This window comes from Pinus tabuliformis, chromosome 7 (genome assembly GCF_031772625.1).
Source record: "Pinus tabuliformis cultivar Carrire ecotype Pingquan chromosome 7, CPIR1, whole genome shotgun sequence".
Taxonomy (NCBI): domain Eukaryota; kingdom Viridiplantae; phylum Streptophyta; class Pinopsida; order Pinales; family Pinaceae; genus Pinus; species Pinus tabuliformis.
In genome coordinates this window covers 890548765-890692943 of record NC_142293.1, presented here as the reverse complement: position 1 = coordinate 890692943, position 144179 = coordinate 890548765, and positions in this window count along the sequence as shown.

The following is a 144179-nucleotide window of genomic DNA, read 5'->3' as shown; positions in this document are numbered from 1 at the left end:
AAAATTTTATACAGAAGCATCCATAACTACTCAAGTGTTGAGGACAACAATCTTTTGAAGGAGAGGGGCATGTTAGGTCCCTATAATACTAGTGTAACCACCTTATTTTAATTGTTAGTGTAGCCCCCTTATTGTTAATTTTTTGCCCATGTAGCCCCCATATTTTGATTGTTGTGCCCCATAGAAGCCCAGCATTTATATTGTTGTGCCCTTACATTATTATTTTTATGTAGGCTCTGATTATATTGTGACCCCTTAGACTCCTATATATACAAAGGAGGTATTTTAATTTGTATCATCCAAGTATTGTTCATTTATGTAATGTAAAGGAGGTTTGCCCCTCGAAGAGGATACTTTTTAAGTCGTTGATCTATCAATTTGTGAGATGGTTACATAAGAACATGAGATCCCTTTCCCTAAGCATTATATTCCTTGTGTTTATGGTAATCTTAATTTTTTGACCCCCTTTTAGCACCTTCAAAAATATTTATGAGATATTATTTCTCAAGGATCGTGATTATTTCTTGAAGGTTGTCTTCATAGATTTGAGATCTTGATCCCCAAATATTGAGAAAAAATTCAATAAATCTCTTTACAGAATATAGCATTTTCCAATTGCAAAAAATATTTAAGCCATTCTCTTTGAATTTTTCAAAAGATTCCACATACAGTGTTACCAATGCATCTTAATAAGAACATTATTTTCTACCACATATTTCATGACGTTGATCATGTGATTGATATATGAACATGAATTTCCATTCAATTTGGGATAATTTTCATAACAATCTGGGTAGAGGTGCTTTGGATATCCTAGGACATCCTAAATATCTAGGAACCAATACTTATTATGCAACTCCTAGTGAGCCATTTCTTGTCACAAACAAATTTCATAATACTCAAATATGGAGACATCGGAGTGCATTCAAAATGCCTTGAAATATGCTTTCTTCACCCTACAAGCATGGAAACATTTAAATCTCAATGAAGAACTAGGCCTTTGTTATTCCAATAGAGTCACTGGATGAGTAGAATTATATTTTTAAATGGGATCTCAATCCAATAAATGAATCTAAGACTTCAAATTACAAGGAGGTTGACTCAACTCCTCCCGACAGCGACACCGGAAATGTTGCCTCAAAATCTAGTAGGTCTTTTGATAGGCCTTACAAGGCAAAAGTCAGACTAGGACATAAAAATGAGGTGGATGTCATTTTAACCTTAACATTCCACCACCTACTCTCTATTATAATTTCCACCACACAGGAGGCTTCCCAATATAGGTCACCTAAAGGTATTATAGGTTATTAGGATCAAGGTGACATATTGATAGGATTAGTCAAGGTACTTCAAACTAGGAACAAGGCTCAATTCTTTATGATAAGGAGTAGTGTACTATGAAGAGGCCTATGAGGCAAAGGTTGTAGCCTAGGGTTTTCAATATGTGGCTCAATAATGGCACATCTAGGCATATAAGTGAAAGGGAAAATGTTTGTTTACAATATATGATCAAAAAATAAAATAACAAACCTTCTAAAGACCCTAAGTTGAAGCTTGAATGTAGATTTAGGGTTATAGAAGCCCTATAATTGCGTAGGATTGATGACACCAACCATAGGGAAGCAATTTAAACCATGAAAATTGCTATATTTTGATTTTTTAAGGATCAAGAAGGTGAAACGACCTCAAATCAACTTAATGTCCAAGCCATAGTTGAATTATACCTAGAGGTCCAAGTGTTCCATCAAGGCAAAGTCAAGGATGAAAATGTCCCAAATCATCATGATCATCCTCCACTTGAGGAAAATCCTAAAATCATCCATCAAAGTATCTCCAAGGGTCCAAAATTAAGTTGTGTGTACCACACATCATCTCCATGGGTTCCATGTGAGAAATGTGGTGCCTCCTCTCCCCATTATTAGGGCTCCATCAAGTCTGGCAAGCCCTCCTCAATCGCACTGAGGATGACCATCCTCATCTAGAACCTAGATCATGGCATATCCATCAAGTAGTGTCAAGGTTGTATTATGGAAATTTTGGGTCCACTCGTACATCATCAATAATCCTCCATGCTAAGCAAGAGAATCCCAACAGTTTGGCTCCTAGGGTGCTCTAGGATGTATATCGACTTCTCAAGTCATCAAAAGGTGCAATGTTCTACCAAAAGTGGAAAATGTTGCATCTGTTTATTCATCATGCTCTCTAGAATGGAGTATATGGCCTAGGCATCATGTGGAGTTGGGTTCCATCAAGGTCTTTGTTTCTTTGAAATGCTTGGAAAAACCAACTCAAATAAAAGTGAAAGCAACCATTCATTAGAGATTAAAATCATAAAGGCATCTAAGTGGTCCATACTTTAGTGTTAAGGGAATATTAATACTTCAAACTAGGATCACCTTCAAATATCTAACTAAAAAAAGTATTGAATGGTGTTCCCTATCTTTATAGGGGTGGCTAAGTAGTCAACCCTACTAGGTAATTCTAGCCCCCAAGTGGAGGTGGCATTTCGAAAGTGAACCCTTCAATCAATAGGTGTTGGTGTAATTAAGTGAATGGAGTGGAATACTTCATAGAAAAGTGACATGGCCAGGGGACCAGCTAATGGTAGTCCACGTCCTAAGTATCCAGATGTAATGGAAGGATAAATCATAGATACATGATTTACCTGCCTTGACCTGCTTTTTCCACCCCTCTAGTACACATTTTACTTTTTTTCTATAATACTTTGTATTTTGGTGGATAGCTCAAGGATAAAAGCTTTCTTTTTATGATATAGCATTTAATTTTCCTTTTAAGATGAGGCAATTTATCACTCATCATAGTTGGGGCATGCAAGGATTCCTTTTTATGAGATGGATCATCAAGTGCTCAGGAACCGGGTGATGGCTAATGAGGAGGGTTGATCTCATGTTAGGATTTTTCCCATGCGCTACCTTATGTCTTGGCCATATTTTAAATTTAATATATATATATATATATATATATATATATATATATATATATATATATATATATATATATATATATATATATATATATATATATTATTTTATTTTATTTTTGGCCATACTATGTTTTTCCATTCTTTTAGCTGCAACAACCTCTAGGGAAATGTTTTACATCCCTACTCAAAGATGTGAATAGGAGAGTGAAATTTTCCAATGAACCAATGACAATTAACCCTGAAGAATGGAGATGGTATAAAGGGATAATAAAATATCATATGGAAAATTTCAAGTATGGTAAAGTGAGAATGAAAATGCTATCTCAATCTAGGTCTTCCAAGTAGTACCCATCCTATAACCCTAAGGCCTTAGGGCAGGTCCCACTAGACTCAGGATAAATATTAACCTCCCTAGTATGGTGAGAGATTAATTTTACAATCAAGATCAGTCAATCATCCAGATCACCCCTTTATCTATACTAAATTCCCAAAACATTAAGTAAAAGCACCCAATTGTAAAATGACCAAGTACCTATTGTGTAGTAACCAACCTTAATCAAAGAATATGTTCAATGGTGAGATGTGTAATGATTGGTGAAGATGATGGAGTTGTTCGCATATCATCATAATCAAGCAAATGCGTAGGGTTTCTAGGTAGATGGTTGTCCAAAATAGGAGAATTTTTTTTCTCCTAGGGGGTTACCCATTTTCATGGGTAATAAGACCTAGCTTCTATATGAAACAAACTTTATGATTAATCTCATAGGAACTGTATGCAACCAATCCAAGTTAGATGATATGTCTCCAAGGAGGATATATGACAGTTGCAAAGTTGAATGTCTAGGAACAAGGTAACCATTGTGACATCGGACCCTATGGAATGTCTTAGTCATTGTGAGTAATGACATGTGATTTTTTTGTGCTATGATAGAGAATGTAAGAGTGACACCTTGGCTATAAGATTATTTAAGTCCCTTTAGTATTCCTATGCAATAAATCCTTGCCAAGGTCGATTGCATGAGGGGCTATATAGCATAGTAGGGGATTACCTAAGCTTGGATGGGTGAGTGACCACAAGGAAGAGGAGACTTGAATGAATTAAAAAAAAAAATTATGTCACATGCTAATTGGGACCTGTTGTGGCAAGCAACAACCCCCCTCCTTATTTTAGTTTTATTACCAATACTAAATAAGTGGGGAACCTTCATCTAAAAAGTAAAATAAATTATAACTTGTATTCCCTTTTTGAATAAATCTTACTATCATAAACTTAGGAAAATCCCCGCAAAAATTCAAAAGGACTTAAGTTTTATGATAAGTTCAAACAAAATATTTCTCTCAAAAATCATCGCATCGCATCGCAAAAAGGTAATGGATGACACCATATAAGCAAACTCCTAAGATTGAGAAATCACGATGCGAGATCGCACACCGAAGAAGCACATCGTGTGTTGCAGTTTTCATATGCCTCAAGTATCACTTAATGTGAAATACCTCAAACTGGCGATATGCGATAACACGTCTCGCAAATCACATTTCACAAAAACACATGGTAATGAATGATTGTCAAACACAATGGATTAGCGATATTGCAATCTGCGATATTGCGAAGCAAATCGCAAAATCGCTTTATCGCAGATCTGCAGGGCGCATCGTTCCAAATTTTTTTTTCGTAATCTGATGTCAAGTTATGCGCATTAATGTTAATTTAATAAGTTAGTTGATGATCATTAATGAGATAAGGTTTCGATCTGATCGAAAGGTCATTTCATGTAAGGTAGTATATTTTATATGATTTCGGCATTTAAAGCTTTCCCGTCACCTTATTCTTATCATTACTCTTTCCTTTATTTGTAAATTCCAAGAGCAGAAAGCATGAAGGTATATGTAGCAGTGTTATGGGGAAGAAGGAAAAAGCTCTGATTTCTGAAGTCATCTAACAAGAACGTGTAAGAGGCGAAAACTGGCACCAGGGAAGCCCAGATCGAGAAACGGAGGCAGTTTCCGATGTGTGATTAGCGCTAATCGCGCATCGCGGAGAAAAACCCCTTGAGAAGGAAAGCCTATGAGCATTCAGTCACCTGAGAGCCCGGAAAATTGTAAGAAAAAAGTGCTAAAAGCTAAAAGGGCAAAACCTAAGCTCTGAAAACAAGTGGTATTTATCAGAGATTCTTGCTGGCAATACTTGGTTAAACCAGACAGTCAATGCATGACTCTCAAATTCCTCACTAACTCTGTCGAGAAGATAGCGCCAACACTTGGCAATTCTGTTTTTGTAGGGCAACTAAAGTTGGAGGTCGGCTAACCAACTCTCCTCAAGGCAATGTTGAATGCTTGTGACCGCAGAGAACAGATACATAGATAGTAATTTCCAGATTCAGTTTTAGTTTTAGTTTTAGTTCTATTTTGCCTTAGATGAGGATGGTCATTTAAACCTCTTCCTATATTTTTGTAATAGACTATTTTTAGAATTTAGCTAGTAGTATTTCAACCCTTCTCATGCATTTAGAGAAGGGTCCTAAAATTTGTCAAAAACGTTTCCTCAGAACATGCACTTTTGCACCCTCGGAGGAGGTTTTGATGAATGAATGGAACAAGATTTATTGTTATTTGTGTTTAATATCTGCTACTGAAATGCACTTTTTAACTCTTAGTAGATGTTGAATTAAGAAGAGATAAATCATTATTTTTGAAGCTCATGAGTAGAACTTGTTATCAATGGTACTTTTATCTCTTAACGATTTCTGCTTATGTGTTTAAGTGATATTTATGTTCAGTTATTTATATATGAATGCTTGAATGTTTGAGTTATCATTTGGCACTTTTTTACAGCGATGGCTATTCTATTTATGTTTAATATATGAATGACTTATTATGCGATATGCTTTTCACAATTGTTTCGGCTAACTTTTTATACGAAACGGTTCATCTTTATTGAATTCTTTTCTCATAGCGATTGAATGATCTTTCTTACCAATCGTTGTTAGAAATTATTTTAGATCGCATAATTGAAATATTAAATCCCGGGTTAGTTTTAAAATTAGATATTTCTATTCATTAGAAGACAATTTCATGTTGTTAAATTAGATTTAGAATAAAAGCATTTTACTTAGGAACTATTAGAAAGGAAATATCAATTCTCAACACACACACACACACAAATTGGGAAACTGGTCCCATTATCCCCAGTCGGATCCACCATCCCAAACAGAAAAGGAGCTGCTAACCAAGGTTCGGACTGGGTGGGTATCCCCCTTGTTGTAGACCCGATTTTCGGGGCTTCAACATATTTGCGTCTAGAAGGAGGGTCCGAACTATGAATGGCTAGTAAATCTAAATCTAAATACCATTCTGAGAGTAAATCTCCCTCAACATCTCCCTCGACTTCTCCATCGCTCTTAGAAGCTTTAAATCTTGAGCGAGAAGTCGCTAAAACAACAACCACTGCCACAAACCTGAACATTTCAGAGAAATCGACTATTGAACCTCCTGAAGTTGAATCTTTGATCCATAAGCTTCAAGGATTTTTTATATCACCCCAGAAATCTGAAATATCTCAAGGTAGTGTGACTTCACAATATAACCCTTCTCATCCTCTTACCAGATTGCAGAGTGAAAAGTTTGGTATCGAACCAATTGAATTACCTCTACCTAAAAGGAAAAGAGCAAGGAAATCACCTGAAGGGTCTGATAGCGAGACTCTTTCATCATCGCCATCCATCTCGATCTCTCGACTGCGAAGTCAGCCATCCACTCCTCCACTTCAAATTATTGTCCAACAGAGCATTGGAACTTCAACATATGCTTCACAATCATCTGGAACTGTAATATCCTCATCTTTCCAACTGCAAGGAACATCTTCTGCGCTTTCTTCTGTTAGTAGTTCAACGATGGCCCAAAACCCATGGAATAACCCAGGGGTAGTCTTAATGCCTGCGCCCTTGAGTCAATTATCGGCCCATCCTGAAAAATGGTTGCCTAAGTTTAATCCTGAAGCAGGCATGCTAGCAGAAGAACACATCAACAACTTTATGTTATCTATAAATCTCAATGGAGTTACTAATGAAGATGTTGTTGTCCAGCTCTTCCCTTACACTTTGCAAGGAGCAGCTGGATCCTGGTATTTTTCATTACCATCTGGATCTATCACTAGTTGGGATATTTTCCAAGAGCAATTCTTGACTAAGTTCAGTGATGATAGGTCTACTGCGACATTGATCAATGACATGTCAAATCTTAAGACTGAAACAAGAGAACCTATCAAAGATTTTAACTCGCGTTTCAATAAACTTTTGAATAAAATTCCTGCCACTTCCAAGCCTAGAGAAGAAGTTCGAAAAGAATGGTACATATCTGCTCTACCATCAAACATAGCGATCTTTGTCGACAGGTCTGCCAAAACAACTTTGGCTGATAATATGAAAGAAGGAATAGCGGCAAAAAAAACGTATCATAGCCTTAGAGAAGAAAAACGTTGTTGATGAACAAAAATCTAAGAAGGTCACTTTTAAAGAAGATCCCAAGAAAAAACAACCAAAAGACCCATTTGATTTAGAATGATTGCAGAAAGTTTTCAAAACCATGTCTAATGAGATGGTTGATATTAAGAAACAAGTAGCAGAGATTTCTTCCAAAAAGCCTTACAGGCCTTATAGAAGAAATCCTTCAACTGATTCAAAGCCTCCCAATGCTATTACAAATGCAGAATCAGAAGAAGAAGAAGAGGAAGTTTCTAATGAAGAGCCCACTAATGAAGAAGAAGTTGTAGAAGTGCAAGGAATGTGGGACTTCATTCTCCCTGACGAAGAGGATCAAGAGGCATCACCAGTCAGTACCAGAATTAGAAATCAAGTTGATCCTCCACAAACAAATCCTAAACATAAGAGCGCAATCTCGATGTCTAAAGACAAAGTTGCAGTAAGAAAACGTCACAGAAAGCGACTCAAACAAGCCCAGTCCAATCTGATTCGCCAACTCCATCCAAAACATTGATTGTTTCTGATGAGATGGAGTATAATATCGTAGAAGACATGAAGAAGACTAGGGCTAACATAACCTTTCATGAATTGAGCAAATTAAAACATCAACAAAATCTCCTTTTGAAAGAGTTACACGTGAAACTGATTGCACCTCTGCCCACCGTTGTAATCTCACAAGCTTCTCATGAGATGGGAAGACCTCCAATTAATGTGATTAATAAAGTTGATCCAAATGATATCACTTTAATTGGAGGAAGGTCAAGATCTCATACTCCCCAATTTCTTCTTACTTACGAAGTTTTCAACAAAAATTTGCATAATTGTTTAGTAGATTCAGGAGCTTCATCTAATATCCTACCTAAATCAATATGTGCAAAGTTGAACGTTCAACCTCAAAAATCTGCAGTACGCATAGTTCAGCTGGACCGGTCACAGGTTGAAGTGATCGGTGAACTAAATCAAGTTACCATAAGGCTGTCATCGAATCCAAAGGTATGTCAAGTTATTGATATTCTAGTTACAGACATTCCAGAATTTTATGGCTTAATTCTTAGTAGGGATTGGTTTGAAAAGCTTCATGGATACTTTGCTACTGATTGGTCACACATGTGGCTCCCTTACAATGGTAAATTGAATTAGATAAAAGTTGAGAGAGAAAGACATCAAAAATACATAGTAACGGAATTGGAGGAGAAAATGAACCTATAACATACAACAACAATATAATTGGCAACTATTATGTTTATTCTTTCTTACGAAATTTTAATGCTCATACTTTGCCTTACTTAGAACATTATGTTTTGTCTCAAGTAGAAAATTTTTCCCAAACAAATAGTTCTAAATGTGTTAATTTTATAGATAGTCCTATAAATAAATCTTTATTTTGGAAGTTATTTTTTGACGGTTCTAAGTCTAACGATGGAGCAGGAGCAGGATGTGTATTAGTTAGTCCAGAGGGAAACAAAACTATGCTAACTTGTAGACTCGAGTTCAATTGCACCAATAACACTGCAGAATACGAGGCTTTAGTCCAAGGATTATACAAGGCAATCGGATTAGATATCAAGTATCTACAAGTCTTCGGAGATTCTGAAATTGTTATTAGACAGGTACGAAATACTATACATTTCCTATCAGGTCATTTAAAGCATTATCAATCTTTAGTGCAAGATCTGACTGAACATTTTATAGCATTTAATATTTCACCAATTCCCAGACTCCAAAATGCTAGTGCTGACCTCTTGGAAAACGTAGCTTCCAAGCTCATTCCCTTAGAAGACTATAGCCCAGACAGATTCTCAATCGAATTAATCTTTAGACCCTCAATTCCTGATAATGTTACAAACTGGAGAATTTTCAACGACGATCCTGATATTGTAAGCTTCCTCACATAAGAGGGATCTTACACTAATCAGATAATTGGCAAGGACCAACATGACAAACAGTTTCAACAAGAAAGCACTAATAATGTTATGCCAAAATCAGTAGTCAAGTTGGAAGACCTATATGATTTGAAAGATCGATTCAAGAGATCTACCAATTCAAAACTTCAGAGCTCAACCCTGAACTATGAATTAGTAAATCTAGGAACTGATACCAAGCCGTAGAATATCGACCTAGGTCTTGGCCTAACCAAAGAAGAAAGATTAGCTTATGTTCATCTCCTGAAACAATACAAAAGTGTCTTTTCCTAGAACTACGATGATCTAAAGACTTACGACACTTCTATCATTCAGCATACTATCCTAATGATAACCGATGAAAAAACTGTCTATCAAAAGCTAAGGAAGATCCATCCTAATCTGGAAAACCAGATTAAGTCTGAGCTCAACAAGTTATTGAAAGCCAAAATTATTTTTCCTGTTCGACATTCTAGATGGGTTTCCAACTTAGTTCCCATCAGAAAGAAAAACGGAGACATTAGAATTCGAAGCCTGAACAAAGCCTGCCAAAAGGATAATTTTCCCTTGCCTCCCATGGAGCAAATATTGCAAGAAATTACAGGATCAGAATTAATGTCCTTTTTGGATGGTTTCTCCAGCTACAACCAAGTTTTGGTCCATCCTGATGATCAACTAAAAACTACGTTCAGAACCAAATGGGGTACTTACGCATATCAAAAGATGCCTTTTGGTCTGATCAACATTGGTGCCACATTTCAAAGGGCCATGGACATCGTATTTAAGGGATTAGTAAACAAATCAGTAGTAATCTACTTGGATGATATAACTGTATACTCTAAGAAACGTGGTAATAATCTCAGAGACTTAAAGTAGATCTTCTAACGTTGCCAAAGGTATGGGATTTCACTTAATCCAAAAAAGTCCTTTTTTGCATTAAGTGAAGGAAAACTTCTTGGATTTATAGTGTCAAAATTTGGAATCCATATTGATCTCGATAGAATTAAGGAGTTTTCTGAAATACCTTTTCCTCACAACAAGAAAGCCATGAATCCTTCCTTGGCCAAATTAGCTTTGTTAAGGGATTTGTTCCAGACTTCTCAAGGATTGTATCTCCCTTACAAGCAATGATTAAAAAGAATTAAATATTCAAATGGGGCCAAGAGGAATATGAAGCATTCAATCTGATTAAGCAAGCGATTGTAAACGCCCCATCCTTAGCGACTCCAAATTTTTCCGATCCTTTCATTTTATATACATTTGCATCTGATAGATCATATGATGCGATACTCACTCAAGAAAATTAAGATAAGGCGGAAGCCCCAATTTCCTTTTTCAGTTCAAATCTACAAGAAGCTGAATTAAATTATTATGACGTCGAGAAACAAGCTTATGTTGTTTTCAAAGCGATCAAGCACTTCAGACCCTTCCTGCTTAAAACCCATACAAAGATCTTAGTACCGTTTCCAGCGGTAAGAAATCTCTTAGTACAGAAAGACGTGGGTGAGAAAAGAGCAAATTGGATTACGGCCTTACAAGAATATGACGCTGAAATTAAACCAACAAATATTGTAAAAGGTCAAGGATTTTGCAAAATGCTGGCTGGAGCATTGCTTATTTCTGAAATACCATCTTCAAAAGTACAAATGTATGAGGTAAACCTAAACGATACTGAATCATTATATGTTGATATCATATTTTATCTAAAGAACGGATATGCTCCTTCAAACCTGGATTATACAAAGAAAAGATCCTTAACATTGAAGGCTAAGAAATATCAACTCGTAAAAGATGTACTATTTAGGATGAATTATGATTATGTTCTCCTTCGATGTCTTGAGAAATCTGAAACTGAAAAAGTGTTGCAAGAACTCCATGATGGACCGACAGGTGGACATTACACTGGAGATGCTACAACACATAATATCTTGTGCGCAGGGTACTATTGGCCTACACTATTCAAAGATGCGCATAGCTATGTAAGGAAATGTCAAGTTTTTCAAACTGCTGCTGGAAGACAAAAGAAACCATCATTGCCTTTGCAACCAGTCAATATTGATCAACCCTTCGATCAATGGGGATTGGATATAATAAGTGATATCGTTCCTCACTCTTCTAAAAAGCATAGGTATATCCTTACATCTATAGATTATTTTACTAAATGGGTAGAAGTCGTTCCTCTCAAGACAGCTAATACTGAACACATCATCGATTTCATAGATCAGTTCATAATCACCAAGTTTGGTTTACCCTCTTCTTTAATGTTTGATAACGCATCGTATTTTGCTGGAAATACTATGACCGAATTTGCGCTCAAAAGAGGTTTTAAACTTAAATACTCTGCCAATTATTACCCACAGGGGAACGGTTTAATTGAATCAACAAATAAAAACTTAATCAGAATCATTAAGTGAACCATCAATCAAAACCATAAGAATTGGCACAAATCTTTGATGTATGCTCTATGGGCAGACCGAATAACACAGAAAGCCTCCATTGGCACTTCTCCATTTAATTTAGTTTATGGGAAAGAAGTGGTTCTCCCAACTCATCTAGCAATTCCCTCTTTGGCCTTAGTTCAATTTATTGACGAAACACCAAATTCATCCTTACAGCTAAGACAACTGCAAATTCTTAAGCTAGAAGAACAACGAGAACAGGCTAAAAGAACTCATGCTAATCATCAAGCATTAGTAAAAGCTTATTTTGATTCAAACATGGTATCCAGAAAGGACTTTCAAATTGGAGATTTAGTTTTAAAATGGGATAAGGCTCACGAAGAAAAAAGCAAACATACGAAATTCCAACGAATGTGGCTTGGCCCATTCCAAATTACGGAAATCATTGGTCCATCCACTTTTATGTTGCAGAATTTAGCAAGGAAAAGAGAATCTTTACCTGTTAATGGGCAGATCCTTAAAAAATAATTTCCATAGAAGATCATTTTTCTATTTTTGTAAATTAGTTTTTCCTTTTATTTTGATAATGAAACCAATTGTAAATAGTTATGTTTGGAATTCACGAAAAAGACTAGTATTTCTTTTAGATTTTGTTTTTTCGCTTGTATAAATGGAACTGATTTGGAAAATTGGTCATTATTATTGAAAGCTATAGTCAAAGGCTATAAGCTTGGAAATGATACTAGTTTCAACCTTGTGAATTTTGATAAAAAGCAACCTTTAGTGAGAATTTGTTTTATATAAGTCAATGAAAAACATCAATAAAAAAAACAAAGACTCTTTGCAGAAAAGCTCTTTCCAAAAACTCTACTATTGTCGTCCAGAGCTATTCTTAAGGAACCAATGACTTCCTCCCCACCTAGAGAATTACGAGCTTCAAGGAATAATCTAGTGATACACTTTAAACTTAAAGAATAAGAGGTCTCATCACGAGCTGACTTATCATGATCATCGATATTATAGCTTGCTGACTTTGCCAAAACTGCATACCACAACAAGGCAATGATTCAAGATTGTTCCAATCAAAAGACAAGGGGTCTCATCACGAGCCAGCTTGTTCAGCAAAATTATAAATCAAGTGAGTGGCACTGTCATAATTTGGCTACCAAACCAAGGAATTGTTCTTTAAGGATTAAAAGAAAATAAAAGCGATAAGTGTGGATATGGATTTCCCTTTGAAAATCATATATTTCTCCAAGTAGGATACAAGATCATTGCTGGGTAACAGGTAACCCTGTCGAGGCTATAAACGCCTGCTGGCAGCAGAGGCTCTACCTACGACAAATGAGCATATTTAAAATTGATTTACAGAGGAGACTTTGTTTTTATCTTTATAAACCAAGTAGTGGTTGATGTAAATACGATGACTATATTTAGGAAGTAAATAATCAAAGTTAACATAAAAGAAACAAACCAGCATTAACAGCTGAAAGCATGATATAGTTTATCTTTCTATAATAAATTTTGATTTTCCAAAAACCCCTCTGTTTTGGAAGTTTATAAAATTCAAAAGAAAATCAAAGATAACTGTTTCTGTAGAAATTTTGAATAATAAACACATATTCAACAGAGATTATCCTGATTATACACTATTGTGGAATACATGCACGATACATAAGCTCCTCTACATTGATCAACAATTTAGCAGCATCAAAAACAATGAAACATCAATCACATTCACACATTAACACAGTATGTAACCCGGGGAAAGCTTACAGCTGAAAACCCCACACTATTTTTATATTAATGATTGAGAACATGTAACATTACATAGTACAATACTCCTCTCAAGTATCCAACACTATCTCCACCTGTTACACACAAAACTAGCTCAGATCTGAACAAGTCACAGGTTCAAATCTCCTCCGTTGCTTTGGCGCCTGACCCTATTGCACACAATACCTTGTGAAAATCACTCACACTGGAAATCACGTGAGCATAGGCTATTTCACTGGGCATATACTGGGCAATACTCATTGGCATACTCAATACATTCTTTTGCAAGACCTCATGCACAACTATAGTCACAACTGATAGCAATCTCAACCTCTAACACCTGTCTCCACTAAACTGTACATGCACTGAGTTAACTGATGTATTCTTCAGTTGCATTATGAGTTAATAATTAGTGAATTAATTAAATCAATTAATTCACATCACTCATCACTAGTCTATTTGCAGTTAGACTAATTACAACTAGTTTAACCAAGTCAAACTGAACACAACTCCATCAACTCCACATCCAACTCCACAGAACACACATGCATGAGTTCTAACTGATGTCCTGCATGCAATAGCTCAACTGACTCATAAGAAAAGTGTATTTCCTTCTGATAGCTGCATGTGCCACATCTGTAGCTCAAACTGAAGTGCTCCAAGAGGATAAGATAAAGTTTATAGTCTAAATATTATTATGAGACAATAATATTTGAATTTTTTATTTTTAACCCGGCAGTCTAAAAATAGACTTTGATCACTCCTGCTGTGAACCAGAAATAGAAGTCCATCTATTTTTTCCCAACATGACCAATCATCCATAAACAACATCCTGCAACTCATAGACATGATCCATATGTCTAAAAATAGACATAGTCTAAAAATAGAGTTTGCGCCATAATTTGCCTGCGGGCTCACTTAGTGAAGGCGACTCCTTTCCACTAAGCTCAATCATCTTGTTTCATTCTCAACACTCCCTCTCAACAAGATATGGATTATAAACAACCCCTATCCTGCCTTGGTGGTATTCGAATTTGCTCCTAGTGAGCGCCTTCATCAAGATATCAGCATCCTGATCCTCCGTTGGAATGTATGAAAGTAACATGATTCTCCGTTGCACACAATCTCTGATATGATGGTACCTAATGTCAATGTGCTTAGATCTATCATGAAATACAGGATTAGCTGAGAGTTTAATGCAACTCTGGTTATCACAGTAAATCACAGTAGGATCCAAGTGAGAACCGAACAAACCGACTAGAATCTTCCTCATACATATAGCCTCGTATGCAGCCAAACTTGCTGCCATATACTCGGCCTCTGCTGAACTGAGTGCCACGGATCTCTGCTTCCTGTTGTACCAAGAAAATGATGTCGACCTGATACTAAAGACCCCTCCTGATGTGCTCTTTTTGTCTGTTGGGCTCCCTGCCCAATCTGCATCCGTGAAGCCACATAGCTTCACCTCATCCTCCTGTCTGTACCACAAACCATATCCCAATGTGCCTCTCAAATAACGCAATACATGCTTGCCCGCCTTCCAGAAGAGCTTGGTAGGCTTAACCATATCTTGTGAAAGCTAGTTAACAGCATAGCATATATCGGGTCGTGTATTAACCAGATACATAAGCGACCCCACCAACGGTCGATAAACAGTGGCATCCACTTCTTCTGCCGAAGTGGCATCCTCCTTCCTCCAACCTTCAGGAAGAGGAGTATCAACAGGCTTGCAGCCATGCATGTTGAACTTCTCCAGTATCTCCTAAGCATACTTACCCTGAGAAACAAATAGTCCATCACTGCGCTGCCAGATTTCCAATCCCAGGAAATAATGAAGGAGGGCCAAGTCCTTCATCTCAAACTCTTTAGCAAGATCATCCTTGCATGAAAGTATCAACAACTCATCACCCATTAGAATCAAATCATCTACATAAAGTACAATGATAAGCAACTTACCCTCCACCACAATCTGGTATAGGTTAGGATCCGCCTCACTCTTGGAGAATCCAAGTCCGGTGAAATAACTGTCTATCCGTGTGTACCAAGCACGTGGTGCTTGTTTTAACCCATACAGCGCTCTCTTGAGCGTGCACACATGCGACTTGCTGCTGAAGACCTCGAAACCTTCGGGTTGTTCAATGTACACCTCCTCCTCAATGACTCCGTTGAGGAACGCAGTATTCACATCCATCTGATGAATGTGCCACCCCATCTGCACTGAGAGAGAAAGAATCGTCCATATGGAAGAATACCTTGCGACAGGTGCAAAGGTCTCCTCATAATCGATCCCCTCTATCTGTGAAAAGCCTTGGGCAACAAATCTTGCCTTGTACTTCTCCACACTCCCGTCAACTGCCTGCTTAACTTTGTAGATCCATCTTGAACCCACCACTGATTTCCCTTCCAGTCTAGGAACAATCTCCCATGCACTGTTTCTAACAATAGAATCATACTCTTCCACCATGGCGTCTACCCATGCGGGATCCTCCACAGCTTCCTCGAAAGAGGATGGCTCAGTCACAACACATTTTCTCATAAGAGCCATGTATCCAGTGTACCGATCAGGTGACTGTCTCTGCCTACGTTGGGCTGTAGGTGGTCCTACAACTTTCTCTGCATCTTGAGCCAGTCGCTCAGCTTCTGTCAAGCGCTTTCACCCTCTGATGGTTGGCGCTGCATGAGTGGTCTCTGCCACTCCATGAACCTCATCCTGTGGTTGATCCACGTCCTGAAGCTCATCTTTAGGAACTAATAGCTCCTCATCTGCATGCAAGTGTAGCTCCCTCTCAAGCGAACACTTCATGGTTTTATCCTCCTAAAATTTTATATCTTGTCACACAACAGTCTTACCACTGTCTGGCAAATACACACGATAGTTGTGGGGCGTATCAGTGTACCCCAAAAATATCCCAACCTCTACAGTCAGCTCCAACTTCTTCCTGGCATCCTTCGTCACATGCATGTAAACGTTAGTACCAAAAATCCTCAAATGAGAAAGATCAGGCTTCTTACTAGAATAAAGCCTCCTCGGGTGTACTCATGCCAAGTATCCTGTGAGGACAACGGTTCTGCACATAAACTGTTGTATTGAATGCTTCCGCCCACAAGTGAAGGGGTAGGCCCTGATCATGAAACATTGCCCGTGTAGCACCCACGATCATTCTGTTCTTCCGCTCAGCAACCCCATTCTGCTGTGGGTTATGGGGAGCTATGAGCTCTCTTCGAATCCCTTCTACACTGCAGAAATCCTTGAACTCACCAAAGATGTATTCACCACCATTATCGCTTCTAAGAGCCTTCACCTTCTTCCCTGACCCCTTCTCGACCAATGCTTTGAATTCACAAAACTTTGAATATGTCTCGTTCTTCTTTTGCATGAAGAAGATCCAGCACTTACGAGAGAAATCATCAACAAAAATCACATAATACCTGTGTTTTGCTGTCAAAGCTACTGAGAAAGGTCCACACACGTCTGTGTGAATTCTCTCAAGGATCGTCGTGGCGCGACTATCCTTCTCGTGAAAGGTGGCTTTCATAAACTTTCCCAAAGTACACCCCTTGCACTAATCTGACTGCGCAAGAGTGCCTTTAGGAAGCCCTGTAGTGATCTGGTGCAGTATCTTCAAGGCTCCATGGTGAAGGTGACCCAATCTCCTGTGCCACAACTCGCCATCATCCCAGCTCACCAATCCTTCTGCCTTGCATGCCATTGCTGCGCATCCATCTACATGCAACTGATAAAGGTTCCTCACTCGAACCCCTATCTTCTGGGTTTCTCCAGTTGTCTTGCTGCACAGGAAATCCTTTCCCTCGCTGAAAACAACATCATATCCCTTGTCTTCTAACATCGCCATAGAGATAAGATTCTTCTTCAATCCTGGAACATGCATCACTTCCTTCAATACGAAGGGTTTACCAGACTCCCTCTTAAAGGAAATGGTACTGATACCAGTCGCACTGTATCTACCATCATCGCCCATCTCAATGTGCACTCCAAGATCTTTGTCCTCCAGATTAGAAAACAAATCTCGATCTCCTGTCATGTGAAAAGACGCACCACTGTCCAAGAACCACACCAATCCCATCACACTTGAAACCAAGCATGCAATCAATGAAAAATCAAGCTTAAAATGCGAGGCTAGAGCCTCTCCTGCTGTAGATCCAGCAGCTTGCTTGTTCTTCTTCTTCTGCGGACAATTAGTGGCATAGTGTCCGTGCTGGTGACAGTGAAAACACTTCACCTTGGACATGTCCTGCTTCTTGCCTTTCGCACCAGACTGAGAAGCTTTCTTTCTCTTCCCCTTCTTTGCTTTGGCAGCCAAAGCGTAATTTTCTTCATTAGGTCCCTTTGATGAAGATTTGTCCCTGGTATTCCACCTGATCTCCTCCTGCACAAGATCTGACCAAAGTCCCTCCCATCCTGGCAATTTCCCGACCATTGACAGAGTCTTGATAGGAATGCCAACTCTTCGGAAGACCAAGGAGAGCCAAGCTCACCAAGTCCTCATCATCGACAGTCACCCCCACACTTCCCAACTCATCTCTGCACTGAGTGAACTTCGTGAGATACTTGGGCATACTGTCTCCCTTCTCACATTTGATGTTTCTGAGTTTATCCTTGAGCGCCAGCTTCCTCTGATCGCTCTTGCTTTGGATTATATCTGTCAACGCTTTCCACATAAAGTATGGAGAAGCCTTTCCATGCAGGCTGGACACAATGTGATCCTTCACGCCCTCCAACAGAATCCTTCGACAGTTTGATGTCTTCTTTTGCCAAGCATCAACCTGCGTAGCATCAGTAGGCTTTGGGACATCAGCCTCTATGAAATCCTTTAGCCCATTATCATCCAACACTGCCTCCATCCTGTCCTTCCATGCAATATAGTTCGAGCTTCCCTCAAGAGCATACTCCAATCGCAATCCGTTGAAAGACATTGCCACGTTGATACCAAGAAAACACTGTTGCAAATTCGAATTCCACCAGCTCCAAACTCAACCGTCTCCGATCTAGAATTCATGAGAACAAAGTATTTCTCATACAGAGATTGACTGTATGGGCTTTTACTGAATATCTCACCTTCCAAAGGAAGGATGAATCCAGAGGCTACCTGGCCCGATTACAGACTTTTCCTGAAGAAATAAAATGTAAACACTTTCTGAATAGTAGATCTGATGATCAACAGCTCTGATACCATGTAAAAATTTTGAATATAAACACATATTCAATAGATATTATCCCGATTATACACTACTGCAGAATACATGCACAATACATAAGCTCCTCTACATTGATCAACAATTTAGCAACATCAAAAACAATGAAACATCAATCGCATGCCCACATTAACACAGTATGTAACCCGGGGAAAGCTTACAGCTGAAAACCCCACACTATTTGTATATTAATGATTGAGAACATGTAACATTACATAATACAATACTCCTCTCAAGTATCCAGCACTATCTCCACCTGTTACACACAAAACTAGCTCAGATCCGAACAAGTCACAAGTTCAAATCTCCTCCGCTGCTTTGCCTGCCTCTATTACACACAATACCTTGTGAAAATCACTCACACTAGAAATCACGTGAGCACAGGCTATTTCACTGGGCATATACTAGGCAATACTCATTGGCATACTCAATACATGCTTATGCAAGACCTCATGCACAACTATAGCCACAACTGATAGCAATCTCAACCTCTAACACCTGTCTCCACTGAACTGTACATGCACTGAGTTAACTGATGTATTCTTCAGTTTCATTATGAGTTAATAATTAGTGAATTAATTAAATCAATTAATTCACATCACTCATCACTAGTCTATTTGCAGTTAGAATAATTACAACTAGTTTAACCAAGTCAAACTGAACACAACTCCATCAACTCCACATCCAACTCCACAGAACTCACATGCATGAGTTCTAACTGATGTCATGCATGCAATAGCTCAACTGACTCATAAGAAAAGCATATTTCCTTCTGACAGCTGCATGTGCCACATCTGTAGCTCAAATTGAAGTGCTCCAAGAGGATAAGATAAAGTTTATAGTCTAAATATTATTATGAGACAATAATATTTGACTTTTCTATTTTTAACCCGGTAGTCTAAAAATAGACTTTGATCACTCCTGCTGTGAACCAGAAATAGAAGTCCATCTATTTTTTCCCAACATGACCAATCATCCATAAACAACATCCTGCAACTCATAGACATGATCCATATGTCTAAAAATAGACATAGTCTAAAAATAGAGTTTGCGCCATAATTTGCCTGCGGGCCCACTTAGTGAAGGCGACTCCTTTCCACTAAGCTCCATCATCTTGTTGCATTCTCAACAGGTTCTTCCAAGTGAATCACCAATTGTTGTGGCCAGCAACAACCCCCCTTCTTATTTTAGTTTTATTACCAATACTAAATAAGTGGGGACCCTTCATCTAAAAAATAAAATAAATTAGAACTTGTATTCCCTTTTTGAATAAATATTACTATCATAAACTTAGGAAAATCCCCACAAAATCCAAAAGGACTTAAGTTTTATGATAAGTTCGAACAAAATCTTTCTCTCAAAAAGCATCGCATCACATCGCAAAAAGGTAATGGATGGCACCATATAAGCAAACTCCTAAGATTGCAAAATCACGATGTGAGATTGCACACCGAAGAAGCTCATCGCACGTTGCAATTTTCATATGCCTCAAGTATCACTTAATGTGAAATACCTCAAACCAGTGATATGCGATAATGCGTCTCGCAAATCGCATTTTGCAGAAACACATGGTAATGAATGATTGTCAAACACAACGGATTAGCGATATTTCGATCTGCGATATTACGAAGTAAATCGCAAAATCGCTTTATCACAGATCTGCAGGGCACATCGTTCCAAAAAGTTTTTCGTAATCCGATGTCAAGTTATGTGCATTAATGTTAATTTAATAAGTTAGTTGATGATCATTAATGAGATAAGGTTTCGATCTGATCGAAAGGTCATTTCACGCAAGGTGGTATATTTTATATGATTTCAGCATTTAAAGCTTTCATGTCACCTTATTCTTATCATTACTCTTTCCTTTATTTGTAAATTGCAGGAGCGGAAAGCGGGAAGGTATACGTAGCAGTGTTATGGGGAAGAAGGGAAAAGCTCTGATTTCTGAAGTCATCTAACAAGAACGCGCAAGAGGCGAAAACTGGCACTAGGGAAGCCCGGATCGAGAAACGGAGGCAGTTTCCTATGCGCAATTAGCACACTAAGCGCTAATCGCTGGGTAAAACCCCTTGAGAAGGAAAGCCTCTGAGCATTCAGTCGCCTGAAAGCCCAGAAAATTGTAAGAAAAAATGCTAAAAGCTAAAAGGGAAAAACCCAAGATCTAAAAACTAGTGGTATTTATTAGAGGTTCTTACTCGCAGTACTTGGTTAAACCATACAGTCAATGCATGACTCTCAAATGCCTCACTAACTCTACCGAGAAGATAGTGCCAGCACTTGCCGATTCTATTTTTGCAGGGCAACTAAAGTCCGAGGTCGGATAACCAACTCTCCTCAAGCCGATGCTTAATGCTTGCAACCACAGAGGACAGATACATAGATAGTAATTTCCAGATTCAGTTTTAGTTTTAGTTTTAGTTTTAGTTTTTCCTTCAACAAGCAATAGCATAACCTGCCAACTGAGATAAAGCCTCCTCCATCTGCTACCCATGTAGCCTTTTTGGGAGAATTTGAGTTTGAGTTTGGCTTTACTCTGAGGGAAATGAAGTCTCTCACTCTAGATCAACTCCAAATCGATGCACTTGAGGTGGAGGAAAATTTCGCCTCAGCAGGAAAGTCAAGAGGAAAGCAAGAACCTACTAAGAACAAAAGAGGGAAAGAAGAGGCATCTTCCTCTGGTCGAGATAGAGAATCACCAGACCTGAAGATGGATGAACTAGAAAAACTCATCAGGATTTTATCACAGAAGGTTGGAAAGCTTGAGATTGAGAACAAGAGCCTCTCCAAACAGAATGCTCAAGTCAACAACCGGGGTTACAACTCGCAGTATAGAAGACCTCCATTGCAAATACTTCCAAGGGAGAGAAAGGAGTAGCTCGACCAGATCCCTCATCCTTTATACTTAGAAGATGGTCCCAATGAGAAATTTTCGAATACACAAGAGATGCAGGGAAACTTATATTATGATTTCCTTGAAGAAGAACATGAGAATATGGCTCACCAAGAGGTCAATCATGATGGAGAAGTGGTAGATGAGGAAGATATAGATTATTATTGGAAACAGTTTGCAGATTTCATGCAAGCACAACCACAATGTAAATATAATCTAAGATCTTCAAATAAATGGTCAAGAGAACCAAAGCAACAGGAGGAAATTGCTCCCCGAGTTATTCCTCTAGTACCAGACAAAGGGAAAGGAAAGCTAAATCCTGACCCTTCCAAGATGAAAGTCTCTGCAAATAAGGAAAGAAATAGTGCATAGGGACACATTGAAAAGGAGGCACCTGCTCCGCTGAAACCTGCCAGTGGCAATGAAAAAGGAACATAGCCCGGAGGTATAGAACCCAACCTACATTCAATCTCTAGAAGGAGCTTGAAAAGGTAAATATTTTTGTCCCTCTGATCGAGCTTCTAAAGTAGCATACTTATAAAGCTAAAGTCTCTCAATTCATGTATCCCTCTATCTCAGCACCAACCCATTATAGTTTAAATCTCCAAGAGGAGATGCCAATGGTTGTTTTTGGGCTGCATGTAGAAGAACCCGATCCTTCTACCGCACCTTTCCATGTGACTTTGGTGATCCATGATATTTTATTACACAACTGTACGTTGGACTCTGGAGTCTTACACAACGTCATGCCACTAGTGGTAATGAAACATTTGGTCTTGGAGATCACTAGATCATACAAGGACCTGTACTCCTTCGACTCCAAGAGAGTCAAGTGCTTAGGGATGATAAAGGACCTGATCATGAACATAGCTCAGATCTCGACGAAGAGTGTGGTGATGTACATAGTGGTGGAAGATATTCTTCCTCATTTCGGAATGCTCTTATCTAGATCTTGGGGTTCCAAGGTGGGGGGATCTATCAAGCTCTATCTAACTTATGCCACAATTCCCACATTTGGAGGCAAGAAAAGAGGTTGTACAGAGAATATAGGTTTATAAAGACTGTGACCCAGGCTCAGAAAATTCCCCATTGCATGGGAAAGAAAGTGACCTCTCCTGCCTATTCTTAGAAGAAGATGGGAACATCTTAGGAGAAGCATCAGTACACTTGACAAGGCAGTTGAAATACTAGCACTTGAATGAAAACGAAGTATGGAAATTGTACTTCGACGGAGCAACTCAAAAGAGGGAAATGGAGTTGGAATATTGTTGGTATCTTCGGAAGGCAACATGATACCCCTCCCATTCAAGCTCGAATTTGAGGCTACCAACAATGTGGCGAAGTATGAAGCATTTCTCCTTGGGTTGTAAACTGTAAGAAATATGAATATTGAATGCCTGTCAGTCTATGGATACTTTGAGCTAGTCGTAAGGCAGATCCGAGACCAATGCCAAGCCAAACACCCCAATCTGAAGACATAGCGAAATAAAGTATGGGACCTAATTGATCATTTCTAACTGACTTTCAATATCCAATTTTTTCCCAGGGAAGGAAACAGAATGGCAGACTCCCTTGTTTTAGCTGCAAGCACTTTTAGGCCCCCGCAAAATCCTCTCATCATATATGAGGTAGAAATCAGGTACAGACCTTCAATACCCGATAATGTCAAGAACTGGCAGGTATTCGAGGATGACGAGCAGATAAAAAGATTCATAGAAGTTGTTGGGGATTTTTCCCACTCCACCATCGATCAAGAAGAAGAAGAAGAAGATCAAGAATCCACTTCGTGGAGAGACACAGTGGTTGGGTGCAAAATTTTGCAATTGAAAGGGAATACCGTCCCTCATGGACTGGTCCCACTGGATAATGGGAAAAATTCGTGGTGGTCTACCTGGACGACATCACAATCTTTTCTAAGACTGATGAAGAGCACATCCGCCATTTAAAACTCACTTTTGAAAAAAGCAGGAGGTATGGTCTCTCTCTGAATCCTAAGAAATCCCAGTTCACCCTAAGTGAGGGGAAGCTACTTGGACACATAGTAGCACATGAAGGAGTAAAGATTGATCTTGAACGAGTCAAAGCCATCAGCCTTATTCCCCTGCCCAGAAACAAGAAAGAAGTTCAAGCCTTTCTGGGGAGAATAAATTTCTTGAGGAGGTTCATTCTCAATTACGCAGAAATTGTCAAGGGTATTACAGACATGCTCAAAAAAGAAAATTAAGTTAGGTGGATAGCTAAAATACAAGAATATGAGCTAGAAATAAATCCTACCAAGCTCATCAAAGGCCAGGGGTTGGCCAAGATTTTATCTAAATCCAACTCCCAAGCTCTTGGGATAAAATTAATCACAAAGGAGGGCATACCCGAGGATCATCAGAGAGGGAAAATCAGAAAATCTATGCCAAATATGAGGGATCCCCATGGTATAAGAACATTGTTCATTATCTCTTATTCCTGAGGTGCCTGTTGGGGGTAGATAAATCCAAATACCAAGCCCTGAGGCTGCAAGCGCAAAAATATATCATATCCAATGGTCTGATCTACTGGAAGGACCTGACAGGGGTATTGCTATTTTGTATGGTGGAGGGCGAAACCCATAAGGTGGTAGAATATTTTCATGGAGGAGTCTATGGAGGACACTTCAAGTGGAATACCATGGCACATAAAATTCTTAAGGAAGGATTCTATTGGCCTTCACTATTTGGGAATGTTCATTCCTAGGTCACGTCATGCCAGAAGTGCCAAGTATTTGTTGAGAGGAAAAAGTTTTCTCCCCTCCCCCTGATCCAAGTACATGTGGAGGAACCTTTTAGATAGTGGGGACTAGACCTCATTGGAGAAATAAAACCACCATCCAGTGGCCAACACAAGTGGATATTGACGGCCACTGAATATTTCACCAAGTGTGTAGAGGCCATCCCAGCCAGAAATTCTACAGTTGCAATGGTAATCAAATTCATGGAGGAGAACATATTGTATCGTTTTGGGTGTCCCTCCAAAATCATCACTCATAATTCCTAGGTCTTGAAATATGCCAAGTTCACCAGCTTCTACCATAAGTTCAATATCATCATTGGGCACTCTACTACCTATTATACTCAAGATAATGGCTTGGTTGAGTCCTCCAACAAAACTGTCAAAAGGGTGCTAAAAAGATCATTGTTGAAAATCAGTGAAACTGGGACTCCCAACTAAACGATCCACGAGGAAATCACCTTTTGAGCTAATATACGGTAAGATTGCAGTCTTTCCAATCCAATTAGCAATGTTGGTGGTGATATTACTACAAGAAGTAGAGGAAGAGCCAAATGCCTTGAATAGAAGGATAAATCAGCTGGTTGAGCTTCACGAAAACAGAGAATAGATTGGGACCAAGTTGTCCAATTATCAATAGCAAATGAAATCTTTGTTTGACAAGAGGGGAAAGGAACAACCTCTTCATCCAGGAGAATTAGTTCTCAGGTGGGATGTCCGACAGGAATACAAAGGCAAACATGGGAAATTTTATCTGCTATGGTTCAACCCCTTAAAGATTGCAGAAGATAGGGAAAAGAACACTTACCTGCTTGAAAACCTGGATGATGAATTACTGGAACTTCCAGTAAATGGTCAGTTCCTCAAATTTATTTTCAAAATTAGAGGTATATGTTTTACACTAAATACTGGTGTGCATGTATTTTAATTGTTATTTGAATTTTTTAGTTTATGATGGAAAAATTCCATTTTCATAGACTTATATTTTGTTTAAGAATGACTCCATGCCTGATGGAAGGAAAGCTACTGGTCTACAGGTTCTTAGCACCTTGCCAGCAAGGCACTATCCCTAGTTGAAGCCAATGTTTTCACTCACTAATTTGTGGGTTTCAATTGGTCAAGGTTGCCCAAGAGTAGTGAAATTTGAAGTCACCTTCCCAGGCCATAGAAGATCTCAGAGCTAAATCAGACCCTCCCCATTACATAGTGCTCGGAAATAGATTTCCAACAGTATATGGAAGTCCAAGAATGGACTTCTAGATCAAGAGATAGAGAAATTTTAAATTGCCCCTTAAGAAGCTAGAAAACAAAGAGAAAAGCCCAAAGGACAAAGGCAGATCGCAAATCAGGCTCGGGCACAGTAAATCCCGCACTACCGGTCATCAGCAAATCGGCGAAGCAAAGGGGCTGCCACTCAAGAAAACCTACGAGGTTGTGATTCACCAATATAATGTAAAGTTGTCGAGAAAGGCCGATTTTATTTAACAAAGGGATTCCATGAAAACCAAAATCTGGGTTTCCCCCTTCTCTCTCCTCCACGTGGCAGAATACGGTAAATATTGTACTCTCGCATATCAGGCATCCCATATCCTGCATATTGGCTATCATCGAGGACCTGGGGCACAAACTTAAGGTTATCGATGGTTCACAGTGTCGAACGATGATATTGCAGTCCCACAATATTGACGATTGGCGAATTGGTGGGATTCTAAACTTAAAAGACTAGTGAACCGCCAATTTTTCGATACATTGTTACATCGTCAGGGGAGGCCGAGAATCGTTAACGAAGGAATTCCATGAAAAAACCAAGGCCTAGTGACCTCCTTCTCTCTCCTCCATGTGGCATTATAGCATATCGACGTTGGGCAATCCCACAATCCCGCATCCTGCAATCCCACATTATTGGAAACCTACGGAACAGAGGGGCTACCACTCCAAAACCTTCCGAGGTGTGATTCTGCGATATTGTGTAAAATTGTCGGGGAAGGCTGACATCATTTACAAAGGAAACCCATGCAAAAATAGAGCTGGGGGGGCCATTTTCTCTCTCTTCCTGGGGGCCACGTGGCATAATGTGATTTCTCTTGATGGCTAACATGGCAGCTAATGTCATCAATGACATGGTAGTATGTAGGACACGTGGCACTCAATTTCGGTGTTTTCAGGGGTTCTATGGGGTTGTTTCCGGGTCACACGTGTCACCACTCACAGGGTGACATGTGGCAATGATGAAGTCACCCCTAGATCAACGATCCCACAAAGTGAAACTTCATTCTCGACCGATATCCCTCCCATCCTGCGATTGCGATTGCGATAAGGAAAAAGGCCCTGGGATGCGACAATTTATTATGGCATGGTCTATAAACATTTTGCTTATGGGATATTGATCGATGTGATATAAAGAGTTACCAAAGGCATTTTTGGTATTATAAAGGAAAAGGCCCCCTGTACAATAGTGGAAAGATTTAGCGCCCGAAGGGATAAGCCCCTGGTTCGAGCCCCCAATCATATGGATAAAGTTACAAATGGGGAGCTAAAGTGAAAAGGGCTAAGGGAGGTTAGGTTTCATCTGTTTCACAACATTTTGTATAGCCAAAGGCCAGAATGAGAAAGTGCCCCCATATTTCCATCAAGAGAGAATCACCTAGTACATTAAGGCACTAATAGTGCAGGACAGGGATTTAAGGGCGTGATGGGTCGACAGTTGTGGTTTTAAAAAAAAAATGGTGCATTTAAAGCAGAGGATGGGATGATCCAGAAGAAGCCTACTGTGACACGGATCCAAAAGTTGGTTCTAAGTGAAATAAAGGAAGAGGTTGGCGCAGTAGTGCAGGAAGCCATACCACAAGAAGAACAACCCCTGAAGTGGAGATGATCACAAGATGGGTAAGGAGAGTTTTTTTGTGTATTTTTATTTTGAGTATTTCTTATTTACTATACTGTAACATGCCTCCTTTCGTGAGGCATTTAATTATGTAATATTTTTGGGCCACAGAGCCATTTATGACTGAGACAGCTAGTCAACCCAATAGTTGAGTCTAGACTAGAGATATTTTGTTGTAATGAATGTTGTTGCTCCCCTCTCCAGATAAATAGGGGAAAGCAAGAATTAACAAAGGTTAAAAAATTCTAAAGAAAACTCTATATGTTATTTTCATTATGTATGGCTTTACAATACAGATTTTCTAGAATATGAAAAGAAATGGTGGTGATTCCCCCTCCAAGTATTACAGTATGGTCTCCCTCTGTTAAAACCCAATTTGTTCATGTTTCTTCTTTGAATTCATGTAATTACTGTTGTTAGAAATATTTCAATACTTCCTCACAGATTCGCTGGTATCAATATGTTATGCATGTGCCTGTAAGTTCCTCATAGATTCATTTGTATCAATATTTTTAATGCTAGTTCCAGCATGGATTCGTCATGAATTATAGCACACAGCCTCTCTTATTCCCATTATACCTACTTATGACTCAAATAAGTATATGAATTCTTAAAGCTGCAAGCTCTATGTGTTATGCATAGAATTCTTGATGTTGCAAGCTCCATATGATGAGTTACTCCTCCTCCTCGGCCCCTATCATTGCTATACAAAAGTCTATTAAACTGTAAGTCCTTGGACTACTTGGCCTCCACTGTTTCATACATATTTCTGAGATTTGCATATGGGAAGAAGTACCAATAAATTCATGTCTTACTCATTTAGGTGAATGAACAAAACCATTATATATAAATATAGAATATAAGTGAGGTCTCCCTTTATTGTGAATCATTTGAGACATTCCAAATTTAGATGTTCCCAAGCACTAGTCTTGTAAGCAATCCGAGGTTGTCTCTAGGAGCGACAAGATTACCCACCAAAATGGGTAACCCTATAGGAGAAAAATTTCTACTCTTCTTCTCTGGGATCTCCTTTACTGGCCATTAAGTTTAGGGTCGGCACTACATGGGAAACCCAAATTTTGGTTGTGTGTTCCTGCTTCTCAAAAACATATACATCACTCCCTTCCATTCATTTTAGCCCTATTCATCTCTTTTCCCATCCAAGTCCACATCAGGTTAGTCTCCCCCTCCCCTTGTCCACACCTTGGGTCGAGCTTGGAATGATGCCTAGAGGTTGATGCAGCCAAAAGAAAAAAAAAAGCATAATTTGGCCACTCTCAACCAAAAATGTACCACAAAATGAAAAATATGGTCGGGACATATAAATTTAGCATGGGGAAATCCGCACATGATATCTACCCCTTATCCATGGCTATCGCCCTGGTTCCTATGGGTCTTATGGGCCCTCGATGAGCTCCCTTCGTCATTAAGCAACCCATGATTGTCCCAACCCCTAGTGGGAAATGAACCGCCCCACCTTAAAGGGGGTATCCACTACTATATAATACATAACATGCTTTCACTCCCTAGATCCTCGAGCAATTATGAAGAAAAATAATTCAAAGGAAAAAAGCATATGAAGAAGGGTCGAAAAAAAGGTCAAGGAAACTCATGTACCATGATTTTCTCCCTCCTACACTCATATACCCAGGTGTGAGCTTCCCTTATTATAGCTACCCTTGTACCATAACATGTGGTCTCAATGATTCCCCTGATCCCCACTCTGTTCCATTACTTTATCATTTTCCGCCCACCATTTGAGGGATGTACCATGGACATGTCACCCCTTTAAAGGATGAAACCACCTAATAGGGTCCTTGGTTAACCACCTTATTCACCTTGGAGACACTTGTACATGCCAAATTCCGCTATGGAAGGGCATGCCACCATGAAGAGCCCCATTGACTCCATGACTTGTAATCTCTTTTACTTTATTATTCTAATGATTTTTTGCATTGGAGGGCAAGGGGACACATTGGATCTTATGCAGGATTGCAGGTGGGTCTCCATTTGCGGCTTGGTCTCCTTATACGGGGTTCTATCCCTCCAAAGGGCCACATTGGTACTTGTAGGGTGAGTGTTGAGAGCCATGGGCCTCCACCATAGTAGAGAGTATGTCATGGATCCCCAATACCACTCATTGATTTCTTGTGCTCCACCTTTTGGATGAGGATGATGCACTTGGTTCACCATGCCTAGCTAGCTCCACACTTGCACCATACACTTGGTAGATATTCTAGGATCTATAGGATGTCTCCCACTGTAGAGGGAGGGTTTACATCACCATACTAACCCTTACATATGGTCTACATAAATTTTTAATCCACTTGGAGACACATGAGGATTTCCATGTGCCCACACACCCACTTGAGAGCACCACAGGTTCTTGCTTGGAAAATGATCCAAAATGGATCTTGGATAGACTTCTCAGTCTAAGGTGTCCCTCACAGAGGAAAATGGAAGTCCAAGGATGCTCTTGGAAATAGTCACATTGCATATATGTTTTCACTCTGAATCTGATGCAATTTGAATGTGCTAAAATGGACTTCAGATGAAGAAGTTATCGCAGAAAGAAGATTGCCTTTGTCCTCTGACAAAGGATGCATTTCTTATAAAAATGGTATAAAAGGCTCCTTAAGGAAATTGCATCGCAAATGTGCAAAGGGGTGGACTTCAGGCAAAGGCAGAAGGACTCCCCCGACTGCGACCTCCGACTTATCGCATCAGAGATAGGCCCGCATGCGATATTGGGACCCCAGGCACTGCGATATGCTGCTTGCGATTTGCGATTGGAGCCGATAGCGATGATCAGATATATCAGCGATCGGCGGATCGACGTCGGCATGGTCCATGGCATATGGAAAGACCCCCGGGGCCGTTGCAATAGTGACATGCGATGTGTGATGCCGACTGTCGGATCGAGGAGCGGGATTAACGGTCTAGATTTAATCAATGATCGAGAGATATGTGATCCCTGATACAAAGGGTTGTTGACACAGCGCCATTGTGATTAGAGATTAGGGCACGAACCCGATAGGTTTTATAGACCCGATTTCATAGAATTTGAAATTTCAGAATTTCAGAATTTCAATGTATTCCCGTGTATTTGGGTTTTGGCCATGCCACGATGCGATAGCGATATTGCGATCGAAGGTGGACCTGATGGGATTATGGATGTGATTCTATAAATTTTGAGTTCTGATATAACAAAAAAAAAAAAAATCAGGCTTTTTCTGTGTATTAGCGCATTTCTGTTATAAAATAGAAATACAAAGGAAATGACCCGAAACGATAAAGTCAGACCCGAGGTTTATAGATGCAGCTTCATGTTATTTGAGTTTCCTGGTAAGCGAGATTTCGGGTGGGCCTCAGGCAGTAAGTGGTATTGGACGGGCTTTGCCCAACCCCATGCACTAGCCGACACGTGGCATGGCACAGGAGAGAGAAAACCGCCTTTTCGAGCGGGTAATCTCTGTGCACATAAACCACCCGAAATGGTTGTCAGTCATTGGATCGAAGATCATGTAGATCAATGGTGGGCTTGCAACAACCATAAAAGGGTGGACCCAATAGGGATTATGAGTGCAATTTTATAGAATTTGAAGTTCGAGATTTTGCGCCCGATAGTGTATTTACGATAAATCTCTATGTATTTCTTTTGTAACTGTCCCATTCTCCTTGCCACGCTGTAAGCGGGCATTTGAAACAATGATGCGTTACATGTAGAGAGCTATAGAGCCATAGAGCCAAATGGCCAGACGCAAAGCCACAGAGCCAGAGCGCTAAAGGGCTAGACGCAAAGCCATAGAGCCAGTGAGCCAAAGGGCCAGTCGAAGGGCTGAAGAGCTGCAAGGGAATGATTCCTCATGATGAGAGACAAAGGAATGGATGGGGGATCCATAGAGTCTAAGAATGCCTCACAAAAGCCAGAGAGTGTGCTTGACAGCAGCGGAAGATATGCACGCAGAGGCTGAGAGAGCACAAGAGTTTTGGAGTCACTTGGAGGTCGAGTGAACAACAGTGGAAAGTTGCTAAAGGTCGCTAGAAGGTTGCTAAGAGTCGCTTGGAGGTCAAGCTAACTACAGAGGCACGCAGAGGCCGATAGACTCTCATAGTCGAAGAGCCAGAGCCAGAGCTGAAGAGCCAGAGCCAGAGCTAAGAGCCAGAGACAGAAAACCTGAGAGCTTCAAAGCCAGGGATAAGATGGTGTTCTAAGCCCATTGTTTCTATGTAATCTAATGGAGTTGAGAATGGAGCTTTTAAAAGAACTTATGCCATAACCCTAGAGAGCCTAGTTGAGTTGACTAGAGCTCAAGGAGACGTAGCCCAAGAGTTTTGGGTGAACTCCATATTAATATTGTTGTTATGTGTTTGCTTATTTGTTGCATTGCATTTACTGTTGTGTGTATTTAAATATCAGCAAAGCAAACAGAACTTAAAGAACTTAAGCAGTTAAAAAAAAAACAAACACAAGCATGCACCTATTTACAAGCACTTTTTAATTCCGCAATTGGTTAATCATAAGGTCTAGGAACATATATATAAGCTTTGGAGGTGGGAGAGGTTCTTGTAGGTTAGAAAAGAAGCCTTTAACACCCCATTTTCAGATCAGAAAACAAAGGGTCAACCCTTTGTCTACTATGTTGGGAGTCCATTTTCACATCATGGCACCCCTTAGACTTCATTAGGCCTCTTAAAAGGCCCAACTACTCATTATGTTGATCCATTTTCCCTCTTGAGAAGCTTATCTTTATGTTATTGATCTATTTGGTGGGATTGTCACCAAAAGTATTGTTTTTATGCACATTATTTTATTTTAGGGGAATTATTAATCCAAATTAGGCCATTCAAATGTTAGGATATTCCAACACATAGGAAATAGTTAAGTTCAACTTGGTCTAGTATAGAGTTAGGTATAGAGTTAGGTAAAGTGTGTTTCTTTACCGTTGTACATTTTGTAACTTACAATCCGACGGTCACGATATGTAGTGATCCGACGGTTCACTCTCTCCTCGGTATTACCAACACTTGATCCGTGGCTTGACACCCGATTGGTCCATGAGTTCTATTTAAAGCACATGGAGGGTCATTGTTCGGGTAATCCGTCTATGAGAGAAAGCTTATGTAAATTTTCATTCCTTGATTAATAAATTGCCTGAAGTGGCCACGTTGGCTCAGGCCGTGCACTGTTTCCCTCTTTGAGGGTTTTAACCACGTCAAAATACTGGTGTATTGATTTGAGATCTAGTTGTGAGCGGTGTCCTTTTGGTGTTCTTTCTGAGGAACTTACCCTGTAAATTCCTCCATGGTATCAGAGCTATTTGAGGGCCGCGTCCGTTGGTGATCCAAATCTGAAGCCGGTAGAACTGCATGCGGCTGTCGTTTCCTAGATCTATTGTTTCTGACTGCTTTTGGGCCGAGAGGACTGCTCTGTTGTGTTCGGAGCATCTGTTCCATTGAGGAACCCCTTTCGTTTCACGCGAAAAGGTTTCCGGTAGCCCTATCTACGTCATTTTTAAGATCTGGAGGTATACAGTGTTTATCTGCAGTTTACTGTTATTTTCTCTCTGGTTATTTCGGTTTCTGTTTATTTAGCCTTTTTTATTACCGGATCTATACCTTTCATTTCTGCGTATGCTCTTTGCCCTGCGACTCTGTGCGATCTGGGCAAATCAGAAACAGAAAGGAAGTTTTTTTTCTCATGCGTATGCTCTTTTCCCTGCACCTGAGTGTGATCTTGGAAAATTAGAAACATTGAGAAAAATATTTAGTTCTGGCTAAAGATAACTTTGAGCCGTAAGGTTCATTTTTCTTTGCATATTCGTGTTGGGTTTTGTGTTTTTGTTTTGTAGGAAAAAGGAGCTTTCTCAAGGCAAGCACGCAACCCAAGGCCCCCCCCCTCTCTCTCTCTCTCTCTCTCTCCCTCCCTCTCTCTCTCTCTCTCAAATTTTTTGTATAGCTCAATTGGTTCAAAGCTATTTTAAGAGAGTAGAGGTCTTGGGTTCAAATCTCCATTTTGTGGGGGCATTTTTTTTCATTCCCGCACATTCGCGCCTTTGCCGGCAACTTCAACAAATTTGTTTTCAAAAAGCCATAACTTCTTCATCCGGAAGCCTTTTTCAGAGCCGTTTTTTTTAAAACAGCCTAATTTTTCGAGATCTATCCATTGGAACACTTACTTTCAGCATCTTCAGCTTCAGTTTTTTTTAAAATGGAAAGTCCATGCCAAGTCATTCTTGACAGCACTAACTACTTTCAATGGATATCCTACATGGAAGATTTACTTAGAAGTAAAGGTCTCTACAGAATAGCCACAGGCCAAGAGAAGAAACCAAAAGATGAAGACAAGGCTGCAAAATGGGAAAATAGACAAGATCAAGCACGTGGTTTGATAGGGATGTCTATTTCTCCTGATCTTAGATTCCATATTGCAGAACTTGATACTCCTCATGAAGCATTGGAACAAATCACTAAAGTTTTTGGGATTAAAAATGAAATTAGAGCCCATCAACTTGAAAATGAGTTGCTTACATTGGATCCTAATAATTTTTCTTGCATTGAAGATTTCTTGTCCAAATTCAAGACCCTTAGATATCTCTTGGAAGGTGTTAAGGTTAAGAAAGAAGATAGTAACCTTATTTATTCCATCCTTACTAAGTTGGGACCAGCCTACTTTGTATTTGTTTCCACCTTCCATTCTACAAGGGAAGCTTTCATTTGTCAAGGAAAAGACTACAAGGCCCCTTCCTTTGACTCTTTTTGTGATTCTTTAATAAGAGAACAAGAAAAACTCTTACACCTTGGTCTTCTTAATCTTGGAAACTCTTCCAAGAAAGCGTTAGCCGCCCAGCAGCAACCAAATTCAAAGAATCCTAAGAAGTCATATCCTAAAAAGAATGGTCCTAAACCAAACAAGGGTCCTAAGCAAACTCAGCCTCAAAATGAAAGATCATTTCAACAAAATGATAAGACCAATAAAAACAAATGGAAGAAGACTGATAGACATTGTAACTTTTGTAATCGAGATGGCCACTTAGAATCTAAATGGTTTAAGAAGATGGAAGCCTTGGAAGCCGCAATGAAGAAACATAACATCCATGTGGAGCATTCTTCAACTTCAACTTCAACTTCATCTTCAGGAATGGCACTTTCTGCATGTCGTTGTCAATCATCTCAGTCTGGTTATGCATTAAATGTATTTTCTTCTTCTCATTCTCATGAGTGGCTCATTGATTCTGGAGCGTCTTATCACATGGCCAAAAACAAATCCATGTTTTTTTCTTTAAATGATTGTAACACCAAAAATATATATGTTGGTGATGATAGATCTCTTAATGTTGTAGGGACTGGAACTGTTCATCTAGACAATGGTCAGTTTAATGATGTATTATGTGTTCCAACCTTATCCTGCAACCTTCTATCTATATATCAGATAACTCATTCAGGTGAAGGTAAAATTGTTGAATTTTCACCTCATGATGTTGTAATCAAGGATCTAAGAGATCCTAAACAGATTCTAGCTACTGGTATTGCTGATGATTCCACAAGGTTGTATAAGTTTCACAACTTTGGGTCATCAAATCTTCCCTCAGTATTTGTTGCTCATAATGATGAAGTGAGCAAACTTTGGCATGAGCGATTTGGTCACTTAAACTATCGCTCCCTTCAGCATCTATGTAAAGAAAATATGGTGACAGGTCTTCCTATGGTATCTTGCAGAGGTGGTGTTTGTTCCGGATGTGTACTCGGAAAACATCATCGGGACAGTTTTGAAAAACGTTTCTCTTGGCACGCCTCGGCCCCTTTACAACTTGTGCACAGTGATTTATGTGGTCCACTTCCTGTTGCTTCATTCTCTAGCTGCAAGTATTTCTTAACTTTCATTGATGATTTCTCCAGACGCACTTGGGTATACTTCTTAAAACTCAAGAGCGAAGTATTTAACACATTTTTGGCCTTCAAAGCCTTTGTTGAAAAACAATCTAGACATCAAATTCTTAAGCTAAGAACTGATAATGGTGGAGAATATGTTAAAAACACATTCATCAACTTTTGCACCGAAAATGGAATTCAAATGCAACATATTGTTCCATACACTCCACAACAAAATGGTGTAGTTGAAAGGAAAAATCGCACCTTAAAGGAAATGGCTAATTGTATGCTGCAATCTAAAGGACTCAGTCTTAGTTTTTGGGCCGAAGCAATTAATTGTGCAAATTATATAATCAATCGCACTCCTACTAAGGTTCTAAAGAATATCACTCCAGAAGAAGCTTGGAGTTCCATTAAACCAGATGTAAGTCACTTTCGTGTTTTTGGAAGTGAAGCATGGGCCCATATTCCAGATGAAAAGCATAAAGCTTTAGAACCTAAGAGTGAGAAATGTACTTTTGTTGGATATTCTGAAGATGTAAAAGGTTATAGACTTATTCCATTTAAGTCCAAAAATGTTATCATTAGAAGAGATGTAAAATTTGATGAAAATAAATCGGCCTGCGAGCCTAGTCCGGCGGATGTGCCACCTCTTCCTATCTCTTCTACTTTTGAAAACATTTCTTCTTCAGATGATGAAAGTGAGGATGACAATCCTCCCCCACCTTCTCAGGATCCTCAACTTTCAAGATGGGTCCGTGCTACTCGGGATGCAGCAGGTGATCTTGCCGGTGATCCTACAGATCAGCAACGTACACATTCTCAGTTTGAAAGAGCCTCTTCTTTACTGGCTCAAGCTCCAGTAAATCATGATCCTGACACTTTTGCAGAAGCTTCAGGCCATCCACATTGGGAAGTAGCTATGAATGAAGAATATCATTCATTGTTGGCAAATGATACATGGGATCTTGTTCCTCTACCAAAGGGACGCAAACTTGTTAGATGTAAATGGGTTTACAGAACCAAGTATGGACCAGATGGGAAAGTTGATAAACATAAAGCTCGTCTTGTTGCTAAGGGCTTTTCACAGGTTGAAGGCATTGACTACACTGAAACCTTCTCCCCTGTTGCCAAAATGATCTCTATCCGCCTTGTTCTTTCCCTTGCTGCCTCTTTAAAATGGGAAGTCCATCAGATGGATGTTAAATCTGCCTTCTTGCATGGGGACTTGCATGAAGAAATCTATATGGAACAACCCATTGGCTTCATCCAAATAGACTCCAGCCTTGTATGTCGACTTAAGAAATCTCTTTATGGTCTCAAGCAAGCTCCTCGGGCTTGGTATGCCAAAATGGATAGCTTTCTTTTAGAATCTGGCTTTTCTAGGTGTTATTCTGACAATACTGTCTACACCAAGAAAGTGGGCAACTCTCTTATCATCCTTGTTCTTTATGTTGATGATCTTATTCTTACTGGTAGTGATCCCAACCTTATAAACCATGTGAAGTCCAGCCTTAAAAAGAAATTTGAAATGACAGACTTAGGACACTTACACTATTTTCTCGGTCTTCAAGTCTTGCAATCCAAGGAGGGTATTTCCCTTTCCCAGTCCAAGTATGCTTGTGATATTCTTCGTCATTTTCACATGGAAGACTGTAAGCCAGCCCCTTCTCCCTTTCAGTCTGGAGTCAAACTTTCAGTCTCTTGTACTTCTCCTGAAGTTGATGCTACCTTATACCGTCAACTTGTAGGAAAACTCTTGTATTTAACCCATACTCGTCCTGACCTTTCCTTTGTTGTTGGCCTTGTTGCTCGTTTTATGCAAAACCCCCGTGAAAGTCATTGGAAAGCAGCTAAAAGAATACTTCGTTACGTTCGAGGTACAGTACAGTTTGGGATTCATTACAGTGCCAAAGCAGCTCCTCTATTAGTTGGTTTCACTGATTCTGATTGGGCTGGTGACCCTGATGATCGGAAGTCTACTACCGGTTATGTCTTCACTCTTGGTTCAGGACCTATTACATGGGCTTGTAAGAAACAGGCTGCCATTTCTCTTTCGTCAGCAGAAGCAGAGTATCGTGGTGTCGTGGAAGCTAGTAAGGAAGCCTTGTGGCTTCGGCAGATCCTATCAGAGTTTGGCTTTGAGCAGCAGCATCCAACCACACTTTGGTGTGATAATCAAAGTGCCATTCAGCTATGCAAAGATCCAGTCCAGCATCAGCGCAGCAAACACATTGAACTACACATGCACTTCATCAGAAAGCTCATTCATGACCATGTTCTTGAAGTGCAATATTGTTCAACAGATGATCAAGTTGCAGACATCTTCACAAAGGCTCTCACAGAGGCGAAGTTCACTAAACTTCGATATATGCTTGGAGTTCAGGAAGTTGTCACTAAGGGGGGATAGGCTCTAGTGCCTCCTTCCTTCTCCTATTGTGTCATATTTGTAAATCCTTCAATCCTATCCCAAGTTGTTCTTAAGGGGGGATGTTAGGATATTCCAACACATAGGAAATAGTTAAGTTCAACTTGGTCTAGTATAGAGTTAGGTATAGAGTTAGGTAAAGTGTGTTTCTTTACCGTTGTACATTTTGTAACTTACAATCTGACGGTCACGATATGTAGTGATCCGACGGTTCACTCTCTCCTCAGTATTACCGACACTTGATCCGTGGCTTGACACCCGATTGGTCCATGAGTTCTATTTAAAGCGCATGGAGGGTCATTGTTTGGGTAATCCGTCTATGAGAGAAAGCTTATGTAAATTTTCATTCTTTGATTAATAAATTGCCTGAAGTGGCCACGTTGGCTCAGGCCGTGGACTGTTTCCCTCTTTGAGGGTTTTAACCACGTCAAAATACTGGTGTATTGATTTGAGATCTGGTTGTGAGCGGTGTCCTTTTGGTGTTCTTTCTGAGGAACTTACCCTGTAAATTCCTACATCAAAATCATTAGATATTATATAAATACAATTGAGGTGATTCGTTTTCATCATCATCACTTAGATTGGATTTACACACTTTTTGTTGGGTAAACTTTTAGGAGTTTTCTTGATGCATTATTGATGGGCCTCTAAATTAGACATAAATTAAGGCTCATGCCTCTAATTTAAAACATAAATTAAGGCCTATGAACATCCTTCAGCACATTAAAACCTCTCTTTTTGCATTAGATAATTTATTTTTAACTTTAATATATTCATTAGGAAGGTTTATGAATAATTGAATATTTGTGCCTAATATTATTTATTTTTTGTGGAATATTATGAGAATATTGGATAGATTATGAAGAGTTGGAGGAGGAGATAATTTAGGGACTTGTTCCCTACTACTGGAGGATAAATTATAAATAAATAATTCAACAAGATATTATGTAATTATAGCACAAATTGTGGAACTCCAATTATTGAGAAAATCTAGGAATGTGTTCCCTCTCATTTAATGCAAATTCCTAGTATTGGGGACTAGATCCACTAATGAAGGGATTTTGGTGGGGAAGCTTCTTCCATTCATGGGGAATGATTCCTAATAATTTTTTATAATTACCAAGTCGAATTTTCCTCTAGGGAGAGATTTTCATTAGTTTTATTGTGGAGAGAGCTTGTATTTTTGCAGCTCCATTGTATTTTCTTGCAGGGATGTAATTCTATTGATGAAAATAATGAAGATTGGTGTCATTTTTAGCTTCTAAATCTTGTTCTCCTCCATAGGTCTCTGAGTTTCCTTGGGCTTGGCCATCCTAGAAACCTCAGAACCCTTTTGTATCATTTTCTTTCCTTCTTTTCATTGCTTATTCACATGCATCTCTAGTTTTTATTTCTTTCTATTTTTTCATTTAGTATTAATGATTTCTTGTTGTAGGATTGAGTTAAATGGTTGACGTAAGTTCTTTCGCAAGATCAAAAGAATTATTTCATCCTTGGAAAAGCTTTGGAAGTTCATAATAATCATTGCGTTTCTTGGATTAGTCTTCTTATTCCCAAATCTAGATTGGTGGACCTCCTTTTTAGCAAAGAACAGTACATTTCTGCTATTTTTTAGAGCATGCTAACGAGCTTCAATTGAATTGATTCCATTTGCATTAAAAAAAAAAACAAAAAAACAAACAAACAAACAAAAAACAAACAAAAAAAAAAAACAAAAACAAAAAAACGAAAAAAAAACTAAACTCTATTTCATAACAAAAATTACCCCACTGCATTTGCACTTGATTAGATTAGGCATTTTTTAGATTTACTAGCTCACTAGTTCTCGAATTTCTTGATTTTCAACTAGTAATGTTTTTATATTTTTTTGCATGGGTTAACATAGGTATTTTTGAGTGATTCCACTTGGAACGGGGACCTAATACATCCTAGTTAATACCAAATTTGTCCCATCCAATTTGGATTTGATTTTCTTGGTCATTAAACCATCACCAATTTCATCATTTCACAAGGAAACTTCTCCAAGCTTTTTGAGAAAATCCATCCATCTCCCAACTTTGGTTTTGAGTTTTGAGTGATCCTAAGCATTTTCTCACTCCATTTCACCCATATACCACCTTCCCTAAGCATTCCATCACCTCCAACACCTCACATTTTTCTCTCGATTGTATCCTGTAGGTTCACTGTAATTCCTATAAGATCATCTTGTAGGTTTCTAATACATCTTGTAGGTTTTCTTGAAATGGCATGTTTTGAGGCCGAATTGATGGAAAACCTATAGGAAGTCACCAAAATCCTCCCAAGGGTCTCCCACACCATCCAACCATCTCCTAACCCTTCCATCCAACCTCCAATATCCTTAATTCACCTGCCACATCAACAAAAGAAATTAGTTTGCATACTTGATTTTGTATGAAAAGGCAAAAAGACAAAAATAGATTTATTTCAGTCCCTTTACTTTCACATTGGTGATGTTTGATGCTTCTTACTTCCATGCTTATATAGTAGCATTTGGTTCATGGTAATTTAGCATTATTGCAAAGCATAGTTTCTTGGCAGTTAATTAGGAAATGGTGTGATTTAGCATTGAATTTTCGTCTCTTTCCTTGTACTTTCTTTCTTACAATAGGTTAAGGTTCCATTTCGAACATTTCATTTTCTGAAATTAGTTTAGGATTTGACTTTAGTAAATGCACTCCATTACATCATGACAGCAAAGTAAGGACACATTGTATGCCACACATAGAGTGCTGACACCTCTTAAGTTTGTACGAACCCCAGGTTGATAATTAAAGTCGGTAGGCTTGGGAGTTCAACATTCTTATTGCAATATCGAGGCTCATGAACTATGATGTTTAGATTTTCTCTATTGTCTTTGGAGCTTATTTGTAATGCAAATTTAACGAATGGATATATACTCTCTCTCTCTCTCTCTCTCTCTCTCTCTCTCTCATGTAAGTCAAATTTTGATGTTAATCTTGTTATTTTACTGGTTTACTGCATGTTATGGTTATCATTATTCTTGTATGGGTTAAAGTAAATATGAAATTCTTCTGGGAACCTTGAATAAGTGATGTAATGCATGTTTTGTACTTGAATAGAGTGGGTTAATGTTCCTAGAGGCACCTAATAGGTTTTAAGCCTTGAAACTTCATCTCTTTGGAAAATTTGAAGTATAAATCGCTATTGACCTAGTTGTTTCCCTTAGAGAGGCTAACAAAGATCAATTAGGACTCCTTATCTCATGAAAATTCTTGATCCATGTGTGTCTTGATGTCATTAAGCCCAAGCAATAAGGCAATGGCCCTTGTATCCCTTTGGTGGTCAAATTTACCCCTCTTTTCTTCACTTTTCCAAATTCTAGGCCTAATCCTAAAGGGTCACCTAGGGCATCCCACGAATTTCTTTATAGACATCCAAACACCTTGAATTTTGGTCCACTACTGCATTTGGGTTTTCTCAAGAGGTCCCCCAAATTTGAGGCAAATTCGACATTGCAATATCGAGATATAGCAAGCCCTAGTAGCAAGACCATTTCTTCCCCTAGGCTAATTTTGGGTTATTTTCCTCACTTGGGTCATTGCATTTTCACTTCAAATAAAATTAGTCCTTTGATCATATTCTCCTCCCTAGTCAGGTCAAGCTCCTCAATTTGTGATCAAATCCACACCCTTGACCTTTCTTTGGTCCACTTGGGTTTTGTGTGGTCCTGCAACTTTACAACTCAAATTTCACAAGGCTTCTTAGGTCTTAGAAAAATTATTATCAGGAGATATCCTCCAAACCTAGGCTTACGTGTCCTCCTATCCCTTCCTCGAGATCCCATCACCTTGCTTCTTAAGCAAGTAAGCCATTTATTTGAGGCTCTCTTGTGAATACTCTTTAGGAATCACTCCTTATCCAATCATTAATCTATTCATCATTGTGATTCCTTTTTTGTTGGGTCTCCTCCTGTTGGAAATAATACTGAGAGGAGGGGTGAATCAGTATTATCTAATTCTTTTAATAAATCTTCTTTATTTGTTCTTTGAATTATTTTTGCATGTCAGTACCATAAAATAATGAGCATGAACAAAAGAAAACAGATAGTCACACCAAAGAACACAAGATGTAAGGTGGAAACCCAATGTGGGTGAAAACCACCTGCTGCAATATGTCTCTATCTTCTTTCAAATTAGAAACTCCTTTTACAATGGTTTTGTACTGGTGCAGTCCTTTACCAGTACGCAGGCTGCAACCTGCAGAGAGCTACAACTCTCTCTCTCTCGTTTTCCAGTCTCTCCTGGAAGGGAGCTACAACCCCCTACTTCTTTTCTTACAAGGACCACTTTTCATAAATTTTCAAACTGGATCCATAAGCATCAAATGATCATCAAGTATAAGAGAATCACCCAGTCAACTGTAGTAACCAGATCAACAATAATAGGACCAAACCCAGAACACAACAGCGATAAACAAAGATTTTAAGAGAAGTAAGCACCCTGCTCAACTGCTCGCCTGCTTACGTAAGCACCCTGCTCAACTGCTAGCCTACTTACAGTACTCACCCTACTCAACTGCTTGCCTCCTCACAGTACACACCCTGCTCAACTGCTCGCCTGCTTACGTACGCACCCTGCTCAACTGCTAGCCTGCGTACCTCGCTCTGAGTCCGTTGAACTGCCTGCGGACCTCCGCACCTGCAACCCTTCTGTGCCTGCGTACCGGCGCACCTGAAACCCTTCTGTGCCTGCATACCGGTGCACCTGAAACCCTTCTGTGCCTGCGTACCGACGCACTTGAAACCCTTCTGTGCCTGCGTACCGGCGCACCTGAAACCCTTCTGTGCCTGCGTACCAGCGCACCTGAAACGCTTTGTTCCTGCGTACCTTCGGGCATAGATGATTTCAAGACTTTAGAAATAACCCAGACAGTCAGATCTACAGATCTGAACATGCGCCGAAGAGATCTCGGTCCATCAGTAGATTCGCCTTATTTTGATCTAGACCAGATCTAGCCCTCATAAGATATTCAACCAAAACCATGCTCAAGCCAAATGATCTCCTTTGCTTTATATAGGAAAGCTCTTCCTTAAATCATGGATCAATACCACGAGCCGACATCATAATAACACAATACCGTCGGCTAAATACCAAGAGTAAAACATAAGAAAACCCCACATGTGAATTTCTTTGCCTTGAAATGTGTGCACTGGGGGTACACACCTCCTGAACGGGATAACTGCGGGTATGTACGCACTTTATGTAACACTGACCTGCGTGTACGTACCTTATGTAAAGTGTACCTGCGTACCCCTTATTTTCTTCAATATTTGATAGCTGATCATCAATCTCTGCTGCTGACTTGAAGTACTGTGATCTATCACTTGAATGGGTTGCCATCAAGGACAACACTTTAGCCATAATGCCAACACCTCCCATCTGTGAAATTCTATAAAGAGAAAGGAGCCTTAGTTTAGGTGACAGTGGGATATCACTCCATCATTTCTCCTTGACCTAGTAGTTGCTTTATAGGATCCCCTCCTAGGACCCCTACTAGTTTCAGTGGTAACATTTTGGCGCCGATGCCGAGGACATGTGATGTGTGTTTTGTTTCCTGTACGACATATTGATATATCATTATTGGTGATTCCATTGGAGGAAAGAAGCCCTAGTTCCTCATTTAACTTAAAATCTGATGCTTGTAGGGTGAAGCAAGCATTTGTAAATGCAATTTTAATCACCCTGGAAACTCCACATATGATCTCCATAGAATATTCAACACCATGTGGGATTGAATAGAAAAGCACCTAGTATTGGATATTAAATGGGTTCTGGGATACCCAAATGCCATTAATTGTGATAATGGGGAACCCTTGCCTAGATTTGATGATGACCCATCTTCAGTAGTTGACCATGTGGCTAATTTCAAGGCATATATCTCGAAGGCCAACATTGTTCATGAAAATGTTCAAATTTATAAGTTCCTCATCTCTATTGGGACCAAATCTGGGGGTTGGCTTGAAAAATCATGCAAGCCTAAAAGTATCCCTTCTTTATCCACTTTAGTTGACCGCTTCCTGGCATATGAGAAGATCAAACTAAAATTGGTTGAAGATGTCGTTCAACACCTAAATTCATTTAAATCACTAAACTTAAGAGCCTCTCACGTTTCTCTGCACCTGATTATTGCTAAGCATTATGAGTGCTTTCCCAAGTTTTGTGGAGATAATGTCGAAGCTAATAAATATATGGTCAAGTTTATATGGGAATGTACCTTAAGGATTCCTAATGAGGATAATGATGATATCTTCATGATGCTCTTTGCATTGTCACTTGAGGGTGAGGCTAGGGACTAGTTTTCCAACCTCCCTCGAAGAAGTATTGAAGATTTTTACCAATTCGAGGATGTCTTCATGAAGAAATGGACCCATCAAAGTAATCTTAGCAATAATAAAGAGATTAAAGAGAGTAACACTCATTTGAACCTTGAGAAGCCCATGGATAAGGTAAACAAATAAGAAGAGAGTCAAGAAGCCCCCTTTCTAGATGAGTCCTTGTTGGGTCCACATGATGAAAAGGATGATTTTGAGAACATATGTTCTAGGAAGGATGAGTCTATGGAAAGTGAAGTTGAGACTAACCTTACCTATCTCAAGGATATTACTCTTGATGAATCTCCTTTTTAAAACCTTAAGGAAGGTGATCCCATTAGCCCCTTAGAAGATGGCATTGGAAATTAGTTCCACATTGAAGAGGAGAAATGGGAAGTTGTTGTTCATGAATTTTATTGTGATCCCATTCATGATACTGACAAGGAGGATGAGGTTGAGATTGACCTTCCATTTCTCTCAGGCATTATTTATGATGACATATCCATCAATACCCTTGGGAAGGAGAATTATTATTTATTTGGAAGTAATTGATTCTCCTTTTTGGGAAGACCCTATCTTTTATACTAATGATGAGGGAATTGATAGGGCCCTTTCTCTTACATGCCTTCCTTGTGATTCTTGGAGTATACCCAAATAACTTGAGCTTTAGAATATGATTTTAGGAAAAGAGACCCATTGAAAATAATACCTCACCTTCCCCATTGCCTTTCTTTCTTATTCATCATTTTGAGTCATCCATAAGCGATTCCCTCACCCCTTTTCATATGATCTCAAGTAACCATGAGCCCTATCCCTCTTCTGAGAATAGTGTCAAGGAAGAGCCCTCATTGAATATACTTTATCCCCTTAGACACACCCTCGGGATATGATCACTCCATGACCTCCCATCACTAATGTGATATCACCTTGAGAAACCTATTTTTGTCCCTCTTTCCTCCCCTCACCCTCTGTTCTCCTCCCATCATGACCTTGTGGCATCCACAAAGTATAATATTATGAGCAATGATTTCAATAGGCATTTCTTGAGAATGATCATTCATACCACCTTTTTGTACTTAAAGGGAAAACCCCACACTTCTATATTAACTTATTTTCCTAGGGCTTCCTATTACCTCGAACGAAGATCATATTTTCCCACCTCCCACCTGCTTTATCCCCTCTATGATTGTGTCAACATTTGCTTTGGGATTTTATATATGATTTATTACATTGACACGAATATGTATATTAATACGATGTTATGTTGGTTGCACTAGACTTATGATTTAATTTAGTATTAACATTGTACTAAGTGCATGTTAGGGTAGGATGCATGACATGCTCAATTCTCATTAAAACTAACATCATATGATATTTTCATGATAGATTAGTTGCATTTAGATTAAATTTTCCATTTTTTATGTTCTTGTTGATTTTTTATGGCCTAATACTAAGCATGGGTGATCACAAGACACCACAAAAACATGTTACCTCATGTGCTTGGTCTTTCATATGTGCAGGTAACAGGTATGCGGTACCAAGAGATTGATAGTATTTGCATGACCTCTCATTCAAGTAGCTTCACGCACCTCCCCAAGAGCTCACATTCTAGTTGGAGCGAGATGTTACCCACCACCTATGGGTAGTGTCTATACGAGTAAATTTTTCTCTTAGATGGTCCTCAATCGGCAACCAACAGCCCCTTGCAACCACAAGATAGCTTGATGTGTCATTATCTCTGCCACCTGAGCCAGCCATGTGGTCCCTCGCTCACTTGTTATGATTTTTTGTTTGAAGGTGGGCCTCCTGACCCTAAAGGTATGACTTTTCATTGGTATGGTTGATTATTTTTGCTTACTTTTCATGGGCATTTTTTGGCATGGATTGGTGGGGGGATTCGGTGGAAAGAGTGGGTTAGGTTTGTACTCTTGTCTCCACTACCTGATATGGTGGTCAGCCTTGTATCCTAGCCCCGCGGGATCTCCTTTAGTAGCCATTAGCTTTAGGATTGTCACTAAATGGGAAACCCCAATTTTTGTTGCATAGTCCCGCTTTCCTAAACCATATACATCACTCCCTTCTGCTCATTTTAGCCCCATTAATCTCTTTTCCCATCTAGGTCCACATGTGTCCACTAGGTCCACAGAGGGTTAGCCTCCCCCTCCCCTTATCCACACCTTGGGTCAGGCCTGGAATGATGCTCGTAGTTTGATGCAGCTAAAAAGAAAAAAAAAACATAGTTTGGCCACTCTCAATAGAAAATCTACCAAAAAATGAAAAATATGGTTGGGACATACAAATTTTGCACGTGGGAAAAGGCCACACATGAGCTCTATCCTATATGAAGGAAAAACAATCAAAGAAAAAAGGAATATGAAGAAGGGTGGAAAAAAAAACGTCGGTTCAACTCACGTACCATGATTATCTCCCTCCTAAAATCATATATGCAGGTGTGAGCTTCCCTTATTATACCTACCCTTGTACCATAACATGTGCCCTGGATGATTTCCCTTATCTCCACTTTGTTCCATTGCTTTATCATTTTCCACCCACCATTTGAGGGATGTACCATGGAAATGTCACCCCCTTTAGAGGATTAAACCACCTAATAGGATCCTTGGTTAACCACCTTATTGAGCTTGGAGACACTTGTACATGCCAAATCCCATTATGGAAGGGCATGACACCATGAAGTGCCCCATTGATTCCATGACTTGCAGGCTCTTTCACTTGATTATTCTAATATTTGGTTGTATTGGAGAATAAGGGGACACATTGGATCGTATGAAATATTGCAAGTGGGTCTACATTTGGGGCTTGGTCTCCCCAAATGTGAAATTATTCTCGTAACCTTGAATAAGTGATTTAATGCATGTGTTGTACTTGAAGAGAGTGGATGAATGTTCCTAGAGGCACCTAATAGGTTTTAAGCCTCTAAAATTCATCTCTTTGGAAAATTTGAAGTATAAATCCCTATTGACCTAGTTGTTTCCCTTGGAGAGGCTATCAAAGATCAATTTGGGCTCCTTATCTGGCTAAAATTATTTATTTGTGTGTATCTTGACTCCATTAAGCCCAAGCAATAAGGCAGTGGTCCTCCTATCCCTTTGGTGGTCAAATTTACCCCTATTTTCTTCATTTTTTTTCCAAATTCTAGGCCTAATCCTAAAGGGTCACCTAGGGCATCATACTAATTATTTTATAGCCATCTAAACACCTTGAATTTTGGTCCACTATTGCTTTGGGGTTTTCTCAAGAGGTCCTCCAAATTTGAGGAAAATCTGACGGTGGTGTTTGGTCAATTTAGAGTGTCCTAAATTGCTATATTAATTGTCAATCCAGGAGTCGTAAACTGTTGAAGTGTGGCGCACTATATGTGCAAGATAACCTATTTTTTACTTTTTTTCGTTTTTGATTTTTTATTTTGTTTTGGGGGTTTTTATCTTCGTTTATCTCCTAATGTGAAATGGAAATTCTAAAAGACAAGTATGGATATAAATTTTCAAGGCAATTATGTCCTTTATAATGATTTCCAAAACTTCAAACTTTAGAGGGTCTTAGAACATACTAATGATGAAATAAATTCTTAAAAGAAAATGAAAACGTGCCACTATTCTAATCAAACAAACAGTGAACTATTGATCATGAAACCATTATCCCTGCTGTTGTCTAAATACAAAAGAAATGAATTAAGCTATTGTACTCAAAGAAATCCAAAAAATTGCAAGTAAAGTAAAGCTAAAATCAAATTACATCAATTCATATTCTGACCCCTCGCCAGTTAGTCTCGCTATGGCTTTCGGAGGTAATCATCAACAACTTGAGCAATCTGATATCTAATTGTAGAAAAGTAAACTTAAAATCAAATCACATTAATTCATAGTCTGACCCCTCGCCAGTTAGTCTCGCTATGGCTTTCGGAGGTAATCATCAACAACTTGAGAAATCTGACATCTAATTGCGGAAAAGTAAACTTAAAATCAAATCACATCAATTCATAGTCTAACCCCTCGCTAGTTAGTCTTGCTATGGCTTTCAGAGGTAATCATCAACAACTTAAGCAATCTGATATCTAATTGTAGAAAAGTAAACTTAAAATAAAATCACATCAATTCATAGTCTGACCCCTCGCCAGTTAGTCTCGCTATGGCTTTCGGAGGTAATCATCAACAACTTGAACAATCTAACATCTAATTGCAAAAAAGTAAACTTAAAATCAAATCACATCAATTCATAGTCTGACCCCTCACTAGTTAGTCTCGTTATGGCTTTCGAAGGTAATCATCAACAACTTGAGAAATTTAATATCTAAGCTAACTAATAAAGCCAATGAACAAAACTGAAATAAACAAAACAGAACTGGAATTAAAAGCTAAGAAAAGTAAGTCAGCAGAAAGACTGATTCCATGTCATTAGTCATTGTGAAAATTATATGCAAATGCCCGAGCTGCCAACTGTAATTTGGAACATACACACTGATCAACGTTAACAGCAATGTAAAGCATGTAAAATCATGAACAAGAATGAAACGTTAGTACCATAGTAAATGAAATATAAATAAGTGAATAACAATGCATAATAAACATAAAGAAACACAGCATGAAACTGTACAGCAATAAGAAACAAAACCTCGGCGTGTGCAGGGGCCCTCTGCACAACCTCGGGAAACAACTATCAATCAAGAATTATGCTCAAAAACAGAGTCTTCTCATATATTTCAGAATGCAGTCACAATAACGAAACTAGTGTCACGGCACAGTGGGCTTTTTAACAGCAAAATTATATTCAAAAGACTAACTACTATGCGTATAGAAACGCATTATTTATAACAAAATATTACATAACTGTTTTCCTATAAACTGCGCTGACAGAGGACACGTAAACGACAGCGTCCATGGATTTAGCGTCATGCTACCTAGATTATGCAATCTATTGAAAACAGCTTGTTGGATTCACATCGTGGGCAGCCTACAAGTGTCAGCATGCCTCCAAAAATCTAGAAACGGCCACGAAAATATTTCACGTGCTTGGAAATGGAGTCCTGTTGCCGTAGGACTCTTCTGTTTGACCACCACATGACCACCGTTGACCACGGCCTCCTCTGATGAATCCGACTGAGCCAATAGGACTCAGTCCATGTCCAAGTCATTTCCAACTTGGCCATGTGGCTCGATTTGCCTAATGACTCCTGCAATGTAGACTTTAACAAAAACAGCCTCGGAAAGTTGAAGCAGCTGCGGAAAGTGACAAGATTCCGCAACTCAATGAGAAAAAATCTAATTCAAATAGCAGACACAAAACATAGTTAAAAACCACTTTAAGTGCTCTTTTATTATTAATATGCAATGATGTTGATAGCTTAGGAGGTCCAAGTGAATGGAAAAAGTCTAGGAAGGTGTATAGGAAAGATGCAAGTTCAGGGCTCAACATACCCCCACTACGAAGGTGTTGCATGTCCCCATGCAACCAAAATTTTGACCATCCTCTCTTCAATCCATATGCTCTGACACCTCCGCCAGCACATCCAGCCCTCTTCTCCTCTTCCTTGGTACTGCTAACATTCTAGGCTTCCTCATCAAGCATCTGAATTTGAGGTTGATAAGTGCTTTACTCAACCTCTTGCATTTCTTCTTCAATTTCCTGTTCTTTTTCTGCCACAGCCCTAGATGTAACATTGTGTTGTCATGAATGATCTTGTCCAATCTTCTTTGTTCCTTTAATGCTTCATTTTTAGTTTTAATATGTCTATTTAAGACCTCCAATTCAAAAATTTCTTGTTTCAACGATTGGACTAGAGCTTCTTGTGTTGTGTGAGGCTGAGTGGATGAAGTGCTTGGACCTGTGCTGTGTGAGGCTGAGTGGATGAAGTGCTTGGACCTGTGGCTGTCTTTTCCAAGGATTCTATATAATCATACATCTCTTGCTAGTTCAGGTCTATTTCAAGTGTAGTTTTCTTTGGACTGACCCCAAAATCCTGTTGAGAAGGACTGATTTCCAAATCCGGCCGAGAAGGACTCATGTCAAAATCTAACTATGAAATGGAAGTATGGTGTGGGCTACGGTCAGGAGAGATTGCTAGAGGCTGCTCCGGTGTTTCCCCTTCCAAGTCAATAAAGTGGGGTCCTTTGGTTTGCGTTGTCCTTAATTTCCCTTTTAGCCTGGAGCTTCTTCTTACATGTTGTAGACTAGTGTCTTTTTCCTCCCTACTCTGTTTTTATTTTCCTTTCTTCTTGGCTACAACTGACTATTCCTGAAGGTGAACTAGTCTTTTAAACAATACTTGATGGTCTTCTTCTGAGGAAGGTTCTGGGGTTTGATGCACAGCCTCAATACTTCTTTTCTCTTTTGATTTTGTTGGCTTCTTACCCTCAGTCTTTTCCTTCCGCCTTTTAGATATTCTTTCTTCTCTACTAGTTTCTTCAACTATCTTAGTAGGAGTACTTTGAATTTTATCACTTGTTCTCTTTCTTCTGCTTCTTCTTGATGTATTGCTTTCAGGGGCTTCTTGTGGATCTTGAAAGAAATTTCTAATTAGAAATTGCTCCCATGCGTCCTTCTTTCCTTTCAATTGTTTTTCTATCAAGATTTTCACAAGGCCATGGTGATACAAGTGTGGTTCTACGTCCCTCGGATTCTTTTGAACGGGTACAGATTTCTTTTTCAAACTGTTCAGTAAAAAGTATGGCAGATTGAGGGTTTGGTTTTCTAGGAAATTCATCAACAATCGGGTGTGATACATATACATTGATCCAAAACGTCCCTCATAGGTGATGAACTTTTGAATAATCAACAATAGACTGGCCCACTTCTCTTCTAAAGCATGGACAGGGATTCCTCGTTTACAAATAGTTACATCCATACCAGAATTTCGTAGGATAACCCTCCAAGCCTTCTCGTCAAAGCTCTTGTTCTTGAACTAGCGTTCACCCTCCTGCGGAAGTTCTGTAGCAGCTGCTATAGATGCCTTGGTGACTGTAAACTTGAGGTCTCCAACTTCCACTTCAAGGTCGTTAAAAGACCTCGCAAAATTCTTTGTAATCTCCTTGTTGTAGCCCTTGAATTTTTGAATAAACCGTAGCCACCTTGCCTTTTTCAATATGCTTTTCACTTGCGGGTATCCTTCCAAAAACTTGGGCCCTTTCGGTTCTGCCCTCAACAACAGACCCATCCTTCCTTCTGTCTTTTAAAATTCATCTGCTAAGGGTTTTAGCGGAGGTAAGACGGCTGGGTTACGGGGTTTATGAAGAAGAAAACAATGACTGTAAATGCAAAATAGAGAACAGGTAGCGGAAGTGAATTCACGGAATGGAGCAGAGACTGATATGAAAAAGGTGGAAATGTAACTGTGGCTTCAACAAAATAGTAGGGGAGTAAAGTGAACCCGGCAGAATTTTAAACTGAATGGTTGCGAAGTGGACGTAAACACACTTATGAAATGGCTGCGAAATTTGTGCGGCGGAGAGAAGCCGTGATCAAATCAACCACGTCCCATAATTACAGGTGGAGTATTAAAGTATAGCCGAACACGAGTTAAAACCGAAGGCTTGATTATGAGGCCGTTTGAAAATAAATGCAAGGATTGTGGGGGAATCATATAGAGATCGTGGAACGATTATGGAGCTACCAATGCCAATCATTGAATATAATGGAGCTATGGTTTTATAACTATATAAAAATGTGCTTTGAATGCTATTTGAAATAAATTTCTACTCATACCTTGGAATTCTTGCCACTTTTTGTCCATTAATCTTTGAGCAGCTGCTCCTTGTTGATGCTTTTAAGTGCCTCATGTCTTCATAATATGTCCTTGGTCATACCTACATTTGATTTCATGATTATGTAACTAACATCTGACTGTTAAATTTTTTGAAAAATAGAGTGATAGCTGCGGAAAGTGCTTCTGGCTGTGGAAACTGGGTTCAACTATGGAAACTGACACAGCAATCATTTGACTGAATGGAGATGGATAGATGATAACTGACTAAATGAAAATGGTCATGAAAAAAAACTTTTATTGGCGGAATGGAATGAAATGGAGTGGAATGAAATGAAGTGGAGTGAAATGAAGTGGAGTGTCACAAAACTGTGAAATGAGATTTTTTTGGAAAATACAGGGCGTCAGGAGTTCCTGATTTTCAGCTTGTATTTTCCGTATAAGACTGCCAATCAGTGATTGGTTTTCAGGCTTATACATTATTTTATTTTTTACTTTTTTAGAAACAGAAAGGAACAAAGGCTAGGTTGGTGGAGAAGAAGGATTCTTCTTCACCAGCCTTATTGCAGAACTATCTTGAAATATTTTGACAAATTCCTCTTTTGAGAGTGGCTTATGATAGATCTTTAATCTGTGGCCATTCACAATAAGAGGAGTTTGATGTTCATCAATGGTTTTGATTCTTACCACTCCATTGCTAAAGATTTTTTGAATCTCATATGGCCTAAGCCAATGAGTCTGAAATTTTCCTTTAAAATCTTTAAACTTGGAATCAAATAGCAATGCCCAATCTCCTTCTTGAAACTTTTTCTCTTTGATGTATTTGTCATGCCACTTAGCTCTTTTATATTGAACTAGATCAGTTCTTAGAATTGCCTCTTGTCTGATCTCATCTAGCTCATTCAATTGCTCCATTCTGTGCTTTTAGGCTTCTGATAGATCCATCCCCAACTAAATTGCCATCTTAAAAGTTTTGACTTGGAACTCAATGGGGAGCAGGACTTCTTTCCCATAAACTAGTTCATAGGGAGAATGTCCTGTTGTATTTCTCCATGTGGTTTTGTAGGCCCATAAGGCTTCAGGAAGCCTTTCTACCCAATCTCTTCTGTGTAGATGAACAGTTTTGGTGATGATGCCTTCAATAACTTTGTTTGTAAACTCCACTTGGCCATTTTCTTGCAGATGGTAAGGAGTAGATCTTCTATGCTTGATTTTGTATTCTTCCATTAGCTTCTCCACCAGGTTGGATGTGAATTGACTTCCCTGATCTGTCACAATTTCTCTTGGAACACCAAAGCGAGTAAAGATATCCTCATAAAGAAAATTAACAGCTGAATTTTCAGTAGCAGAAAATAATGCTTTGGCTTCTACCCATTTAGTGACATAATCAAAACATACCAATATATAATTTTTTTGTTTAGATGGTGGGTTAATAGGTTCAATGAAATCTAAAGCCCATTTTTCAAAGGGTTCGATGAGTACCTGTGGTTGCAATGGCATTTCATTTGAAAGGGTAGGTTTCCCTACTCTTTGGCAGCTGTCACACCTTTTGACATATTGTTTTGAATCTTTGAAAAGGGATGGTCAATAATATCCCAAAGAGAGGATTTTATTGGTTGTCCTTTTGTCAACAAAGTGTCTACCTCATGGTTCATCGTGACATGCTTTGAGGATATCAGGCATTTCATCTTCCCTAACACATCTTCTGATCACAAGATCTGGCCCTGTTTTAAACAATTCGTTAGAAATCCATGAATATTTTGAACTCTCCTGAATAATCTTTCTTCTTTCACCAGGAAATAAATGTGGAGGAAGTTTCCCTGTAACCAAATAGTTAGCTATATCTACAGACCAAGGGGTCTTAGTAGTTACTGCAAATAAGTATTCATCAGGAAACTTGTCCTCTATAGGAGAATCTTCTTTAGTATTCTGAATCCTAGACAAGAAATCAGCTACTGTATTTTGTTTCCCTGGTCTATCCAACACAGTAATATTGAATTCTTGTAAAAGTAATAGACACCTTGTAACTCTACCATTAGTAACAGGTTTGTTCATTAGATATCTAATCGCAATATGATCAGTATGAATAAAAGTTTCATAGCCTGTTATATAATGTCTAAACTTATTGATTGCATGAACAACAGCAAAGAACTCTTTTTCAGTTACAGTATAGTTCAACTCAGTGGGAGTCAAATTTTTACTGGTATAGTAAATGGCATAAGGAACTAAATCCTTTTGACCCAACATAGCCCCTAGAGTTGTATCTGAAGCATCTGTAGAAATATGGAAAGGAAGTTTCCAATTTGGCCCTCTCAAGATGGGTGCTTCAGATATTCTTGTTTTCAAAGTTTCAAATGTTGATTAACAATCAGGATCCCATTTGAATTCATGGTCTTTTGTAAGAAATTTTAAGAGTGGAGATGCTATTTTAGTGAAGTTCTTTATAAATCTTCTATAGTACCCAGTAAATCCCAGAAAACTTCCAAAATCTTTTTGACAATTTGGAATAGGCAACTTGGAGATGACTTCAACTTTTGATCTATCAACTTTAATCCCATCCCCTAAAATGTGATGTCCCAAAACAATACTTTCAGTAAACATCATAAATCATTTTTCATGACTTAATGAAAGGTTTGTTTCTTTACATCTTATAAGGACTTTTTCCAAATTCTCTAATGCCTCTTCAAACGAATTACCATAAACTGTAAAATCATCCATATAAACCTCTACACAATCATGGATTAGATCAGAAAAGATTCCTAGTACTGCTCTTTGGAATGTTGCAGGTGCATTACATAATCCAAAAGGAAGCACTCAATAAGAAAAATTTCCCCATGAACAGATAAATGTGGTCTTATCTTGATCTTCAGGTGCTACCTGAATTTTATTATAGCCACTAAAACCATCCAAAAATGAGAAGTACTTTTTGCCTGCTAATGTATCTAATACTTGATCGATAAAGGGCAAAGAGAAGTGATCCTTCAAAGTTGCTTTACTCAATTCTCTGTAATCAATGCATACCCTCCATTTACCATTCTTTTTAGGTACTATAACCAAAGGAGAAACCCATCAGCTATCTGAAATTGGATAAATGAAGTTTACATTGAGTAGTTTCTGGAGCTCTTCTTTCACTATCTCCCTAAGGTTTGGATTCATCCTTCTCTGAGGTTGTCTGATTGGTCTACTGTTTTCCTCGATGTAGATGTGATGAATGCAAGTATTAGGGTCAATACCTTTCATATTAGTATACTCCCATGCAAATGCAGTAGAATGTTTTTGCAAGATTTTGGTTAGCTCTTCCTGTTGTGAATTTTCCAAATTTTTATTGATATTCAATGTTTTACCTGAAAAAATCTCAATGGTGGAACTACCAAACTCTTCCATAGAGTAAAGAGACATTTGTCTTGATGATAAATACTCAATTTTAGAATCTAACTGAAATTGTGTGTGGTCATATTCTGAAGATGTTTCAAAATTTTCTAATGTGTTCAGAATTTGACTGTCTTCACTAATTTCAGAAATGGTAAAGACAGGTTGTATAGTGTCCTCATCATCGACCCATTCATTATCTCCTACTTCTGTAATTGCTTTTGCTGGAGGATACAAATTGAACTTCTTTGTCGAATTACCATCAAAAATGTACATATCTCCAGATCTACAACTAATAAAGCATCATTGTGGCTAGCCAAGGTCTTCCTAAGATGAGTGGGTGCCCTCCTAAATTACTCTTGGGAGTCAAAATCATGAAATCTACTAGATATTCCCAAGAATCTGAGACTGAAATATCTTCTAATACACCATCTGGTTTGATTACTGATCTATCTGCAAGTTGCAGTAAGGTAGGTGTAAAAACAAGATTAGGAATTTTAAGTTGTTCCATAGTCTATCTAATCATAATGTTGATAGCAGCCCCTAAGTCAATTAATGTGTTTGTAATTTCTATCCCATTTATATTTGTCTTGACGATTGGACTACCTAGATCTACATATTTCTGCATGGTAACTTTTCCCATCATGATATCTGCAATTTTTCCTACCAGGTGGATTCTTCTTGTATCTCTTGGTTTCCTTCCTGGTCTTTTGAGACTCAACTCCTTTATTGTTTTTGCTAGAATAGGAATCTCTCTAATGGCTTGTAGCAAGGGAATCTCGATACAAACATTCTTTAATCCATCTAGGAAATCATAGTCAGGCAACAAGATTTGTTTTTCCACCCCTTTGTCAATTTGTAATCTTTCAGGGAAAGGTGGGGTGGATGAAGATGCAGGTTGCTCAACTATAGGAGTTGTGAGGGTTGACTCTTTTTCTTCTTCTTTTTGAGTGTTTGTGTTTTGAAGAGATGCTTCAAAACATGTATTGACTTTAAGATAATCTTCCTCAGAAGTACTTTGCTTTTGAGAATCTATAGAAGGTTTTTCTAAAACTCTACCAGACCTGAGTTGTACATCATTAAGAGGAACAATCATATAGGTAGGAAATTGTTTTCCTTCTACCATGTAAGCATTCTAAGGATTTTTTTTATTAGGATTTGGCAATGGCTGGGCTGGTAGTTGATTTGTCTTTTGTTGGAATGGAAGCAAGAGTTGAGAATTTGGATTTTGTTGAGAAGGTTGTTGTTGTGGAAATGGAAATGAAAGTTGTGGGTTTTGATTTGGAAGTTGTGGGTTTTGATTTGGAAGTTGTGGAGCTTGTTGATTTTGGAAAGATGGAGGATATTGATAAAATTGAGCAAATCTCCCTTAAGGATTTTGCATACCTTGTACCCATGATTGATATGGATTTTGAGGTTGGTACCAAGGTTGTTGCCAAGAATTCTAATTTGGCGGGGGTTGAAAGTTCATAGGGTTGTTAAACCCTTGATTTTTTTGCCCCTGTCAAGGTCTCCTTGAAACAAAACAGAGAGACTCTACTGAATTTGGATCTTCTTGAAAGACATCTTTGAGCCCAAGACTTGAAGGACAATCCTTGGTCTCATGGCTTTCCAAGCAAATCATACATGTTTCTACAACTTTTGCATCCAAGGGGCATTCCCTTAGAGCATGTTTCTTCCTACATTTTGGACAAAAGATGGCCAAGGCTTCAGCTTCTGCTTTCTGCTTGTTTTGTATTTTAAGGGTGTCTAGTTGTTCACTAAGGCTCCCTAGAAAATCAGTTTTGAACTCATCAAGCATATTGCCAATCTCTGCCCTACTTACTGATCCAGTTGCAGATTTGTTTGCTCTAATAAGAGAAGTATCTCTAGGCCCTTTTCCCATTTTAGATTTTCCCCTCAAGAGATGGACACATAGTTCTGCTATGTCACGAAGTGGAAGTTGAGAAATATCTCCCTTTCCCATCATGTTTAAAATATCTATCCATTCATCTCTAATGGCTTTTAATAGAAGGGCTTTCAAGGTCTCCTCATCTAAGTTACTCATTTTTTCTCTTTGTAAGTTGTATTGAAATCTTTCAAGTAAATCCTCCAAGTTTTCATCTTCTTTTTTCACCATTTTGAATACCTCATCCTTATGGTTGGTGGGCATGCAATAGTCCAGGTATCTATCCAGAAATGTTTGTTTCATATCATTCCAAGTCCTAATAGATTGAGTGACTAATCCCATGAACCATTTCAAAGCAGCTCCCTTCAATGTTGAAGGAAACAATTTTAGTTTTTGAGAGTCTTCCATATAGTCATAAGTTCGGCACACGACTTCAAACTCAAATAGAAATGTTTCAGGATCCTCACTTCGCAACCCATAAAAGTTTGGGAGGATAGATGGTGAGATGTTTTTCATTGTTGTATGAGTTTCCTCATCAAATATAGGCAATCCAAATGAGTTATCTCCATCCCTATTTTCTCCATTGTTACCTCTACCTCCTCCATTGTTTCCTCCTCCTCTACCTCTACCTCTACCTCCTCCTCCAAATCTGTTTACTACTTCCTCTGTCATGATAGTTTCCTCAGAGTTTTCAGAGTCCTCTGGTTCTTCTATTAATGGCGAATGAGGAGGAATTTCTCCCTCTTCTTCTTCGGGTGATTCTACTTCTTCGATTACAATATGTTCCCCTGTAGAAGTGAAGAAAGGTTCTTTCCCTAGGTCAGATTTGATGGATAGTGTGGGAGAGTCTCATCATCAACAACTTGAGCAATCTGATATCTAATTTTAGAAAAGTAAACTTAAAATCAAATCACATCAATTCATAGTCTGACCCCTTGCCAGTTAGTCTCGCTATGGCTTTCGAAGGTAATCATCAACAACTTGAGCAATCTGACATCTAATTGCAGAAAAGTAAACTTAAAATCAAATCACATCAATTCATAGTTTGACCCCTCGCCAGTTGTCTCGCTATGGCTTTCAGAGGTAATCATCAACAACTTGAGCAATCTGATATCTAATTGCATAAAAGTAAACTTAAAATCAAATCACATCAACTCATAGTTTGACCCCTCGCCAGTTAGTCTCGCTATGGCTTTCGGAGGTAATCATCAACAACTTGAGCAGTCTGACATCTAATTGCAGAAAACTAAACTTAAAATCAAATCACATCAATTCATAGTCTGACCCCTCGCCAGTTAGTCTCGTTATGGCTTTCAGAGGTAATCATCAACAACTTGAGCAATTTAATATCTAATCTAACTAATAAAGCCAATGAAAAAACTGAAATAAACAAAACAGAACTAGAATTAAAATCTAAGAAAAGTAAGTCAGCAGAAAGATTGATTCCATGTCATTAGTCATTGTGAAAATTATATGCAAATGCCCGAGCTTCCTACTGTAATCTGGAACATACACACTGATCAGCGTTAACAGCAATGTAAAGCATGTAAAATCATGGACAAGAATGAAACATTAGTACCATAGTAAATGAAATATACATAAGTGAATAACTATGGCATAATAAACATAAAGAAACACAGCATGAAACTGTACAGCAATAAGAAACAAAACCTCAGCATGTGCAGGGGCCCTTTGCACAACCTCGAGTAATAGCTATCAATCAAGAATTATGCTCAGAAACAGAGTCTTCTCATATATTTCAGAACGCAGTCACAATAATGAAACTAGTGTCACGGCACAGTGGGCTTTTTAACAGCAAAACTATATTCAAAAGACTAACTATTATGCGTATAGAAACACATTATTTATAACAAAAGATTACATAACGGTTTTCCTATAAACTGCGCTGATAGAGGACACGTAAACGATAGCGTCCATGGATTTAGCGTCATGCTGCCGAGATTATGCAATCTATTGAAAATAGCTTGTTGGATTCACATCGTGGGAAACCTACAGGTCTCAGCGTGCCTCCAAAAATCTATAAACGGCCACGAAAATCTTTCACGTGCTTGGAAACGGAGTCCTATTTCCGTAGGACTCTTCTGTTTGACCACCGTTGACCATGGCCTCCTCTGATGAATCCGAATGAGCCAATAGGACTCGGTCCATGTCCAAGTCATTTCCAACTTGCCCATGTGGCTCAATTTGCCTGATGACTCCTGCAATATAGACTTTAACAAAAACAACTACGGAAAGTTGAAGCAGCTGCGGAAAGTGACAGGATCCCACAGCTCAATGAGCAAAAATCTAATTCAAACAGCAGACACAAAACATAGTTAAAAACCACTTTAAGTGCTCTTTTATGATTAATATGCAATGATGTTGATATCTTAGGAGGTACAGGTGAATGGAAAAAGTCTAGGAAGGTGTATAGGAAAGATGCAAGTTTAGGGATCAACAGGTGGAATCCCAAGATATAGAAAGCCTGGAAGCAAGACCATTTCTTCCCCTAGGCGGATTTCGGGTTAGTGTCCTCACTTGGTTCATTACATTTTCACTCCAAATAAAATTAGTCCTTTGATCCTATTCTCTTCCCTAGTCCATTCAAGACCCTCAATTTGTGATAAACTCCATACCCTTGACCTTGCTTAGGTCCACTTGGGTTCTGTGTGGTCCCACAACTTTACAACTCAAATCTCACAAGGATTACATAGAAGCCACTCCTCCACAAGGAATATTAGGTATAGGAAACTTATTATCAAGAGATATCCTCCAAAACTAAGCTTAAGTGTCCTCTTATAACTTCCTATAGATCCCATCGCCTTACTTCTCAAGCAAGTAAGCCATTTATTTGAGCCTCTCATGTGAATAGGCTTTAGGAATCACTCTTTATCCAATCATTGATATATTCATCAGTTTGGTTCCTCTTATACCAGATGTCCTCCCATCGGTGAAAGTTTGTAAATATATGGGAGCCTTAGTTGAAGTGACAGTGGTCTATCACTCCATATTTTCCCCTTGACCTAGTAGTTTCTCTATAAGATCCCCTCTTAGGACCCCTGCTAGTCTGAGCAGTAACAGACCTAACAGGTATAGGATGGGTGCTACTTAGGAAGCCTTGATTGAGATAAGGTAGTTCCATATATCTCTGTGTTGGAAATAATACTTAGAGGGGGGGTGAATCAGTATTATCAAATTCTTTTCAATATATCTTCCTTATTTATACTTTGAATAATTCTTCAAATATTGATCATTACTTTGTATGTCAGAATCATAAAATAATGAGCAGGAACAAGAAAAGCAAATAGTCACACAAAAGAACACCATATATAAGGTGGAAACCCAATGTGGGTGAAAACCACCTGCTGCAATATGTCTCTATCTTCTTTTAATAAGAAACTCCTTTTACAATGATTTTGTACTGGTGCAGTCCTTTACCAGTACGCAGGCTACAACCTGCAGAGAGCTACAACTCTCTCTCTCGTTTTCCACTCTCTCCTGGAAGGGAGCTACAACCCCCTACTTATTTTCTTTCAAGGACCACTTTTCATTAATTTTTAGACTCGATCCAAGAACATAAAAAAAAAAACATCAACTACACTTGCATCATCAATCTCTGATTTCACCAAAGCCAACCCGCATACAGATCTGCAAATATTTTCTTATAACTTTGCAGTTGTTCCATACATCAGACATACCCAGATCATAACATGTGTAAAATAAAACATGCATCAATAATTCAGACCCATATTATTAGATTTATAGATCAAGCGTATGCCACATATCACATATCAAAATCATATAGAGATACCACTATTCCAGCCTTAAGATTTTGACCCATCAATAGAACTTATCCTTCTCCTTACGTTCAGGTTCCTTCTTCATTCAAATCCAGATATGCACCATAACCCAATCACAATATTCCAGATCTAGCACTTTATCAGATATTCAATAATTCAGAAGATGCTTTGTCAAATGATCTCCTTCCTCTTTTATAGCCTTAGTCCTTTCTCAATACCACGGTCCAAAACCATAGGATCAAAAAACTGTTGGACTAATACCATGAACCAACCATGAAAGTGCGTGAGATCAACACTTTTGGATGCAATACCACGGGCCAAAACCATAGGATCAAAAATTGTCGAACTAATACCATGAACCAACCATGAAAGTGCGTGAGATCAACACTTTTGGATGCAATACCACGGGCCAAAACCATAGGATCAAAAACTGTCGAACTAATACCATGAACCAATACTTGGGATCAACACTTCTGACGAGGTACCATGGTCCAAAACCATAGGTTCAAATACCAAGGACTAACTACCATGGACCAAAGGTAAGTTCTCCAACATATACGCACTTTTCCTTGCATGAAAGTGCGTGAACTTTTTCTCTACATGCAATACCACGGACCAAAACCATAATAAACCAATACCATGAACCCAATACTTGGGATCAACACTTCTGACGAGGTACCATGGTCCAAAACCATAGGTTCAAATACCAAGGACTAACTACCATGGACCAAAGGTAAGTTCTCCAACATATACGCGCTTTTCCTTGCATGAAAGTGCGTGAACTTTTTCTCTACATGAAATAAACTTTTCTCTGCATAAAAGTGCGTGAACTTTTCTCTACATGAAATAAACTTTTCTCTGCATAAAAGTGCGTGAACTTTTCTCTACATGAAATAAATTTTTCTCTGCATAAAAGTGCGTGAACTTTTCTCTACATGAAATAAACTTTTCTCTGCATATAAGTGCGTGAAATTTTCTCTACATTATAATTTATTATCTGAGATGAGTGGGTTGCCATCAAGTACAACATATGTATCATAATGCCAACAATCTCCCCCTTTGGACTTGATGGCAACAACAACCAATCACTCTCCCCCTTTGACATCAAGGGCAAAGGGTTATGCTCCCCCTAAGAACATGCTCCCCCTGACTATAAACCAGATCTGCAAAGAAAAACCATAATCCATGACCATGAAAGAGATAGAGACGTATTGCAGCAATATTCAGACCAGCATCCATGATCTCCTTCTGTAATTCCTCCATAATGCCAACATTGCATGATATGCTCCCCCTGAACCTGTGCCATTCGATCTTTGACCAATCCGCAACCCATCACATGTACGCATATACTTCAGATGAACCTTGCGTACAACCAACAATCAGAAGAGATTCAACAACAAGATGATGCATCAACAACCCCTAGCTTTTTCCTGAGGTATTCAAAGGTCTCCCTAGGCAATGGTTTGGTGAGTATATCAGCAACCTGTTCCTTAGAAGGAACATACTCCAACTTGACCTTTTGTTCAAGCAATTGTTCCCGGACAAAGTGATACTTGATTGGTATGTGCTTGGTTTTTGAATGCATGACTGGGTTCTTTGAAATGCTGATTGCACTTGTATTATCACATAAGATGGAGATGGGTGGTGTACAAGTGATTTGAAAATCCTGCAAGGTCTACATCATCCAAAGGAGTTGAGTGCAGCAAGATGCAGCAGCAACATATTCTGCTTCAGCTGTAGACAAGGCAATCGAACTCTGTTTCTTGCTGAACCAAGATACTAATCTGGAACCCATAAAGATTGCACCACCACTTGTGCTCTTCCTGTCATCCACGCTTCCGGCCTAATCTGCATCAGTATAAGCATGAAGTGTGAGATCTGTATCTCTAGGATACCATAAGCCATAATTTTGAGTCCCTTGAAGATATTTGAAGATTCTCTTTACTGCCTGAAGATGAGTTTCCTTTGGATTTGCCTGAAATCTTCCAACTATTCCCACTGCATGCATGATGTCTGGTCGGGTACCTGTCAAATAAAGTAGACTTCCAATCATAGATCTGTAGGTTGGTTGATGTACTGTTGTTGATTCATCATTTGCACTGAGGCTACATCCTGTGACCATGGGTGTACATACTGGTTTTGCATCTTCCATGCCATATTTCTTCAAAATCTGCTTGAGATACTTGGTTTGAGACAAGAAGATCCCTCCTTCCTTTTGTTGGATTTGCAGGCCCAGAAAATATGTCAATTCTCCAAGCAAGGACATTTCGAATTCTTTCTGCATCACAAAGGCAAAGCTTTGACTCATAGATTCTTCATTGCTGCCAAAGATAATGTCATCTACATACACAACAAGTATCAGCAATTTGTCATTTTCAATTTTTATATAAAGATTGCTATCTGTTGATCCTTTTGAAAAACCTTGTTGATGAAGATATTTGTCCAAACGATAGTACCAAGCCCTTGGAGCTTGTTTAAGACCATAGAGAGCCTTTTTCAATCTGCATACAAGATTTGGATCATTTCCAAGAATGAAACCATCTGGTTGCTCAATGTATACTTCTTCTTCTAAGTCTCCATTCAGAAAGGTTGATTTCACGTCCATTTGAAATACTTTGAACTTTTGAAAGCTTGAGAGAGCAAGGAACATTCGGATGGCCTCAAGTCTTGCAACAGGAGCAAAAGTTTCTTCAAAATCTATTCCTTCTTGCTGCGCATACCCTTTACAAACAAGTCTGGCCTTGTTTCTAATTACTTCCCCATTTTCATTCAACTTATTTTTGAAGACCCATTTTGTCCCTATAACATTCTTATCCTTTGGTCTAGGAACCAACTCCCAAGTGTTGTTCTTTTCGATCTGCTCAAGTTCTTCATCCATTGCTTTGACCCAACATTCATCTTTGCATGCCTCTTTTATATTTTGTGGTTCAGTGGATGAGAGTAATGCCAAATCGCTTGAAGCTTCTGCAATTGTTCTTCTTGTTTGTACACCTGCTTCTTTTTGCCCCAAAATCTGAGATTCTGGATGATTCTTCTGAACGTACCTGGATGAAGTCTTCTCTTCTACCCTTATCTGTTCCTCTGGTGCTTCTTGAGGTTCTTCTTCTTCATCATTCTGTCTTTGAGGGTAGTCTTCATCTTCTTCGATATTTTCATGATTTACTTGCCTAGGAATGTATCCTTTTTCATCAACCACTACATCAATGTTGTCAACAATTCTTCCAAGTCTTTTATTGTAGCACTTATATGCTTTGCTGTGTGGAGAATAACCAATAAGAATGCCTTCATCTGCTCTAGGTTCAAGTTTGCCAAGTTTCTCATCAGTATTCTTAATATAGCATTTGCTCCCAAAGATTTTGAAGTGTTTTACCGAAGGAGTCTCACCATACCAGAGTTCATGAGGAGTTTGAGTGTTGTTCACTCAGACATTTGTTTTATTGAGAATAACAACCGCAGCATATGCAGCTTCACCCCAGAAAGTTGCGGGAGTTCCGGACTCATCAAGCATAGCACGGGCCATTTGTTGGACTGTTCTTTTCATCCTTTCCACCACTCCATTTTGCAGAGGAGTTCTAGCTGTAGAGAATTCCCTTCTTATCCCATGTTCTTCACAGAAATCGAAAAATTCATTTGAGGTAAACTCCCCACCTCTGTCGGACCTGAGGCACTTAATTTTGTAACCTGATTCATTTTCAACCAAGGCTTTGAAGGATTTGAATTTTTGAATGCTTCGTCTTTGTGCTTCAAAAGTCCTAACCAAACAAACCTGGAGAAATTGTCAATGAATAATATCAAGTATTCTTCTCCTCGAGGTGACCTCGTCCTGAAAGGACCACATACATCTGTATGGACTAGTTCAAGAGGGCTGCTGGCTGATCCTTCCTTCTCCGGGAAGTTGGTTCTGGTTTGCTTACCAAACTGACATGATTTGCATATAGTGTTGTCTGGAATTTTGATATCTGGAAGACCACAAACTGCCTGATATTTGTATGCCTTCCTTATTTGTGAAAAGCTTAGATGCCCCAACCTCCGGTGCCATAACCAATGTTCATCATCCTTGCTCAAATAGTATTGTTGTTGTCCTTCTTCAAATATGTATAGATTATTTGGAGTTCTTCTACCTTTGATCACTGTTTTCCCTGTATCAAGATCACGAACGCTACATCCATTTGATCGAAATATTACCTCGGTTCCTTGATCGCACATCTGACTGACACTCAGAAGGTTATGCTTCAAGCCATCAACATACAAAACATTTCCAGCTTTAACCTTTTATTTTAACTGAGCTGTGCCTTTTCCTTATATAGCTGCTAGAGTATCATTCCCACAAGAAACTTTCTTTCCCTTTTCTAAAGCAGAATATGATTCAAGTTTTTCTTTATCACCTGTCATATGCTTCGAACATCCACTGTCGATGTACCATAGATTTTCCTGTCCCTCTGCATAAAAGGCTATCCCACATCTTTCTATTTGTGGTTCCTTTATTCTCCATTTTCTGGTGCTTGAGGCTTGTTCCTTTGTCTGCTGAAACCTGCTCCTGCATTCAGAATCTTCATGACCAAAGTTATTGCAAATAGAACATTCAACTTCATTTTCAAGAGCCGAAAAGTTGTTATAGGTCCTTTTTGTAATCCCGATCATACTTCTTTGTTTTTGAGCTTCTCTAGTCATGATTGTTTTATATGCAACACATTGAGTTGCTTTGTGACCAAAGTTATGGCAAGAGAAACATTGCCCATTGAAGAAACTTCTGCGATTATCAAATCTACCGGCCAAATGATTGTAATTTCTATTGTCATCCATTCTTGAAGCAAATTGAGAAGATTTTACCTGTGGCTGGTTGTAGCTTTTTTTCATCCTTAAGACAGATTTCCCCTGGTTTACCTGATAGTCTTTGTTCGTTCTTGATGTATTTTGTCCCTGCTTTACCTGATGATCTCCATTGTGCTTTTGCTCATTCTTTCTTGTTGCATCAAGATAACTCTTTGAGGTGGATGCTTGAGATGTTTCTCCATTATACCCCAGACCTGTCTTGTTTAGCGGAGAACGTTGTGCATTGATGATCTCATCCAGAGTTTCAGATCCTTTGACAAACTTAAGATTAATAGCCTTTGTTTTCTCAATTTCTTTTCTAAGGCCAACAATTTCACCTTCTAACTTTTCAAGATATTTTTCTTTTTCATCAATTTGAAATTGTAGAGTATCAATGATCATATTCTTTTCTTCTATACATGTCTTAAGTCTAGAAATCTCTTCATAAAACCTATCCACATCTATAGCATCCATGTAATCATCATCTTCAAATGCCATTAAAAGTTTATAGTCATTACCTCGTTCATCTTCATCACTATTTGATAGACCATCACTGTCTTCATGAGTGTAGTAGCTTTTCTTATTTGCATTCTGTTTCTTGTCCCATCTAATAGGTTCCTTTCCCTTGTCGATATTATCCTTATGAGGACATTTGGCAGCATAGTGACCTACTCTTCCACAAGAAAAGCATTTGAAGGGTAACTTACCTCTGAACCATCCAGCACCCCGTTGAAGATTTCTGACAAAATTTGATTCTTCTTCTTCTTGTGACCCATGTCCTGATTCATAGTACTCTCCTTTACCTGAAGCCTTGAAGGCAGCTTCTTTCCTGTCAGATGGACCTCCTTTTCTCATTTCATAAGCAGTTAGAATTCCATGTAGTTGTGACATTTTAAGATGTTGTAGATTCTCCTTTTCTTCTATAGCAGAAACTTTAGATTCAAACCTAGGTGACAAAGATCTTAGAACTTTTTCAACCACAACAGCCTCTTTTATTTCTTCACCCAAATTTTTCATACAATTAACAATCTCATCCACACGAAGAAAATAGTTAGCCACACTTTCATCATTATACATTCTGAGATTCTCATACTGAATCCTAAGGGTTTGAAGTTTTTCACGTTTTACCTGTTCATCTCCTTCGTAGCTCAAAACAATCTTGTCCCATATTTCTTTTGCGGATTTATATTGCATAGCCTTCACGAATTCAGATTGAGATAGACATCCTAGAAGAGTATTAACCACCTTTGCATTTGTTTCATATTTCTTCTTCTCAGCTGAATCTGTAGGAGTAGCTGATGGAAAAGTATACCCTGTTTCTATAATGTCCCATACTTCTATACCCAAAGATTGAAGATAGGCAGTAACTCTTACCTTCCAATATACGAAGTTTGTCCCATCAAAAATCGGTGGCCTGATTGATGCTTCCCTCTCGTAGTTGCTCATGATGTTAGATCTTCCTTCAAGTGATCAAGCTTCTTCAGAAGGACCTGCTCTGATACCAATTGTTGGAAATAATACTGAGAGGGGGGGGTGAATCAGCATTATCAAATTCTTTTCAATATATCTTCCTTATTTATACTTTGAATAATTCTTCAAATATTGATCATTACTTTGTATGTCAGAATCATAAAATAATGAGCAGGAACAAGAAAATCAAATAGTCACACAAAAGAACACCAGATATAAGGTGGAAACCCAATGTGGGTGAAAACCACCTGCTGCAATATGTCTCTATCTTCTTTTAATAAGAAACTCCTTTTACAATGATTTTGTACTGGTGCAGTCCTTTACCAGTACGCAGGCTACAACCTGCAGAGAGCTACAACTCTCTCTCTCGTTTTCCACTCTCTCCTGGAAGGGAGCTACAACCCCCTACTTATTTTCTTTCAAGGACCACTTTTCATTAATTTTCAGACTGGATCCAAGAACATAAAAAAAAAAAAAAAAAACAAACAAACAAAAACAAACAAACATCAACTACACTTGCATCATCAATCTCTGGTTTCACCAAAGCCAACTCGCATATAGATCTGCAAATATTTCCTTATAACTTTGCAGTTGTTCCATACATCAGACATACCCAGATCATAACATGTGTAAAATAAAACATGCATCAATAATTCAGACCCAGATTATTAGATTTATAGATCAAGCATATGCCACATATCACAGATCAAAATCATATAGAGATACCACTATTCCAGCCTTAATATTTTGACCCATCAATAGAACTTATCCTTCTCCTTATGCTCAGGTTCCTTCTTCATTCAAATCCAGATCTACACCATAACCCAATCACAATATTCCAGATCTAGCACTTTATCAGATATTCAATAATTCAGAAGATGCTTTGTCAAATGATCTCCTTCCTCTTTTATAGCCTTAGTCCTTTCTCAATACCACGGTCCAAAACCATAGGATCAAAAAAATATTGGACTAATACCATGAACCAACCATGAAAGTGCGTGAGATCAACACTTTTGGATGCAATACCACGGGCCAAAACCATAGGATCAAAAACTGTCGAACTAATACCATGAACCAACCATGAAAGTGCGTGAGATCAACACTTTTGGATGCAATACCACGAGCCAAAACCATAGGATCAAAAACTGTCGAACTAATACCATGAACCAATACTTGGGATCAACACTTCTGACGAGGTACCATGGTCCAAAACCATAGGTTCAAATACCAAGGACTAACTACCATGGACTAAAGGTAAGTTCTCCAACATATACGCGCTTTTCCTTGCATGAAAGTGCATGAACTTTTTCTCTACATGCAATACCACGGACCAAAACCATAATAAACCAATACCACGAACCCAATACTTGGGATCAACACTTCTGACGAGGTACCATGGTCCAAAACCATAGGTTCAAATACCAAGGACTAACTACCATGGACCAAAGGTAAGTTCTCCAACATATACGCGCTTTTCCTTGCATGAAAGTGCATGAACTTTTTCTCTACATGAAATAAACTTTTCTCCGCATAAAAGTGCGTGAACTTTTCTCTACATGAAATAAACTTTTCTCTGCATAAAAGTGCGTGAACTTTTCTCTACATGAAATAAACTTTTCTCTGCATAAAAGTGCGTGAACTTTTCTCTACATGAAATAAACTTTTCTCTGCATATAAGTGCATGAAATTTTCTCTACATTATAATTTATTATCTGAGATGAGTGGGTTGCCATCAAGTACAACATATGTATCATAATGCCAACACTCTGTTCCATACTTACCACTTTGCATCATACATTACATGCCTTTATCTCACATACATTATTTGGGTTCAACTGACATTGCTTCTCTAGGATTTGGAACCTATACATCCTCATACCTGGTTAGAGCCTAGACCTTTCCCTAGGAGGTTGATGCAACTAAAATACAAGGAAATAGCATATCATGGACACAAAACAAAATCAAAAGGATATTAAAATGCAAAATATGGCTAGGACACATGAATCAACACATGGAAAAAAGCCTAACAGGAGCTCTACCTCACTCATTATGGTCAACATGTTGTTCCTTAGCACATGTTGCTCCATTACATCATAAAAAGGAACCCTTACATGTCCCAACCCTGATGAGAAATGAAATGACTCATCCTTAAGGGGTAATACAACTACAATATCATTTAAAGCAAGCTCTAACTCTTTGAGCTATGAGTAGTGTTGAGCCTCAAACCTGCACTTCTTTACACATCCTCTCAGCCTCCTTTTCCTACTCATTTCCTTCTTTTGCCACTCATTTCCTTCATCAAATTGCTCAAATCATTGTATTATAGGACTTTTTACATGATTTGCTAATTATGCTAACGACTGTTGTTGGTTTAGAATTTTGGTACAAAGTGTTGCGTTTCCGCAGCTCACACAGGGTTTCCGCAGCTGATCCCGGTTTCCGCAGCCAACCCCGGATTCCGCAGCTGTTTTCTTAAATGCTATGTTCCAGGTGTCCTCCAGGTAGAAGAGCCACATGGGCAAGTTCGTGGAACCAAGGACATGGTGTGTGTCCTTCCAGCTCACCCAAACTGGTCATATAAACCCGTGGTCAACGCGGAAGCAAAAACGGTCAAACGGAGGTCATTGGCGGTGGCACGGCTCTGCGTGTTCGGTTTGGAGCACGTAAAGAACAGCTGGCCTCTTCCTCAGCCACGAGGACCGTGGGAAACAAGAATCCAACAGAAGATTGATAGCCCATAACGACCGTTGCCTAAATCCGAGGACAGTGCCAGATTACGTGTTTTTACACAGCTGATAGAATAGCCCAGTTTGCGTTAAGTTAGTTTGCTTTGTCTGCTATAAATAAAGCGTCTCTAAACACTGGATAGTTAGTCTTTTAGTCTTTGTAATCAGTTGTAAACTCTGTTGAGACATATTGTTATAAGCATTTTGTAAGCTTCCCACTGTGTTTTTCATATGTGATGTTAATACATGAGAAGACCATTCTGTTTCTAAGCGTGTAACTGATCTTTTGGATTGGTTGAAGTAGGCGGAGGGCCCCTGTCTGCTACAGCCACTGTACAGTAGTCTTTACTTTATTTTCTTGCATTTCTTTTTTCTGATTTTCATGTATATTAATGTACAGTTTGAATTGTTGCATTTTATTTTCTTTTAACATGTATATTATTGTACATAAACTTTGAATTATGCTGATTTACATTTCTGCACTTTTGTTCATGACTGATCAGTGCGTTTTTGCAGATTTCTTAGGAGCCCGGGACAGTTTTCTTTCTTCTCTTTTTACAACTAGTGGCATTTGTGATCGTCTTATCTAGACTGCTGATCTTTATTTTTTATTTTCATTAGTATCATTGCTTTAGTTTGCACTTTATTTTCTGCTCATAGCTTATCAAGTTGTTCATCTTTTGATGGCTCTTTTTATCATAATCAACTAACTTTAGTAGAGCCAAAATATCACTTAGTGCAGCTTGGTTTATTTTGTTTTAAGACTCACATTGCTAACTTGCTCATAACTCTTTCTTACATGATCAATCCAGCTGAAGGCAAAAAGGTTAAGGGAAAATTAAGTGGTGTGATTTGTCACCTAGATTTTACATTGCTTAAGATTTAATTGAAGAGTTAAAGTAGTTGTTCTTGTTTTTAATTGAGTTAATGTAGATGTCATTTTCATTTTCATTTTCATTAGCAGTAGAGGTACTGGGCCGATGCCATTGGTCTTTTATTTGATGCCTTTACTTTCCTTTAAAGGTTTGATTTCATTTCAGTTATTGTTCAAGCTTTCTTTAGAATACTCTTTAAATTTCAAGAAATCATTTAGAAGTCGCCACAAACACACACATTCACTCGCTTGATTACATCTCCATCACATCACATTAGGAAAGATAAATCAAAAACAAACTAAAAAGATAAAAACGACAAAAGATTAAGAAAAGGTTATCTAAGTACATATAGTACACCTCACTTCATCAGCTTACGAGCCCCGGGTTGACATTTAAAAGTTGCAATTTAGACATCACTGAATTGACCAAACATTTTGGCGCCGTTGCTAGGGAAGTGAAATTAGGTAGCCAGATTCTTAGGAAAAAAAACACAATAAGAAAATTTCAAGGAAGGAAATTGATAACATCTCAAAGTATGCTCTCCTCTTGCACTTAATGTGATCTGGAGGATCAGAAAAGAGAGAGTTATTGGTTTAATAGTTTCTTGAGTATGCTCTCTTCTTGCACCTAGAGTGACCTGGAAGATCAGAAAGAGAATTATTAGCCCGACTTGAAGAAAAATAAATAAAAATAAAAAATGACATGCATAGGGCAAGAGATTCTAGGGGAAGGTTTTTAGCTAGAGCCAAAAGTTCGATTTTTACAACTCCATCTACTTCAAGGAATAGACAAGAGACACTTCCATCATCTCCAACTTACACTCCTAGCCCTAGGATTCCTGGAATTCAAGAGGCAGGAGTCGACTCTCCCATACCTTCCATCGAATCTGAATTAGAGAGAGATCCTTTCCTTCTTTCTCCAGAGAGACAAATTGTAATTGAAGAAGTAGAATCACCTGAAGAAGAGGGAGAAATTCCTTCTCATACCCCCTTAGTAGAAGAACCAGAAGACTCTGAAGTCTCCAGGGAAACTACCATGACAGAGGAAGGAGCAACTGGATTTGGTAGAGGTAGAGGTAGAGGAGGAGGAGGAAACAATGGAGGAGGTAGAGGTAACAATGGAGGAAATAGGGATGGGGATAACTCATTCGGGTTTCCTATAGTTGATGAGGACTCCCGAGCCACAATGAAAAACATCTCACCATCTGTCCTCCCAAACTTCCATGGGTTTAGGAATGAGGACCCTGAAACATTTCTATTTGAGTTTGAGGTAGTGTGTCGAACTTATTATTATCTGGATGACTCTCAAAAACTCAAACTGTTTCCTTCAACATTGAAAGGATCGGCCTTGAAATGTTTCATGGGATTACTCACTCAATCCATTAGGTCTTGGAATGATATGAAACAGACATTCTTGGATAGGTACCTGGACTATTGTATGCCCACCAATCACAAGGATGAGGTATTCAAAATGATGCAAAAAGAAGATGAAAACTTGGAGGAATTAATTGAAAGATTTCAATATAATCTGAAAAGAGCAAAAATGAGTAACTTGGATGAGGAGACCTTGAAAGCCCTTTTACTAAAAGCCATTAGAGATGAATGGATAGATCTTTTGAATATGATGGGAAAAGGAGATGTATCTCAACTTCCACTTTCTGATATAGCAGAATTATGTGTCCATCTCTCAAGGGGGAAATCCAAAACTCAAAAAGGGCCTAGAGATCCTTCTCTCATCAGAGCAAATAAATCTGCAACTGGATCGATAAGTAGGGTTGAGATTGGAAACATGCTTGATGAATTCAAAACTGATATCTTAGGGAGTCTTAGTGAGCAACTAGACACCCTTAAGATTCACAATAAGCAGAAAGCAGAAGCTGAGGCTTTGGCCATCTTTTGCCCAAAGTGTAGAAAGAAACATGCTCTAAGGGAATGTCCCTTGGATGCAAAAGTTGTAGAAACATGTGTAATATGTTCAGAGAACCATGAGACCAAGGATTGTCCTTCAATTCCTGGGCTCAAAGCTGTCTTTCAAGAAGATCCAAATACAATTGAATCTCTCTGTTTTGTTGCAAGGAGACCTTGGCAGGGGCAACAAAATCAAGGGTTTAACAACTCTATGAATTTTCAACCCCAACCAAATTGGAATCCTTGGCAACAACCTTGGTCCCAACCTCAAAATTCTTTTCAATCATGGGTACAAGGTATGCAAAATCCTTATGGGAGATTTGCTCAATTTTACCAATATCCTCCATCTTTTCAAAGCCAACAAGCTCCACAACTTCCAAATCAAAATCCACAACTATCATTGCCATTTCCACAACAACAACCTTCCCAACAGAATCCAAATTCTCAACTCTTGCTTTCATTCCAACAGAAGTCAAATCAACTTCCTTCTCAGCCATTGCCAAACCCCAATAATAAAAACCCTCAAAATGCCTACATGATGGAAGGTTAGCAATTTCCTACCTATATGATTGTTCCTCTCAATGAAGTACAACTCAGATCAGGTAGAGTCTTAGATAAACCTTCTATAAATGATCAAAGGCAAATCATTTTTGAGGAAGAGTCTCTTGAAGCCAATAAGGGTTCTGAAGCATCTCTTCAAAACCCAAACACTCAAAAAGAAAAAGAAAAAGAATTAACCCCCACAACTCCCATAGTTGAGCAACCTGCATCCTTATCCACACCTCCTTTCCTTGAAAGATTACAAATTGATAAAGGAGTGGAAAAACAAATTTGGTTGCCTGACTATAATTTTCTAGATGAATTGAAAAATGTCTGTATCAAGATTCCCTTGTTACAAGCCATTAAAGAGATTCCTATTCTAGCAAAAACAATAAAGGAGTTGAGTCTTAAAAGTCCAGGAAGGAAACCAAGAGATACCAAAAGGATCCACCTGGTAGGAAAAATTGCAGATATCATGATGGGAAAAATTACTATGCAGAAATATGTAGATCCCGGTAGTCCAATTGTCAAAACACATATCAATGGGGTAGAAATACCAAATACTTTGATTGATTTAGGGGCTGCTATCAACATCATGAGTAAACAGACTATGGACCAGCTAAAACTTCCTAATCTTCTTTTTACACCTACTTTATTGCAACTTGCAGATCGATCAATTATTAAACCAAATGGTGTATTAGAAGACATTCCAGTCTCCCTAGAATCTTGGGAATATCCAGTGGATTTCATGATTTTAACCCCCAAGAGTAATCTAGGAGGACATCCTCTTATTTTAGGAAGACCTTGGCTAGCCACAGCTGATGCTTTCATAAGTTGTAGGTCTGGGGATATGTATATTTCTGATGGTAATTCGACAAAGAAGTTCAATCTGTATCCTCCAACAAAAGCAATTACAGAAATAGGGGATAATGAGTGGTTTGATGATGAAGATACTATACAACTTGTCTTTACCATTTCTGAGATTAGTGAAGATATTCAAATTCTGAACACATTAGAAAATTTTGAACCATCTTCAGAATATGACCACACACAATTTCAGTTGGATTCTGACATTGAGTGTCTATCATCTAGACAGATGTCTCTTTTCTCTATGGAAGAGTTTGGTAGTTCTGCCATTGAGATTTTTCCAGGAAAAACACTGAATATCAACAAAAACTTGGGAAAATCACAACAGGAAGAGCTAACCAAAGTCTTGCAAAAGCATTCTACTGCATTTGCATGGGAGTATACAGATATGAAAGGTATTGACCCGAAGACTTGCATTCATCACATCTATATAGAGGAAAATAGTAGACCAATCAGACAACCTCAAAGAAGGATGAATCCAAACCTTAGGGAAATAGTGAAAGAAGAGCTCCAAAAGTTACTTAATGTAAACTTCATCTACCCCATTTCAGATAGCCGGTGGGTTTCTCCTTTGGTTATAGTACCTAAAAAGAATGGTAAATGGAGGGTTTGCATTGATTATAGGGGATTAAACAAAGCAACTTTGAAGGATCACTTTCCTTTACCCTTTATTGATCAAGTATTAGATACTTTAGCAGGTAAAAAGTATTTCTCATTTCTGGATGGTTTTAGTGGTTACAATCAGATTCAGGTAGCACCTGGAGATCAGGACAAAACCACATTTACCTGTCCATGGGGGACTTTTGCTTACCGAGTACTTCCTTTTGGATCATGTAATGCACCCGCAACATTTCAAAGGGCAGTATTAGGAATCTTTTCTGATCTAATTCATGATTGTGTAGAGGTCTATATGGATGATTTTACAGTTTATGGTAACTCATTTGAAGAAGCATTAGAAAATTTGGAAAAAGTCCTTATAAGATGTAAAGAAACAAATCTTTCATTAAGTCATGAAAAATGTTTTATGATGTTTACTGAAGGGATTGTTTTAGGACATCATATTTCGTGAGATGGGATTAAGGTTGATAGATCAAAAGTTGAAGTCATCTCCAAATTACCTATTCCAAATTGTCAGAAAGATGTTAGAAGTTTTCTTGGATTTACTGGATATTATAGAAGATTTATTGAAAACTTCACCAAGATAGCATCTCCGCTTTTCAAATTACTTACAAAAGACTATGAATTCAATTGGGATCCTGACTGCCAATCTGCATTTGAAGCTTTAACAACAAGGATATCTGAAGCACCCATTCTGAGAGGGCCAAATTGGAAACTTCCTTTCCATATTTCTACAGATGCTTCAGATACAGCTCTATGAGCTGTCTTGGGACAAAAGGATTTGGTTCCTTATGCCATTTACTACACCAGTAAAAATTTGACTCCCACTGAGTTAAATTATACTGTGACTGAAAAAGAGTTCTTAGCCGTTGTTCATGCAATCAACAAGTTTAGACATTATATAACCGGCTATGAAACTTTTGTCCATACTGATCATTCTGCAATTAGATATCTCATGAATAAACCTGTTACTAATGGCAGAGTTACAAGATGGCTTTTACTTTTACAAGAATTCAATATTACTGTGTTAGATAGACCAGGGAAACAAAATACAGTAGTTGATTTCTTGTCTAGAATCCAAAATACTAATGAAGATTCTCCTGTAGAGGATAAGTTTCCAGATGAATATTTGTTTGCAATAACTACTAAAACCCCTTGGTATGCAAACATTTCTAATTATTTGGTTACAGGGAAGCTACCTCCACACTTATTTCCTAATGAGAAAAGGAAAATCATTCAGGAAAGTTCAAAGTATTCATGGATTTCTAATGAATTGTTCAAAACAGGGCTAGATTGTGTGATCAGAAGATGTGTTCGGGAAGATGAAATGCCTGACATCCTTAAGGCATGTCATGATGAACCGTGCGGTGGACACTTTGCTGACAAGAGGACTGCCTATAAAATCCTTTCTTTGGGATATTATTGGCCTTCTCTCTTCAAAGATGCAAAACAATATGTTAGAAGGTGTGACAGCTGCCAAAGAGGTGGGAGACCAACTCTTTCAAATGAAATGCCATTACAACCACAGGTACTCATCGAACCCTTTGAAAAATGGGCTTTAGATTTCATTGGACCTATCAATCCACCATCTAAACAAAAGAAGTATATATTGGTTTGCACTGATTATGTTACTAAATGGGTAGAAGCCAAGGCATTGCCTTCTGCCACTGAAAATTCAGTTGTTCAATTTCTTTTTGAGGATATTTTTACTCGTTTTGGTGTCCCAAGAGAAATTGTAACAGATCAGGGAAGCCAATTTACATCTAACTTGATGGAGAAGCTGATGGAAGAATACAAAATTAAGCATAGAAAATCTACTCCATACCATCCGCAAGCAAATGGTCAAGTGGAATCCACAAATAAAGTTCTTGAGAGCATCATCACCAAAACTGTTCATCTCCATAGAAGAGATTGGGCAGAAAGGCTTCCTGAAGCCTTATGGGCCTATAGAACTACATGGAGGAACACAACAGGACATTCTCCCTATGAACTTGTTTATGGGAAAGAAGTCTTGCTCCCCATTGAGTTTCAAATCAAGACCTTCAAGATGGCAGTTCATTTGGGGATGAATCTATCAGAAGCCCAAAAGCACAGAATGGAGCAGCTAAATGAGCTAGATGAGATAAGACAAGATGCAATTTTAAGGACTGATCTAGTTCAGCACCAAAGAACTAAGTGGCATGATCGATACATTAAAGAGAAAAAGTTTCAGAAGGGAGATTGGGTACTATTGTTTGATTCCAAGTTTAAGGACTTCAAAGGAAAATTTCAAACTCATTGGCTTGGACCATATGAGATTGATGAAGTCTTTAGCAATGGAGCAGTTCGAGTAAAGACCATTGATGAGTTTCAGACTCCTCTCATTGTGAATGGCCACCGATTGAAAGTCTACCACAAGCCACTCTCAAAGGAGGAATTTGTTAAAATGTTCCAAGAAGATTCTGCAATGAGGCTGGTGGAGAAGAATTCTTCTCCTCCATCAGCCTAGTCTTTGTTTCTTTCAGTTAAAAAATAAAAAAATAAATAAATATCTCTTGTATAAGCCTGAAAACCAATCTTGAATTGGCAGTCTTATGCAGAAAATATAAGGTGAAAATCAGGGGCACCTGACACTTTGTATTTTCTAAAAAAAAAAAAAAAAAAAAAATTCTCTCTCTCTTTCCATCTCATTCGCCATTTCAGTTCATCCATCCCATCATCTCCATTCCACTTCATTTTCATTCCATTTCATTCATCTCACTCCATTCCATCAATAAAAGTCCCTCTCAGGACTATTTCATTTAGTTAGTTCTTTTTCTAACTATTTTGTGAAGTGAACGGAGTGTTGTCTCAGTTTCCGCAGCTGGGAACCGTTTCCGCAGCTAACACCAGTTTCCGCAGCTCGAAACGATTTCCGCAGCCAGCACACTCTGTCTCTACAACCAGGACCACTCTGTTTTCAAAAGAAAAAAAAATCACAGTCAGAGGTATCATCATCACCAAAGGGCAGCAAGGATATGAGGCACCTGCAAGGTCAGAAAGCAATAATGGATCAGCAACCTTAATCAACACATGGCAAACTCATGAAGGTATGATCAAAATTCTTTTCCAAACAACAATTTAATGTCGTTTTATGCATAATTATTGAATCGTGGTAAGAGCCACTAAATACAATGATTTGGCAAGATCACCCCACTCCTCTTCCACGATAATGCTTAATCCACCTCATACCTCTCTAACGGTCCCCTAATCATCATTTATTCAAAACTTGAGATGAGGTTGCTCCTCCATTACTGGCCGTACCTCTGTGACGTAACCCAATGTACCACAGCTCTCCTTACCGTCATTTCCGCAACCAACATTGAGACGTGTGTGTAAGCCACCCGACTCTAAAGGATTCGGCCGTTATTCCATCCACTTATCACTCCATTTACCACATGCATGAACTCATTTCCCATGTTTGTCTTCTACTCTCTCGTACTCACACCATTTCCACTCTCGTTTCCGCTGCAAACTCCACATCTCTGTTCAAGCCCCGATTACAGTTTGCAATACGCTTACATTTCGTTACGGCTACTCCACTTACAACCGTAATCCACCTGTGTTCTTTCTCGTAAACATCGACTACTCCACTTACAGCCGTAATCCACCCATTTTTCCCGTGAACATCCTCCTTGAGCATCCATACACAGTCAAAGCTTCAGCCGAAGTTGAGAGCCGAAGATGGGGAAGCTGCTTAGAGCAGAACCTGAGGGTCCGAAATATTTAGAAGGGTATCCACAGATGAAGGAGGCATTACAGAAAGCAAAATGGTTAAAGTTTATTCAAAAATTCAAAGGGTATAACAAAGAGGTAATGAAGGCATTTGCCCGGTCCTTCAATGGAAATACCGTGGAAGTAGGGGACCTGAAGTTCCCAATAACAGAGACCACCATAGCCACAGCAACCGGTTTACCTCAGCAAGGAGAACGATGGTTCAAGAACAGAGGAGTGGAAGATCAGGAATGGAAAAACATGCTTAAGAACCCAGGTATGGACACTTCAATATTCACTAAAGGGATTCTTGTGCATGTAATTAAGGAAGAATGGACTGCATTGTTATTGCTTGTTCAAAAGTTTATCACATGCGAGGGCCGCTTTGGCACTATGTATATGTACCATGCAAGAATTATGATGAATTTCATGGAAGGCCATGCCCTCAACTTACCCTACTTTCTGTTAGCAAGCTTAAAGAAAATGAGTTTCGTTGTCCAAAAGCATGTAGGCCATATTGAATCCCACTTGTATCATCATGGGTTCATTAGAATTTTGATTGAAGAACAGTTGAAAAATAACAAGGATACATGGGAAAAGTTTTTAGTCAGAAACCATTTCCAAGAGGTAACTGAAGCCTCTAGCAGCTCCCCTAGAATCCCAAAAAGAAGTAGGAGAAGAGGAAAAGATGTTGCAGCCCAAGATCCTCCTATAGTAGAAACCCAAGAAATTTCTCAAGAAGAAGAGGAGGGAGCCAGAACTAAGAAGCAGAAAAAGGATAAAGGGAAAACAATTGTTCAAGAATCACATCCATCACCTAAACCTTCAGTAGAAGAAGACTCTCAAACCTTGGCTGATAGACTAGCACAACTTCAAGCTGTTGCCCTCTCAAAGAAGAAACAAAAAGAAAAACAAAGTGCCCAGCAAAAGAGCACTAGTGCACAAGTGAGAAGAAGCAGTAGACTTAAAGGAAAAACGAGTGTGACTAAACAATCACATTTCATTGACTTAGGAACACCTGAAAAAGGTCCAGCTCAGCAAGTTATAGAGGCAAGTCCTCCACGTGAGGAGAGTCCTTTTCAACAGGAAAGAGAAAACAATCCTCCTTTATCAGAATTTGAGTTCAGGCCGAGAAAAACACCTGAGATTGATTCCACCCAGCAAGAAGCCTATAACTACTTAGAGACCTTGGAGCAATCAGTGGCAGGTCCAAGCACTATATTGCCCCTTGATGAACAGGTCAAATCTTTAAAACAGGAGGTGTTTGAGCTAGAAGTCCTGAACCGGCATATTAAACAAGAAAACGAAGCATTGAAAGAACAAAGCAAGGTGGACAAAATTGTCCATGACAATACCATGCTTCACTTAGGACTCTGGCAGAAGAAGAACAGAAAATTGAAGAGAAAATGTAAGAAGCTGAGCAGGGCCTTGATCAATTTGAAATTCAAGTGTTTAGTCAGAAAACCAAGGACAATTTTGGCAGCAAGAAGAAAGAGAAGAAGGCTGGATGTTTTGGCAGAAGCATCTGAGCATATGGATTGAAAAATGACAAAGTTTTGGTTGCATGAGGACATGCAACACCTTCACAGTGGGGGTATGTTGAGCCTCAAACCTGCACTTCTTTACACATCCTCTCAGCCTCCTTTTCCTACTCATTTCCTTCTTTTGCCACTCATTTCCTTCATCAAATTGCTCAAATCATTGTATTATAGGACTTTTTACATGATTTGCTAATTATGCTAACGACTGTTGTTGGTTTAGAATTTTGGTACAAAGTGTTGCGTTTCCGCAGCTCACACAGGGTTTCCGCAGCCAACCCCGGATTCCGCAGCTGTTTTCTTAAATGCTATGTTCCAGGTGTCCTCCGGCTAGAAGAGCCACATGGGCAAGTTCGTGGAACCAAGGACATGGTGTGTGTCCTTCCAGCTCACCCAAACTGGTCATATAAACCCGTGGTCAACGCGGAAGCAAAAACGGTCAAACGGAGGTCATTGGCGGTGGCACGGCTCTGCGTGTTCGGTTTGGAGCACGTAAAGAACAGCTGGCCTCTTCCTCAGCCACGAGGACCGTGGGAAACAAGAATCCAACAGAAGATTGATAGCCCATAACGACCGTTGCCTAAATCCGAGGACAGTGCTAGATTATGTGTTTTTACACAGCTGATAGAATAGCCCAGTTTGCGTTAAGTTAGTTTGCTTTCTCTGCTATAAATAAAGCGTCTCTAAACGCTGGATAGTTAGTCTTTTAGTCTTTGTAATCAGTTGTAAACTCTGTTGAGACATATTGTTATAAGCATTTTGTAAGCTCCCCACTGTATTTTTCATATGTGTTGTTAATACATGAGAAGACCGTTCTGTTTCTAAGCGTGTAACTGATCTTTTGGATTGGTTGAAGTAGGCGGAGGGCCCCTGTCTGCTACAGCCACTGTACAGTAGTCTTTACTTTATTTTCTTGCATTTCTTTTTTCTGATTTTCATGTATATTAATGTACAGTTTGAATTGCTGCATTTTATTTTCTTTTAACATGTATATTATTGTACATAAACTTTGAATTATGCTGATTTACATTTCTGCACTTTTGTTCATGACTGATCAGTGTGTTTTTGCAGATTTCTTAGGAGCCCGGGACAGTTTTCTTTCTTCTCTTTTTACAACTAGTGGCATTTGTGATCGTCTTATCTAGACTGCTGATCTTTATTTTTTATTTTCATTAGTATCATTGCTTTAGTTTGCACTTTATTTTCTGCTCATAGCTTATCAAGTTGTTCATCTTTTGATGGCTCTTTTTATCATAATCAACTAACTTTAGTAGAGCCAAAATATCACTTAGTGCAGCTTGGTTTATTTTGTTTTAAGACTCACATTGCTAACTTGCTCATAACTCTTTCTTACATGATCAATCCAGCTGAAGGCAAAAAGGTTAAGGGAAAATTAAGTGGTGTGATTTGTCACCTAGATTTTACATTGCTTAAGATTTAATTGAAGAGTTAAAGTAGTTGTTCTTGTTTTTAATTGAGTTAATGTAGATGTCATTTTCATTTTCATTTTCATTAGCAGTAGAGGTACTGGGCCGATGCCATTGGTCTTTTATTTGATGCCTTTACTTTCCTTTAAAGGTTTGATTTCATTTCAGTTATTGTTCAAGCTTTCTTTAGAATACTCTTTAAATTTCAAGAAATCATTTAGAAGTCGCCACAAACACACACATTCACTCGCTTGATTACATCTCCATCACATCACATTAGGAAAGATAAATCAAAAACAAACTAAAAAGATAAAAACGATAAAAGATTAAGAAAAGGTTATCTAAGTACATACAGTACACCTCACTTCATCAGCTTACGAGCCCCGGGTTGACATTTAAAAGTTGCAATTTAGACATCACTAAATTGACCAAACAAGTAGTAATACAAAGAAAAATCAAGCAAAAGTAAAAGGTGCACGAGAGGTGTGGAAAAAGAAAGACCAAGTTGGTAACCCATGCATCCATGATTTCTCCCTTATCACATATATACACTTAGCATGTGGATCCGCATCATGATGGTCCCTTTGACCATGGCACTTGACCATGAATTCTCCTCCCCTTTATACCATCATTATTATTCACTAACACTTATCAATTGAAAGATAGATTTAGGAAATGTTACTACTACTTAGGGGTTGGAATCACCTAATAGGGTTGTCCCTTAGCTATTCCTACCTAGGTAGGAAACACCATTACAAGCTCAAGGCCCTGGTTTTGGAAGGAAATCCTTTTTTGAAGTGTTAAATAGCCCATTACGTTTAATCTTGGTTCACTTAGATACAATAATGATTATTGTCCGTAATGATTGGTTTCTTTCACTAGACCTTATGTTGTGATTGTCAAGTGGTTCAATAGCCCATGCCTTGGGCACCTTACCCATAGATACCAGACTACCAGAAAAGTATATGATCACCCATAGATTAAGTTTTGAGAGCCTTGGGCCACCAAGTAGCAATAGGACATCACACATGACACTAGGCTCCTCCTGTGCCTAGGACGATACACTTGGACGAACATGGCCCCAGGCTGGCCTTAGCACCATATGCGATATGGAAGCTTATTTATGGCCCATATGAGTATGTTCTCACCTTGAGAGACCTAATAGGGCTATTAGATCCCTCAATGCTACAACAGAGATGGACATTATGAGCAGTTGGAGACCCATGGAAAGCACTTTGTGGTGCCCTAGTTGGATTTCAGTACCATGGAGAGCCATCAAGGTTGATTTCAGGGCCAACCCTCAAATCATAATTTGTACATGCTACTATATCACACTTGGCACCATGTAGCACCAACATATGGCATTTGGAGCACATTTCATGCATGGAATTAGCTGTAGAAGGCTAGTGACTCACACGTGTGCGATTGTTTTGAAATTTTTCATTAAAATATAGTGGGTTGGCTTGTAACCTAAGTGTTTCTTGTGATTTTGCTTGATAATATGGGAATTTAGGCTAATATGACTCTTTCTCCTCATATAAATAGAGGAGAGGAATTTTCATGTCATTCATCATCACTTGTGACAATTTGACCTCTCTTGGAAAAATTTTACCTTCTTGTACCTTTGGAGAGATGTGATGTATGTAGAATTTTGTGTATTGGAGCTATATTCTTGTCTTTGCAGAAGTTTCACTGGAGAAATAATTGTATTTTTCATGCATATTGTCTTGTAAGCCTTACTATTGAAAAATTCTAATTTTATGCTTGATGTATGGAATAAATTAATGATCTAGGGTTTTCTATTGCACTATTGTTATTGAAGTTAAATTTTGTGGAAGCTAGGTCTCATTATTACATGCATTACTCATGTATGATATGTGAATGACAATCCCCTTCATGAATCTTACATTAGCTCTCCCAAGTGAATTTTGATCCCTCGAAAAGGTAATAGTTAGCATTTTGTTGTTTGGGATCAAGACATCCTTATTCCTTTATAAATTTTAGCCAAGAATTTGTAGACTCCATAAACCATAGGACTAGGCACTAGCCATGTCTTGTTGGTGATCAAGTCAACTTTTATCCACAAAGTGAATTTATCTCTCTTTATGTCTTCTCTAACTTGACCCTCTTAATGTTGGAGAATCAAGTAGGGAAACTATTTAAACAATTCTCCTTATCCTTGATAAAAGCTTGTGAACTTATGTTATCATAGCTTATTCTTTGTTAGATTATTTTCATCTAAAAATTATCAAGATCATAATTCATGAAGATCATAAAAGGAAATCAACACAAAATATAGCCTCCAATCTAGTGAAAAAACCCCTCCAAAGGGGAAAACCCAGAAAGAATCTCTTCTCTTTTCATAGAATCAGATCAACTGACAGATACAAGACCCAAAGACCAAAGCCAATGCCTCCTCCAAGCACCAAATCATCCCTCCAAGAAATCATTTCCTCAAACAAGCTCTAGCCAACAAGGTAAGCAAAAGTTAAACTTCAAAATTTATGTTCAAATCAGAGTTTCGGCCCTCTATTTCAGACCTACAGTTCGAACCACAATTTTCGGCTAGCTTCAGTCACCTAGAAACCCTAATTTCGCACGTATGAGAGAAGTCAAGAAAAAAAGGTATATTTTCCTTCTCCTTTGACTTTCTCTTTTCTTTTTGTATTTCGCTCTTCTTGCTTCATTATTCTTGTTCTAGATCAAACTTGAAGTGTGTACAAATGAGTCGAAGTTCCTTCCTTTATTTACCCTTCTCAAGAGGTCGAATAGGCCTCTTCCAGGCTGACTTTTCACTAGAAAGGTCGAATTGGTCTTGGAGGTTAATTTGACTTTCTAGACTCATAAATGTTTTTTCTTTCTTGTTACAAATTACCCAAATGGGTCTTATATATATGACAAAGACTTTCCTGACTTGATAAGCCCTAGAAGCATGAACAACATGCTTGAAATAGAAGAAAAATCAACTTGAGCATGAAACCCATGCCTAAAATAATAAAAAAATTTCTTCCTTTTACAGAAATATACAATGTCATAAGTACAATGGTAATTATGAAGACCGAATCTAGGTAAATTCTCCAACACTTAAGGCTAAGCGGCCCAATTGCGGCTTAGTGCTAATTTGCTTGGAAAGGGAATTTTTGGCCATGAAAGTATTCAACATCAAGGTTTGTAGTGGTTTCCTCAATATCATTCCTCTTGGTGGATATATTTTCATTTTCCTCCATAACTTCTCTTGGCCTAGTTTTTTTCCCCTGGTAGGAAACCCTAGTTAGGTTATAGCTTCAACTTGAGGTTGAAGGTTCCATGTGCCTCTGTTGTGCCAATACTTATTGTTAGGAACCTTTTCTTTGCACCTAGAGTTTGGGACATTCCTTTTTCCATGTTATAACTCGAACACTAGGCCTATAATTCCTTACTTTGGCTTATCTAAGGGAAGCACATTGCCTCTTCTTCAATGCTTGAATTGTGTACCTACGTCAAATCTTCCCTTTGAAACCTTTTGTGTCACCTTTTACCTATAAACCTAGATTATCTTTCAGGTGACCTATATATTGGGAATCCTCCCATTGGTGAAAATCCATAAAGAGTAGGTGATATTATCTACAGTGACAATGGGATAGTACCTTATTTTTGTCACTTGGTATAGTGCTTGCCTTGTAAGTCACCCCTCTATGAGGCCTACTAGATTTTACAACAACAGGACAGATACCCCTTTCTAGAGAATTCATACTTACCATTTAGCTGATGGAAGGACACTAGATTTGGGAAATGGAAGTGGGGGATAGAGGAAGAGAACTCATAGTGGTGTGAAAGAGGGAAAAGAGGAGAGAACCTTTGAGACATAGCAACCAATTTGAATTATATTGTGAACTACATGTGAACTAATTTTGTGGTTCTAACCAAAAGGTGAGATAAATCCTTCTAAGCAGCATTAACCAATGTAAGATCATGGGTGACTTGATTGAAGAAACAAGTCGATGTGTGGAAACCACTAAGCTCAGTAAAAGGATAGAAGATTATTTAGATAATTGATCGTAAATTTTCACCTAAAGCATTGGGAAAAGGAGAAGTGCCAAGGAATTGTGAATCTAGTGAAGGGCTCCCTCTTCATTTTGTATAGGCCTGTAATGGTCATACTATGAATGCTAAGTTGCAAGAAACATGGGACCCCCCACATACCAATATTGTTTCAGTATGGAAATCCTAAAACATGTCTTACACATGCCTAAAATGTGTTACACTTTTTTTAAATGTGTTTCAGCCCGAGTAAAATGTGTTTCAGGCACCAACCCCCACGTTTCAGCCTTTGTACATCATATTTTATCATCCATACAATAAGTGAGTGTAAATACAACATGCATGTGTGGAATGTGTGGTCGAATGTAAATTATTCAAAAAAAACAACAACAATTTAGGAGTGAAGCATCATAATATTCAACCCTAGGGCCCTACTAATGCTATGTAATTAATGGAAATGTTAAACTCTTAAATTAAAATACTTTTACTTAAATTTTCAACATTACCATTAATTGAATCAAAGTTTTTATAGCGGTTCCAACCTCATTGGATTTCATATGGAGAAAGTAGAATTTTAGATCCTACTCCAAATTCCTCAAACTTAACATTTTTTAGGATTTTAGGATTGAGGGGATTGCAACATTTCTATTAGATTTTGTCTTCTACGAGGTATGGAACTAGAATTTAGTAAAAAACACCAAGCCCTCTATGTACCATAATATTAGTGGCATTGACTATTGAACTCCTATACCATGTCCTTAGTAAAAGTGTACCCATCACTCAAATAAAATATGGGCTTCACATGTTAAGCATTTTCTATCTTATTTTAATGCTTATATGGTGATATTGATGATGAGGATCCCAATATAGTAAATGCTTTTGATGAGATGTAGTTTTTTGTAGGAAGATTTTCTTATTCCTTGGGCCTTAGCACTTGCTCATTTATTCATGAATCAATATCTGTATTCTAAATTATATTGTTAAAACCTAAAGTTTCAGTACAATATTTTGAAAGTATATGTATATGTATATGTATATGTATATGTATATGTATATGTATATGTATATGTATATGTATGTGTGAGTGTATGTGTGTCTATATCACATTTCCCCATTTCCTTAGGGGTCACATTTCTAGCACATTCCCATTTCATATGTGCTTTTTCATTTCCTTGTACCATGAAACTTAGTATGAATTTGATTTAACACATGAAGCACCAAAGGGAAGAATCAAGGGATTTAGAGAAGGGGATCCCTTTTTTTTTGCAAGAATGTAGTGGCTATACTATGAATGTTACCAATCCCCAACTCATCAGCTGAAAGGTTGAGTGCTTATCTTTTGTATATGAAGGAGAGTGGTCTTCATGTACTCTACCTCATTTTGAACCTCGTTGAATCTTGAATGAAGCTTTCCCTTAAGGCGTCATATCCGGCTTGGTGGTGGCCAACTACAAGAAATATTGTAGTGCAACTAAGCTTGTGGTGGGGTGGAATGCAGCTCAATGTTCTTCAGTTTCCAAAAAACTTAAGAGAACCAAAAAAGTGTACTTTTTCGTCGTTAATGAAATGATATTGTTGTCCACTGCTACATGAAGTTTTTTATTTTGGGCTACTATGTGTGAGATTAACATTGGGATAAATGGTTTTGGTTAATATATATAAGAATGAATTCTATATGTAGGAGAATGCATTAAAGCATGTTATTTTAATAGTTTGGAAGTGTGTTGTATTGGAAAATAGAGATCAAAGGTTGAATGAGCTTCAATACTCTTTACATATACATATATTTATGTACTAGTGCTTAAGTGCATTTTACTGAATTGTTGCCATGAATTAAGAGGACTTATTTCCTAAAGAGATAAGCTAGAATATTTTCCTTATATTTGTAAGTGTTTTTAAGTTTGAAGTGTCAATTTTTGCAGCCCAAAGAAATGAAGGGTGATCTCATCTTTGTTGAGTGAAACTGGGGATATTTGGCCATTGGCCCTATTATGTTTTTCCTTGGGAATATTTCTTGATAATTATAATGTTTGAGAAACCTTTGTAGGTTTTCTAAGGCCACTAATCCTTTAGAAATATTTGGGAAATTTCTTTGCTCCATTATAGTTAGCTTTAGTCCTTTGAAACTACATTGAGATCCTATTGGAAGTTGTAATAATTAAACGATTTACCGTTATAATTTCAAGGATATAAATTAGAAATTCGGGAATAGAATTCCTTTACCTTATCCCTTGGTCACATGGTTGACATGAGATTCATGCCTAAGAACTAGTAGGAAAGGGGATATTGAATGATTGGAACACCGATATTGGGAAACAAGTATCAGCTATAAATAAAAGTTTCAAATGGAACCTATCATAATCTCCTAATAATGAAAAAATCCAACATGTTTGTTGATTTATGGATATCCTTCTACTATTTGTTGTCCATTATCAGATCAAGAAAAGGGGGCAAGCAGAGTTCCCAATGCACATTAATCCTCCCAATGGGATTGTAATTAATTAGATAGAGACATTAGTAGATGGAAGATGGATTGGTCATTAACATTGACTGTTGAGGTTTTGAGTATCGAATTTCAGGAGTACAACCATCCCCCCAATTGCAAATATACCAATGCAAACACAATCCAACAAGTTCATCAATTAATGGAAGTGTAGGTTTTTTAATTGATGGATGGATATCAAATTGGTAGGTGTGCTTGGCTACATGATATGGGTGGATTTTATATGATGTGGCATAAAAGTGCAGCTTGCTGACATGGATTTGATGTGTCACAATGACATGGCACCAAGTGATTCCTTGATCACTATTGGCCCTCAATTTTGGTCTATTTTTGCTGGAGGAAACTTACTTAATCCTTATATTTTCCATTATATCCATCCCATTTTGATTTATTTCATGCATATTCAGGTATTTGATTTTAATTTTGAAATTTCTAAAGTTTTTATGAAAATTTGATTTCAAATGCAAATTTTGACAGAATCAGAAATTCCCATAATAGCTATGTGGATGACATGTTTACAGGACACTTGGGCTCGAGTTAGATGCATGGATGGAAAGATTGGGAACTAGGACTAAACTAATTCCACTTGGTTCAGTCAAAACAAGCTTTATTAGGCCCAGTCAAGGCTGGTCAAACATGACTAGTCACCCAAAAAATCCCCAGGAAATAGGGCAGTTTTGGGATTTTATGGGATTGTCCATATTCCTTGGGATGGATTGAATGAATTCGACTTAGATGGATGGATATGAGTAGATATGATGGTTAGAGAGACTTTAGATCAGTTTGTTTCATAAACTTCTATTAGGCGAAGACTTTGAAGGCTTATGATATGTAATTTTTGTATAATTTTATGCTGAGACATTTGGATTTTGGAGATTAGTTTGAAGAACTTGTTCTACTTTAATTTTATTTTTTATTGATGTGGATGAGTGACTGAAGTTTCAGCATTTGATATCAACCTCAAGTGTTTAAAGCAAGGGTGGAGGGCCCCCACTCTAAGCTAAGTACACTTCATTGTTAGATTAGCTTAATTTTCCATGAACTGGTTACTTTAGAATTTGTTTATTTGCTTTGTTTCATATTTGATTATGAATTGATGTGTGATGACTTATATTATTGAATTTTAGTTTGTTTATCACTTTAGTAAGATGGGACAACAAATTTTTCAAGTTGAATTCTCCTTCTATTAAATTGATAGATCAAAACTAGAATTCTCCTTTGTTACATACAAGCAATTTTTCTTATGTATTTTCAGCTTTCAAATGATAGCATAATGATGAATGAATTGTGATGAAAAATTCCCAAAGATCTCTTAAGTTAGAGTCTCCTTCATTGTTTATTTATGCATATTAAGCTATTGTTAATTCATGATTTATGATTTCTATTCATTAAGTGATAATTGAGAGAGAAAGACACAAATGGATCTCTTAAGTTAAGAGCCACTTCATCTTTCTTTCATTGCAAAAGTGAGTTAGAAATTGTTAATATAGGCTTATATTTGTAGTATGTACTTCTTTAGTTCTTGAAAATTCATGTTCTAAGCTTGGTTATACCTGATATCCATATATTGTGGACTTGCCTCCAAGTTTTACAAACCTGGATTGATAATGAATACTTGTGTTAAGTTGTGTGAATAAATTAGCTCAACAATCACATGTCATGATGAGGTGGTGTGTTAACATGGCACTATCATGGCAACTTGAAAAGGTAGGATGGTGTGGATTGGAGAATCGATGTGGTGTTTAGGTGGCTCCCATGTGCACCCAATATATAGGTGATGTGGATATCAAGCTTTCAGTGGTTGGGTGTCAAAGGTAGGGAACCTTCTCATCAAGTTTTTCCTCTCAATGTGAATAGACCCTGAAACAATAGTAACTATCAAATAATGGTTTTTGTCTAATGATGGTTGACTATCCATCTGTCAATATTCATGTTTCAGGTAGGATGGTGTGGATTGGAGAACCGATGTGGTGTTTAGGTGGCTCCCATGTGCACCTAATATATAGGTGATGTGGATATCAAGCTTTCAGTGGTTGGGTGTCAAAGGTAGGGAACCTTCTCATCAAGTTTTTCCTCTCAATGTGAATAGACCCTGAAACAATAGTAACTATCAAATAATGGTTTTTGTCTAATGATGGTTGACTATCCATCTGTCAATATTCATGTTTTCAAGTATCAAGGGATTTGGACTTCGTTATTGGACCTCCTCGAGACTATCGATACCCAATACTAATGAAACCCAAAAGGTTTGACCATGGAAATGACATGGAAGTTGCTAACATGGTGAGATGACATTAACAAGGATGGCCACTTTTCAGCCATGTGTCCACTGATGTGGAATTTTATGATGGTGACACATGGGAAAAGGGACTACCAAATGGAATTGGTATTTTTGTTGATATGGTGCTTGGAAGGCATACTTTCAAATGGGTATAACTTTATGTCCATAGATATGATTTGGATGAAATTTATATCATTGGGAAGCTCTTGGTGAGTGTGAGATGATGATTATCCCATAAATAAGTTCTGAGGTGGTTGAAGGAAGAGTCATTTTTATAACCCAACTTCATTAAGGTGTATTAGTAGGTTGAGTCTAGATACCTCGTATCATTAATCAGGGTTTAAGGGGTTGGGTATGTTACAAATCATTTATCAAATTTAAATATTTATGGATTTCCTCCTCACTTGCGTAGTTATGAGAGAATTCTTCTTCAATTTGGAAATCATTAAAATAAGGACACCAAGGAATCCCTTCCTGATATATCATGCAATAGAGGCAAGAGTGTTAGCCACATTCTGTTGAGGATAAGGCTTGCGACTACTTGAGCCTGGATTCCTTCTAGGATGTTTGTCATTATTATAATGAGGCCTAGTGGGTAAATTTGGACATGAAGTAGTTCCCATTATCCAAGCAATTCAATTTATTCATCATTGTAATATGACCCTTCATAATCCCATTAGTTACTTTATCAAATTTAGGGCAAAAGCTTGTAAGGCTTGGTAAATATGACTTGAATATTTACGCTTGGTTTCAACCTTGGTTGTAGGGTAGAAGAAAAAGTATACAATGGAAGTTGCAATGGTATGTTCAATATTCACAGCAAATCCCCTTGATTGGTATAGACTTTTAGGTTCCTTTTCTCTAAGAGCATAACCAAAGTGTCCATCAAATGCAGTAACATATCGCATTACTATTGTGTCTACAATGGGTTTGAAGTTAGTTGGTACATGCTTGACTAATATATCAAGCCTCTAATTAAAGTCCTATACACTTTCATTATCTTTATTTTTAGCTTCCTTAAACTAATCCATCTATTACATTTAGTCTTTGACAGTTTCCCACCTTTTATTGAAGGATTCATGGAATTGATGCTAGTTCTTGATTCCTCCATTAAGATAATATGGGTATTGTTATTTAGCATTGTCTTCAAAAGATAGGGAAAACATTTTCATGTCTACATCTTCCTCTTCAATATTTCTTCCACCAACATGGCAGTAAAACAAATAAATGTTCTTTTTAGTTGTGATTTACTGAAAACTATGGTAACCACTCTTCAAAATTATTAGGCATTTTGTTGGGAAGTCCTTAAATCAAACTCATGTCCAAGGGTTTGAAAGTGTTTATGAGTCATGGCTTCACCATTTTGGCTAAGGTATATGGATTCTTGAAGATAAGTATGGCTATAAGAGTCTTTGGGGAAACTTTCCTTTTTGGAGGAATATTAGCTTTCTTACTATGTCCTTGTCTAGAAGCTCATGAGATAGAATAAGACTTTGAATTTTTCATAAGAAAAATTTTAAGCTTGGATTTGGGATAAATAATCCCACTAAATGAATTTTATGTATGTACTTTGAATTATGAGGAGAAGGACTCAACTCCTCTTCGGAAACAATGCCAAAAATGATTCCATAAATATAGCATCCTAGTGCAAAGCCTCACTAGGGATTCTAGGTTAAGGGCAACAATGATATCTACCACCACTTTCATATTAGCGGATTTTATAATGTTGTTTTGTGGATTTATTATCCCCACAAGGGAGGCTTCCCCAACATGTCTTGAATATTAAGTAACCCAAGGATTCCTAGGTTAAATACCCTCTAAGGAATTTGTTAATTAGGCACCTTAAAATAGTATTCAATTATGTAGGGATCTAGGTGAAATGACGTAGTGAGTTCAAATATCCTATAACTGATTATATAGTGATGAGATAATTCAAGTAGATGCTCAAATATATTTCAAACATATGCTACATTAATTAAATTATTGTTGTTATATATTAGGGCTTAAAAATTGGACTTCACCTATCTATATGAGATGAGCAGTGATGGGAAACCCTAGCCATCGCGGTGCTCATCAAGGGTTTTTCCTTCTTGGTTTTCACATTTTTAGCATCTAGATCGTTGTGAGCTTAGGTTGTGTTGGTTTCTTTCCAATGGTGATGGATTACTTTGACCTTATATGTTAGTTGACTATCCAGTTTCCTATTGTTCGAACAGTTGGAGGTTTTCTAAGTTTTTAAATTATGGTGGCCTGTAATGTTCCCCTTGGTTGTTGTCTTTGTAATTCTCAAGGGATTTGATTGGACTTGGACCTTGTTGATTATGGTCCCTCTCACTCTCCCCATTTTTGTATTTTCATGGACTCCATAGGTGGTCTCAAAATATCTCCTATTCTAGTGGTTTTTGTGCAGGGCGCCACAAGTGGTTGTCGTTTTCAAGGCTCAGTTATGGTAGATCTCCTGCTTACAATGGTATCTGGTGGGGAAATTTTTGTGCTCCCACTTGGATCCCCTCGGACACATGGCCGTTTTTGAAAGGTTGGATTATTGGGTCCATAAGATCAATTTGGGGTTCAGGCCCTTCCCGGCCTCTATCGCTCTTCGAATTTTGGTTAAACAATTTTATGTCTAACAGTCCATAAAAAAAATGCCTTTGTTTTCCCAGGGGTTGTGGGTATTTCAAATGGTTTTTGTTAGGATCACAAAAATTTTATTATGACTCCTCTTCCATACATAAACTCCTTCTGATTTCAGAATCTTCCTGTGAGTGGCTAAAATTTTCCAGTTTCAACTCATAATGCAGTCCCTCCTATCATTTCATTTCATTCTCAAGGGTTTTCATCCCGGTCCTCGAAGTAAAAGCTGAGAAAAAATTCCAACTACATTAGGAGGGGTGTGTTAAAATAATTCATTGCGTCAAGGATAGAAAAAAGGACTTTGCTTTTGTTGGTTCTGGGAGGGTACATCAAGATGGAACGAATTCTGACTTTGGCGTAAAAGTATTTGGTGGCTTATTTTTAGGGTTAAATATTTTTAGTTTAAACCCTCAGAGATTGGGTAGCAAAGGATGTTTTTCCTCATGTGAAGTCCCCTCTAGGTGTCAACAGGTTAGCTAGGGGATGGTTTCACCTCAAATTTGAAGATGTAGAGGATGTAAATCGCATTGTCAACTAGGTCAATATTATTTACTCCTATCCTATTTTGTTCAAGTTTTAGACCCCCTTGTTCGATGATCATAGGGAGAACTCAAATTTTGTACCCATATGGGTCTATATTTTATGGTTTCCATTGGCTTTCTGGGCAGATGAAATCTTTCAAGGTATAGGTAATTCCATTGGTACCTATCTGTCACATGATTCCTCTTATCTTTCTTTAGCTGAGATGGTTACAACAAGAATATTAATTAAGGTTGATCTAAGGGACGACCTTCTAGAGGATATGGATCTTGGTTGTGAGGAGGGTTTCATTCAGGACTTTTACTACGAGGGGATTCCATTTATATTTTGACAGTGCCATCAATATGGCCATTTGGTTAAAAATTGTCCTATCTTGTTGTCGGAGGAGGAGGTTGAAGATAATTTTATTTGGGAGGACTTTTATCCTTTCAATAACATTCCTTCACCCCATGGGGAGTATGGGATCCTTACTAGACGTTCCAAAGAACTTATGTCTATGGTTGTGGTGCCCCCATGGATCCTATGTTGGTGGATGGGGATCAACAGTGTCCATTTGAGCCACATGTTCCAAGTATTTTACATACTTATCCAACTAGATCTTATAATTTTTTTAACTAATGTATGCATATCCCTTCTTCTATCTCTCTCTCTCTTTCATCTGATTGCCATCAATTTGATCCTATTCTCCCTTCTTAATTTTCCCTCGATGTTCCCCCAAAATTTGTGTCCTCTTTCTTTGGGTATGGGTGACCTTTCCTCCCCATTTATTTCTCCATATTCTCCCCCCTCCCACTCCGCAAGGGCTGGTTCATATTCCTATAATCTTCACTCTCGATGTAAAATTATGTTTAATTTCCTTCACATTGTCGATTTGGGGCAGCTACAGATCTCTTGTCCTGATCATAGGGGGCATGGGGGAAAATAAAACTTGACCAAATCCATGGAGTGTGCCAAAGTGGATTTTCCTGTTGGGAGATAAGATCCAATTCAAGGGTCCCTTAGATTAGTTGTTTCCCCCATTGAGGTTCTCGAATGAAATATTGTCCTTTCACTCTCGAGGCCTTGCAAGTCTCCCAAAATGACTTACCCTCGAGCATATTGTGAATTTTATTTTCCTTACTTAACGTTTATCCAAGAAACTCTTAGCTCCAATGAATCCATCTCTAGATGTTTGGAAGGTCTTTTGGGTGGTCGGGGATTTTTATGTCTCGAATGGTTTGGCGATTGGATGGAAAAAGAAATCCATTAAATTAACAAACTTTGGAGCTTTGTTTCTGACTTATCTATTAATATTTTTTCTAAGGATTTGCGTCAAGCTTTTTCTCTGATTAATGTTTATGGGCCCAATCAAAATAGGAAGGAATTTTAGGAATCCTTCTTCAAAAAATCCTTTATTAATTCTCCCTCAATCAACAGAGGTGATTTAATTTTTTATTTTGGATCTACGGAGTCTTGGGGTGATAGGGTTGTGGTTAATCCTTCGAATGACTTCTTCATTGATCATTTAACATGTCAATCCCTTTATTATGTGGATCATATTAAATTAAATCTTACTTGGCGTAATAAAATAGTGAGGACGAACCAAATTTCCAAACGCCTTGATCGTTGCTTGGTTTCTAATCATATAATGGATCTTTATGTCTATATAAAACAATGTGTAGTTGCAGGTGGTGTCTCGGGCCACTCCTCCATATTTCTTGAGATTAAAGGAGCCACACATAAACCTACAATTCCTTTCAAATGAATTCTCATTGTGAATTCTCACTAGCTTAAAGATGATTCCTTTTTGGAATTGGTTAGGTCAAACTAGAACCCTTTCAATCCTTTGTCGGGTGGCTCACCGAGGAAGAAATTTGCTAAAAATATTCAATGTATAAAAGAGAAGACTAAAGAATGGGCTCGGGACAAAACATAGGCTAAAAATGTGAAGCTCTAGGAGATTGAACATAAATTACAGGTTTTTGCAGACAGGGGTGAGGAAGGGTTTGAATTAGTGGATTCAAAGGAAAATCTCTTCTTTCTCGAGTCCTAGAAATAGAAAATTTTAGAATCTCGGGAGACAAAATTGGCATTTAAAAAGTAGAGCCATCTGGCTTGATCATGGGGACAACAACACAAAATTATTTCAAGCCTTTTCCAAAGGAACCAAAATGAGAAATACTATTTTCTCCTTGAGAGCTCAGGATGGTCGTGTGACCTCCTCTTTCTCCTTGTTACTAGATATAAGGAAGAGACACTTTTAACATATTTTAAAGGATCAAGAAGAAGCTATTATTGCTGAAATCATTCACACTTCTCTCCCCTTTCCTATTTTTATTAATGAATCTAGGAATAGGATTCTAATGTCTAAGGTAACCAAATATGAGATAAAGAAATTTCTTTGTAGCTTCCAAAAGGAAAAGTGTCCTAGTCTAGATACTTGGGGTGTTGAATTTTTTCTAAGTTTCTATGAAACTCTAGGTCCTAATCTTTTATTATTGGTTGAAGAATCTATAAGGGAATGCATAATGATCCTTACCTTTAATTATAGTTTCATTTATTTGATTCCAAAGGTGGAAAATAACTCATCTTTTGAAGCATATTGGCCTATTTATTTATGTAATGTGATATACAAAATTATAACAAAAGTGATAGCCTTAAGACTCAAGCCCATTGTTTCTGCCTCCGTAACAAAAGAACAATTTGGTTTCCTTGAAGGTAGGTAAATCCACAAGTCCATTGTGGTTACACAAGAAGGCCTACATAGTCTAAAATCAATGAATCTAAAAGGGGAAGTGTTTAAAATTGACTTATCTAAAGCACAGGATAGAGTTAGTTGGATATATCTTTGGCTTCTCTTAACACATGTCGGTTTTGGTCTTGATTTTATAATGTGGGCAATGATTTGAACTTAGACTATCTCTTTTGTTGTGTTGATAAATGTAGCAACCTCCCCTTTCTTTAATTCTGTCCTCTTTGACACGGCTATCCTCTTTCACCCCTTCTCTCTTTGCTGGTGGTTAAGGGTTTGAGTCACCTCCTGATGGAGGATAAACAAAGGGGAAACTTCCAAGGTTGTTTGGTGACTATAACACTAGCTATCTCATATATTATTTGTCTATGACATTATCATCTTTAGTAATGGCTCCTCATAGGAAGTGGCTCTTTTAAAGAACATTTTACCAATATTTGGGAAAGCTACTGGTATGATTATAATTTTTTTAGAAATCCACTCTTCTTATCTCAAACTTGGGAGTTGTTGAACTTCAAATATTTTTTATTTTTTTGCTGATGGTCCCCTCTCATGAAGGTATTAAATACCTAGGGTATCATCTAAAACCCAATACATATCGCAATACTGATTGGCTTTGGTTGATTTCAAAAGTGGAGAAGCATATAAAAAATCAGAGTAATAGATGGCTTTCTAAAGTTGGGAGTCTAGTCCTCATCAAATCCTTTATTTAAGCAATACTTACTTATTGGGCTTCCTTGGCATGGATTCCAAAAGGCATTCTAGAGCACATCAGGTGCATTTGTTTCAAATTCTTATGGTCTAGAAAAAAAGAGGAGGATACTTTGCCTCGGGTTGGGTGGGGGTAATTTCTCGTCCTAAAGTGTAGGGGGGTTGGAGCCTTAAAAACATATTCACGTTCTCGCAGGCTCCGCTAATAAAAGTGGATGGAAGTTGTTGTCCTTGGAAACTTTTGGGTCTATAGTGGTTACTACAAAATATATCTCTCCACTCTCCGTGGAATATTAGGTTCGAAGAGTTGATAATCCCAAAGGAAACATCTCAATCATTTGGTGTGCTCTGGTAAATACTTTCAAAAAATCCATAGAGGACTGGCTTGGAAAGTGGGATCTAGTGTAAAAATCCATATTGGTCAGGATCCATGACCTGGGAGTGGTCGTGACCATGTTCTTCCTCCTCCTCTTATTTAGCTCCTTTGGTACCATGGTATCTCTAAGTTGGCCCACATTGAAAATCCAACCTCTACTACTATTTGGTGCCAGGGATGGTGATGGGCTTCTAAATTAGACACAAATTAAGACCCATCTAACCTTTCTTAGGCACATGAAGGCTATAATAAACCTATCCTTCTACACTTAATAATTTGTTTTGGCTTTAATATATTCATTCGGAAGGTTTATAGATAATTTCATATTTGTGACTAATATTATTTATTTTTCTAGAATAATGTCAGAATATTAGGCAGATTTTGAAGATTTGGAGGAGATAATCTAGGGAATTTCTCCCTACTACAAGAGGATAAAGATTTTATAATAAATAATAGTATATTATTAAATTATTGCACAAATTCTAGATCTCCAATGATTGATAAAATCTAGGAATGTGTTCCCTATCATTTAATGCAGATTCCTAGTGTTGGGAACCAAATCCACTATTTGAGGGATTTTGGAGGGGAAAGCTTCCTCCTTTCAAGGATAATTATTCCTCATAGCTTTTTATAAATACAAATTCGAATTTACCTCTAGGGGAGATTTTTATTAGTCTTCTTGTGGAGAAAACTTGTATTGTTGCGGCTCCACTTTCATTTCTAGCATGGATGTAATTGGATTGATTCAAATAATGAAGTTTGGTGCCATTATTAGCTTCTAAAGATTGGTCCCCTTCACAGGACTCTAAGTATCCTTGGGCTTGGACATCCTAGGAGCCTCAAATCCATTTTTTTGTAATTTACTTTTCTTCTTTTCACTTCTTATTCACATGCATCTCTTGTTCTTGTTTTTCCTAATTCTGCATTTAGTATTGATGATTTTTTGTTGTAGGATTGGGTTAAATGGTTGAAGTGAGTTATTTTGTAGGTTATTTATAGAGTCACAAGAATTATTTCATCGTTGGAACATCTTTCGAAGTTCATATTAATCATTTAGCTACTTGGATTAGTTTACTTATTCACAAACCTAAGATTTCTAGAAGTCCCTTGTAGCAAATAGTAGTAATTTTATGCTATTTTCTATAACGTGTTAATGAGATTTATTTGAGTTGATTCCACTTGGATTAGGTCATAAAAGAATTCAAGTTAATAACAAAATTCATCCCATTTAATTTTCGCTTTATTAGGTTAGTAATTTGATAGGTTAACTAGCTCGCTAGTTCTCGAATTTCCATATTTTAGACTAGTAATTTTATGCCATTTTCTAGCACATGTTAACAAAGGTAATTTGGAGTGATTCCACTTGGAATGGAGACCTAAGACATCCTAATCAATAAACAAATTAGTCCCATCCCATTTTCATTTGATTTACTTGGTCATTCGGTGAGTTCCTCCTCTAGAAATTTTGTCTTCTCCTGTAGCAAATATGTCCCTTCCTGTAGCAAACCTGTAACGCCACTTTCCTTCATCAGTTTTGACCCCCACCGCGACTATGAATTAGACTAGAAGAATAATGAGCCCAGATAAGATTTTATGATCAGGGGAAGCTCCTAATCCACTCCAACCCTTCATTTTATTTATTACAAAAACAGAGTAGACTTAGTTTCTTTATCACAAGTATGATGCAAATAGGTTACTGATTTACAAGCAAGTGTGAACTAGGTAGATGGTACATGAAATTTTGATTAGTATTTTGATTAATTATGGAAATAACTTTCTTTCTACAACTATATTAACATTTTTCCTTTCATGAATTGATTAGTTAGCAAGTTGAGCAAGTAGCATTTCCGTTTCTTGCAAATAGAGTAAAAATTTCATTTTTGCAATTATTTTAAGCTTTGATTTCATGGCATTCACTCCATTACATCAAATCAACAAAATAAGGACACATTGTATGTTGTACATATAGTGTTGATACCTCTTAAGTTTGTATGAACCCCTGGTTGGTAATTAAAGTTGGTTGCCTTGGGAGTTGTAGCATTCTTGTTGCAACACTGAGGCTCATCACTTTTTAGCATCGTTGTCGGGGAGGTGTCAAAGTATGCATTGCTTTCTTCCCTAGTCAATTCATTTCTTTTATTTTCTGAAAAAATAAAAAATGTTTTCATTAGGCATGTTTCATTTCAAAAACAGAAATTTGAATTGCATTAGCATTCTTATTCAAAAAAAATTAAAAATACTTCTCCAACACCAACCCCCCGCCTCCCATTTTATCACGTGGTGCAATAAGAGCCACATCACCATCCACTTTTGTAGGTAAAAGAAGAGGAGGTGACAGTGAAGGTAGAAGAAATGGACGGAGATGATGAAAATGAAGAATATCCTCTTGGATTTCCCATTCAAGATACTAATATCAATGTTCATATGAAGAACATCCCTCCATATTTCCTTCCCAACTTCCATGGTATGAGGTCAGAGGATCCAGAAACCTTTCTCTTTGAATTTGAAATTGTTTGTAGATCTTATGGTTACTTATTGAACACTCAGAAATTGAGATTATTTTTGGCAACATTGAAGGATAGAGCTCTTAAATGGTTCACGAATTTAGGGACTAATTCAATAAGATCATGGAATGATATGCAAAAGATATTTATAGAAAAATATACAGATCATGATCTTAAAGAAGAAATCCTTAGAATGAATCAAAAATAAGATGAGATCCTTGAGGATCTAATTGAGAGGTTCATGTATAATGTTAAGAGGGAAAAATTACATCATTTAGGATCTGACACCATAAAAACCCTCTTACTTAGAACAATTAAGGATGAGTGGATTGATCACCTTGATCTCATGAGTAGAGGTGATGTATACCAATTATCATTTGAATAAATTTTTGAAACATGCAAACACATATCAAGAGGAAGGGCAAGAGTAAGTAAATTTGCATCAAGATCGGTATGTCAAGCTAAACTTGGAAATTTGTTTGATGGCTTTAGAACAAAAATTCTTAGAAATCTAAGAAAACAAGTAGAAATGTTAAGAATGAAAGATGAGGAAAAATAAGATGATGATATTTGTGTTATCCATGCAGAATCACATGTTGTTAAATATTGCCCATCATTACCAAGGTTGAAGGAAGTTTACCAAGAGGACAATGGAGCAAGTCAATCACCAAAGCAACTATGTTATGTAGCTCCAAGAGGACCATGGCAACCTAGTCAACCTAGTATGATGCAAGAGCCTACTTCACAATTTCAAGGTTATGCACATCCATCTCAAAGTAATTGGAACACATCATTTCCTTGGAAACCTTGAGACTCTCAACCCCAAAACCAATCTTGGAAACAAGATTGACAAAAACCTTATCAAAGAAATCCACAATATCCTCCATACCCAACTCCATGTTATCCCTACCATCCACCTCCACCACAACCACAACCCCAACCACATCCATCTCAAAAATCCACTCCCACTCAGCTATCTGTACCACCATTTGCAAACCCACATAAGGAAGTAGCTCAACCCACTTATAATGTTGAGGTACCACACTTCCTAACATCTCCTATTGATCTCAATGGTATTCATTTTAGCTCAGGAAGAGTATTGAAAATAAGAGATTCTCTTAATTCCATTGAAGGAAAACATGCAGAAAAATAAGATTCAAATGATAATACCAAAGAATCAAGGGTTGCACTTGATGAAGATCGGGCATCAGAATCAGAGATTGAGAAAGTTCCCTCATATTTACCATTAGATCCTCCATGTGTTCAAGAGAATAATTGCAAAAAGAGGAAGATTTGAATGTCATGGTAGAAGAAGACATGAATAATGATCCAGATGAGCAAACAAACTAAGGGCATCAAAGCTATATTGAGGTTTGGTTCCAGAAAATCAACAAGATGGAGCATCACTCTCTTCTTCAAATGTGATTGATATTGTCTAAGTCAAAGCATTTGGTCTTTGAAATTCAGGTACATGTAAAAGCATATATTTCAATCGTACACATCATTTAATCTGCCATCTTGATGTGCACATGGTTCCCTTGAAAGTATTCCTATACTTGAAAGAGATTTTGCTTTTTTCAAGTGGAGTAGGATAGAAAAAATTAAAAATAAAAATTAGAGGAAAAAACAAAATATCAACTGAAAACCTCATTTGAGGAACCTGCGATTGGTTGATTGATTGAGAACCTCCATGATGCGGTCAATGGGTTGGAAAAAAGAGAAAAGAGAGAGAGAAAAAAAAAAAAAAAAATCCTAGGTGGAAACCTCATTTGGGGTGCCTAGGAAAACCTACTAATTGAAAACCTCATTGAAGTAGCTAGTAGGCCTAAAAGAAGAAAGAAAAATTATTTGCTCCATGTATCTCTCTCTGATGAATGTAGGTGCTCTCCAACCTTTGCAAGCACCAAGAACACTTTAGCACCAAAAGGAAAAAATTGATCAAAAATCTAGTCAAAGGAAGTCAAAATTTGGATTTCTCCTCCTTTCCCCAAATGCTCCAACAAGACAAAGGCCATGCCAATTCAAGTTAATCTAGTTTACTATTTGAGAGAGATGGATAAAACAATTCTACTACAGGAGGTTGTCTTGAAATGCTACAGGAGGGACCAGAATTGCTACAAGAGGCATATATGATTGGAGAAAAAGGCCAAAAGGTCATGTATTCTTTAGAAAATGTTGAGATAGGTCCACCATAGCCTCATCATTGATTTTCCACATCACTCGACCTCTTCTCCACTCTCATTTTCATCCATGTCCATGAAAAATCTCCATTTTCACCCCTTATTTCATTACTTTCACCACAACCAAGGTTTTTTATCCTTGTCCATATATTGATCATGAATTATCAGTGTTTTTGGGAGCATTATCTAAAGGATATTTTTGTCATAGAAGGGTTTTTGTTATTGCTACAAGAAGAACTACATTCCTGTAGCATTCTACAATTACCTTACAAAACCATATTTGATAGCACTACTATGAAGAACAAATAATCTTAAAGACAATGGAGATTCATTTCCTCAATTTTGGGAAACTATAAGACCTTTACATATTGCTGCAATATCACTGTTCATCTCCAACAACAACCTCTAATCCATGGTGGCACCTATATTTTTATCACATAGAACTTCAATCAGCAATGAGCAGATTTCATCCAATGAAAAAAGATTGATGAAAATGGCATTTTGCACCTCAAAGATAATTCCAACAACTTCATCAATGTTCCAATATCCTCATGCAAGCATCAAGGCAATCATCAACTACAACACTCACATCCTGAACATCTCAACAACAGAATTTTATCCAGGGATGTGAAGCAGCAACAACAACAACAAAAACTGAGAAGACTACCAAATTCGAGGCTATTAGCAATAGGACCTCGAGGAGATTATCACATGCAACTCCAGGATCATCAGTAGAAGTTTCAGAACCACCAAAGGTAGCTTCAACAGTCATATCAGCAGCCTCAATATCACCTGCAAAAACACATCAAGGGTAAGGATAGGTATGTAATCCTCTAAAACTTTCCGATGAACTTATTTTAGCTTGAAAAACGTTGCAAGTGTATGAAGGAAAAGGTTTTTTTTATATAGCCAAAATGAGTAGTAGAGCAACCTCGGCCTTATCTAGCAAATAACTTCACCTTTCCGCCAACACACCCACATGTGTGGGAGAGGAACAAAACAAAAGTGAAGAGGACTTGAGAAAGTGTTTTATAATCATTTAGTAGTGATGGAGGATAGGGAGTGTGAAGGGATAAGTGAGGGCCAACTTAGTTAACTCAAAGAACTTTGATTTTATTTTACGTGCAGTGAAAAAAGAGAGACAAAATTTCAAAAAAGAAAAATAATGAAAAAATCAATAAAAATAAATAAAAATTAAAAAAAGTTGAACCCACCACTTGCAAGAATAGCTACTATAGGATTCGGGTTGGTTGCTATAGGAGAAAACAAAACTGCTATAGGAAGAACATATTTTCTATAGGAAGGAAAAATTTGCTACGGGAAGCTATCAGAGTGCTACAAGGAGGCAAATTTCGCCCAGAACAGTCACCGAAGACTTGGGAAGCAATGAAATATCCAAAGCAAAAGTAAGTAAAAATTCCTTATCTCCAACATTTGGCATAAGGATTCCAAAAGCACCTCTATCATCAAGAAAAAGTACTCTGCAAATTTATAGTTTGGATTCTACTAAGAGAAAACAATTCGATTAATTGAGCATTTTCTTAAGAATATGGTGTGTTGAATAAGGAAAGGGTGCATCTTGTAATTTTTATTTCCTCAACCTTGAAACAAGAATGTCAAAAACTTATTTTGGTACAATAACCTCCACTGCATTGGAACCTACAGGATCTGCAAAAAGTGCTACAAGAAAGTCACAGGTTGCTATAGGAAGCTTCATAGCGAACAACATTGCCCTCAAACCCTAAGAAGGTGGAAAGAAACATTAGGAAAAGGGGGCAGTTACATCCAAATTAGTATGGGATATCATGAAAGTCATATGAGGCACAAGAAAATAAAAACAGGGCAAGAATATGGATAGGTTGCTTAGAGGATGAGCAACAGTTTCAGCAGGGGGGTATGATGGGCCTCTAAATTAGACACAAATTAAGGCCCATCTAACCTTTCTTAGGAACATGAAGGCTATATTAAATCTCTCCTTCTACACTTAATAATGTTTTTTAGTTTTAATATATTCATTAGGAAGGTTTATAGATAATTTCATATTTGTGCCTAATATTATTTATTTTTCTAGAATACTGTGAGAATATTGGGCAGATTATGAAGATTTGGAGGAGGAGATAATGTAGGGAATTTCTCCCTACTACAAGAGGATCAAGATTGGATAATAAATAAACAGGATATTATGAATTATTGCACAAATTCTGGATCTCCAATGATTGAGAAAATATAGGAATGTGTTCCCTATCATTTAATGCAGATTCCTAGTGTTGGGAACCAAATCCACTATTTGAGGGATTTTTGAGGGGAAAGCTTCCTCCTTTCAAGGATAATTCTTCCTCATCATTTTGTATAAGTACCAATTTGAATTTTCCTTTAGGGGAGGTTTTTCTTAGTCTTCTTTTGGAGAAAACTTGTATTTTTGCAGCTCCACTTTCATTTCTAGCATGGATGTAATTAGATTGATTCAAATAATGAAGTTTGGTGCCATTTTTAGCTTCTAAATCTTAGTCTCTTTCATAGTAACCTAAGTATCCTTGGACTTGGCCATCCAAGGAGCCTCAGAGCCCTTTTTTTATAATTTACTTTTCTTCCTTTCACTTCTTATTCATACAGTATCTCTTGTTCTTATTTATCCTAATTTTGCATTTAGTATTGATGATTTTTTGCTATGGGATTGGGTTAAATGATTGAAGTGAGTCCTTTTGCAGGTTATTTACAGAGTCACAAACATGATTTCATCCTTGTAACAGCTTTGGAAGGTCATAGTAATCATTTAGCTACTTGGATTAGTTTAGTTATTCGTAAATCTAAAATTTTTGGAAGTCCCTTGTAGCAAATAGTAGTAATTTTCGCCTATTTTTTAGAACATGTTAATGAGCTTAATTTGAGTTGATTCCACTTGTATTAGGTCGTAAAAACATTCAAGTTAATAAAAAAAATCACCCCATTTAATTTTCACTTGATTAGGTTAGGTATTTGATAGGTTAACTAGCTCACTAGTTCTCGTATTTCCAGATTTTATACTAGTAATTTTCTGTTATTTTTTATCACGTGTTAACATGGGTATTCTGGAGTGATTCCACTTGGAATGGAGACCTAAGACATCCTAATCAGTAAAAAAAAATTCCCATCCCATTTTCATTTGATTTACTTGGTCATTCAGTGAGTTATATCCTCTTGTAGCAATTATGTCTTCTCATGTAGCAAATATGTCACTTCTTGTAGCAAACCTGTAACACCACTTTCTTTGATTAGTTTTAACCCCCACTACAAATATGAATTATTATAGAAGAATAATGATCCCTAGATATGATTTTATTATCATGGGAAGCTCCAAAGCCACTCAAAACCTTCCTTTTATTCACTGCAAAAACAGAGTAGACTTCATTTCTTTATCACAAGTATGATGCAAGTAGGTTACTAATGTACAAGGAGTGTGAACTAGGTAGATGGTACAGGCAATTCTAATTAGTAGTTTTATGAATTATGCAAATAACTTTCTTTCTACAAGTAGATTAACCTTTTTCCTTTCATGAATTGATTAGTTAGCAAGTTGAGAAACTAGCATTTCCATTTCTTGCAAATAGAGTAAAAAATCAATTTTTGCAATTAGTTTAGGCTTTGATTTCATGAAATTCACTCCATTACATCATATCAACAAAAGAAGGACACATTGTATGTTGTACATATGGTGTCGATACCTCTTAAGTTTGTACGAACCCTGGGTTGATAATTAAAGTTGGTATCCTTGGGAGTTGCAACACTCTTGTTGCAATACTGAGGCTCATCAGATGGAAATCCTCAACTAAGATGAGCATCCCTAAAAACTTTAATGAGTCATGGCGATCCTTCCTACAGGAATTAATTCAGGACCATATCATAATTTCTGATAAGGAAGATGAATTAGTGTGGTATTTGTCTCCATTGGGCATATATTCCCCTAAGAAAGATTATGGTTTTATAAATTTTGAACAAAATCCTATTGACCCTCGATGATGGTGGAATTCTATTGAAAATATCATTGCCTACCAAAAGCAAATATTTTATGTGGTGCATCTTGTATGGGAAAGTATCGACTCGGGATTTTCTCCGAAATTGTTTCTTTTGTGGTCCAAGGTGGTTCTCTCTATGTCCATTTGAGATGAATCAATCACTCATCTCTTCCTCTTATGTTTATTTGGTCCGCAAATTTGGTCTCATTGCCAATTAGTCAAAGTTTCAATAGGCTCATGGACTGGTATGTCTATTGAAGATGCTTGGCAAAACTAGATTTCTATCCCATCCTCTCAAACATTCAAAGAAGTACCACTATTATTTGCTAGGGTATATGGCTTGCTTAGAATCGAGAAATTTTTAAAGATGTTTCCTCCTCTCCCAAGTCTGTTGTTACTGAAGAAATGGCCATTTTGAGCCACTTTCCACAAGAAAAGGGCATTCGGAGTATTAGATTAATTGATGTTTAAAACCTTGAAAACCCAACTTCATTTAGGAGGTCTAGTTGGGATACCTTATAGTGTCAATCAGGTTTTAATGGGTTGGGTATGTTACAACTCATTTTTCAAATTTAAATTTTTCGGGAGTTCCTCCTCACTTGCCTAGTTATGAGGGAATTATTCTCTACAATGGAAAGCATTACAATAAGGACACTACGGAATTCATTCATGATAGATCATTTCAATAGAGGTAAGGTGTTATGCACATTTTTTCAGGATAATGCTTGCCACTACTTGAGCCTGGGTTCCTCATAGGTTGTTTGGCATTATTATAATAGGCTTAAAGGGTTAATTTCGATGTGAACTAGTTCTCTTTATCTAAGGGAGTAAATTTATTCATCATTGTAATATGACACTTCATAATCCCATTAGTTAGTTTATCAAATTTATGGGAAAAATCTTGTAAGGTTGGGTAAATATGACTTGAATATTTAGGCTTGTTTCAACCTTGGTTGTAGGATAGGAGAGAAAGCCTACTTTGGAAGTTGCAAGATTATGTTCAATATTCATAGCAAATGCCCTTGATCGGTATAGACTTGTATGTTCCTTGTCTCTAAGATCATAACCAAAGTGTCCATCAAAGGCGTTGACATATTGCATTATTGTTGTGTCTACAATGGGTTTGAAGTTAGTTGGTATATGCTTAACTAATATTTCAAACCTCTAAGTAAATTCCTTGACATTTCATTGTCTTTATTTTTAGCTTCCTTAGACTAAGCCATCAATTACATTTTATCTTTGGTTGTTTCCCACCTTTTATTGAAGGCTTCATGGAATTGATCCTAGTTCTTAATTCCTCCATTAAGAAAATCTAGGTACCATGATTTAGCATTGTCTTCAAAATATATGGAAAATGGTTTCATGACTACATCTTCCTCTTCAATATTTCTTCCACCAATATTTCAGTGAAATAAATCAATGTGCTTTTTAGTTGTGATTTATTGAGAACTTTGGTAACCACTCTTCAAAATTATTAGGCATTGTGTTGGGAAGTCCCTAAATGAAACTCGTTTCCAAGGGTTTGAAATCATTTATGAGTCATGGCTTCACCATTTTGGCTAAGGTAGATGGATTCTTGAAGAGAATTATGGATATAAGAGTCTTTGGGGAAACTTTCCTTTTTGGAGGAATATTAGCTTTCTTACTAGGTCCTTGTTTAGAAGCTTATGAGATAGAATAAGAGTTTGAATTTTTTAGAAGAGAAATTTTAAGCTTAAATTTGGGATAAATAATCCCAACAAATTATTTTGAAACATATAATTTGAATTATTAGGAGAAGGACTTAGATCCTCTCTAGAAATGATGCCAAAAATGTTTCCATAAATCTAATAGCCTACTACAAAGCCTCACTAGGGACTCTAGGTTAAGGGAAAGAATGAGATCTATCACCATTGTCGTATTAGTGGTTGTTCCCATGTTGTTTTGTGTATTTATTATACCCACAAGGGAGGCTTACCCAACATGTCTTGAAGATTAAGTAACCCAAGGGTTCCTAGGCTAAATACCCTCTAAGGAATCAGTTAATTAGGCACCCTAGAATAGTATTCAATGACGTGGGGCTCTATGTGAAATGAGGTAGTGAGTTCAAACTTCAAATATCTTATGGCTAAGTCTACAAGGATGATATAAGTCATGTAGATGCTCAAATAGATTTCAAAAACATGCTACCTTAATTAAATGATTGTTGTTATAAACTAGGGCTTAAAATAAGGACAATTTACAGTATGCAAATTTATGATAACACTAGAAAAAGCAACCCACAATTGATGATTAACAGTAAAATATCAAAGGATATTTAATGGTAAAACAAGGGCAAGTATTTTAGAAAATTTTTAATGGTTGAAAATGCATAAAAGAGCTATTAAACCTTAGATATCAGCCCTAGAATTATGTCTGAAAAATGCAAAAAATGATATTTTTCGCTTTTCAATTAAAAATACAAATCCTAACCCTAGGACTATGATATTTAAGGTGTCTTATATTATTTAATGCGATTTTTTTCATAACCTAACCCTTGTCTACCATAAAAAATAAGAAAAAGATTAAATTTTTTAAAACGTTAGCACATAAGGACTAGGTATATGGAGTCAAAAAAAGAAAGGTGAGGTCAAAAGTGGAAGGTCTTGGTTGGAGTGAGTAAGAGAGAAAGACTCTCAATCTAACCCTATATATTTTCAATCAATTGAACATTTAATGTAAAGAAACATTGTTCTAAGTTCCTTGATGGATTCTAGGTGGAAAATCTTGCAAAGGATATTTTTAAGCCATAAATATTCAACATATAATGAAAACTTCATAAAAACTCTAATTCTAAAACATTGCAAAATGGAAGAAGATACTCACAACAAAATAGCACAATTCATCACAACATCACTTCTTCAATTCAAGAGAGAATCCCTCCAAGCAAACCTCCCTAAGACAATTTTCTATCACTAGTGATCCATTGCATCCAAGAGACAAGAGAAACTGAGTGCGCACTCTCTCACAAGATAAATGATGAGTGTGTGTGACAATGATCCTCCTAAATCGATTTCTCTCTACTTATATGAGGGAAACCAAGTCAATTTAGTGTAAAATTAGACTAAAATCCCTAAAAAAAAGTTTGTGTTTACAAGCCAAGTAGGTCACAAGATGACATAAAATATAGCTATATAAATGAATAAACATAACAAAAGGCCTCCAACCCACATGTGTAAGAAAAAGGATCTTTAAGAGTGATTTCATCCTCCAATTGTGAATATATCTATTTAAAAGGTGCTAAGGATGGGTTAGAAGAGTGATCCTCATTGTAATTCATCTCCCCATCAACAAATGTGAATCATCAAGAAAAAGCATCCTCCTCATCATATCATCATTAATCAAGCCCCACATCATCACTCTAGACCTTATGAGGATGATGTCACAAGCCTAGGGAATGATTTCATCATCCAAAAATGTGTACCATCCCTTCTAAAGGTATCTCAAGTTCTCATTATCGTTAAATTGGTCTAGAATGAGGGAAACATACAAAAAGAAGGTGTAATTTCATCCTATGGGAGTCATGTGGTCTCTAGGGTACATATTTTTTCTAGGGAATGTCCTAGCCTCGGTGATCAGTGTTTTAAGCTCTAGAGGGAGAGGAGTTGGTAATAATCAATTTTGGATACATCCTAAAGTCAATGCTCTTCTTTAAGTGGTAAAAATCCTAGATCATTTCCTTGACGTGTCATCAAGTGGTGTTAAACAACCTCTTTGAAGTGATAAAGAAGTCTCAACCAATCCATCAAATAATAATAGTTATACTTGAGAGAAAACAACTAAAACATACCCTCAAAATAAAATTAGAGTATCATCATAGATAAAGTAACCATAAGAGTATCACAGTGGACCATATCTAATTCAAAATGCACAAGAGTACTTCACATGGGCATCATCTTTAAATGTCTTTCTAGCTTAGGGTTTGTAAACAAGTTACCATGATTAGATATGGAAGGTTCATTTAGAGGCCTTATTAGGTGCTTCCAGCCCTGAGGGGAAGAACATTTCCTAGATTGACACATTAATCAACAATTGCAAGTGGATAGTGGTATGGTGAGGTTTTAATTCATGGAAGAGGCCACGATACATATATAGGATATGAAATACCATCATTCCTGAGCATTATAATGTGAAGAGGGGAATCGTGGGATCTAAATTATCCCTTACCTCAACCTATTATTTACCACTCCTCTTATGTGCCTTTTTCTTTAATGAATTTTATTTTCTTACCCAACTTGGGTCACAAGCTTTATTTATGCACCAATTACTCCTTAAATATGAAGCATTTTATTGCTCATCAGGGTTGGCATATCAAAGTTCTTTTAATTTTTATTTGTTCATAAATTATCCAGGAAATAGGTTAGGGATAATGATGGGGTAGAGCTCAGGCTAGGCCTTGTAGATGTACTTCATTATATACCAATCAATTTTTGCATTTTATCATAATGTCTCATGCCCTTTATTTTATTTCCATTTCACTAACCCACCATCAACCTCTTAGGTAAAATTTTCCAAGCCCCCACTCAAGAATGGGGAAAATAGGGAGCTAATACTAGTGACAAAAAGTAATCAAACCAAATATTGGGATGTGGATACAGGGATAGGTGTAAAGTTTTAAGTATGGATTATCATGGACATGCAACATCTATCAATGCCTCCTATGTGTGCCCCTTCTAGATAATGGAAAGGAAATTCCTCAAAGAAAGTCATACTAGACTAAGGGTCGAGGATAACCACCAAGGTGAAGCATGGGAAGAAGAATACAACCAAAATTGGTCAATCATCCAACTCAACTATGATCCATATTGATATTCTTTTAAACATTAAATAAAATCAATTGATTACAAAGAGGGTTCATGTACCTTACAACATATGGCCCACTTTCACCTGATAAGTAAGATAGATGTCACAAAGAACTAAGGCTACATATATGTAGATCTCATAGGATTATTGGCTGGCAATCTAGATAAAATGAGGGAAAAAGAAATTCTCCTAGGGCTCACACACTTGGTGGGTAACGGACTACACCACGGTTTATCTGAATGGAAAGATTTATGTGTATACTAAAGCATGAAATCCATAGACTACATATTTCCTTCTTTGCAGAAGTTACTATCCATGTGTTTGGAATGATATCAAGCTATAATGAAGGAGCATTAATGAACAAAGTGATATAAAACAAATATGGAAACAATAGAAAGCAATGATGCATGAGGGAAAGATATGTACGTGCACATGTACTAATGATCCATCATCTTTGGGGAATCCTTCATTGATTAGGGCATTTATGCCCAATTATCATTTCAAGACTTACATTCTCAATAATCAATAAAAATCAAATCTATAAGGATCCTTATAGGCACAATAATGAAGTCACTAAAGAGAAATAGAATAATAAGAGAAAACCTAAAATATGTGGCGCAAGCAGAGAATGTTGGGATGGGAGACAAAAAATTCTAAATACTATGAAAGTAAAACAATAGTTAAACTATGGAATAGGGTGTGAGAAAATATAACTATCATGAAGTAAAATAGAAGTTATATTATGAAATGCAGAATGCATGTAAGCCCAATTTCCATGAGACAGAATGGAAACTATAGTATGAAAGTAAACATTAATATGAAAACAAAAGAGGGAGTAGGGTAATAGTGTGATATCTGCAATTACTTAATCATAAGTGATGAAACATAAGAACTTGTTTTGGGGCTTTCCATATGAGATAAGAGGGCCCACTTTTCCTAACAATATTGTTGCATAGTTGTTCTAAAGGAATATTCAAAACAATATTAACTTAAATGTCATTTTCCTATAGTAAGGAACAACAAAGTTTAACCTTCTCTATAACATTTTTTAGAAAAAATGAACAAATAATAATCAAGATAAGTAGTGGAAGTTTTAATCATAAAATTAAAAACATATATGTATCCAAAACACCTTGATGAAGTCCCTCCTCCTAGAGTAAACCAATCCTTCTCCAAATCTAAGGAAACCATGTTGTTGGGGAAAATATGCACTTTTGGGTTTTATTCCTCCCAACCATTTGTATAACTAGATATTCTAGCAATAGCCCCATTGAAGTACCTAAATCTAAAGAACTAGGATGGGTTCTCTCAACTCCCTAATAGATAAACCCAAAAATCGAAATAGACAACCAAACAATAGCACAATGATACAACTAACATGATCCCAACAAAGGTGTGCACAATATTATATCAAAATAAAATATTGTTCCTCAACATGTGTGTTTATCCTCCAAGAATTTGAATTAAACAAAGTATGTAGTTGAAAATTGTGCTTCACACTTCATATGACAAATGTCTTTTAAATTGTATAGCCCAAGCAGAGCCCCATTGTATATTCACTTACAGGCAAAGTGGAGGTGTATGATAACATAAAGGTGGAATAGGTATTTTTTTGGGTTTACTTGGGTGAGGTTTAGGATTAAATCTTATTTTTCTAATATTCAGAGGAATTTGAGATTATTTGGGCAAGGCCCGAATTCCAATTTGGTTCATTGTCATTATAATCTCTAGGATAATTCCAATAGCTCGCAAGAGAGTGACTAGAAGGAAACTAAAGACTTAGCAAGGGCCAAGACATCCAAAGACAATCCCGCAAGCGGTCCCCACTCATGAGTGGGAATCTACCCTTCTAACCTTATCATAATGTGTCAACATGTCCTTTGCAGGAATTGAAGCCAAGTGGGGCGTAGAACAAAGGAATTTGTTCTCCTCCTCACTTTGTACCATCAATTAGTTGGTTGCTTCTTATATTTGACTCATACCCATCCTAATATTTCATTTCTTATTATTGGAGTTACTCAATATATGAAAACACCTTATGAAAGTCGTTGGAAAGTATCAAAAATGTTCATTTTTATATCCTGGGTATAGTTCATTTTGGGATACATTACAGTACATGGGGAACTCCTTTGTTGGTTGGTTTCTATTAGGTCCCTATAATACTAATGTATCCCCCTTATTGTTATTGTTACTGTAGCCCCATTATTGCTATTGTTGTGCCCATGTAGCCCCCATATTGTTATTGTTGTGCCCCATAGAAACCCACTATTGTTATTGTTGTACCCTTTCATTATTATTTTTATGTAGGCTCTGATTATATTGTGACCCCTTATACTCCTATATATACAAAGGAGGTTTTTTCATTTGTATCATCCAAGAATTGTTCATTTAATGTAAAGTAGGCTTCCCCCTCAAGGAGGATAATTTTTAAGTCGTTGATCTATGTATTTGTGAGTTGGTTGCATAACATTTGGTATCAGAGTCGGGTTTCTAGGGTTTCGTTGTTTCAAACAGGAAACCATGGAATTTTCGCTATAACTTATTTTCCAAGAAGCTTCAAAAGCTAAAATTGCAAAAAATTGGATTTGAAATCTTAGTGAAGTTTTTTCTATAATTTCAAATCTTTGTTCACTATATTTTCTGAGATATGGTCCGAAGAAGTTAGGGTTTTTTCATGCTCCAGAATTCAGTCTCAAACAAGTGACCTAGGTAAAATCATCATAAATTTCATTTCAGGAATCATAATGGAATTATGTAAAGATGGGATGAAATAGAATGGAATTTAGTTTCATATGTAGAAAATTTAGGTTTGAATATAGAAACAGTGACATGTGGCATCCCATATAACTTCACTCTATTGAACTAGTCCATAATCAGGCCATCATGGGAGATTTAACATAACTATTTATTAAAGAATCCAATATTGGTATGACTTGTGGCATTGGAAAATATTATTAATAAGGCTAACACGGGACTGAATTTTAGACTTTGGAGATACGAAATTACAAGGTTACGACCATTTCAAAATCGAGCTCCTAAAAATCAATAAAAAGGTGTGTATTTTTTAATTTTACATACCTTTTGTTTGAAATATCAGTTTGAAGTGATTCAAAAGGGCATATTGAAGCATAGATATCAGTATTTGGTTCTAAAATTCCTCCTAAACAAAAGAATTTTACACCCATTAAACCCTCAGAAATATCTACTATGACACATGAAGAAGAAGAATTGCAACATGATATATCAAAGTTACGAGACCAAGTGCAACAAATTTCTTTCTCACAAAGAGCTAGCAAAGATGACATGGATGGCTTAAAACGGGACTTGGATGGTATAAAAGGAAACATGGATTTTTTAATGTAGACATGGATGCAATGAATGTCAAGTTGGAAGGGTTGACAAAGTTCTTGCAATAAATGCTTCCCGGTGATGACAAGATAATCCCTGAAAATCATGATGAGGACAAAAGGAATATTAATTATGATTTTAAAGACTCCAATGTAGGGTTTAATAACCATCACATTCCAAATATGGATATTAGGAAGTTTGATGACAAGGATTCGATAACATGGATACTACAGATGGAGCAATATTTTGATCTACAAGATGTGCAACACTCACAAAAGGTATGTATTGCATCTTTATATTTAGAACCAATTCAGTTTGCATGGTATAGATGGATTTTTTCTCATAAACCACTTGTCACCTAGTCAATTTTTACTAAATGTACATTATGGAGATAAAAAGAGCAACACCTTCTTTAGCCAATTAATAAATCTCAAACAAAAGGGTTCAATGGCGGAGCTCATTGAAGACTTCCAAAAATTGAATATTCGGGAGGAGAATAGGATTGATTTCTTCATAGGGACTTTAAAAGATAAGATCCAACATGAGGTTCGTCTTTGGGAACCAGATTCACTGGAGAAGGCATTCAGGGTGGCAAGAAAAGTTGAAAGAAAAATTATACCAACAAGGCAGTCTACCAATCACATCTATAAAGATGGAAGTGTTGATGCTCCTAATCTTCCCCAAACTACAAGGTTTACACAACAACAATTGGAGAAAAAAAGAGCAAAAGAGTTTTGTTACAGTTGTGATAGTAAATACACTAAAGGTCATAAGTGTGTTGAGAAGAACTTATTCTACATAGATTGTGAAGAGGAGGAAGAAAAGGAGCAAGAAACATGAAAAGAGGATGATATACACCAGGAACCAACCCCAGACAAAGAAGAAACGAATCCAACCATATCTTGTAATGCATTGGCAGGAATTACCACTCCTCAAACTCGCAATATAGAAGGATATATAAATAAGAAAAAAGTAATAGTGTTGATTGATTCGGGCAGTACCCATAATTTTATTCATTGTAAGTTAGCCAAGTAATTGAATTGCTTCCTATATCCAACACCAGAGTGTCAAGTGATGGTTGCAAATGGGGGAACTATAAATTGCTCTGGAAAGTGCCATGATATCAAGCTAAAAATGGGGGAATATGTATTGAATATTCCAATTCTTTCCATTCCAGTGGGTGGTGCTGATGTTGTACTAGGAATCTAATGATTACAATCTTTGGGGATGATAGATTTTGATTTTCAAGAACTTTTCTTGATTTTTTTTTGGGGAAGGAAAGGAAGTTGAATTAAATGGTATCATAGGGAAACCAGGAAATATAATCATATTTAATGGCATGAAGAATATTCTGAAGAAATAACAATGGGGCATAATTTCACAATTATGCTCATTAGAGGTTCAAACATCGAAATCATATATTTCTCCATATCTCCAAAAAGTCTTGGACAATCATTCCAAGGTGTTTGAGACTCCCAAAGGCCTCCCTCCTATTCATGATTAGGATCATGCTATTCATTTTATTCCAGGAAGTGTTACTCCAAACATCAGGCCTTACAGATATCATTATGCCCAAAAGAGTGAAATTGAACGTATGGTTGCAGAAATGCTAGAGGCTGGTATAATTCAACCTAGTCAAAGTTATTTCTCTGCTCCAGTAGTATTGGTGCACAAGAAGGATGGACCATGGCGTATGTGTCCAAATTATAGGGAGCTCAACAAGCTCACTATTAAAGATAAATTTCCCATTCCTGTCATTGGTGAATTTTTGGATGAATTACTTGGAGCAATTTAGTTCACCGAGATGGATCTTCGCTCAGGATATCATCAAATTAGAATGAAGATTGAAGACATTCTGAAAATAGCATTCAGAACTCATGAGTTTCATTACGATTTTTTGGTCATGCCTTTTGGCCTTACTAGTGGACCTTCCACATTTCAAGGTTTGATGAATTCCGTTTTCAAACCATTCCTTAGAAAATTTGTGTTAGTATTTTTTGATGATATACTAATATACACCAAGTCCTAGAATGATCATGCTCAACATGTTGACAGGGTGTTCAAACTATTGGAGGAGAAACAATTATATGCAAAAACCTCCAAATGTTTCTATGGAGTGCAGGAGGTGGAATATTTGGTTCATATTGTATCTCATGAGGGTGTGAAGGTAGAACCTAACAAAATTAAATCCATTAAGGAATGGAAAATCCCCATAACCATAAATCATATTCGAGGTTTTCTCGGGTTGACAGGGTATTATCGCAAGTTTGTTAAGAATTATGCGAGAATAATGACACCTCTATCATCATTACTGAAGAAAGATGCATTTTCTTGGACTCCTGAAGAAATGAACACCTTTGAACATCTTAAAGAGGAAATGTGATAAGCATCGGTCTTAGCTACACCAGACTTCACAAAAAAATGATTGTGGAATATGATGCCTTAGGAGATGGAATTGGTGTTGTTTTAATGCAAAAAATAAGACCCATTGATTTTGAAAATCATGTAGAAAATATGTGATAGGTTAACCCGATAATGCAATATAAATCAAAGCAGAATACTATAACCTACTTCTACTATCAATTTGCGGAAGCTTAAAGATCATGTTGAACAATATAATCAGAAGAAGAAGAATCAATGGCACAATAGACATGGAAATACTTTTGGGGAAAGTTACAGATAAAAACCCCACACTATTGTATTATCATACATGGTGGAAATACATAGGAATTATACAAAGCCTCAGCTCTCACAGCTAGCCAGCTCTCAGTACAATCCTCACAGATGCTCACAGGTAATCTTGGCTTCTCTCCAACCTTCCTTTCTACCCTCCAAGCTCCTATTTCCTTTTGTTGTTCCTTGTGGATGATTAGCCTTTACCAAGTGGAAAACCAATCCTCCAAAACTGCGCAATCCTCAAGGATAAATCCTTGACTACATGCATGAGCTTTCTCCATGAGAAAACACATGCAATAGATAGTACACTATCCTTGAACATTAATCTCAACTAGGTATTTCTCAGAATAGACATGCATGAGTTTCTGATGAGGGAATCTTTAGTTAATTGGAGTAGCACTAGTTGAGTGCATTAATGCATCAACTCACTGTTAACCCTCTATTAGTTCCTCAAACAGTTTGGAACTAATTTAATTGGACTTAACTCAGTAAACTGAGTTAACTAATTACAACTCAATATTATCTCCTTAATTTAAGGGATAACTCTTGCATGACTTCAGAAAGACTTCTAACTTGAATTTATCCAACTAATTAATTTAAAATAAATTAATTCATTATTTCCAAGTAGTTGTTAAGACTAAATTTGATTTTAATTCACAATTTAATTCAAGGAAAAATTAAATTGGAATATTCTTGTTGCCATATTTCAACACTCCCTCTCAACAAGAATGGGATTATCTGCCACCCCGATCCTGTCTCTATGGAACTCAAATTTACAGTTTGACAATGCCTTTGTCAAAATGTCAGCATCTTGCTCCTCTGTTGAAATATACTGTAGCAACATGATCCTCCTCGCTTGTGAAAAGCCACGAGAAACAAATCTTGCCTTATCCTTTTGCACACTACCATCAGCAACTTGCTTTACCTTGTAAAGCCAACGGGAACTCACAACTAACTTGTTCTCCGATCTTGGAACCACGTCCCAAACACTATTACGAACTATGGAGTCATACTCCTCCACCATAGCATCAACCCAAATCCGATGTTGCACTAATTCCTCAAAGTAATATAACTCGGTCTCAACACATTCCCCAGCAAGGGCCGTGTATCTAGTGTACCTCTCAGGTGACCTCCTCTGTCTGTGCTGAGAAGATGGTGCTCCCACATTCTCTCGCATCCTCCAACAATCTGTCAGCTTCTCTTGTGCGCTTCTGTCCATCTCTGGAATTCTCTGCTTGAGTGGATGTCTCCACTCCTAGAACCTCTACATGTGGATGCTCCGCATCAGTCTGAGGCTCCTCCTCCTTAGGAACCAATAGTTCCTCCATATCCTGTAGTTGAAGCTCCCTCTCAAGGGAAACTCGCATGGCCTTCTGCTCATAAAACTTGAGATCTCTGCAAACCACTGTCCTCCGACTAGTAGGCAAGTACACCCGATAGTTGTGAGGTGTATCAATGTACCCTACAAATATCCCCAACTCTGTTGTCGGCTAAAGCTTCTTCCGTGCATACTTTTTCACATGGAAATATACCGATGAGCCAAAGATCCTGAAGTGACCCACATCTGGTCTCTTACCGGAGAAAGCTTCCTCTGGTGTCTTCATCCCAAGTATGTGATGTGGGCTTCTATCCTAAAAATAGGCCATTGTGTTACATGCCTCAGCCCACAAGTGAAGTGGTAGGCCTTGGTCATGCAGCATTGCCCGTGCTACCCCTACAATAGTTTTGTTCTTCCTCTCGGCCACCCCATTCTTCTGTGGGTTATGAGGTGCCATCAACTCTCGTTTAATTCCTTCCACTGCACAGAAGTCCTTAAACTCTTGAGAGACATATTCTCCACCATTATTGCTTCTCAAGGCCTTGATCTTCTTCCCTAAATCTTTCTCGACCAAAGCTTTGAACACACAAAATTTTGTCAAAGTTTGGTCCCTCTTTTGCATGAAATAAATCCAGCATTTACGATAATAGTCATCAATGAAAATCACATAATACCTTTGCTTCGTTGTGGATGTCGTCGAGAATGGTCCACACAAATCAGTATGAACTCGCTCTAAGATAGCCTCTTCTCAACTGTCTTGATCATGAAAGGAATACTTGGTGTACTTTCCCAAGGTACAACCTTTGCATGTGTCAACTTGCTCAAGTTTACCTTTGGGAAGTCTTGTAGATATCTGTTGCATTATCTTCAAAACTTCATGATGCAAATGGCCCAATCACCTATGCCACAACTTTCCAATGTCTTGGATTTGCACCAATTCTACTTTCCTACTCAATGTTGCACAATCATCTACCTCTGGTATATATAGATTCTTCACCCAAATCCCTATCCTCTTGGTCTGACCTATGGCTATGTGTCTTAGGAACGCCTTTCCTTCGTTGAAGACAACATTGTAGCCTTTGTCCTCCAACATCGCGCCCGATACCAAGTTCTTCTTCAGTTCAGGCACATACATCACATCTGTCAAGGTGAGAGGAGCTCCATGCTCCCTCTGAAAAGCAATCGTGCCCATTCCTGAAACACTATACCTTCCGTCGTCACCCATCTCTATGTGCATCTTGAGGTCTTTCTCCTCCAAGGCACTGAATAATTTTTTATCACTGGTCATGTGGAATGAGGCTCCACTGTCAAGATACCATACATAACCCATCATCGATGACACCATGTGTGTGATGAGGGTAAAGTCCATTTCGAACTGAGAGGCTAATGCCTCAGCTTCTGATCCTTTCAAGGATCCCTTCTTAGACTTCTTCGATGGGAAATTAGTCGCATAATGTCCCATCTTGCGACAATTAAAGCAGCTTACTTTAGACATGTCACCCTTCTTCCCTCCATGCGAAGAACTTGATTTGAAATGGGAAGCCTTCCCCTTCCCTTTCCTTGCCTTACTTGCTAAGGTCATATTTTCTTCATCATGATTCTTGGATGAAGAACCATCTCGTGTGCTCCTCCTGATCTCCTCCTGCATAAGATCTGACCATATCCGTTCCCAATCCGACAGTTTCTCCCTTCCATTCATAGAGTCATGGTAGCTATTCCAACTCTTTGGAAGGCCAAGGAGAGTGAGGCTCACCATATCATCATCGGAAATATTTATTCCCACGCTGCCAAGCTCATCTCTGCAGGTGGTGGGCTTGTTCAGATATGTGGAAATAGTATCACCCTTCTCCATCTTGATTCTTCGAAGCTTATCCTTGAGCGCCAATTTCCTCTGGTTCCTATTGTTTTGGTAGAGTTCCTTCAACGTCTTCCACATTGAAAATGGAGTATCCTTCCCATGGAGACTCGAGACAATATGGTCTCAAACTCCCTCAAGGATGATCTGTCTCGCCTTCCCACACACTTCTTCCACTCAGACAACCCTTGTGCATTAGTTGAAGCTAGCTTTGGGATTTCTTGATCAATTAATTCCTTAAAGCCATTGTCTTCTAATACAACCTCCATCCTATCTTTCCATGCTATGTAATTCGAGCAACCTTCCAAGGCATACTCGAGTCTCAAGCCATAGAACACCATTGGCTAACCTTGAAGTATGATATGAATTCGATTTGCACCTGCAACCCCAAACTTCAAACTTCGAATTCTCTTCTCAGTATGTTGTTCATAGCTCTGATACCATGTAGAAAATATGTGATAGGTTAACCTGATAATTCAATATAAATTAAAGAAGAATACTATAACCTACTTCTACTATCAATTTTTGGAAGCTTAAAGATCGAGTTGAACAATATAACTAGAAGAAGAAGAATCAATGGCACAATACACATGAAAATACTTTTGGGGAAAGTCACAGATAAAAACCCCACATTATTGTATTATCATACATGGTGGAAATACATAGGAATTATACAAAGCCTTAGCTCACACAGCTAGCCAGCTCTCAGTACAATCCTCACAGGTGCTCATAGGCAATCTTGGCTTCTCTCTAGCCTTCCTTTCTACCCTCCAAGCTCCTATTTCCTTGCGTTGTTCCTTGTGGATGATTAGCCTTTACCAAGTGGAAAACCAATCCTCCAAAATTGCACAATCCTCAAGGATAAATCCTTGACTGCATGCATGAGTTTTCTCCATGAGAAAACACATGAAACTAATAGTAAATTGTCCTTGAACATTAATCTCAACTGGGTCTTTCTTAGAATAGACATGCATGAGTTTCGAATGAGGGAATCTTCAGTTAACTGGAGTAGCACTAGTTGAGTGCATTAATGCATCAATTGAATGTTAACTCTCTATTAGTTCCTCAAACAGTTTGGAACTAATTTAACTGGACTTAACTCAGTAAACTGAGTTAACTAATTACAACTCAAATATAACTCATTTTATCTCCTTAATTTAATGGATAACTCTTGCATGACTTCATAAAGACTTCTAACTTGAATTTCTCCAACTAATTAATTTAAAATAAATTAATCAATTATTTCCAAGTAGTTGCTATGACTAAATTCGATTTTAATTCACAATTTAATTCAAGGACAAATTAAATTGGAATATTCTTGTTGCCATATTTCAACAAATCATCCAATGAAAGGAAAGTATTTACCCAAACCTATTTATGAGAAGGAAATTTTGGCATTACTACATGCACTAAAACAACGGCGACATTACCTAATGGAAGACAGTTCAAGGTAAAAGCAGATCATGATAGCCTTAAATACTTTTTGGAACAAAGATTATCTTCAAAAGAGAAGCAAAATTGGGTGACAAATATGTTGGCTTATGACTTTGAAATAATCTACAAAAAAGGGTAACAAAATGTTGTTGCAGATGCACTCTCAAGAAAAGATGAGGATGTGGAAGCATTGCTTTGTGCCATTTCTATTATCCAACCAGAGTGGATAACCAAAGCAAGGGATGAATGGAAGAATGATGAAGAGGTTTGGTTACTCATTCAAAAGTTACAGCAAGATCCCAATATATTTGATACATTTATATGGAAAAATGATTCATTATGGTACAAATATCGCTTATATCTTTGTAATAATTCCCAACTCAAACAAAATATTCTTTTGGAATTGCACACCTCTCCCTTAGGAGGGCACTCGGTATTTTTAAAAACATACCATGGGGTCAAGAAGGATTTTTTTTTGGGGTGTTCCTAAATCTGATATTCAAAAGTTTGTGGTAGAATGTTTGGTTTTCCAACAAAATAAAGTTGAGACAATTAATACCCCAGGTCTGTTACAACCTTTAGCCATTCCAAGTCACCGTTGGGAGGAGATCTCAATGAATTTTATCACAGGTTTACCCAAGTCTGAAGGAAAGAGTGTCATCATGGTGGTAATTGATAGACTTACCAAGTATGCACACTTTTGTACATTATATCATCCTTTTAAAGCTAGTATAGTTACTATTGCATTTATGGAAGCAATTCAAAAGCTTCATGGAAACCCAAAGATTATAGTAAGTGTCGGAGATCCCATTTTCACTAGAAATTTTTGTACGGAGTTATTTTCTTGTCTTGGTACTCAATTAGCTCGTAGATCATCTTATCATCCTCAATCTGATGGGAAAACTGAGATAGTGAACAAATCTTTGGAAGGATATCTTAATTGCTTTGTATCTGACAAACAAACACAATGGGTCAAGTGGTTGCCTCTAGTTGAATGGTGGTATAACACTTCCTTCCATACTGCAGCAAAAATGACCCCATTTATGGAACTTTATGGATATCATCCACCATCCTTTACATCATCTTTAAGAGAAAATTCTAATATTCAAGCAATGGAATATAACATCGAGCATCAACAGCAAGTTCTCCAAATCTTAAAGGATAACCTCACTATGGCACAAAATCAAATAAAACAACAGGAAGATCAGCATCGTAGTGAAAGAAGTTTTGATGTAGGTAATTGGGTATTTTTATGGCTACAACCACACAAACAAATGTCTCACAAGAAAGCTAAGAAGGATAATAACTTATCACCCAAGTACTAAAGTCCTTACAAGGTGTTGCAAAAGATTGGTAATATGGCATACAAATTGGAGTTGCCTGCATCTTCCTGAGTACGCCCATTTTTCCATGTTTCATGCTTAAATAAGGTTATCGGTGACAAGCTTCTTGTTCAACAGTGTTTCTAATCATATTTGAGCTTGAAGAAATCACAAAACAAGAAATTAATAGCTATGGAATCGATCAATTTCAAAGTATCTCATTAAATGGAAGAACTTACCCGCTGAAGATTCCACATGGGAGGAAGAGAATTTTATATAGAAGAATCCATAACTACTCAAGCGTTGATGACAACACTTTTTTGAAGGAGAGGGGCATGTTAGGTCCCTATAATACTAGTGTAGCCCCCTTATTTTTATTGTTATTTTATCCCCATTATTATTATTTTTGTGTCCATGTAGCCCCCATATTGTTATTGATGTGACCCATAGAATGTCACTATTGTTATTGTTGTGCACTTACATTATTATTGTTATGTAGGCTCTGATTATATTGTGACCCCATAGAATCCTATATACACAAAGGAGGTCTTGTCATTTGTATCATCCAAGAATTGTGCATTTATGTAATGTGAAGGAGGCTTCGCCCTCGAAGGGATAAATTTTAACTCGTTGATCTATCTATTTGCGAGTTGGTTGCATAAAAGTTTCACTAATTCAAATTGAGCCAACAACCCTAATGTTTGGAATTCTATTGCAGGTTATGTTTTTAGTCTTTTCAGGACTTGTCACTTAGATTTGTAATAATCAACATGATGTTGCTCTTTTATTAGTAAAAATAGAGTACTAAGAAATATTTAATACAAATCAAGAATCCTTGTGGCTTTGACAGATCATTTTAGAGTTTGGAATCTAGTAGTATCATCTAGCCACCCTTTGGTGTGACAATCAGCGTGCCATCAAGCACACAAAATATCTAGTTCAATGTTAGCGTAGCAAACATATTGAGCTACAACACTTTGTTTGAAAGATCATTCATGATCGTGTTCTTGAAGTGTTATTTTTCCTTATGAAAGATCAAGTTGCAGACACTTTCACAGTATCTTATAGAAGCGAAGTTTCCAAACTTCAATCAGAGAAATTTTTAGGGACTAAATTTTTCTAATTAGCTATTTTTTGGACTTGTGTTCTTTAAGCCACTTGTCAATCTATGAGGTTCAAGGATCAGCCTGGTAGTTTTATTCAGTGCCAAATATGGTACTATTTTCAATTTTGGGTGAGGACAGTTCTCTCACTTGCTCACCCATTGCATTTATATTAGCAACTTGGTGTTTATATGTTTTAGTTATGCTAACTTCCATAATAGCCTTCATATAGAAATTTTCTATTGAAGGTGATAGTTGAGAGCAGGAGGTTTCCACATCTTTCTCTCCTATTCTTTCCATTTGAGGAGGCGGAGGTTTCCATCAATTCTGATTCGAGGAGTCTCGAGTAGAGATAGAGGGTTATGTTGAAATGAGATCTTTGATATAAATTTTTAGTCTATTATCTCAGCGCCGAACACTAATGACATATGGTAAATCTTTCTTATTGTGCATATTTTCCATATAATCATGTAGATCCTTGTACCATCAATGGAGGAAAGTTTAAACGGGTTCCTTGTCTTCTTGTTTAAGTTTACTAGGGAAAGAATACCAATTTTTTGTTCTTTAGGGATGTTAAAGTGTTCAATGAACTAGTATGCTAATAGGTGGAGATCATAACCTAACCCTTTAGATAGATAATGAAATCAATGTAGGGTTCCACCTAGTAAGAAGTGATGAAAGAGGCTTATAGTGATGTTGTTGTCATCAATAAACTTGGCATTGAAAATAGTAAATGATTCTATGTGGTACTCAAGGTATTCACCTATAATTCCATTGAGTTTAGGTAACCTCATATAGGTTTAGAAGAGGTGATGAATGTAATCTGACAGGTGGAAGGTTGTCTAAATATTTGTACAAAAGAAAGCCTAAATGAGGCATTCCTCCTTCCATAACTAGGGCCTAATCTTTTACTAGAATAACCCCATAAGGGGCATGTTGTGTTAGAGGGTGGCACATTGCCACAAAATCCCATAGTTGGTTGAGGATATGGACCTATGTTATAGCTGATAGGGGTGTTGAGCATGCTCATAGTTGGTTTCAAAGTTTCTTGAAAGTTGGCATTGGAAGGTCATGTCACTATTAGCATTAATGATTGTCTAAGTGATGAGGAGAACATTGGGAAGAATGCTTCTTTTTACAAATGGGGAAGTGTTTGGATGTATGCTTAGTTCAAGGGTTGTGTAGAGGTTGACATGAATACTTGGTTCACATTTAGAGATTTTTTTTGTGAGTACATCGATAAGAGGGGAACCTTGGAGGATGTTGAAAGTTTTGGGGTAGGACATTAGCTTTCCCTTTGTCGGCATTTGGATGGGATTGAGAATTTCATTTTTAAGGCTGTATATACTTATATTATTTGGATAAAAGTTTGAGGTAGGGTTTTTTGAACCATAAAAGAAGTACCAAGACCCATGGATTGAAAGGACAAGTGAGAAGTTTAAGGGTAGAACCGAAATTAAATTAGTACATGTCTAGTGAGTAGAGGAGTCACTTAAGAGGTAGAGATGAAGAGATATTATATATAAACAAGGGTGTTGAGGAAACTAGAGGAGGCTCAAAAAAGGTAAATGACCCTTTATTTAAGAGGAGGGGTCATCCTCATGTTCAAAATAGATCTGGGTCCCAATCCACACAAGATTATGAGAATTTGAATGCAAGGAGCTAACAAAAAGTTAATACCTTGAGAGAACTCTCATTCAATGCCTTGAAGGTGTGCCTAATGAAAAAAAGGGGGATGGTGACCATTCCCTACGATGTAATCAGCCATGTCAATGGTGATAATTCCCTGCACAATTTCGATCACAAATATATAGAATCTAAGAGAAACAATTATTTCAAGAACTAATTGGGTAGAAGGTTGCAGAGGAAGAAGAGGAACCCTCCTTGTATTAGGGGGAAATGACTCAACACTTCCTATGGTAGGAGGATAGGGTTAGAATAATGAAATTCATTTTTTGATGAGGAGGAAAGGTTGATGGGAACTCCCTAGTGGAGTCTCCAAAATTAAGCATGAAGGTTAGGTTGAGGTAGCATGCTACCATGAGGAGGAAGGAGAGTGTATTCATGACTTGGTTTTATGGAAAAACTAAGAAACCTTTGCATGGAAAGTATAGAGAAGGAAAAAGGAGGGAAGTCCACCCAATTAATTAAGGTTTTAGGATTGATTATGTGACCTGGGTTTTTAAAATAATTAAATCTCATTCAAATAGGGTTCAATGGCATGTAGAATATAACAAGAAGTTAATAAATAAAACTATATTGGGATAATTTACTAGTATCCTTTCATGAGCTAATTAGTTTAATTTGTGAAGATGAAAGAGATGTGAAAAGGAAGGAACTCACTAAGAAGAAAATTTATTAAAGTTCTTGGGATAAATATGACAGATGGTGCATGCCTCCAAGAGGATTTTTCCTCTCAAATGAGCCTACACACATTGCCGTTGATGTTTGTAGTAATGGACAAGTATTTCAACATTGGCTAGATGTCAAGCATGCACAAATTGTCCAAAACCTCTTTAGGAAACTTGCTCAATTTATTGAGTTGTTTTTATGATTTACCCTGAGTCTAACTTAGGAAAGCCACATTAATTAAGTTAAATCATTAATGTTGGATATTTAGATAGGAAAACTACGGAAATGTAATTTGAATTACATTAGTGAATTTTTTTAATTTCAATCATTCGTCTCTAGTGGTTTAGGATTTAACCCTGGCCATCTGTTACTTTGGATATTAGGGTTAGGGATTTAGTTCAATGATAAATTATAAAAGTAAGCCTAAGGAGAGGAGAAAGACCAAACAATTGAAATATATTGAAAGATTGATTTTCTCAATGGATTAAGATAAAATAAGCATGCAACAATGAGAGGAAAATTCAAGAGGAGGTTGAGTGGAGGCTCTTCAACAAGGAGGCCATACCAATTTCTAAGCACAAGTTTTGGAGAAAGGATTTCTTCTCACACATGCTATGAAAGTTTAGAAGATAGGCCACATGTACTACGCAAGGGTAGCTTCAACAAGATGCATTGTGGAAAGAGAGGCTATGTGTGGTCCAGACAATGCTTCTATGGTGTAAATTGGATTTCTTCGAGGAAGATTTTCCAGGTTTATTTTTTGTAATAATTTATATAATTTTCATTGTGGGCCCATTTCCTAGTACAAGAGCCTCACTATTCAGATAAGTAAAAGTGAATATTCGTTGGAGGAAAATTTTCTATGGGATTTATTCTGTATGCTTGCTTCTGTTATTTAATTTTTTGAGTTAAAAATTCCAATATATTTTATGTTTAGTTATTGCAGAAATATTTCCTTCATTATAAAAATTAATAGGTATTAAAATCAACTCTAGAATTTAGAAATTAAAATGGTATCAGAGCATCAAGTTTGAAGAAGGGTAAATCATATTTTATATAGGTTTATAAAAGATCTATATTTCCAATAGTAGATTTATTTTTTACAATACTAAAAAAAAAAAAATTATATGAGAAATGGTTGTAACTGGATTAATACTTTAGGACATGTTGGAGGGTGCATCAAATTCCATTCCCTTGAAGGAAAGGGTAACATTGATCTTGATAGAGAATTGTTTATGGGAGTTTGAGAACACCAAACTCACTCCACCTACATATGTTGCAAAATTGGTCTCCACAATTAGAAGGATGTGAAAACCAAGAGAATAGCCTTAGATTCAATGAAGGATAATGTGATTCTCATCCATCTAAGAAAAATACGACAAGGGATATGTGGGAGGCTCTAACAAGGCTTTATCAAAGTGATAACACAAATAGGAAGATGGTGTTGAGAGAGACACTCAAGAACACCAAGATTACCATAATAGATACTATGGCATGTTATCTCACCAAGATCACACAAGTACATGATGAGTTGGAAACGGATGGGAAGACTATGATAGATGAGAAGATGGAATGGATGGCCCTGAATGGTTTCACTGAGTCATGGGCTTCTTTCATCAATGGAATCATTGCACAAGATCATCTTCCTGATTAGGATAGTTATGGGATGATTTTTCCCAATAGTAGATTCATGACGAGTCTCTAGGAGGCTAACAAAAGGGTGATGATCAGAACCTTTCCCTTGCCATCCAGGAAATAAAGGGAAAAGGGAAGTTTAATATGGTCACAAGTGTATATGCTACTTCACGGTTTGTAAGGAAGAAGGATCTGATCAAAGTGAAATGCTTTGTTTTCCACAAGAGTCATACTTATGCTTCATAGTATCTAAACAAGGAAAAGGGTAAGGGTACGTTGTGGTAGATAGAAATACATATAAATGCTCAAGTCAATGAGTTTGTTGTGAGGTTCAAGGAGTTCTTGTTGGTGTCTTTCCTTTCTGGCATAGTTTCGAGGGTGCCTAATTTGTGGAAAGTGGGGCTTCTCATCACATGATGGGATCATAGCAGGTATTCACCAGTTTGTCATAAAAGTACTTATATTTGCATGTGGGGCTTAGAAACAATGGAAAATATGGTGTAGAGGGAGTTGGGACCATTTTTTTTCAGCTAGATGCAGGAGGTTCTCTAGAGGTGAAGGATGTGTTGTTTTTTCTGAGGCTAACAAATAATCTAGTCTTAGTCTCATCCATAGAGGAAAAAGATTATGTTGTCTATTTATAGGATGGACAAGTTCTCATTTAGATGAGAAATTCTAGCCTTGACGTGAGTGATTTAAGGAAAAGAGGATAATATGTACATGCTAAAGGCTTAGCCTATATGAGCCCCGGTTCATAATAGTGATAACTAGTGCGATCTTTGGCACATGAGGATGGATCACTTACATCATAGAGTGTTCCCCATATTGAGGGAGATTGCCAATGATCTTTTCGAGTTCAACATGGAGCAGGAGGGATTATTCAAAGGATGTGCTCTTGGCACGTATGCCAAGGTTTTTTTTCCAAGAAGCGAGATCATGTCCATGTGGATCTTGGATCTAGTAGATACATATGTGTGTGGTCTAATGTTAATATCATCTTTGAAGGGTTCCAATTACTATGTGACCTTCGTTGATGATTTATCTAGGAGAGGGTGGATTTTATTCATGAGGACCAAGGATAAGGTCTTCAGTGGATTTTGGGAGTTTAAGGCTCTAGTGGAGAATCAAAAAGGAAGACAGATCAGAGTCTTGAGATCCGATAACAGGTGTGAATATACCTTCAATGAATTCAATATTTCTACACAAAGTTTATAGGGATCAAGAGGGATACGATGATTCCATACAACCCATAGTCAAACGAGGTTGTTGAAAGGAAGAATCAATTCATATTTGGAGTCACCAAGGTGATGATTCATGACCAAGATCTTCTCATGTTTCTTTAGGTGGAGATATAAAATATGACACTGTATGTACAAAACAGGAGTCGTCCTAAGCTCTTGGGGGACAAGGCTTCAAAGGAAGCATTCTTTGGAGTGAAGGTGGATATTGGTCACTTTCACATTTTCAGTTGTCTGATATGTCCATGTACCAATGGAGAAGAGGAAAAAGTTGGATCCTTCACCAATAAAGGGCCTTTTATGTGGTATAGCAAGACTTCAAAGGCATATAGTATTTTCATTCCAAGGAAAATGAATACCTTAGTGAGATGAGATGCTAGTTTTGATGAGGGAAAAGCATTAACTAAGTCACATGAGCCCCTTCTAGTAGAGACAAAATACAAGGAGCAGTAGGCTCTAAAGATTAAGAAAAGTTCATCATCACCTAGATCTAAGACTCAATATTCATGTCAGGAGGATGATTTGGAGGCTCCTTCCATTCCTATCAGGATGAGGTGGTGATGGCTAGATCAGACATTGAAGGATGCTCAAGAGCATGTGTAAGCTCCTAGGAGCACATTTAGGGAGACTAGATTTCCAAGGTAGTTTCTTAGTTATATGGTTCTCATGAGTCACCATCATTGATTCTAAACCTACCAATTTTCAGGGGTCAGAAAACTAGTGATTTTTTAGGGATGCCATGATGAAGGAGTATCACTCCAATATGAAGAATTATGTGTGGGACATAGTTCTGAAACCGAAGGAAAAATCGGTCGTGAGCTCTAGGTGGATTTTCAAGATCAATCATGTTATATATGGAAACACATAGAATTACAAAGCAAGGTTTGTGGGGAGAGGGTTCTCATGGAAGAAGGGAGTGAACTATGAGGATTTTTTGCTCTAATTTCTAGGTATACTTCCATTCATTTTTCATATATATTGCCTCAGTATTGGGGTGGAAGATACATCAGATGGATGAGAAGGCAGCATTCATAAATGGAGTTATTGAGGAGGAGGTGTACATTGAGAACCATCAAGGATATGAGATTTGTGGGATGGATTCTCATGTGTGTAGTCTTAGGAAATCCTTGTACAAACTCAAGTAAGCACTAAGGTCATGGTTCTCAAGGATTGATGGGTACTTGTTGAGGATGTGCTTCACAAACAATAAGGCAGATCCCAACTTGTACTTTATACTTGTTGGAGATAATCCACTCATCTTGGTGTTGTATGTTGATGACTTGTTTCTTACAAGTGTGGAAAGTCTCATTGCATGTTGAAACAGGATTTGATTTCAAATTCGAGATTAAGGAAATTGGCTTGATGCATTACTTCTAGGGATTGGAGGTGTAGCAACAACCAGTAGAGATATTCCTTAGATAACGAAAGTATGCATTTCATATTATAAATAGGTTCGGGCTGGTGGATTGTAGGCCTATGGCTACACATATGATCAACAATCTAAATAATTTGAGTGATTTGAATTCAAATGTGATGGATTTGACATTGTATATGCAATTATTTAGTTCCTTGACGTATCTAGTCAACACTAGGCCAAATATATGCTTTTTTGTAAACACGTTGAGCCAATTCATTATGGAATTGAGGTGGATGATTGGATTGCAGCAAAGCATGTGCCCAGGTACTTACATGGTACAACAGATTATGGACTAACATAACAATGGAGTCTGGACTAAGATATATGAGGAGTGATGGAGTAGAGATACAGGGATATACAAACTCAAATTGGACTAGGATTGCAGTGGATAGGAAAACAACCTTAGGGAGTTTCTTTAGTATGGGGTCAGTAGTGATTTCATGGTTAAACGATAAGAAAGATTCCATAAAACTTAGTTCAGTGAAGGAAAAGTATACGATAGTGAGTCTAGAGAGTTGTGAGGGTATTTAACTTTGCAAGTTGCTTAAGAGTTTCATTGATCAAGAGTTGAAACCTAGGTATTTCACTATGATAATCATAGTTGCATAAAACTCTCAGAGAATCTAGTGTTTCATGATAGGTTTAAGAATATTGAGATCATATTTCACTTCATCGGAGATAGGGTCTAGAGAGGAATAGTGAAGCTTCAGTATATCTCCACATATGACCAAGTTGCAGATATTCTAAGCAAGCCCTTGGTGAAGGGGAATTTTTTCTTCTATAACAATAAGCTAGGAGTGGTGCATAGTACCTTCCTTCCTTGCAGACAAAAATTTTTGCATTGTCTAGGTGTCAAGTATGTAGGAATCATCCAAAGCCTCCTTAGGAAACTTGCTCAATTTATTAAGTTGTTTTTATGATGTAAACTAACTTAGGAAAATCACATTAACTAATTTAATTAATTAATGTTAGTTATTAAGCTAGGAAAACTAAGAAATGTAATTTTAATTACATTAGAGAATTTTTTTATAATACCAACCATTGATCTCAAGTGGTTAGGATTTAATCTTAGTCATACATAACTTTGGATATTAGGGTTAGGTATTTAGCTCAATGAGAAATTATAAAAGAAAGCTTAAGGAGAGGAGAAAGAAACAACAATTAATAGAGCTTGAGAGAGTCGTTTTCTCAAGGGATGAAGAGAAAAAAAGTGTACAGTGGTGAGAGTAAAATTATGTAGACGTAGATTGAGTAGAGGCTCTTCAATAAGGATTCCCTACCATTTTTTTAGCACAAGTTTTGTAGTGAGGGATACTGCTCACAAGTGGTATGGTTTTAGAAGCTAGGTTGGACATGCAATATGAAGGTGGCTTCAATAGGATGCATGTGTGGAAAGAGACAATTTTTATGGGCCCTATAGTGCTTTAGGGATGCAGATCATATTTCTTAGGGAAATTTTTCCAGGTTTATTTGCTATAATAGTTTCTTTAATTTTTTTTGTGGGCCAATTTCCTAGTAAGGGAGCCTCATTTTTCAGATAATTAAAAGTGAAGATTAGTTGAAACTTGGAGGATAAATTTATGTGTTATTTATTTCTTGTGTTTGGTTTTTCTATTTAATTTTTCAGTTCAGATTTCAATGTCTTTGATAGTCAGTATTTCCAGAAGCATTTTATGGGTTATAAGAAGTTACTAGTAATTAATACCAAATCTGAAATTTAGAAATTAATGATTACTATGCATGGAGAAAGTGTTATATCTTGTTCTCGAATACTCAATAGCTTTATCGAACCAAGCCTCTACAGTTTCAAAATCTTCCTGTTGAATGGCATGTTCTCCTCAATCATGATATGTCAAGTTGGAAATATTTTCTTCCCTCAATACCACACTTGAGATTTTCCTACCTCTTTGATCCAGGCGGATATTGGTGGCCACCCACCTATTCCACCTAGACCTCCAGTTAGTTTCATGTGTTTCCTTGTTTATTGTTGCATTTACTATTTTAGTAGTTTTTCAGGTCCTAAACTTACAGAGCAATTTTAACCCCCTAAACGAAGTTTTTTTGAGGTCCGTAATAGGCCCATAACCATGGGAAAGGGCCTATCGCAAATCCTATAGTTCTCGGAGAGATATTTCCAACAAGGTATTGTATGCGCCAAACGGAGATAATATGACCAAGTTACAACCCCGAGAATTTGGCTACCCAACTAACCCCAACGGGGCCCACAAACTCTTGGTGTTCCATCTCTTGGGGTTAGGGTTTTGGTTGTTTAGGGTTTGACCTTGATGTTAAATAATAAATAGGCCTTTGAGCTTCATTGTAACAAAGTTCAGAGGCATGAAGCCACCACATCTCTTCTCAGAGATAAGCTACCATCACCCGAGCTAGTTTATTTTCCATTCTGTTTGTAAGCGTCTTTCAATATTTGATATTAATGAAATGAAGTGTTATTTATGGTTCATCTCAGTATTTATGGTTATATCTGTAACTTTTTTCATTCTTGTTTAATTTCAAACCAATGGTATCAAAGCGGTCTTCTCTCTCAATGTTTTTCTTTTCATGTCTCCAACGAGGTCGGGATATAAGGATTTAGGGCTCGAACTAGTCGAACCTGTGTAAGACCAGCCTCACAAATCTCGATGGCCTCCCATGGAGGAAGAGAAGAAATAAGAGGGGGTAGTAAATACTTTCAAAATATTGCTCGAGGAATCCCTTGAGCGACAAAGAAACATAATGATGGAAAACTTTGCCCAGATCCTTTGGCAGATACCCACAGGTGACACATCTTTTTCCAGCAGCCACTCTGGAAGTGCCACATCCTTTAAGGTACAAGTTAACTTTTACATCCCCATATTTGAATGTCAAATAGATGCAGACATCGTAGATAAATGGTTAAATCTGCTAGAAGGATATTTTTATATTCATGATTTTTCCAACAGGGAAAAGATTACTTTTGCACTTCTCAAAGCCACCCCCCACGTCAAGGACTAGTGGGAAACCTACTATGAGAGGAAGGATGGAAGTTCACCCTCACTATTTTTCATCCACACCCAATTTAAATTCATTGTGGGACGCCATCAAGGAGCAGTACTACCCTATCAGGAGCTATGAGGAAAAATACATAAAGTGGACCACGTTGCGGCAGTGAAGGGACCAAGACATGTCAGAGTTTACTAATGTTTTTCATCCCCTTCGCACGAAGTTGCATATGAAGGATTATGAGCGACATTTGGTACTCAAGTACCGCGGTTGTCTACACAGGTACATCCATGACGAGATGGAGTTCCTGGACATCTCATCGCTCAGCACGGTGTATCGATACGTTGTCAAGATTGAGCAGAATTTTAAGCAAAAGAAGTGAGACTTTGGATTTGTGAATTTGAAGCAAGGGAAAGGCGCCCCAAAATGTAGACCAAACGATAAAGCCAAGGCGGAGAAAACCAAGACAACCTATTGAAGCTGCAAGAAAAGAACAACACCACAAAGACAAAGAAGGATATGGGAAAATGGTGTGAGTTCCATAAGAGATCCACTCACAACACGAGTGAGTGTTAGGCCAAGAACTCACTGGTGGCCAAGCTGAAGGCTTCTGAATTAGATGCATGTTCCGACTCTGAGTCAAAAACTGACAAGGGAATGACAAAGGGAAGCAAATCATTGATGTGGAGCCTAGTGCCACCGTGGCCACCACCAAGATCCAGAAAAAATGAGCCTGAAGATCCATAGGAAGGGGAACGCCTCTTCCACTCACAAATGTGGGTGAAGGTTTCTCCGCTGCAGTTCATTGTCGAAACAGGGAGCCAAAAGAACCTAATTTCCGTAGAGGTTGTGAAGCGGATAAGCCTACTGAATACAGCGCATCCACAGCCATACACCATTGGGTGGCTTCACCAAGGATGAGATCTTTGCATTAGCCAGCAGTGTCACCTTCCCTACAGCATCAAGCCCTTCACGAACAAGGTTTTGTGTGATTTTTCTCCTCTTGAAGTTTGTGATGTATTATTAGGACAACCATACTTGTGGAAGTGACATGTTGTATATGAGTCTAGACCTCTCTCTGTGATTATTACTTTGGGCAATAAGTTGTACTGGATACCAAAGGTATCCTCGCCTACCACCATCTCTTTGATCTCTGTAAAGAAATGCAGTAAGATCATTTTACAAACCAGGAAATTTGTTTTCCTTATGATTCGCCCTCAAGGAAAAAAGAATATTGTGGCCATGACCTCTAGACAAGACTCTTCCGCATAGCAGCAGCAGATGGACAAGATCGTTAAGGAATACAGGGACATTTTCGCCTCACCTACGGGGGTACCTCTGCACTATCAAGTCAAGCACTCCATCGATATGACCCCAGGAACGCAACTACCCAATGGACCGATCTATCGACGCTCTGTTCTGGAGAAAAATGATATCAAGAGACAAATTTAGGAGCTGCTACAAAAATGGAACATCATGCCAAGATCATTACCATGTGGGAGCCCAATTGTATTGGTACAGAAGAAGGATGGCACATGAAGACTCAATATTGACTATCAAGTGTTGAACAAGATCACAATCTGAAATAGGTACCCAATCCCAAAGATTGATGACCTTTTAGACCAACTCAAGGGGTGAAAATATTTCAACAATATTGACTTGAAGTGTGGTTATCACCAGGTGCCTATATAACCCTTTGATGTGTGGAAAACTGCCTTCAAATCCAAGGAGGGCCTTTTTGAATGGTTGGTCATTCCTTTTGGGTTGATAAATGCCCCTGCAACCTTCATGAGATTGATGAACAACATCTTGTGACTATTCACCAATGCATTCGTGGCGGTGTATTTAGATGACATCTTGATTTTCAGCTAGAGCTGGGAAGAACACCTCCACCATATCTGAAAGGTCCTCCAAACCTTGTGAAAACACAAGTTGTGTGCCAATTTAGAAAAATGCACTTTTTTCATGACCCAGGTTCAATATCTGGGGTACATCATTGATCAACAAGGTGTGCATGTTGACCCAGCCAAGATATAAGTCATTCAGGATTGGCCAGCCCCAACCACTCTAACAGAGCTCCGCAGCTTTCTGGGTCTTGCCAATTTTTACCGCAGGTTCGTTGGGGTTCTCTCATATCACTTGACCTTTAAGTCAACTCACCAAGGGTAGAGCGAAAGAAAAATTATTTTGGTATGAAACCCAATGGAAGGCTTTTTTTGAGTTGAAGCATCATCTCTACTCCATCCAGTGCTCACATTACCAGGGCTGCATAAACCATTTGAGATTGAGACTGATTCCTCTAACTATGCCATTGTTGTGGTTCTTACTTAGCGGGGGCATCTGATGGCTTAACACAGTGAGTAACTTTCAGAAATAGTCTAAAAGTATCCCACCTATGAAAAAGAAATGTATTCCAGTGTGTAGGTTTGTCATCAATGGAAGCATTACATTCTGGGGAAGGAAACGGTCATCCACATAGACCACCGACCCCTGCAGTTCATACATACACAAGGGAAGTTGCAGAAAGATCGCCATCAGAAATGGTCCACATACCTCCAACAATTCCATTTGAACATTAAGTACAAGAATGGCATCACCAACAATATTGCAGACTGCCTCAACCGACTACCAATCATGGTGTTGATCACTGTGCTCAACTCCTATGCGCACGATACTCGAGGTGGTTGCATTTGTACAAGAGTGATCAAGAATTTGGTAGCACATACCAGACACTCTTGGAAGGTAAAAAAGTTCCAAATTTTCACCTCTAGGATGCACTTTTATGAAACCTAGGAAACATCTATGTTCCTTCAAGCAAGAGTGCCAAGATGATTTGGGAGGCACACTACAGTCGGATCGTTGGACATTTCAGAGTAGAGAAAACAATGGCAATGCTACAGAAATATTTTTATTGGTCGAACTTTCATCAATAAGTTGGGAAGTACATTAGATCTTTCACTGTTTGTGCCATTTCTAAACCAACTATCAAGAAGCAAGGCCTATATACTCATTGTCCTAATCAAAGTCGACCTTGGGAATCGATCTCCATGGATTACATGTCGGGCCTTCCTTCTACTAAGCATGGTAATGACTGTGTTTTCGTGGTCGTTGACATATTCTCTAAGATGGCCATTATGGCAGCCTACAAGAAGAGTATCACAACATATGCCACTATTAAGCTCTTCTTTGAGCGAGTATGGGTACACCTTGGGTTCCCACAGTCCATTTTCTTAGATCAGGACAACAGATTCTTGAGTGCATTTTGGTCAAGTCTCTAGTCGATGCTGGATACCAAACTTACTAAGTCCACGGCTTTCCACCCCCAAACCAATGGCCAAACAGAGGTCGTCAACAGGATGACCATAAACATTCTGCACATGTACAACTCAAAGCATCCACGCACATGGGATGAAAGACTCCCCTATGTCGAGCACAGCTACAACATAGCTCTCCATATCTCCACGGGCCACAACCCCTTTCAGGTAGGGCTGGGATTTCAACCATTATGTCCCATTGATGTAGACAAAGCATTTGCAGCTACTCTAGCAAATTTGGTTCACATCCAGTCCGAAGCCGACAGGACTAACAACTTCATTGAGTGCATTCAACACATCCTCCATTAGTTCCATGATATATTTGACAAATCCAATGCTAAGTACAAGAGTGCCATGATCAACATCGAGCATTGCACAAGTTCCAAGTGGGTGAAAAAGTTTGGTTACATTTGCAGAAGGAGTGCCTCACAAGACCTTACCGCAACCTTCGCCCATTCCGATATGGGCCATACACCATCACCAAGGTTGTAGGGTACAATGCCATTGCACCGTTCCTTGGTTTGCACCTAGTGTTCAATGTAGACCGCCTTCGTCCATACTTTCCCACCATTGTTGGACACATCTGACATTGCAGAATAGCTCACACCAACAGAGCTAAACCCAGAATGCATAGAACAGGCCACAACTGATCAAATCAGGGACACATATATCAAGAACACTCACCAACAGAGGATCCAACTATATCGATTTGTCAAAGCAAGCCAACTCCTTCACCAGGGCAAGTGGTTTACCAGGGACCAGGTTCAACAGAAATTTCCTCACCTAATGGAGGCTCTACATGCAATGGGGACCATTGCTTCCTAAGGAGGGAGTAATTATCCAGGTGGATATTGGTGGCCACCCACCTATTCCACCTACACCTTCAGTCAGTTTCATCAGTTTCCTTGTTTATTGCAGCATTTACTATTTTTAGCAGTTTTTCTGGTCCTAAACTTCTGAAGTAGTTTTGACCCCCTAAATGGCGTTTTTTGAGGTCCGCAACAAGCTCGTTTCCATAGGAAAGGACCTACCACAAATCCTATAGTATTTGTAGATATATTTCCAACAAGGTATCGTACGTGCTAAATAGAGATAATATGACCACGTTACGACCCCGAGAAGTTGGTTGCCCAACTAACCCCAATGGGGACCACAAACTCTTGGTGTTCCATCTCCTGGGTTTAAGGTTTTGGTTTTTTATGGTTTTCACTTGATTTTCAATAATAAATACACCCTTGAGCCTCATTGTAACATAGTTCAGAGGCATGTATCCATGACATCTCTTCTCAGAGATAAGCTACCATCGCCTGAGCTAGTTTATTTTCCATTCTTTTTGTAAGCATATTTCAGTATTTGATATTAATGAAATGAAGTGTTATTTCTAGTGCATCTCTATATTTATGGTTATATCCATAATTTTTTGCATTCATTTTTAAGTTCGGATCAGTGGTATCAAAGCGATCATATATTTCTCTATTTTTCTTTGCATGTCCCCAATGAGGTCGGGATTTAAGGAGTTAGGGCTCAAACTGGTCGAACCTTTGCAAGACCAGCCTCGCAAATCATGACGGCCTCCCATGGTGGAAGAGAAGAAAGACAAGGGGGCAAGAGATCCTTTCAAAATCTTGCTCGAAGAAGCCCTCGAGCAACAAAGGAATGCGATGATGGACAACTTTTCCCAGATCCTTCAGCGATTACCCACAGGTGATGTGTCTTCTTCTAACAGCCACTCTGGAAGCACCACACCCTTTAAATCCCATATTCGAAGGTTAGATAGACACAGACACTATAGATAAATGGTTAAATTTGCTAAAAGGATATTTTTCTGTTCATAATTTTTCCTGTCGGGAAAGGATTACTTTCACACTTCTCAAAGCCACCCCCCACATCAAGGACTAGTGGGAAACCTACTGTGAGAGGAAGGACGAAAGTTCACCCTCACTATTTTTCATCCGCACCCACTTGAAATTCATTCTGGGATGCCATCAAGGAGAAGTACTACCCTGTCGGGAACTATGAGGACAAATACATAAAGTGGACCATGCTGCAGCAAGGAAGGGACCAAGACGTGCCGAAGTTTACCAATGTTTTTCATACCCTTCGTACGAAGTTGTGTATGAAGGATTCTAAGAAACATTTGGTACTCAAGTACCGGATTTTTCTACACAGGTACATCCAGGACGAGAAGGAGTTCCTGGACATCTCCTTGCTCGGCACGGTGTACCGATATGCTGTCAAGATTGAGCAGAAGTTTAAGCAAAAGAAGAGAGACTTTGGATCTGTGAATTTTAAGCAAAGGAAAGATGCCCCCAAAATGTAGACCAAAAGATAAAGCCAAGGTGGAGCAACCCAGGACAACCGCCAAAGTTACAAGCAAAGAAAAACACCACAAAGACAATGAAGGACATGGGAAAATGGTGCAAGTTCCATAAGAGCTCCACTCACAACACAAGTGAGTGTCGAGCCAAGCAGTCACTAGTGGCCGAGCTGAAGGCTTCTGAATGAGACACATGTTCTGATTCTGAGTCAAAAACCGACAAGGGGAATGAAAAAGGGAAGAATATCATTAACGCAAATCCCAGTGCCACTGTGGCCACCACCAAGATCCAGAAAAATGAGCCTGAATATCCAGAGGAGGGAGAATGCCTCTTCCAGTCACGAGTATGGGTGAAGGGTTCTCCGTTGTGGTTCACTGCCGATAGCAGGAGTCAAAAGAACCTCATTTCAACAGATTTCATGAAGCACCTGGGCCTACTAACTACAACATATTTGTAGCCATACACCATCAGGTGGCTTCACCAAGGACGAGATCTCTACATCAGCAAGCAGTGTTGCCTTCCCTACAGCATCAAGCCCTTCATGAATGAGGTATTGTGTGATGTTTCTCCTCTTGAACTTTGGGATGTATTATTATGACAATCGTACTTGTGGAAGCGACATGTTGTATATGAGTCTAAACCTCACTTTGTGATTATTACTTTGGGAAATAAGTTTTACAAGATACAAGAGGTAGCCTCGCCTACTTCCATCTCTTTGATCTCTGTAAAGCAATGCAGTAAGATCATTTCAGAGACTAGGAAATTTGTTTTATTTATGATTCACCCTTAGGGCAAGAAAAAGATTGTGGCCATGGCTTATAGACAGGGCTCCTCCGCACAGTAGCAACAGATGGGCAAGGTCGTGGAAGAATAAAAGGACATTTTTGCCTCACCTAGGGGCTACCTTTGCAATGTAAAGTCAAGCACTCCATTGATTTGGCCCCGAGTGCGTCGCTACCCAAATCGATCTATTGATGCTCTGTTCTGGAGAATGATGAGATAAAGAGGCATATTTAGGAGTTTTTGTAGAAAGGGAACATCAATCCAAGCTCATCAACCTATGGAAGACTGATTGTATTGGTATAGAAGAAGGATGGGACATGGAGACTATTTATTGACTATCGAGTGTTGAAAAATATCATTGTGCAGAATAGGTACCAAATCCCACGAATTGATGAGCTTCTGGACCAACTCAAGGGGGGAAAATATTTCAGCAAGATTAACTTGAATTTCGGTTATAACCAGGTGCCTATCAAACCCTCTGATGTGTGGAATACTACCTTCAAATCAAAGGAGGGCCTTTTCGAATGGTTGGTCATGCATTTTGGGTCAACGAATGCCCCTGCAACCTTCATGAGATTGATGGATGACATTTTACGACCCTTCACCAATGCATTCATGGTGGTGTATTTAGATAACATATTAATCTTAAGCTAGAGATCTAGGAAGAACACCTCCACCATATTCGGCAGGTCCTCCAAACCCTGCGACAACATAAATTGTGTGCCAATTTGGAGAAATTCACTTTTGGTATGACCCAGGTTCAATATCTGGGGTACATCATTGACGAACAGGGTGTGCATTTTTAGCCAGCCAAGATACAATTCATTCAAGATTGGCAAGCCCCAACCACTCTAATAAAGCTCTGTAGCTTTCTGGGTCTTGCCAATTTCTACCGTAGGTTCGTGTTGGGTTCTCACATATCACTTGGCCTTTAAGTCAAGTCACCAAGGGCAGAGTGAAAGAAAAGTACTTTTGGTATGAAACCCAACTAAAGGTGTTTTTAGAGTTGAATCATCGCCTTTGCTCTACACCAGTGCTCACATTACCATACCTACAACAACCATTTGAGATTGAGACCGATGCCTCTGACTATGCCATTGGTGCAGTTCTTACTCAGCAGGGGCATCTGATGGCTTACCATAGTGAGACACTTTCAGAAACAGTCTGAAAGTATCCCACTAATGACAAAGAAATGTATTCCATTGTGCAGGTTTGTCGTCAATGGAAGCATTACATTCTGGGGAAGGAAACTATCATCGACACAGACCACCGATCCCTACAGTTCATACAGACACAAGGGAAGTTGCAGAACGATCGCCATCAGAATTGGTCCACATATCTACAACAGTTCCATTTGAACATTAATTACAAGAAGGGAAACACCAACAATGTGGTTGACTACCCCAGCTGACCACCAGCCATGACATTTATCACTGTGCTTGACTCCTGTGGGCACAAGACTTCGCAGTGGCTGCATTTGTATAAGAGCGATCCAGAATTTGGCAGCGCATACCAGACACTCCTGGAAGGTAAAAAAGTTCCAAATTTTCACTTCCAAGGTGCACTATTATGCCACCTAGAACATGTATGTGTTCCTTCAACCAAGAATTCCAACATGATTTGGGAGGTGCACTACAGTCGGATCGCTAGAAATTTTGGTTTAAAGAAAACAGTGGCAGTGTTGCAGAAATATTTTTATTGGCTAAGCCTTCGTCGGGATGTTGGGAAGTACATTAGATTTTGCACTACCTGCGCCATTTCCAAACCAAACACCAAGAAGCAAGGCATACATACTCCTCTACCTACTCCTATTCGACATTGGTAATCCATCTCCACGGATTACATGTCAGGCCTTCCTTCTACAAATTCTCTAAGATAGCCATTATGACGGCCTGCAAGAAGAGTATCACAACATAGGGCACTTCTAAGCTCTTCTTTGAGTGAGTGTGGGTACACTTTTGGATCCCACAGTCCATTGTCTCATATCGGGACAGAAGATTCCATAGTGCATTTTGGTCAAGTCTTTGGTCAATGTTGGATACCAAACTTACTAGTTCCACAGCTTTCCATCCCCAAACTAATGGCCAAAGAGAGGTCATCAACAGGATGATCGTACACATTCTGCACATGTACAACTCAAATCATCCACACAATGGGATGAAAGCCTCCCCTATGTCCAGCACATCTACAACAGAGCTCTCCATAGCTCCACGGGCGACAACCCCTTTCAAGTAGGGTTGGGATTTCAGCCATTATGTCCCATTGATGTAGCCATATCATTCGCAGCTACTCAAGTAGATTTGGTTCACGTCCAGTCCAAATCCGACAGGGTTAACAGCTTCATTGAGCGCATTCAACACATCCCCAAATAGGTTCATGATATATTGGACAAATCCAATGCTAAGCACAAGCAGCGCCATGATCAGCATCAAGTTCACACAAGCTCCAGGTGGGCAACAAAGTTTGGCTACATTTGCAGAAGGAGCGCCTCGCTGGACCTCACCGCAAGCTTCGCCTGCTCCGATATGGGCCATACACCATCACCAAGGTTGTAGGGAACAATACCTTCAAGCTCATCATTCCATCGTTCCTTGTTTTTCACCCAGTGTTCAATGTAGACCATCTTCAGCCATACTTTCCACCATTGCTGGACTCATATGACATTGCAGAACATCTCACAACAATAGAGCTAAACCCAAAATGCATGGAACAGGCCAAAACTGATTAGATCATGGACACACAGATCAAGAACACTGGCCAACAGAGGATTCAGCTATATCGAGTTGTCAAAGCACACCAACTCCTTCTCCAGAGAAAGTGGTTCACTATGGACCAAGTTCAACAGAAATTTCCTCAACTCATGGAGGCTCTGCACACAATGGGGACCATTGCTTCCTAAGGAGGGAAGAATGATCCAGGTGGATATTGGTGGCCACCCACCTATTCCACCTATACCTCCATTCAATTTCATCTATTTCCTTGTTTATTGCAACATTTACTATTGAAGCAGTTTTTCGGGTCCTGAACTTCTGGAACAGTTTTTACCCCCTAAATGGCTTTTTTTTGAGGTCTGCACTAGGCCCATATCCATAGGAAAGTACCTACAACAAATCCTATAGTACTCGGAGAGATCTTTCCAACAAGGTATTGTACGCACCAAACAGAGTTAATTTGACCAAGTTACAACCTCGAGAAGTTGGTTGCACAACTAACCCCAATGGGGCCTACAAACTCTTGGTGTTCCATCTCCTGGGGTTAGGGTTTTGGTTGTTTATGGTTTTCCCTTGATGTTCAATAACAAGTATTCCCTTGAGCCTCATTATAACAAATTTTAGAGGCATGTAGCCGCCACATCTCTTCTCAGAGATAAGCTACCATCAACCAAGCTAGTTTATTTTCCATTATGATTGTAAGCATATTTTGGTATTTGATATTAATGAAATGAAGTGTTATTTATGTTGCATCTCTATATTTATGGTTATATCTATAATTTGTTGCATTCCTATTTAAATTCAGATCACTCTTATGTCTCAATTGACTATTCTTTAGTCCTCTATCCAAATTTCCAAAATATTCATTCCTACAAATGACTTGATCTCAATCTATGATACTATGGTGACCTAAATTGACCTTAAAAAAGTGGTACTTTTTTTGTCTTAGTTGTGTTGGAATCTCCCATGAGGTAGAAGAATTAAATTATCCAAGGTGTGGGAGGGGACAAAGCTAATGGAGACACCCCAACACAAGACAACAAGACTTCAAGAAAGGAACCAAGACAAAATAAGAGATTCATATTCAGGTGTCAGAGATGATAGAGCCAAGAAACCTGAGAGCATGGAAGAAGAGTAGGTGAGAAATTTTAAGATTTTTGCTAATCCAGTAGTGCACTTGCACGATAATGAGGGGAGGAAATAAGGTTCAAATAAGTTTGACAAAGAGGATATGGGTGATATATATAGCAAAGTAATTAAACTCAAGTATTAAGTGAACATCAGACTCGTTGTCGGGTGAAATATTTAGTACAAAGGAAGCATAAGATAAGTTTTGGTCATGAGTTTTGAATTCAAGAACATATAATGCATTGTATTTTCCCCATAAATCGCATTGTATTATGTGTATGTAGCTTAAAAATGTGGTACATCCAAATAAGTCACACTGCAGTTGGTGCTAAGAAATCATAAAGAGTTAGGGAAGGTTTGACCCAGTGGGTCTCCAATTAAGCATTCCCAAATAGATATGGCCATTAAGAGGATGAAATGAAGTAGTTAAATTGATTGTGGGACCAATCAGTAAATTCGAATTTGTAGGCTAGAAGTAGAGTTGTGCATGGGTTGATTGCTAAAATCTAGCAATATAGTGGAGCTATTGTTAGTTAAACTCAATTATCCGAGCTCTAGTCATTAGTGGAGTAAGTAGAAGTTCAGCTGAGCAGTTATAATAGTTGTTAACTCACTGATCTTTTAGTTTATTGCTCAATTACTAAAAATAGTCTCATTCATGCATGGAATTTGAATTGCCTAGGTGAGTGGAGCAAAAAGGCATCAATGTATTTATTATTGTATACTAGAGAGCGTATAGAGTTTGTATGCAATGGGGGAGACTCTTCTATTGGTAAT